Source organism: Schistocerca nitens, chromosome 1, assembly GCF_023898315.1.
Source record: "Schistocerca nitens isolate TAMUIC-IGC-003100 chromosome 1, iqSchNite1.1, whole genome shotgun sequence".
In the NCBI taxonomy this organism is placed as follows: domain Eukaryota; kingdom Metazoa; phylum Arthropoda; class Insecta; order Orthoptera; family Acrididae; genus Schistocerca; species Schistocerca nitens.
Window position 1 is genome coordinate 28672145 of NC_064614.1, and position 144179 is coordinate 28816323.

Sequence of the window (144179 nt, forward strand, 5' to 3'; positions counted from 1 at the left end):
TTTAATTTCTTCTTAAATACTTGTTGGTTATCTGTCAGACTTTTGATACTATTTGGTAAGTGACCAAAGACTTTAGTGCCAGTATAATTCACCCCTTTCTGTGCCAAAGTTAGATTTAATCTTGAATAGTGAAGATCATCCTTTCTCCTAGTATTGTAGTTATGCACACTGCTATTACTTTTGAATTGGGTTTGGTTGTTAATAACAAATTTCATAAGAGAGTATATATACTGAGAAGCTACTGTGAATATCCCTAGATCCTTAAATAAATGTCTGCAGGATGATCTTGGGTGGACTCCAGCTATTATTCTGATTACACGCTTTTGTGCAATAAATACTTTATTCCTCAGTGATGAATTACCCCAAAATATGATGCCATACGAAAGCAATGAGTGAAAATAGGCGTAGTAAGCTAATTTACTAAGATGTTTATCACCAAAATTTGCAATAACCCTTATTGCATAAGTAGCTGAACTCAAACGTTTCAGCAGATCATCAATGTGTTTCTTCCAATTTAATCTCTCATCAATGGACACACCTAAAAATTTGGAATTTCTACCTTAGCTATATGCTTCTGATTAAGGTCTATATTTATTAATGGCGTCATAACATTCACTGTACGGAACTGTATGTACTGTGCCTTATCAAAATTCAGTGAGAGTCCGTTTACAAGGAACCACTTAGTAATTTTCTGAAAGACAGTATTGACAATTTCATCAGTTAATTCTTGTTTGTCAGGTGTGATTACTATACTTGTATCATCAGCAAAGAGAACTAACTTTGCCTCTTCATGAATATAGAATGGCAAGTCATTAATATATAATAAGAACAACAAAGGACCCAAGACTGACCCTTGTGGAACCCCATTCTTGATAGTTCCCCAGTTTGAGGAATGTGCTGATCTTTGCATGTTACGAGAACTACTTATTTCAACTTTCTGCACTCTTCCAGTTAGGTACGAATTAAACCATTTGTGCACTGTCCCACTCATGCCACAATACTTGAGCTTGTCTAGCAGAATTTCATGATTTACACAATCAAAAGCCTTTGAGAGATCACAAAAAATTCCAATGGGTGGTGTTCGGTTATTCAGATCATTCAAAATTTGACTGGTGAAAGCATATATGGAATTTTCTGTTGAAAAACCTTTCTGGAAACCAAACTGACATTTTGTTAGTACTTCATTTTTACAGATATGTGAAGCTACTCTTGAATACATTACTTTCTCAAAAATTTTGGATAAAGCTGTTAGAAGGGAGATTGGACGGTAATTGTTGACATCAGATCTATCCCCCTTTTTATGCAAAGGTATAACAATAGCATATTTCAGTCTATCAGGGAAAATGCCCTGTTCCAGAGGGCTATTACACAGGTGGCTGAGAATCTTACTTATCTGTTGAGAACAAGCTTTTAGTATTTTGCTGGAAATGCCATCAATTCCATGTGAGTTTTTGCTTTTAAGCAAGTTTATTATTTTCCTAATTTCAGAGGGAGAAGTGGGTGAGATTTCAATTGTATCAAATTGCATAGGTATGGCCTCTTCCATTAACAGCCTAGCATCTTCTAATGAACACCTGGATCCTACTACATCCACAACATTTAGAAAATGATTATTAAAAATATTTTCAACTTCTGACTTTTTTTTCGTAAAGTTTTCATTCAATTTGATGGTAATACTGTCTTCCTGTGCTCTTGGTTGACCCGTTTCTCTTTTCATAATATTCCAAATTGTTTTAATTTTATTATCAGAGTTGCTGATTTCAGACATGATACACATACTCCTGGATTTTTTAATAACCTTTCTTAATATAACACAGTAGTTTTTATAATTTTTGATAGTTTCTGGGTCACTACTCTTTCTTGTTGTCAGATACATTTCCCTTTTCCGGTTACAAGATATTTTTATACCCTTAGTAAGCCATGGTTTGTTACAAGGTTTCTTACGAGTATATTTAACTATTTTCTTGGGGAAGCAGTTTTCAAATGCATTTACAAAAATGTCATGAAATAAATTATATTTTAAATTGGCATCTGGTTCACGGTACACCTCTTCCCAGTCTAACTGCTGTAGGCTTTCCCTGAAATTTGCAATTGTTAAATCGTTGACTGAACGTACTACTTTGGAGAACTGTTTAGTATTGCTGAATGGAGCTATGTCATATATTGTAACTAGCTGTGCACCATGATCAGAAAGACCATTCTCAACAGGCTGAGCATTTATCTGGTTAAACTTATCTTGGTCTATAAAGAAGTTATCTATCAGTGAGCTGATATCTTTTACCACCCAAGTAGGAAAATCAATAACAGGTGTCAAATTGAAAGAACCGAGTAATACTTCAAGGTCATTTTTCCTATTACCCTCTTTCAGAGAATCTACATTGAAGTCCCCACAAATAATAATTTGCTTCCCCCTGTCTGACAGATAGCACAACAAGGAGTCCAAATTTTTCAGAAATAGATGAAAATTTCCTGATGGGGACCTATATACAGTTACAATTATAAATGTGCCTTTATTTAATTTAAGCTCACAGGCACATGCTTCTATATGTTTCTCTACACAAAACTTTTTTGTTTCTATACTTTTTGCACAATGATAACTTTTGACATATATGGCAACTCCTCCTTTCTCCATATTTTCTCTCATTACATGTGCAGAGAGCTTATATCCACTTACATTTACCTTATCCATATCAGTAACAATGTGATGCTCAGACAGGCATAGTATATCTATTTCATTCTCAGCTTCTAAATCTTCTAAACAAACCAGAAGCTCATCTACTTTATTCTTTAAACTCCCAATATTTTTATGAAATATACTTACATTATTTTTAATTATACTTTTATGAGAACCTTTCCTTATTCTAACATTTGCAGTACTCTCCTGTCTGAGTTTCTCATTGTGCTTAGGCCTAGTTCCTATACCAGTGGTCACATGGTGTTCAGAGAGGCAGATTATGTCAACTGGGTTGGGTGACTTTAATTCATCAATGCAATTACCTAGGACTGAGATACAACTTGGTGGAGATAAAATTTCTGGTGATTGGTGAAAATTTATAATTGATAGCTGTGATTGGTGATCCAATGTGCTAGAATTGTGCTGTTTAATTTCTTTCCTAAACTGAAGATTTGTTTCAATCCTGACCTCTCGTAGAACTTGACATCTTTCTGTCTTACCTATCGTAAAAAAGGTGCTGCTCCAACACATGTAACCACTGGTATTTTACCATTCATGGCAGTGCCTCCACCCTTAAATTTCCTGCTATTACCCCAGCCAGTTTCCCCTTCCCTTTCCTGTTGAGATGTTGGCCGTGCCTGGTATAGTCCCACCTACTGAGATAATCAACAGGAACCACACCAATATGAGCCCCCGCACCCGACCCAAGCAGCCGTTCCAACTCCAAATTAACTCTCCCAACAGAAGAGTTCAAATGAGGCCGGTCATGGCGTCTCAGGACAGATACAAATTCAACATTGGTGTGTCTCGATGCCGACGCAATCTTTACCAGGTCACACTCTATACTGTACCCAGGATCTCTGTCGATGCTGTTCCCTGGCCCTCCCACAATAACCACGGTGTCTTCCCTGGTAAATCCTTTACAGAGTGAACCTAAATCCTCTGTCATCTGATCCAGACTAGCACTTGGTTTGAAAAAATTTGTGACCTGGTATTCTGGTCCTAATTCCTCCTGCAGAAGTTGGCCTACACCTCTGGCATGAGAACTGCCTAACAACAAAACTTTCTTCCTTTTCGATGACTTTCCTACATTCTTTTTCAATTTCCTATTGAAATTCTGTTGTGTCCTGTCTACACCTACCTCTGCTTGAGGCTCATCAGTTTCTAACTGAAGCAACAGGTCAAACTTATTTTTGACATTCACCACAAAACTGTCAGACTTAGTTCTAGGCCTGTTCCTTCTGCTACCTGTTGCCACTTCCCACCTCTCTTTGCCCTTCTCTCTCCTTAACCTGTCCAGATCTTCCCTAGCCTGATCTAGCTCAGCCTGAAGGGCAGCAATTTTCCGCTCCTTTTCCACTATCTTCCTATCTCTGCTGCAAATCCTACATAACCACTGATGAGCCTGATCCACTTTCCCAACACCCACGCCACTGCAGTCCCCCCAGTGAAAAAAACTACTACATCCATCACACCAAACCCCGGAACTAACAATTCTACGGCACGTCAGGCACTTCTCACTCATGGTAAAAATAATACTTTAGCTAGAATAAATCAATTAAATTACCGAAAATCAAAAAAGACGTTACAAGAATTAAGCCTATTCACAAATGTATATAATCAAGTTTCTGATTTAAAATTCCGCTGTTTTTCTGAGATTTGTATTAAAGCAATGAAGGTATACGCTATTTATTATATATTTCACTCGATGGAATGAAAAAAAGGACAATTAAACGAGATACTTTAACTTTTATTCTCCAAAAACGTTACGAGTATTAGGCCTATAAACAAATGTATATACGCAAGTTTCTGATATAAAGTTACGCTGTTTTTCTGAAATCTGTATTAAAACAATGAAGTTATACGCTATTTACGGTAGTTTACTTATTTGTTACCGAGAAACTAGTTAAATTACTGTGAAACAAGAAACAAACACGTTTACAAAATTTAAGCCTAAGCGCGACTTCGCGAAGTTACGATCTTTTCGTGTTTTCTGAAAAAATACGCAAAGAAAAGTCAAACCTTTAACGGAAAGACTAAACGATACACTAATGCACGTATTTAATTTGTTGTCGGCGTTAAACTAAATTATATTCCTGTCTAAATCACTTAAGTTTCTGGAAATGGTTTCTGGCGTCACTTACTCGGCGGCCATCTTGGAACCCACCTTGTTGGAGATCACCGCTGCCACACGTCTCGGCATTGAGTCAAAGAGACGTTGGATGTGTTCCTGGGGTACAGCAGCCCAAGCAGCTTCCACACGTTGCCAAAGATCATCTGGTGTGGCAGCTGGGGATGTAATCTGGGTCACTCGTTGAGCAACCATGGATCACATGTTTTCTATCGGCGAAAGATCCGGAGAGCGAGCCGGTCAGGGAAGCAATTCAATCTGGTTATTGACGAAGCACCTTTGGACAATGCGTGCCACGTGTGGTCGCGCATTATCCTGTTGAAATATGGCTGTAGCCGAGCCCTGAAGGTAAGGAAGGACAACTGGCTCCAGCACCTCGGATATGTAGCGCCGGCTATTTAAAGTACCGGCAATGCGTACTAGAGGCGTGCGAGAGTAATATCCAATACCGCCCCATACCATAATACCCGGTGCAAGACCAGTGTGGCGGTGCATAATGCAGCTGTCCAGCACCCTCTCTCCACGGTGTCTCCACACTCGAATCCGACCATCGTGGTGCTGCAGACAGAAGCGTGCCTCGTCAGTAAAGACAACGTCATTCCATTCTGCCGTCCACATCCGTCTGTCATCATCACACCATTGGCGACGGAGACGTCTGTGGTTCTGCGTCAATGGTAGACGAAGCAATGGACGTCTTGCGGACAGACCACTCTGCTGTAAACGGCGTCGAATGGTACGCGCAGACACTGGATGATGCGTTACAGACGCAATGTGCTGTGCTATGGTTCTGGATGTCACTGAGCGATCTGTCACTGCCATGCCCACAATTTGCCTATTAGCACGTGCAGTGGTGCTCCGAGGTGAATGCGATCGACCACGTCGGTCCGTCGTACCCTCCTGCATCCAACGGTCATACATCCGCATTACAGTTGTTTGGTTACGTCCAATACGACTAGCGATTTCTCTGTATGATAATCCACAATCTCGGTAAGCCACTATCCTTCCTCTGTCGAACTCGGATACTTGATCAAAAGATGTTCGCTGTTGTCTACGAGGCATAACTGATCGTCTTGTGAAACAACCACAAGGTAAACACACGTGCCGAACGTACACTCGTCGAAATCGCCAAGCCTTAAATGGCGCTATGAGGTGGCGCCACAGGCGCGCGTGATGTGCGTCTGCGCTAAAATTCTAATCAGCTGCATATCTCATCGCTGCAAACCCATGGTGTTAATTTCACTTGATTCGGAAGCTTCCTTCAGGGTGTTGAATTTACGGTGGCCAGCAGTGTATAATACCATACGACAATAGCGAATGAAAATAAGCAAAGCAGACTAATTTTCGTGTCGAACGATCACTCACTTCTGATAACGTTCGAATAGTAAAAATGGCAGTATTAAGTCTTTGAACAAGATCCTGAACGTGGGCGTTCCACGACAGCTTACTATCTAACTGAACACCTAGAAATTTGCAGATAGCCGTACCGTAGGTACAACCACAATGGAGGGGTATCTGTTGAGAGGCCAGACAAACGAGTGGTTCCTGAAGAGGGGCAGCAGCCTTTTCAGTAGTTGCAGGGGCTACAGTCTGGATGATTGACTGATCTGGCCTTGTAACAATAACCAAAACGGCCTTGCTGTGCTGGTACTGCGAACGGCTGAAAGCAAGGGGAAACTACGACCGTAATTTTTCCCGAGGGCATGCAGCTTTACTGTATGATTAAATGATGATGGCGTCCTCTTGGGTAAAATATTCCGGAGGTAAAATAGTCCCCCATTCGGATCGCCGGGCGGGGACTACTCAAGAGGATGTCGTTATCAGGAGAAAGAAAACTGGCGTTCTACGGATCGGAGCGTGGAATGTCAGGTCCCTTAATCGGGCAGGTAGGTTAGAGAATTTAAAAATGGAAATGGATAGGTTAAAGTTAGATATAGTGGGAATTAGTGAAGTTCGGTGGCAGGAGGAACAAGACTTCTGGTCAGGTGACTACAGGGTTATCAACACAAAGTCAAATAGGGGTAATGCAGGAGTAGGTTTAATAATGAATAGGAAAATAGGAATGCGGGTAAGCTAATACAAACAGCATAGTGAACGCATTATTGTGGCCAAGATAGATACGAAGCCCACACCTACTACAGTAGTACAAGTTTATATGCCAACTAGCTCTGCAGATGACGAAGAAATTGAAGAAATGTATGATGAAATAAAATAAATTATTCAGATAGTGAAGGGAGACGAAAATTTAATAGTCATGGGTGACTGGAATTCGAGTGTAGGAAAAGGGAGAGAAGGAAACGTAGTAGGTGAATATGGATTGGGACTAAGAAATGAAAGAGGAAGCCGCCTGGTAGAATTTTGCACAGAGCACATCTTAATCATAGCTAACACTTGGTTTAAGAATCATGATAGAAGGTTGTATACATGGAAGAACCCTGGAGATACTAAAAGGTATCAGATAGATTATATAATGGTAAGACAGAGATTTAGGAACCAGGTTTTAAATTGTAAGACATTTTCAGGGGCAGATGTGGACTCTGACCACAATCTATTGGTTATGACCAGTAGATTAAAACTGAAGAAACTGCAAAAAGGTGGGAATTTAAGGAGATGGGACCCGGATAAACTGAAAGAACCAGAGGTTGTACAGAGTTTCAGGGAGAGCATAAGGGAACAATTGACAGGAATGGGGGAAAGAAATACAGTAGAAGAGGAATGGGTAGCTTTGAGGGATGAAGTAGTGAAGGCAGCAGAGGATCAAATAGGTAAAAAGACGAGGGCTAGTAGAAATCCTTGGGTAACAGAAGAAATATTGAATTTAATTGATGAAAGGAGAAAATATAAAAATGCAGTAAATGAAGCAGGCAAAAAGGAATACAAACGTCTCAAAAATGAGATCGACAGGAAGTGCAAAATGGCTAAGCAGGGATGGCTAGAGGACAAATGTAACGATGTAGAGGCTTATCTCACTAGGGGTAAGATAGACACTGCCTACAGGAAAATTAAAGAGACCTTTGGAGATAAGAGAACCACTTGTATGAACATCAAGAGCTCAGATGGAAACCCAGTTCTAAGCAAAGAAGGGAAAGCAGAAAGGTGGAAGGAGTATATAGAGGATCTATACAAGGGCGATGCACTTGAGGACAATATTATGGAAATGGAAGAGGATGTAGATGAAGATGAAATGGGAGATACGATACTGGGTGAAGAGTTTGACAGAGCACTGAAAGATCTGAGTCGAAACAAGGCCCCCGGAGTAGACAACATTCCATTGGAACTACTGACGGCGTTGGGAGAGCCAGTCCTGACAAAACTCTACCATCTGGTGAGCAAGATGTATGAAACAGGTGAAATACCCTCAGACTTCAAGAAGAATATAATAATTCCAATCCCAAAGAAAGCAGGTGTTGACAGATGTGAAAATTACCGGACAATCAGTTTAATAAGCCACAGCTGCAAAATACTAACACGAATTCTTTACAGACGAATGGAAAAACTAGTAGAAGCCGGCCTCGGGGAAGATCAGTTTGGATTCCGTAGAAATACTGGAACACGTGAGGCAATACTGACCTTACGACTTATCTTAGCAGAAAGATTAAGGAAAGGCAAACCTACGTTTCTAGCATTTGTAGACTTAGAGAAAGCTTTTGACAATGTTAACTGGAATACTCTCTTTCAAATTCTGAAGGTGGCAGGGGTAAAATACAAGGAGCGAAAGGCTATTTACAATTTGTACAGAAACCAGATGGCAGTTATAAGAGTCGAGGGGCATGAAAGGGAAGCAGTGGTTGGGAAAGGAGTGAGACAGGGTTGTAGCCTCTCCCCGATGTTATTAAATCTGTATATTGAGCAAGCAATAAAGGAAACAAAAGAAAAATTCGGAGTAGGTATTAAAATCCATGGAGAAGAAATAAAAACATTGAGGTTCGCCGATGACATTGTAATTCTGTCAGAGACAGCAAAGGACTTGGAAGAGTAGTTGAACGGAATGGATGGTGTCTTGAAGGGAGGATATAAGATGAACATCAACAAAAACAAAACGAGGATAATGGAATGTAGTCGAATTAAGTCGGGTGATGTTGAGGGTATTAGATTAGGAAATGAGAAACTTAAAGTAGTAAAGGAGTTTTGCTATTTGGGGAGCAAAATAACTGATGATGGTCGAAGTAGAGAGGATATAAAATGTAGACTGGCAATGGCAAGGAAAGCGTTTCTGAAGAAGAGAAATTTGTTAACATCGAGTATAGATTTAAGTGTCAGGAAGTTATTTCTGAAAGTATTTGTATGGAGTGTAGCCATGTATGGAAGTGAAACATGGACGATAAATAGTTTGGACAAGAAGAGAATAGAAGCTTTCGAAATGTGGTGCTACAGAAGAATGCTGAAGATTAGATGGGTAGATCACATAACTAATGAGGAAGTATTGAATAGGATTGGGGAGAAGTTTGTGGCACAACTTGACCAGAAGAAGGGATCGGTTGGTAGGACATGTTCTGAGGCATCAAGGGATCACCAATTTAGTACTGGAGGGTATCGTGGAGGGTAAAAGTCGTAGGGGGAGACCAAGAGATGAATACACTAAGCAGATTCAGAAGGATGTAGGTTGCAGTAGGTACTGGGAGATGAAGAAGCTTGCACAGGATAGAGTAGCATGGAGAGCTGCATCAAACCAGTCTCAGGACTGAAGACCACAACAACAACATGCACGTTCTGTGAAATTAAGACGTCAGATTTTGTTGAATTGTTTGTTAGAAACTGTAAAAACTGAGTCTTACTGTGATTTAGCGTTAGTTTATTTTCTACAAGCCATGAATTGAGGTCACGTACTGCACTATTCGAAACCGAGCCAGTGTTGCACACAACATCCTTTACTACCAATCTAGTGTCATCAGCAAACAGAAATATTTTAGAGTTACCTGTAATACTAGAGGGCATATCATTTATATAAATAAGGAACAGGAGTGGTACAAACACTGTTCCCTGGGGCACCCCCCCCCCCCCACTTACAGTACCCCACCCAGACCCCACATCGCAGCCGTTATCAACATTGAGAATAATGACCCTTTGCTGCTTGTTGCTAAAGTAAGAACTGAACCAATTATGAGCTACTCCCTGTATTCCGTAATGGTCCAACTTCTGGAGCAATATTTTGTGATTAACACAATCAAATGCCTTAGTTAAATTTAAAAAATATGCTAAGCGTTGGAACCTTTTGTTTAACCCATCCAGTACCTAACAGAGAAAAGAGAATATAGCATTTTCAGTTATTAAACGACTTCTAAAGCCGAACTGTATATTTGATAGCAAATCGTGTGATATAAAATGATCAATTATCCTTACATACATAGCCTTTTCCATAACTTATAAAAACATTGATGCATAGAAATAGGTCTAAAAGTATCTACATTATTCATTTCTCCCTTTTTATAAAGCGGCTTTACTACTGAGTACTTTAATCGCTCAGAAAACTGACCATTCCTAAAGGAAAAATTAAAAATATGGGTAACTACAGAGCTAATATGTGCAGCACAGTACTTCAATATTCTGCTAGACACTCCATCATAACCATGAGAGTCCTTAGTCTTCAGTGTTTTAATTATTGACTCAATCTCCCTCTTGTCTGTGTCACAGAGGCGTATTTCAGACATCAATCTCGGAAAGGAATTTTCCATGAAAGTTAAATGATTTCCTGTAGAAACTAAATTTTTATTTAATTCAGCAGCAATGCTCAGAAAATGATTGTGTAATACTGTACATATATCTGATTTATCAGTAAAAGAAATATTTTTGCTGCGAACTGATTTTATATCGTCGACCTTGTGCCACTGACTAGACACTTCACTACTGACCATATGGTTTTAATTTTATCCTGTGAATTATCTATTCTATTTGCATACCACATACTCTTTGCCTTCCTAATAACATTTTGAAGCACCTTACAATACTGTTTGTAATGGGCTACTGTAGTTTGATTATGACTACTTCTAACATTTTGATATAATTTCCGCTTTGTTCTACGTGATATCCTTATCCCACTAGTCAGCCACGGGGCTGCCCATTACTGCTAGTACCCCGTTTAGAATGTTCTAATGGAAAGCAAATCTCAAAGAGTAATGTAATATGTTCGAGATTTCGTCCATGATTTTTACTTTTGAAACTGTATATCCGCTTCACGGACTTGATTTACCAGTTTAAACTGAAGTCCAAATTCTCATATTACTTTATCGACTACATCTGCCAACTACTGCAATTAGAGCAACAAATAATATAGCGAGTATGTTTCATTCAGCTGTCTACAACATATTATATTTTTATTCATTTATTTATTTATTTGTTTACTTATTTAACCTGGTATAATAAGTGTCAACAGGCCCTTTTTTACTTTAGGTCAGGGTTTCACACATGCAGTACCTTTTTACATAATAGTTTCTTGTAAATAACAATTTAAACATGATTAACAGTATTGAAATAATTCGAATGGCTGACGTGGCACTGTAACTACTAATGACTATGAATTAATAAACTTATTACTGGAAGTTCTTCTACTACTGCAGTTACAACGAACACAGGCATTCATAATGAGTTGTAGGCGACGAGAGCTTTCCTGTGAGAGAGCTTGCAGGATAACACCGCTGTAGTCAATAACAGGAGGTGTAAGTGTTTGCACAAGTATGTTCTTCAGGTCGAGAGGGAACAGTTTTCATATTCTTGTAGGGCTTGGAAAGATACTAATGCCTTCTTGCACACTTCAATAAGATGCTCAGTCCAATTTAGATTTTCATTTTCTGTTACTCCTAGACTTTCCTCTGGAGGAGTATTCATATTTGTCCTCGTTAGGGTTAAAAATGTTAGGGATTCCCGATACTTCGAGCTAATGAACCTAGAATGATCAACCAGTAGTGCTAGGGTTTTGGATGGGTTGAATTTTAAATCTATGTGCTGTGCCCAGTTTGATAGTGCACACACATCAGTATTGAGATTCTGGGTAGATGTCTTCAGGTTTATTCATATTGCACTCAGATAGGGCTGGAGGTTATCAGCGTACCTGTTGTACTTGCAGTAGGACAAAACTGATGACGCGTAATTTGCGTAAAATGAGAAAGCCGTAAGACCTAATATTGAACCCTGGGGTACGCATGGTAGGACCTGGATCCATTGCGACTTTATGGTGCCAGACATGAAGCACTGCTGGCGAGACGTTAAGTATGAGCGAAACTCCTGAACTGCACTTGACGAGAAATTTTGGGTGCCAAGTTTGATAAATAAAATGTCGGTGTCAACATTGTCAAACACTTTTCTGACTTCTAAGAAGAGCATGATAGCTCCCTCTTTTGCATCCATGGCAAGCTCCAGGTGACGTGCCACTTCTTACTAAGGCAGATGTTGTGTTGCGATGTTTACGGAGACCTGATTGGTATTCGTATAGTAAGTTGTTTGCAATTAGGCTCTTTGTTAGCTGGTCGTGGAATATATATTCTAAGGCTTTGGATAGTACAGGAAGAATTCAATTATGTCGGTAATAAGATGGTGCTGTGGCAACGTAATTTTTAGGTCGTGGCTTAGCTAGTCCCTATTTCCAGGGGTGACTGAAAACACCTTTGGTTAAGGGTTTTTTGAAGACATCTATTATAGTGGGCAGTAGTGAATGAATAATAAGCTTCATCTTTGAATTGTGATTCCTTCATGTCCGGTAGATGCTGCTATGATAGGCACGGTGTCTTTTTTTTACACAATTGCAAGAAAAATATTCTTGATAGAAATCATCGTGGATACACTCGTTTGCCCCCATGGTGCAATCAGTGCTTCCCTGTTTCGTTTGTGGTTCAATTTTGGTTGTAGGTAATGCGAAATATTTGTTCAATTTTTTTGTCTGGAACAACGGAATCAGATGAAACTCTTAATCTGCCTATACCAAGACCGCGCACGTTTTTCCATAGGACAGCTGGTCTAGTTCTGTTGTCGTTTAATGTACGGGCATGCCTTAGTTTCGCATTTCTCACCACTACACTGCCTCTTTTCGGCTTCTGGTTCAAATGGCACTGAACACTATGGGACTTAACTTCTGAGGTCATCAGTCCCCTAGACCTTAGAACTACTGAAACCTAACCAACCTAAGGACATCACACACATCCATGCCCCAGTCAGGATTCGAACCTGAGACAGTAGCGGTCACACCGTTTGAGATTGTTGCGCCTAGAACCGCTCGGCCACCCCGGCCGGCTTTTCGGCTTCTGCTTGTAGACATACCATTTTCAGGCGTGGGGCGTAGATTTTATGACCGATGTGAAGATTCATGAACTGTTTCAGTTATTTAGTTAGCCAAGGTGCATGTTTCATTCTTACTTTTGCCGGCCGGAGTGGCCTAGCGGTTCTAGGCGCTTCAGTCTGGAACCGCGCGACCGCTACGGTCCCTGGTTCCAATCCTCCTTCGGGCATGGATGTGTGTGATGTCCTTAGGTTAGTTAGGTTTAACTAGTTCTAAGTTCTAGGGGACTAATGACCTCAGCAGTTGAGTCCCATAGTGCTCAGAGCCATTTGAACCATTCGGACATACCACGTGTAGGTACTCACAGGTAAAAAGAATGACTCTGTTTGGATATTTTGTTGCAAACATATTTATGGAAGTGTGACTGCTGTTCGAACGAATGGTAGGAGTTGGTTGGGTTGGGTTGTTTGGGGGAAGAGATCAAACAGCGAGGTCATCGATCTCATCGGATCGGATTAGGAAAGGACGGGAAAGGAAGTCGACGGTGCCCCTTAAAAGGAACCGTACCGGCATTTTCCTGTAGCGATTTAGGGTAATCGCGGAAATCCTAAATGACAGTGACCAGACGCGGGATTAAACCGTGGTCCTCCCGAACGCGGGTCCAGTGTGTTAACCACTGCGCCACCTCGCTCTATGGTCGGTAGGAGCTATATGTTTGAAGTGTCCGCTTCAATTCCACCAGGGGAAAGATTATTGTATTGATAATTTATGTTAATGTCACTAGCTATAATTACACTATTGGCAATTAAAATTGCTACACCACGAAGATGACGTGCTACAGACGCGAAATTTAACCGACAGGAAGAAGATGCTGTGATATGCAAATGATTAGCTTTTCAGAGCATTCACACAAGGATGGAGCCGGTGGCGACACCTACAACGCGTTGACATGAGGAAAGTTTCCAACCGATTCCTCATACACAAACAGCAGTTGACCGGCGTTACCTGGTGAAACGTTGTTGTGATGCCTCGTGTAAGGAGGAGAAATGCTTACCATCACGTTTCCGACTTTGATAAAGGTCGGATTGTAGCCTATCGCGATTGCGGTTTATCGTATCGCGACGTTGCTGTTCGCGTTGGTCGAGATCCAATGACTCTAAGACAGAATATGGAATCGGTGGGTTCAGGAGGGTAATACGGAACGTCGTGCTGGATCCCAACGGCCTCTTATCACAAGCAGTCGAAGTGACAGGCGTCTTATCCGCATGGCTGTAACGGATCGTGCAGCCACGTCTCGATCCCTGAGTCGACAGATGGGGACGTTTGCAAGAAAACAACCATCTGCACGAACAGTTCGTCGACGTTTGCAGCAGCATGGGCTATCAGCTCGGACACTATGGCTGCGGTTACCCTTGGCGCAGGATTACAGACAGGAGCGCCTATGATGGTGTATTCGACGACGAACCTGGGTGCACGAATGGCAAAATGTCATTCTTTCGGATGAATCCAGGTTCTGTTTACAGCATCACGATGGTCACATCCTTGTTTGGCGACATCGCGGTGAACGCACATTGGAAGCGTGTATTCGTCAACGCCATACTGGCGTATCACCCGTCATGATGGTATGGGGTGCCATTGGTTACACGTCTCGGCTACCTCTTGTTCGCATTGACGGCACTGTGAACAGTGGTTGCTACATTTCAGATGTGTTACGGCCCGTGGCTCTACCCTTCATTCGATCCCTGCGAAACCCTACATTTCAGCAGGATAATGCACGATCGCATGCTGCATGTCCTGTACGGACCTTTCTGGGCACAGAAAATGTTCGACTGTTGCCCTGGCCAGCACATTCTCCAGAACTCTCACCAATTGAAAACGTCGGGTCAATGGTGGCCGAGCAACTAGCTCGTCACAGTACGCCAGTCACTACTCTTGATGAAGTGGTATTGTGTTGAGGCTGCATGGGCAGCTGTACCTGTACACGCCATCCCAGCTCTGTTTGAATCAATGCCCAGGCGTATCAAGGCCGTTATTGCGGCCAGAGGTGTTTGTTCTGGTTACTGATTTCTCAGGATCTATGCACCCAAATTCCATGAAAATGTGATCACTTCTCAGTTCTAGTATAATATATTTGTCCAATGGATTCCCGTTTATCATCTGCATTTCTTCTTGGTGTACCAGTTTTAATGACCAGTAGTGTATATGCTCATATGTTGAGTAAAGACTTGAAAGAAACAGTAAACCCGCCTACATTAGGAGGTTTGTAGAGGTGTTTTTTTATGAACAAATATTCAATTTTATCTTCATTATTTTGAATGTGTGTAGCACTGTAGGTGAAAAATCATAGCATTTGTAAGCTCCTCCTCCAATCCCTCGCCGGTTACATCAGTCGCAGCCGGCCGGTGTGGCCGAGCGGTTCTAGGCGCTTCAGTCTGGAACCGCGCGGCCGCTACGGTCGCAGGTTTGAATCCTGCCTCGGGCATGGATGTGTGCGATGTCCTTAGGTTAGTTAGGTTTAAGTAGTTCTAAGTTCTAGGGGACAGATGACCTCAGATGTTAAGTCCCATAGTGCTTAGAGCCATTAGAACAATCCGTCGTATCTTAGACGATGCCGTTCAGATTTACCAAACTTGTGGCAATACTTGGTTTCAGCCAGGTCTCTGTCATAAATATTACACGGATGTCTGTATCTTGAAATATGTGACCGAAGTCGCAGAGATGAGCTGGCAGAAAATGGACATTAGCGTGTGTAATATGGAGGTCAGTGCATTCGGGTGCAAAACTTACGAGGAAGTTGCTGCTGGAAATTTGCGGATCAGGGCCAGCGATGGTGGGGGAACAATGCGTAGTGGAGATCTCTGTGGTAGGGAAGCACTGTCTCCTCGGATTGGAAGCAGCGGGCTCCTTCAGGGAAAGCAGGCTTTGGCAGCATTCATTAAACAGCTGACTGGTGTCAGGGTGTCAGGAACAGAAACCAGAAAAACAGAGCTGAGCTAGAATAGGAGGAGGAGAGTAGTGTTTAACGAGGTCACTAGGGATGGAGCACAAGCTCGGATTATGGAAGGATGGGGAAGGAAATCGGCCATGCCCTTTCAAAGGAACCATCCTGGCATTTGCCTGAAGCGATTTAGGGAAATTACGGGAACCTAAATCAGGGTGGCTGGAAGTAGGTTTCAACCGTCGTCCTCCCGAATGCGGGTCCAGTAGGCAAACCACTGCGCCACCTCGCTCTGTCAGAGGTAGAATAATATGTGCACAACAGTAGTGAAAACGGGATAAGCGGGTTAAGATCAAAGTGTAATCAAAGATATCACTACAGTAGTGAACTGTCTGAACGTTACTACGCCCCAAAAACAGCTCTTTACGCTTGATGTGTTCCCCGTCGGCGGTGGCACATTCCATCTGCGTCACATGGCTGGAATAGTGCTACATTGGTTTGAAGAGCGTGACCGCGAGTTCACGCTATGTCTCGACGACGGGTTCGCCTGATCTGAAGCTGATGGAACACACCAAGGACTCTACTGGCTTGACGCTCACAAATCACCGAACCGTAATTTCTGCGACCTGTGCGTGTACACATGAAGACAAATACATTCTAAAACTTGCTAAGGACTTGTCGAATCCATTACACGCGTAATTTCTGGTTTATTGCACTGAGAAGCTGCACCAATACGCTTTTAAGCAAGTGTTCATTACTTTGCGTTCTTCACTGTACAGGAGAAATATTAATTACATACTTACAACCATACATTTTCACACATATCGCTGCATAAGGTTTTGATGCAATACAGAAGACTGACATTATTAAGCACGATTAAAAATCCTAGGAACCTCATCGATGGTATTTAGTAAGTTTTTGATATTGTTGTATGCCAATTGACGTGTTAGTACAAAAACTCTAACAAATTAGTGTTATGGATGACGCCCAATTGCACTATTCCATATTAAGAGGGCAGAACAAGAAATGTGGTACAGTATCATTAAGCGGATTATGTTTATGAAAGTAACTAGGTTTTCATTAAGAGGCGAACACCCGTAATTGCAATATAAATTCGATACTCGTTTTCGTGTGTCCAGCCTGTTACTGGTCACTGATGTGTATGTGTTTTGCTCTCCAATGACAGTTGTAACGCGTAACAAGAAACATTTGCGAGTCCAAATAGTGGACACAAGTGTTTTTGCTATATTGGTGCATTTGGTGGCTTGTTTGTTGTTCCACGAACGTTACGTTTCCTAAAAGCCTCTGAGTTAGTTTTTGCTCAGTTATTATCGCTGTCAGCAATTTTGCCGTGACGGGAGTTAGAGTTTTTGCATCATGAAGCGCTTTTGTATTGAGAAGTCAGAGGTTCCACACAAATCGATGAAGCAAACACGCTTAAACGATGCAGACTTACGCACTGCAAAATCTCCCGCAGGATATCATGTGCAAAATCAGCTGTTGGCATAGCGTATACGCGTCCGTACGAGGATGTTGGGAGGGGGGGGGGGGAGAGGGGGCACAGGGTGTTTGTAAAGTGGGAAGTTGTCTCCTCCTTGAATCTCGGTTACAGATGTTTTGTTAATTGCAGAATATTCACACATTTCCAGATGTGATTTTCTGTGACTGTACTGTAGATCTAGCACTGCCGAGTGCGACTGGAAACATTGTGGCTTCGTAAATGACTATACTGGGTGAGGTAGCTAAGACAGGTCAGCCAGAACATATCCAGAATGAGTTAATATATCGATGTGCGATTTACGTAATGTTATACCGTAAAATATAGCGAATTTCCTGACGTTTGGAAGTAATGTTAACGTTTAGAGATGCGAATTACGACACCGACATTGTTTTCCTCTAATGGGACTATAAAATTTTCTCAGTGGCAATTGAAAGAAGCTTCTGAGAAGACTTCAGTAGCATAACATGCAAGGGACTTGATGAAAAAGTCCCAAGATAACAAACAGCACAGCAAGCCGCTTCCCGCTGTATGGTGAAGAACTTCTGCAGATATCTGCCCTGTGCGGTTGAGACCCATCAGTCTGTGTTCCGCTGTTGACAGCAGTCATATAATTTGCTCATAAAGCTATTGACACCTTCACAATGTGTATGAAAGTTGAAAAACTGCATATCGTTTATGGAGAATATCAACAAACTACTATAACGTCGTTGGAGTCGTATACTGAAGAGTATACCAGCAGTGCGTACCGCTCACGATATGTCTTTGTAAACATTATAAGAAAAAACACTCTACATTCTGGTGGCGTAGAGAACAAAACCCGCCAAGGAAAAAGAAGAGCAACTGACGGAAGAAATGAAACTAACATTTTAGCAATAGTAAAGTGCAAATGTCACTAAGAGGCATCTCGGTAGTACGCGAGGGAGCAACCAAAAGAGTGTTCTGCAAACACTGTTTTCCATGGAATTTCATCCTCTTCACATTTCGCTGCATCTGCAGTTTTATGACAACGATTTCCAAAATTGGTTACAGCTCTCTGGGTGTTATCTACAAAAAGTAGAAATTGAAGCGGCATCTCAAGGTAAAATTTTGTTTAAGAAGAAGCATCATTTACAAGCCGTGGTCAGGTCACTGTTTGCAATATGTACTAATCGTCTTTTGAAAATCCATGGGACGAGTTAGTACGCACACAGAAAATACTAATAAATCAGTAAGGGCAGCACCTGCCTTGACGGTGATACTTTTAGTACAACGTTTCTTGAAGCATCGACAGGTTCCAGGTATTTACACTAGAAAAGAAGGCTCGACATCCAATTGTTTTTATTAAGGCTTTTATGGGATCGAATCTCGAGGAAAAATTCTCGTTTGTATTTTTACATATCTCAATTCAAAGGGTTAAAGATGTAAGTAAATCAATAAGGAATGATAAAAAAGTAGGCAAATAAGTTTCTCAAACCTCTTGGGATAGTTAACAACTAAACTGTTACTCCTGGTCACTTTACAATGGCTCTTCCAGTCACTGTTACGTGTCCTCACTTTTATTCGAACAACTACACGGATGCTACTTGCCACATAAACATTCGAAACAAATGTACTCGCGGCACCAAGAACATCTAATGAATGCAGTCTTTCGACACCTACACTGTTCCTTCCGAAGAGTCGCCAGAACAGAAACTTGCCTTACATTAAAAAATATGTCTTTTTCGGGAATTAATTTTGATGCGCACCACAGATACGATATCATTGCCTGAAAGATCGGCGCTGAAAGTTGGTTATGAATTATGTGGCTATGAATCATGCTGTGAATGGTTACTGCGTTAGTGCGGTTGTGCAATTCCCGCTGAGTTTCCAGAAGCACACTGCAATTCTGGAGCCTCGAAATAAAGTTTATAACCTGGCGATAGAAACAAACATCACGCGGCTGGCACACAGGTGTGTAGTTTGGCGGTATTACTTTTACCGTGCACGTCGGTTGACCCTCGTCATCTATATACATGGTGTCATACATCAGAGTATTAGTTTGGTCACCCCAGGAATGCAATATTAAACAAAACTTGTTATCAGCAACATATGGCTTTAAAACATTCTCAAGACATATTCTGTAAATAACAAACATTTGTCAAATTCCCGGATTTGGAGCAAGTAATGTAAACATTTTTCTACGAGTCGGTTAAGCGATTGACCTCTTCTACAACCCGAGGACCGAATGTAACATTCTTTTCTTGTAAACACGGGAAAACTTAGGCAACACTTTTCTAGAGGCTATGATTGCATACTGCGTCGTGTACGAATGGTTTTTTTTAACTACCAGCTACGATAATGGTTCATTTTTTCTCCCTTACGCGATAACGTGCGTCGAATGTTCATCCAATACTCGCATCCTGTTTGATGAGTGTTGATTACGTAATCATGATTAAAATCGGTCATAAGTGACGCCATTTGCATGCTGAAAAGCGCCACCGCTTTCTGTATTTTCTACCTCCTTGTGGGAGACGTATTTAGTGACGTGACGTTGACGAATTTTATATTCCGATTTGTAATTCAAAAATGGCTCTGAGCGCTATGGGACTTAACATCTTAGGTCATCAGTCCCCTAGAACTTAGAACTACTTAAACCTAACTAACCTAAGGACATCACACACATCCATGCCCGAGGCAGGATTCGAACCTGCGACCGCAACAGCCCCGCGATTCCGGACTGCAGCGCTAGAACCGCACGGCCACCACGGCCGGCAATTGTAATTCCTTGCCCAAGATAATGATGCAGCAAATGTAAAGTCCTTGTGGCCGTATATTGAAGAGCAGCACCTGCAGCCCACTGCTGAGGTATTCTCGTTGTTACATTCTCGTTACGAAAACGAGATTCAACAAATCTGTCGTATGTCCACTTATTTATCGCCTGATATTTATCATATCTTGTCCCTCCTTTAACGATACCACTTTCCCACAATTTCAAGTCCTTCTTCCTTTTCAGGGCTGTTGTTGCTCCATTCTTTTGCATTGTTCGTAAGTTCCAATTTGGGTGCTTCCTGGCTAGCGCTAAGGCCTATACTTTTACTTCAAAGGGTATAGCGCCGTAGTTCAATCATTTAGTAACCGCTTCGTAATACTCATCGGGAACAGATGAAGCACATATTCCCAGTGTCGTGGAGATTTCCAAAGTGTTATGACCATTTTTCGATTAACTAGTTTGGGTATCTTCCACTGAATCACCTTCTGATACCTTACAAAGGCAATTTCGTTCGTCAGCTCCAAAATTCGCCCGACGATAGCCGCTCCTATCAATCTGGAACGCCGAGATACAGAACTTCCTGTTTCCGGTAGTGCCCTGATAATGCATTGTAACACTTTTACAAACAAACTCACAGCGTCGGTAACTTCCCGCTTCCCGTCGTCTGTGACAGGCTCCCAACTATTATATTACAGCGCTGGCCGAACGGTGTACATCCTCCATTATTCAGATTATGCAACTGAAAGGTATGACACAACAAGCAATAACTAGTTACTACGGCATGAACAGAAAATCTAAATACTATAAACTACATATAGTGCTAGTCATGTGTTACTTATAGAAGATCACTGTATTCTTTCACAAAACGTATTTTATTCGGCGGATTAACGATAAAAAATCATTACAAGTAGCCTCGAGGTTCTCGTTGTAGGGGACTGATGACCTCAGAAGTTAAGTCCCATAGTGCTCAGAGCGGAAAACAACTCTTTCCGATTGACTTCTATAAGATTCGTGCTGGACACCCTCTACCCTCACTCTTTGAGGTTCACAATTATGATATGACGAACAGGCGACCGGGACAACATAACTCTGCTCGTGTGCATTATGTCCTGTACCTCGCTGCAAACAAGGGTCGCGCTGTTGGCTATCTGTGGTTGCGTTGCGTACCTTATTAACCCTCCTATCCCTACGTATTCTGACACAGAAAACTACAATTTAAAAAAAAATGAAAACCGTACAGTTTCCTCGATATTCGAAACCGGGTTCTCCGTTTCCCAGCCAGTTATCTTGGCCGTTGCGCTATTTTTCTTTTTTTCCTCATTTTGTTCGTTATTGTTCATTGGATTTGGACGTAACGGACGTCACATGACATCCGCTGAAATTCGTTGTTGATCCTTTCACTCAGTTTTTTAATTACAAAGACCAGTGCGCTCTATGAGCGAACATGCTGAGCTACGGTGCCGGCTAGACAAGCGTTTACCATGTGGGTACTTAAGCGGCAGTTATAAAACTTTCTTTCCTCGATTTCTGGAAAAGTATGCGTTTGCGGACCCCATCCTGATGATGAACACTGCTCTATTTACATTTCTCTCTCGATCGCGTCAATTTTGAGTCGATTGCTCATCATAACGTTTAGGAGTGATTTTCACAATAATGGGGAGGTGTTGAGCCAAAATATCTTACAATCCTTCATTTTAGCTTGTGTACAGGCAACTTGCCAAATTTGTGCCGAATCGGTTGTCCTTGTCTGAGGCTTTCCCCTTGTAAGCCTTTGATAGGGTGAATCACGACAACCTCGAAGCGGTGTTGCGACAGGAGGCCTTCTCAACGGCCTTCATCCACATTGTCATGAGTCTACTCAGAGGTGCTACGTCACAAGTGATGATCAATGGACACACGGCGGGCTCAATTATCATCTCCCTATCAGTATGGCAGGAATGCCCACTGTCAGTGATTGTATGTGCCAACACCCTCGTGCCCCTGTGGCGCCTGATGTTTGCTGCCTGATGATGAGAAGACGTAATCAGAATGTGGCGGAATGATGGAATCCTGCGATAGGTTGGCCCGACGTCTGGCGTGCAGTACACCATCCCCTTCCCGACTCGAATGCCCAGACGACCTGGTATGTGGTGGTCAACAAAAAACATATGAAGCGACAACGGCTCCATGCCATTAATATGGGCGACTCTCCACTTTGCCGACAGTGTCGTCTCCGTGATATAAAATGCGGATCCTCTGTGGAGGTTTGGCAGTTGTCAAGAAAAGTGCTTGCCCTTCTTCGTACCGCCCCACACATAGTAGACCTACAGTCCCTTTTATTCATGCATGAGACGTTTTTCCGTCGCACTAAGTCTAATGCAGTGACATGGATCAAAAGAATGTTGATATCTTACCTGTTCCACGACAGTGACAAGGGCATTCTTGATTTTTGGACTTTTCTATAGGAACGTTTCACTAGTTTTCAGCACTACACGCGCTATCGGCAGTACTGTGCCCTTTTTTGGGCAGTGTGTTCTAGGACCCTCCGCGCACCTGGGGTGTGCCCGTCACGAAGAGTTAACTTCATATTGAATGTTTAACTCTCCGTACAGGCACAGTCACAGGGACATACGACATTATTCTTCGAGACGACGTGCCCAGACATCATCTGCAAGACAGTGGGATCACCTTACATAACGACCAGCATATAGCCGCGGGTGTGAGGTTATTTGGTTTGTTACGCAGAGAGACCAGTCTATCTCTATTTTTCATTGATGTACAATGTGTTGTGTGTGCTTTCTTACTGCTAAAAACGAGTTGTGGATCATAACGTGGATATGTTTCCCTCTTTCTTTACATTTAATAAAAATATTAAAAAGCAATTTTTAAAAAAATTTAAAAAAATACTCACAGGAGGTCCCTGCTTCGATCACGGACATAAACTTTTTTTTTTTTTTTGCTTCAGATGGCTGTTTACTTGTGCCTTAGAAGAAATTAAACCAGAAAAAAGTAACTGACACTGACTTCAGCTATTTAGTTATCATATTTTTGTTGTTGTAGTGAATGGAAAGAGCTCAACTGTGAATTTTATTCCTGTTATTTTTGTCGGCAACGATACAAAGAAACACTCTTCAGACCTGAACAGAGGCCTCCAGACGAGACAACAAGGCCAAACAACAGATTCTATCAACGTAATTCTTGAATTTTACGATTTACGTTTTACATACATCTAGCTCCTAAAAACATTTTAAAGACATGTAAATGACCTATAAATTTTGATCACAATCTTAAGCGATTTAAAGAAACCAAAGAAAATCGTAATCTGGTTGGACGACGGGAACTGACAGAAGTTTGCCTCATATGTTAAAGCGATGACCCACTTCACAAGGTGTTTAAGAAAGTAAAAATATATAGAGCCACTCGTCCACGCTAAAAACTTCTTATCGTAGCAGTATTCCATTATGAGCGATAATAATGGGAACAAATATCCTACAAATGTAGGAGCAAACTGGGAAACTCGCTGCTTAGAAGTTGAAAAACAAGATATTTACACCAACGTTTGATTTATTTTTCTTTTCAGAGGGAAAACAGATGATGTAATTAGGTAAAGATAATGAGAACGTGGCTATGAGACGGCAGAGAAGTAAAGTTTGAAGGAGCGCTGATTATAGCAGTACGTTCTGGTCTTGTTTGTGCCCTGCTCTCTGTCTCTCTCTCTTTCTCTCTCCTTCTCTCCCTCTCTATCTCCTCCTCCCCGCCCCCCCCCCCCCCCTCTCGCTGTTGCTGTTGTAGAACAACCTTCCTTTTGATATGCCGCTCCCAGCATCGGACTGCTTTTGACATGCAGTATCCGTGTGACCGTCCAGAAATTTGTGTGCTCTTCCAAAGCAGTTAGATCTCTCAAGGCGGTTTTAACGCCCTTCCATCCCACCAGAGTTCTCTCTCTTTTTTTTTATTTAAGAAACGCACTAATCTTCAGTAGAGGATTATGAGGTGCGGATCACTTCAGTCAAGTGCTTCACATCATACAGCCGAATCAGTTGGCGGACGGAATGTAAATGTAACGTTTCTTATTATGTTTAAATAAATTTAAGCCCCAAAACTAAAATACTTTATGTAAGAAATGCTGTATTTTTGTATTTATTCTGTGTATTGTCTTTAAATTGGCTTATAATGTAAAAATGCAATTAATTCCTAAACGTGAGAGCATACAGATGTTAAAACTAACGCAAGAGAACTACTGTATTTTTTAATTGGAAAATAATGCACCAGATGCAGAGTAAGCGGCGTCAACAATCAAATTTTATGCTATCAGCCGCGCCGGGAAGGAGCGCAGCGCAGTCTCTCGAGAGCATTTTTCCACGCAAGAGGCTTCCAGAACAGGAAGAGACTGAGGAAAAGTGACAGTAAGGTTGCCTTCAGTTGTCTAGTTGTATGTAAACACGAACCGCGTCTCTATCTATCTATCTATCTATCTATCTATCTCTCTTCTGAAAACAGCTCTCTATTGATGTCTCCGTTATTGTCGATCGCTTTCTCTTAATGATCGCTCTCACGAATGATTTTGTAACAGTCAGTTGTACTAGAAAGATATTTTCAAGGTTTGTAAGGTATTTCTCTATGTAAAAGTATCGTTAGTACATGAATAATTGTTACTGTTTACCAATGTTTCATTTCAACAACATTAACCTTGCCTGCCAACTTTTCTATGTTTCAGCTAGGAGAACTGCAAGACTGCCGACATATCTTTTTCTGGCCTCTGCAAAACGTCATTGATATTCGAATTTGTAGCAGCACCTCGTGCATCCCTGATATCTGTTCAGTCGATCTGTGAACGCAGTTTCCGGGCAGCACTTCTGTGCATAACGCGTAATATTAATGATCGGCATTTTTTTTTTGTCATCAGTCTACTGACTGGTTTGATGCGGCCCGCCACGAATTCCTTTCCTGTGCGAACCTCTTCATCTCAGAGTAGCACTTGCAACCTACGTCCTCAATTATTTGCTTGACGTATTCCAATCCCTCTACAGCTCCCTCTAGTACCATGGAAGTCATTCCCTCATGTCTTAGCAGATGTCCTATCATCCTGTCCCTTCTCCGTATCAGTGTTTTCCACATATTCCTTTACGATTCTGCGTAGAACCTCCTCATTCCTTACCTTATCAGTCTACCTAATTTTCAACATTCGTCTATAGCACCACATCTCAAATGCTTCTATTCTCTTCTGTTCCGGTTGTCCCACAGTCCATGTTTCACTACCATATAATGCTGTACTCCAGACGTACATCCTCAGAAATTTCTTCCTCAAATTAAGGCCGGTATTTCATATTAGTAGACTTCTCTTGGCCACAAATGCCTTTTTTGCCATAGCGAGTCTGCTTTTGATGTCCTCCTTGCTCCGCCCGTCATTGGTTATTTTACTGCCTAGGTAGCAGAATTCCTTAACTTCATTGACTTCGTGACCATCAATCCTGATGTTAAGTTTCTCGCTGTTCTCATTTCTACTACTTCTCATTACCTTCGTCTTTCTCCGATTTACTCTCAAACCATACTGTGTACTCATTAGACTGTTCATTCCGTTCAGCAGATCATTTAACTCTTCTTCACTTTCACTCAGGATAGCAATGTCATCAGCGAATCGTATCATTGATATCCTTTCACCTTGTATTTTTATTCCACTCCTGAACCTTTCTTTTATTTCCATCATTGCTTCCTCGATGTACAGATTGAAGAGTAGGGGCGAAAGGCTACCGCCTTGTCTTACACCCTTCTTAATACGAGCACTTCGTTCTTGATCGTCCACTCTTATTATTCCCTCTTGGTTGTTGTACATATTGTATGTGACCCGTTTCTCCCTATAGCTTAACCCTACTTTTTTCAGAATCTCGAACAGCTTGCACCATTTTATATTGTCGAACGCTTTTTCCAGGTCGGCAAATCCTATGAAAGTGTCTTGATGTTTCTTTAGCCTTGCTTCCATTATTAGCCTTAACGTCAGAATTGCCTCTCTCGTCCCTTTACTTTTCCTAAAGCCAAACTGATCGTCACCTAGCGCATTCTCAATTTTCTTTTCCATTCTTCTGTATATTATTCTTGTAAGCAGCTTTGATGAGCTGTTAAGCTGATTGTGCGATAATTCTCGCACTTGTCAGCTCTTGCCGTCTTCGGAATTGTGTGGATGATGCTTTTCCGCAAGTCAGATGGTATGTCGCCAGACTGATATATTCTACACACCATCGTGAATAGTCGTTTTGTTTCCACTTCCCCCAATCGCATACGGCATACGGCCAACAAATATGTGCGTTGTCAGTCCACTCCACGGTATCAAAGAACGTTAGACAAAATCTTGGATTATTAATTTTCTCTCTCTTAGTGGTAAATTTATATGTGCCGTGTGATAATCTAAACTTATAATTTCCTTTACTTGGCTGCTTCTTTTAACTAACGGCACTCCAACTAATTTCCTCTTATCAAAATTTATTTATCAATTACCACTAAAGAGCGCCACACAAAACAGAAAACTTTCTTTTTTAAAACAATAATCCACTACCGTTAATCAAGAAGAGACATTCTACAGATACCTAGTGATTAAGGTTCTGTTCTACTTATTTCATGTAAAATCTGTTATTTATCTGTCGCTTTTGCCAAGGGAAAGCTCCCTAATGTTACAGTATAATTCAATGCGTTACAGCTACACTGAGTGAACGCAAACTGCGTCTTCAAAATTTCGGAAGGAGCTGTGATCTCCGGTGGCCCCTTAAGAAAGACGTTTGATCTGTTTCTTCCTTGTATCTTTGTGTCTGTATCTACGAGAAGCATTCAATAAGTAATACAACACATAGTTTTTCTGAAAGATGGTTGGTTTTATTCAGGATTCCAATACACCATATCATTCCCCGCTCTTCTGGCAGCAAATCCCTAATTTCCAACTTAATCTCCGTTCAGTGCAATGCAACGGTCTACGCCACCTTACGCCATCTTATTGGGAGGGCTTTTACTTTCGTAAGGTGAAAGTCTCTTTTTTTTCTTCGTGTCGTCATTCTTCTCACTGCTTTGATGCGGCCCGCACAAGTGCCAACCTCTTCATCTCGGAGTTGCATTTGCAACCTGCTTCCTCATTCATTTGGTGCATGTATTCCAAACTGGTAGAAGCGGACCTCGGGGAAGATCAGTTTGGATTCCGTAGATATGTTGGAACACGTGAGGCAATACTAACCTTAAGACTTATCTTAGAAGAAAGATTAAGAAAAGGTAAACCTACGTTTCTAGCATTTGTAGACTTAGAGAAAGCTTTTGACACTGTTAACTGGAATACTCTCTTTCAAATGCTGAAGGTGGAAGGGGTAAAATACAAGGAGCGAAAGGCTATTTACAATTTGTACAGAAACCAGATGGCAGTTATAAGAGTCGAGGGGCATAAAAGGGAAGCAGTGGTTGGGAAAGGAGTGAGACAGGGTTGTAGTCTCTCCCCGATGTTATTCAATCTGTATATTGAGCAAGCAGTAAAGGAAACAAAAGAACAATTCGGAGTAGGTATTAAAATTCATGGAGAATAAGTATAAACTTTGAGGTTCGCCGATGACATTGTAATTCTGTCAGAGACAGCAAAGGACTTGGAAGAGCAGTTGAACGGAATGGACAGTGTCTTGAAAGGAGGATATAAGATGAACATCAACAAAAGCAAAACGAGGATAATGGAATGTAGTCAAATTAAATCGGGTGATGCTGAGGGGATTAGATTAGAAAATGAGACACTTAAAGTAGTAAAGGAGTTTTGCTATTTAGGGAGTAAAATAACTGATGATGGTCGAAGTAGAGAGGATATAAAATGTAGACTGGCAATGGCAAGGAAAGCGTTTCTGAAGAAGAGAAATTTGTTAACATCGAGTATAGATTTAAGTGTCAGGAAGTCTTTTCTGAAAGTATTTGTATGGAGTGTAGCCATGTATCGAAGTGAAACATGGACAATAACCAGTTTGGACAAGGAGAGAATAGAAGCTTTCGAAATGTGGTGCTACAGAAGAATGCTGAAGATAAGGTGGGTAGATCACGTAACTAATGAGGAGGTATTGAATAGGATTGGGGAGAAGAGAAGTTTGTGGCACAACTTGACTAGAAGAAGGGATCGGTTGGTAGGACATGTTTTGAGGCATCAAGGGATCACAAATTTAGCATTGGAGGGCAGCGTGGAGGGTAAAAATCGTAGAGGGAGACCAAGAGTTCAATACACTAAGCAGATTCAGAAGGATGTAGGTTGCAGTAGGTACTGGGAGATGAAGAAGCTTGCACAGGATAGAGTAGCATGGAGAGCTGCATCAAACCAGTCTCAGGACTGGAGACCACAACATCAACATTCCAGTCTCTGTCTTCCTCTTCTGTTTTTACCGTCTACAGCTCCCTCTAGTAGCATGGAAGCTATTTCCCGATGCCTTAACTGATGTCCTATCATGACGCCCCCATCTTTCTGTCATTGTTATGCATATATTCCTTTCCTCATCGAGTCTGCGGAGAACCTCCTTATTCCATACCTTATCATCCACCTAATTTCAACATTCTTCTCTAGCAGTATATCTCGCCTTGTGCGGTTTTCCGACAGTCCATGTTTCACTACCATACAATGCTGTGCTGTGCGCGTACGTTCTGTGAAATTTCTTCCCCACCCTATGTATTATTGCAGTAGACATCTCTTGAGCAGGAGTGCACTATTTGCCAGTGCCAGTCTGCTTTTTACGTTCTCCTTGCTGTCTAGGTTGCAGAATTTCTTAACTTATTCTACTTCGTGATCACCAATGCTGATGTTTAGTTTCTCACTATTCTCGTTTCTGTTACTTCTCTGTTCACACCCAGCCCGCCCTTCCTATTCCAGACGAATCCTGTTCGTGTTACGCCGTTTATATTACGCTACATTCGACTGACCACAAATGTTTATCTAACTTCTATTCCACTTTCTTAATCCCTCGTTTACATTTAAACTGAGACTTTGAATTTCTCTTTTCAGACTTTCTAACTGCCCCACCACATTCAAACTTCTTACATTCCGTTAGATGTTACTCTTCCGTTGCATATTCCATCTTTTCACCATTGTCACTTCCCTCTTGGTACTCCCCTCCCAGAGATCCGACTGTGGGACTGTTCCGGAATCTTTTGCCAATGGAGATCATTACGAAAGTATTCAGTTACAGGCCACACGTCCTGTTGGTACCCTTTGTGTAACTTTATAATGGTATATTACCTTCTGCATCCTCAAATAGTTGATCGTAGCTGATACTTGCACCTTACAGGTCCGGTTTCACAAGCCAATGGCAAGAGAATGGAGTGAAACTCTTTTCGCTCCTCCATCCTATTTGACCACCTGTTTGCTGAACGAGGGTGACTCATTACAAGGGACGCCTTCAGTCGTCATTGCTGATGATTTTGATTCATAATTTAAGCAGTTGGTATTTTTGAGCCTGGAACAAGGGACATTTCGTTTAATAGCCAAAGACGCTGCTTGTAGAGCACCTAAAAGTATGGCTCCCTTCTCATTCTAATCATACTTGCAACTCTTTACATCACAATCGTCTCCACAAACTACTATCATGAACTGCGGAAAACCTCCAAAATCTTCAACTGCACATACTCATTACTGGTACCTCCTCCTCTCGCCTACTCAGCGTCACCTCAGTGTTTTTAGCAGCCTTTCAATTCATACTCCTCTCACGCATCCATCAGCACCAGAACTAATATCACCTGTAAAACAATATGGCTTCCGTCCCATTTTCTTCTCGACCAACTCCTGTACCTCACTCATATCCTATCGCACCGTCTCAACGACCAGAAATTCGCTACTTTTGTTCCCTTCGACCTGTAGGAAGCCTGTGGCCTTGTATGGCATTCTGGTCCTCGCTTCAAGTTCCAGTCAGATGCACTTAGATTAACTATGTTCATCTTATTGGTTATTTTCTTCTAAATATCAACCCTTTGCCACTGTTGGCAATACCAGTTCCTACACCTTCGATCACAACGCAGGCGTGCCCCATGGTTTCGTCCTGCCTTCTCTCCTTTATCTAAATCTACATACATACTCCGCATGGCACCGTACGGTGCGGGGCGGACGGTACCCTCTACCACTACTAGTAATTTCTCTCCCTGTTCCATCCGCAAAGAGAGAGAAGGAAAAACGGTTATCTACACTCCTGGAAACTGAAATAAGAACACCGTGAATTCATTGTCCCAGGAAGGGGAAACTTTATTGACACATTCCTGGGGTCAGATACATCACATGATCACACTGACAGAACCACAGGCACATAGACACAGGCAACAGAGCATGCACAATGTCGGCACTAGTACAGTGTATATCCACCTTTCGCAGCAATGCAGGCTGCTATTCTCCCATGGAGACGATCGTAGAGATGCTGGATGTAGTCCTGTGGAACGGCTTGCCATGCCATTTCCACCTGGCGCCTCAGTTGGACCAGCGTTCGTGCTGGACGTGCAGACCGCGTGAGACGACGCTTCATCCAGTCCCAAACATGCTCAATGGGGGACAGATCCGGAGATCTTGCTGGCCAGGGTAGTTGACTTACACCTTCTAGAGCACGTTGGGTGGCACGGGATACATGCGGACGTGCATTGTCCTGTTGGAACAGCAAGTTCCCTTGCCGGTCTAGGAATGGTAGAACGATGGCTTCGATGACGGTTTGGATGTACCGTGCACTATTCAGTGTCCCCTCGACGATCACCAGTGGTGTACGGCCAGTGTAGGAGATCGCTCCCCACACCATGATGCCGGGTGTTGGCCCTGTGTGCCTCGGTCGTATGCAGTCCTGATTGTGGCGCTCACCTGCACGGCGCCAAACACGCATACGACCATCATTGGCACCAAGGCAGAAGCGACTCTCATCGCTGAAGACGACACGTCTCCATTCGTCCCTCCATTCACGCCTGTCGCGACACGACTGGAGGCGGGCTGCACGATGTTGGGGCGTGAGCGGAAGACGGCCTAACGGTGTGCGGGACCGTAGCCCAGCTTCATGGAGACGGTTGCGAATGGTCCTCGCCGATACCCCAGGAGCAACAGTGTCCCTAATTTGCTGGGAAGTGGCGGTGCGGTCCCCTACGGCACTGCGTAGGATCCTACGGTCTTGGCGTGCATCCGTGCGTCGCTGCGGTCCGGTCCCAGGTCGACGGGCACGTGCACCTTCCGCCGACCACTGGCGACAACATCGATGTACTGTGGAGACCTCACGCCCCACATGTTGAGCAATTCGGCGGTACGTCCACCCGGCCTCCCGCATGCCCACTATACGCCCTCGCTCAAAGTCCGTCAACTGCACATACGGTTCACGTCCACGCTGTCGCGGCATGCTACCAGTGTTAAAGACTGCGATGGAGCTCCGTATGCCACGGCAAACTGGCTGACACTGACGGCGGCGGTGCACAAATGCTGCGCAGCTAGCGCCATTCGACGGCCAACACCGCGGGTCCTGGTGTGTCCGCTGTGCCGTGCGTGTGATCATTGCTTGTACAGCCCTCTCGCAGTGTCCGGAGCAAGTATGGTGGGTCTGACACACCGGTGTCAATGTGTTCTTTTTTCCATTTCCAGGAGTGTATATGCCACCGTGTGAATCCTAATTTCTCGTATCTTCGTGGTCCTTATTTGAAATGTGCGAGGGCGTTCAATAAGTAACACCCCTACAGCGCTGTGAAGTTCCGATAGGTGGCAACGTTATACGTAGCCTTCAAAATGGAGTCTGTAATGCAGATGCGTTCCAAGTGGAGAGCTGTCATTGAGTTTCTTTTGGTAAAAAACAGAGAATCGCAGATATTCATAGGCTCTTACAGAATGTCTATGGAGACCTGGCACTGAACAAAACCAGGATCAGTAGTCAACGCCACAAGGTCACTCAAACCCATCCGACGTCTTCCATGTCGGCCAGCCACACACGGTTGTGATTCCTGCAATGTTGGAACGTGCGGACACCCTCATTCTAGATGATCGAAGGATCACAATCAAACACCATGCTGAGCAACTTGTGGGGCGGCGGGTGGAATTATTTGTTATATAAATGTTTTGTATTTCCTGGCCGATTAGCCGATTAGCAACATATGTGGGGCGGCGGGTGGATTAATTGTTAATAAATGTTTTGTATTTTTTTATGCTGTTGTTTGCCTTTCTCAACACTGGCTCTCTAACTACAATATTGGCAACTAGAAAGTGATTAGCAAAACGTGAAGCCTGTAATTAGAATTCCTAGTGCCCACTTCATCTGAGAAATACATTTATAGCTACAGCTTATAGCTCTGAGGAATTAGGAGATTGTCTGGGATTCATAATCAAAAACGATTCTCTCTAAAATGTTGACTATATTCTGAAAGTCACGGACCAAAAAGAATCCACACAATCCAACTACCAGAGCAGTTCAGAGTCTAATGTGCTGATGCAACTATAACTGTTCAAATTAAATGTTTGAGTGAATGCTCGCCATAATTTGATGATAATGTTCATCAAACGCCACGCTAAATAATGGTAGAATGTCTGTCCCGCGGCGGCACGTGAAAATACGACCTACGCAAACTGAAGATAGATCATTAAAGTCATCCCAGGATTAACACTTCACTCGAAAACGATTTCATGGTTACGCGTATACCGAGTAACTTATTACGGCATCCGAGGCTGTTTATAGCAATGATACCGACGCGACGCGACTCCCGGCACAGGTGGTGTGCTATTCAGCATCTGGAGAGAACTGGGGCCTTTCTCTCTCATGCAGCGTTCTTATATATAAAGCCGCGGTGCGGACGGCTAAGGGAACGCCTGATCAAATCCGCTCTCCCGACTAGCCGCTGGGCTAGTAATGTAGCACTTTAAGTTATCGAATAAATCATTGCTTCCTTTGCTGACGGCCGATGAAGCTCTCAATTTAAATGTGCAATCAGCACACAGGTAAGTAATCATAATAAAAGTCTGACGTGGCTAAGTCAAATATTTTGGGCGAGAGAATTAATTTAATTACACGACACGCAGTAGACGTGCTCTGAACTTGCCCTTTGGAGATACGCTATCGCTATAGTTTTATAGTTATTCAGTTGAAACTTCTCACATCTAAATGATTATAGCGGATCTCCACTCTACTTAAATTTAAACATCCTAGCCTTATTTATTCGCCTACTTAATCTATCTTGCTTCCTTAATTTCTAAGACAAAAACCAGAAAATCATGAATTTCAACTAAAATTTTAATTTGTGAGATCCAGAATACTGTTTCTACTAAATTATTATGCAAAAGGAATCTAAATATAAATTTTTAGGTTTCTAGCTCTTTTCTGTTGCGCCAATGATTTTTACAGAAAAACGTCCAAATTTCGAAAATGGTTAAAGTTTTTGAACTAATATTCAACACATATTGATTTAGTATTACTCCTGACATGCTAGAAACGTTTCAGGTTATTTACTTGATTTTTAAAGTATTGCGCAACATTTATGACGTCAGAGCTAGTTACAGCGGACTAGGCTGGCACACAATGGAAAGACTGATGTGAATTTTATAAGGCGTGCGTATGCTGCTTCCCGACAAACTGGACGTCTGTGTTGGTAGCAATAGGTTTTTTATGCAGCAAGACATTGTCTCCGACGTCCACCAGTAGAGTGGTAACATGTAGGCAAACGGGCCCTCCCTGGAAGTTGGCGTACGGCCATCGCATACAGTGGAGATTAGGATGAAAAATAGGGTTTTGTAGCCAAAAGTATGGGGAATAATATGAGCTAAGCGATCCTGAATGAAACTAACATGCTTTTAGGAAAAAAAATGTATAGAACTACACTGAACGCCCATAGCATTTTGGTGGCAGTAGATTTACTATGCAATCAGCTTCAAATTCTAGTTTTCTAAATTTTATCTAGAGTGTTCCTCGAAAATAACGTCGCCTTATCTCGCGGGATCCCACTTCATTTCCCGAAGCATCTCCGCAGTGCTCTCATGTTGTTCGAACCTACCGGTAACGAATGTAGTAGGCTGCTTCTGAACAGCTTCGATGTCTTCTCTTAACCCGACCTATTGCGTATCTCAAATACTCAGCAGTACTCAAGAATAGAGCGCAGCAGCGGCCTATATGCGATCTACTTTGCAGATGAACTACACTTTCCAAAAATTTCCCCAATAAACCGAAGTCGACCACTCGACTTCCCTGTCATAAAACCGAGCGAGGTGGCGCAGTGTTCAAACCCATATCTGGGCATCCTCATCTAGGTTTTCCGTGATTTCCCTAAATCGTTTCACGCAAATGCCAGGATGGTTCATATGTAAGGACACGACTTCTTTCCCCATCCTTCCCTAATCTAATGGGACCAATGACCTCGCTTTTTGGTGCCCTCCCCCAAATCAACCAACCAATCCCGTCATAATCCTCAGATGCTCGTTCCGTTTCAGACAGCTTCGAAATGCTACGCCCAGATATTTGAGCGACGTGACTGTGTCAAGCAGAACACTACCACTGCTGTATCCGAACATTACGGGTTTTTTTTTTTTCCTACTCATCCGCATTAACTTACATTTTTCTAAATTGAGAACCAGCTGGTATTCATCACACCAACTAAAAATTTTGTCTAAGTCGCCTTGTATCCTCCGACAGTCAGTCAACTACGACAGCGTCCCGTACACCACAGCATCACTAGTAAACAACCGCAGGTCATCGCTGCCCACCTTGTCCCCAGATCCTTTGTGTATCTACACTCATGCTCATAAATTAAGGATAATTGCTGAATGTGGTGCCACACAATGTGGCACTACACAGAACTGGCGCTAATAGCATAGGCACATACGGAACACACACGACACGGATCTGTAAGTCAACGGTATTGGTGAAAAGTTGAGAAAACTGTCCCGAAACACATCTGCTACAAAACACCACTGTGTCCTGTTCATGTACCCCGACATCAGTATGGGATATGATCACCATGCAGACGTACACAGGCAGCACAACTGGTTTACATACTCTGGATCAGGTGGTCGAGCAGCTGCTTGCACCAGTGCCTGTCGGAGCTCCTGAAGTGTCCTAGGGGTTTGAAGACGTGCACCGATACGTCGACCGAGAGCATCCCAGACGTGCTCGATAGGGTTTAGGTCTGAAGAACAGGCAGGCCAATACATTCACCTGATATCTTGTGTTTCAAGGTACTCCTCCACGATGGCAGCTCGGTGGGACCCACTCCACGCCTGAAAAGGCGGACATACTGGTGCAAAATGACGTCCCGATACACCTGACTTGTTACACTTCCCCTGTCAAAGACACGCAGGCGTGTACGTGCAACAATCATAATCCCACCCCACACCATCAAACCACGACCTCCGTACAGGTCCCTTTCAAGGACATTAAGGGGTTGGTAACTGGTTTCTGGTTCACGCCAGATGAAAACCCGGCGAGAATCACTGTTCAGACTCTACCTGGACTCGTCCGTGAACATAACCTGGGACCATTGTTCCAATGACCATGTACTGTGTTCTTGACACCAGGCTTTACGGGCTCTCCTGTGACCAGGGGTCAGTGGAATGCACCTTGCAGGCCTCTGGACGAATAAACCACGTCTGTTCAGTCGTCCGTACACTGTGTGTCTGGAGAAAATTGTTCCAGTGGCTGCGGTTAGGTCCCGAGCAAGGCTACCTGCAGTACACTGTGGCCGTCTGCGGCCTCTGATGGTGAGATATCGATCTTCTTGTGGTGTTGTACACTGTGGACGTACTGTAGCGTCTGGACACGTTTCCTGTCTGCTGGAATCGTTGCCATAATCGTGAGATCACAGTTTGTGGCACACGGAGGGCCCGTGCTATGACCTACTGTTTGACCAGCCTCCAGTCGCCCTAGTATTCTACCCCTGATAACGTCATCAATATGTGTTCTTTGAGCCATTTTCAACACACAATTACCATTCGCACGTCTGAAAAAGTCTGCATACTTACTCGCTGCACCGTACTCTGACATGCACCAACACAACTCTGCGTATGTGGACTGCTGCCAGCGCCACCGTGCAACGACCGCAGGTCAAATGCGCCGCATGGTTATACCCCGAGGTGATTTAAACCCGCAAACCACCCACCAGAGCGTTGCTTCACCATGTATCTGCATTATCCTTAATTTATGAGCATGAGTGTACAAAGCAACTGTTCCTTCACACTCCCCTGTGGCGTTATACTGTCCATAGACTGCCGATATGCCCAAACTACCGACTGCAGGACCGCTTTCTTAGCAATTTACCCTTCACTCCAGAAATACCTTCAAACACACCTCAATCATTTTAGCTCATAGTGTATTCAATGGCTCATCCCTTCCAAACCCAGACAGTAATTACAGGAAAAACCGTCCACAGTTTCCGCTTCCGTGATTTCTACCACACAACTTACAAGCATTCCATCCAGTTAACTAATACATTAAAACATCTTGGACTAACCATCGACCGACGGAAACTCACAATTGACTAAAACTACTCAAACTATTAACTGACCAACTTGATGATTACTTTCCTCCACTATCCCCTACACCTGCAAACTCTTGATCCGAATCTTTTTTTCCTATGTTGTATGGCTACCGCTACACGGATGTGCAGTGATACTAAAAATGGAATGTTAGTTTGCATTGTGCCTCAGAATGCTAACTGTTCTGAGGTGGGAAAATCATAAACGCTGCAGCGGGAGAGAAAATGATCCTATTTCGTTTTCAATTAAGATATGATCTAACCAAATTCCCACATAGCTGACTCTGAGCGTGTTACTATTATTTTTCCCGTTGCGATGAAACCAGGTGCAGGGATCGCTGCAAGGAAGTGATAAATTGGGTGATGCACTATCGTGTTAAAATACAGCACCATGCGATAAAATATTTCACAGAGCGCAGCAAGAATAATCGAACTTGAAGTAACAAACAAATTAGATTGCAGGTTCTAAGGAAAAGGATGCAAACATGCATAGAGCTGGGCGCCGGTGGAGCGCTATCACCACATCGCAGATTCCCAGCATCTGATGCAGTTGTCTGTTACAAAGTATCCAGAAGATATAATCGATTTGCAGAATGAGCTGCAGATAGTTGGTGAATGTTGCAGGCCCTGGCAGTTGACGTTGAAAGTAAACACATGTGTTGCTCATCTATAGGAAAAGAAAGCCACTACTATACAACTACACTATGGACAAGAAACTGCTGGGAATACCTATCCAGAGCGACTTTAAGTGGAATTACCACCTGAAATAATAAAAGGAAAATCAGATGCCAATCAGGTTCATAGGAAGAATCTTAAGGAAATATATCAGACATCCACAAAGGAAATGGCTTATAAGGCGCTTGTTCGACCGATTCTTGAGTATTGTTAATCAATATGAAATCCTTACTAGGTAGGACTGATAGAAGAGATAGAGAGTATCCAGCGGAGAATGGCACATTTCGTCATGGGACCATTTAGTCAGCACGAAAGCGTTACTGAGATTTTTAACAAACTCAATTGGCAGACGCTGCAAGAGAGGCATTATGCGTCACGGAGAGGTTTTCTATTGAAATTTCAAGAGAGAAATTTCCAGGAAGAGTTGCACAACGTATTTTCTCTCTCATATATCTCACCTAGAGACCAATTCCAGAAAATTCGAGAAATTAGAGCCAATACAGAGGTTCACCGACAGTCATCCTTCTCACGCGTAATTCACGAATGGAACAGGATTTAAAGGCTCAGTTAATGCTACAAAAAGTACCCTCCACCCACACCATTAGATGGCTTGCAGAGTGTGATGTAGATGTAGAGACAGTAACTTGTCCACGTAGATTTGGTAGAACAAAGTTTATTTAACAAAAGAGAAATGCGTCTATTCCGACGTGTCGATTAGTACAGCGCAAGAGTTATCAACTGACTAGGACAATTACATCTTGACTAACGAAGAAACAGTACTGAAAAAAAGTCTCTTCTCGAGTAGTGAAAGGACAATAACATTCATAGGGAAGTCGAAGGCCTGGGAGAGTCAGTCACTGCTTGTGTCAGAACGAACAATCATAAATATTATCTAAGGCTGATGGCCCTTAAGAAAAATACAAATACTGCTAGAAAATATCACTAACTAGTAAATAGTCAATAGCCAACGATAGCCAGTACAATTCCTGACAAGAGAGTCTGAAGTTAAAGTTCTGAACACCGTACGATTTAAAGTCATAGGACAGGTCAGTTTCATAATTCCGGTGTAACGACACAGTCAATTCCGAGATAAAAACAAAGAAATCTTCAAGTTCACTAGCTGACCACTGACACAAAACACAGGATCGTCGTTGTGGAGGCTCCAATGTGAGTCCCTGATTGAAGGAATACGTAAGTATCCCATGCCTGCCCTGATGCTCACTCGGAGAGAACTGGCCGCCTAGACATTTTTTTCCTTTGTTTTTTGCTGCGAACTATATGGGCAGGCGGGTGGGCTGTCATTGGTACAAGTAACCTGCTCATCGTCGAGTGGACAACATAAAATTTAATGAGATGAAAAAACAAACATGAGGGAGATATTTACATTGAATTTAAAACTTTTTTAAGGTGAAAAGTAAAATGGTCTGTTTACGGAAGTTTGGTTACACTACACGTAGGAACCAGTGTATCATTCTGTTCCTGCCATATTTTCCTGTGTTCAACAAATTTGTAAACGTGTCAAGTATTAGGTACTATCTGTAGCGCAAAACGCGTGGATGTGTACTAGAGAGCTGTATAGCTACACTCAGGTTGGTGTTCTTCAACACTTATAATCAAATGTGATATGAAGAATCACAACCTTTTCCTTCCAAACCAGTAGCGGCGTCATTAAATATTACGTAAAGTGAATTGCTGCAGTACTCACTCGTAAATGGATTTATTCAGTACAGATACAGTTTTCATAACTGGAGAAAATTAACTAGATAAAATTAAAAATAAATAACATTAAAATCTGCAGCAGACAACCAGTAATTCGTTTCTTCTTTCTTTGAATAACTCTGTCCATACAATGTTAATTCAGTACGAACAATGCTCTATTCCTGCGTAAAAAACAGTAATCATTTAGAGTGTGATAAAGGGAGACGGAGGAAAAGACGCAGTGTAGCATAGTGTAGGCAGTATCACAATCTGAATGAGAATCATTCCAGGTTTTTGCAAGTGTTTGAGGAGTTCTCTTTCACCACAGGAGAATTTCAGAGTGTCACTGGGTATCTGAGTTGTAGGGTCAGATGACGACTTTCAGTCGCTTCCAGAAAAGTGAATCCACTGGCTTAAAGATTCCACTTCAAGAAGTTGCGTGGCAGACCCACTGGCTAAGCGTTATGAATAGATTGCCTTTTTCTTTGTCACGGCCTGTTAGCCTAGAAAGTATATTGCACAGTACATGAGACTGTAAATACTTTCATCACATTTCTGCTATGATAATGATATTATATTAACAAAACAAACATTACAACGATCTTTAACAAAAGTACTTTCCTATGTAACGAGCCAACAGAAACAATGAATGTAATATTGACAATTATTACCTTCATTTTTTTTTAAATTCGTGATGTAATTTACATGTTTGGAATATTTTCTTTCATTCAGTGTGTCGTCAGCATCCTGATCTAGCAATCGAGGTATTTCTTTTGTACACTGTATTGATATTAGGGGTACGGGAATTCGTTTCGTTTTGAGTACATTCTTCGTTAGTTGTCACGGGGTGGTATCGATCAGTTAATTTTGTCGCTTTGGTACTTTTTGGTTCAGCTACCATCATTGTAGATTTTGAAGCAACTGATGTTTAATAACGTTTTTGCGTATGTTTATGTCACTTCTAAACCAACAATATACATATTCTGGTCACAATGAAAGATTGTAATATCCCGAAACGTTTGGCCGGCCGGGGTAGCCGAGCGGTTCTAGGCGCTTCAGTCCGGAACCGCGCGACTGCTACGGTCGCAAGTTCGAATCCTGCCTTGGGCATGGATGTGTGTGACGTCCTTAGGTTAGTTAGGTATAAGTAGTTCTAAGTTCTAGGGGACTGATGACCTCAGAATTTAAGTCCCATGGTGCTCAGAGTCATTTGAACCGAAACGTTTCTTTCCAAATGAAATATGTTAAACAGATTCGGTGTTAATTGTGGTGGGAGGGGGGAGGGAGAGGGAGGAAGGTATGGCGATAAGAAATCTGTAATTAGCTCCCAGAGGCAACGGGTCTCTTAGACAAATATACTAAGAAAATATCCCTGAATAATGTTTGAAAGTTTGTCGGTGACTCGGGTTCACCCTATATTTTACCTTATTTGGAGATTTTATGTTAATTACAATGTAAGAAATTGAAGTGACTGAAGAAAAGAATTTGATGACTCATATCAGCGTATAATGACAATCTACAAGCATTATAGATTATTGATCAGTGAGTGCTTCATAAGTGGCGAGAACCGTAGAAAGCGATATACTTAAATTTTGTTATTGTTTAAGTACCGTTGCAAACTTGGAGTACTGGAAGATGCTCTGAACTCTCTGTCAATATCAGAAAAAAATTACCGTCTATTAACCGCAGAAATCTTTGAGACACGCTCAAACATAACACAACAAATTCATTGTGAACAGTAGTACCGTAACAGTCAAAGTTAAATGTTATCGACAACCGTGGAGAGTCACGCGCAGGAGCATTGGCCGCTTCATTAAGACAGGCAGACAAATGAAAACAAATGGCTGTCACAGGAACCGCCTTAATTGGGATTACAAACAATACTCGACGCTGTGAATGCGGCGTGCGTACACAAAACCGCTACACATTCATCCCGGACGGTCCAGCGTGATTTCACGAATAATTGTATGCCTCTGTCCGTCAATGGCGTTTGGCAATAGCCCGGCAGACCGGCGCTCATGAATATTCACGAGCTTCCCCCACGGCACAATGTTGCCGCCAAAGTACCAACACCACTTATTATTCATACGGCGCACACGCTGGCGATCGCGCAAAACCCACTTGCTCCCATAGAACACGATCTCTCCCTCTCTCTTTCTCCCTTCTCTCTCTCTCTCTCTCTCTATCTCTGTCTCCCTCTCATGTTTTTGAACGTTCCAACACTGTGAACCGTGTACCAAAATATTATTGCTCGTCACTGCATCTAAAGCTGATAATACTTGTTATCTCAGTTTCGTGCTGCACTGATACTTAGGTCCTTAACATAACAGGATACACTGTAAAACTCCGCACAGGGGCAAGACACAGCTTAACTAGTAAGGGAAATGTTGTACAAACTGAAAGGCAAATTTGAAATGGTATTGTTTTTTTATAAAACTATTTGCAGGCTACGGAAGTTCCAATTGTTTTCCATAAAAAACTACTTGACAGCTCCATCTAAACCATAGAAAAGTTTCTGAAAGTGTAAGACAGTAATGTGTGCTACTCTGTGTTCATGTGCATGTGTCTGTGTTTTTGTTCCTGCGTATGAGATTGTCCAGTAAGTTAAAGGATAAATCGCTATATAGAATACAGCTTAAGATTAATGTAAAAGACAGTCACGCAAATGGAATGCACATTGTATTATTGTAAAGTGTATTTCATTTGTAAGCTAATTAACACGCTCCCCGCAGTTTACAGAGATTGCCAATGTGGTTTATGGAACATATAATTGAATAAGTAACTCACTACGAAGGCAATAACATTCCTAAACTGAGTTTTACCTTTCATTGTCAAGCACTTTGACTGCAGTATGGCATTAACCTTCATCTTTATAACTCAACGCAATCACTTATGACATCACAGTTTACTAGTACATCATCAGATAGAATACTCGTCACTTTCTTTTTCACTCTTTGAAAGCTGGATCACACACCATTTTCAATTATTGGCTGAGCGTTTGTTGAAAACACGGCCAGGATACTTAATTTCAGTCACTCCTTTTATAACGATTTTATTCTTTTCACAGCGATGGAAGAGAAATCGACGTCAGCTGTTACACGCCTTACACTGATAATAAATCTGTTTATTTCCTTTTCCTATTTTTTAATATCCAGCCAATAGTATTTATTATTTCAGACTAACTGCAATTTTATTATTAAGACCTCCTTAGTAAGATGTATTATTATCCTTTTCACAATATATGTGTTGTATATATGAAACAGTTACTACGCATTGTGTGAACACAGCTAATATCTCCGTATGGTTTAGAAGGACAAGCATTGTGTATTCCGGCCGCTGTTGTAATTAAGTCCACCTGAAAGGTTTAAAAGTCTGAGATTTGAATCGACTGAAATGTAAACAACTTAGAATTTTTTTTATTGAATCATACTCTGAGAAGAACTCAAAGTTTTATTCTAGAACGAGGCGTGTCCCACGTGCTCCTGATATTAGTGAATTTTCGTTTTTCATATTAATGAAAACAATGCAGATGCTTTTTAAGAGTCCTCAGTATTTTGGGCCCGCTGGTGTATGTAATCTACTTTCTGTATCCACTTCAGTAGAGGACATTTTAGCTGTTTCCTGAGTGAATACAGGAGACCGAAGGATGGGTGACAGAGTGAATGAAATATGAGCTAACCTACTACGATACCGTTTTTGTGAATCGATTCAGGACTTTTTCGCAGCAAATGTATGTTTCTGTTTCTTATCCTTGAATATGATCGCGGATAGGCTACAAACCTGTCATACTCGTTTCTCAACTACTGCTTCCCTCCCATGCCCTTCGACCCTTGCAACCGCACTCTGGTTTCTGTAGACGTCCTAGATAACTTTTGCTCCCTGTATTTTACTCTTGTTATCCGCATAACTTCAAAGAGTGTACTAGAATCAACATTGTCAAAAGCTTTCTCTCAGTCTACGATCTCTATAAAATTTGGTTTACATTTCTTTTCAGTATTTTAACATAAATCGACAGTTTGACCGCTTCTGATCATACATTTCACTGGAATCGAAACTGATTTACACTGAGGTCGGCTTCTACCAGTTTTTCCATTCTTCTGCAAATATTTCGTGTCAGGGCTTTGCAACTTTGAATCATTAAACTGATGGTTTGGTGATATATGTCATCACCCGTCGTCATCTTTGTAATATGAACTGTTAAATTCTTCTTGAAGTTTGAGGGTATTTCACCTGTTTCACAGCACCTAGAGAGTGTAAGAAAAAGGTACGGCCAACCTTCAGGATACATTAATCACACATAGACGAAGAAAAAAAATGTTGTACAGGCAAGGGTTTTGAAACGCTTTATTGCTGTGTTAGGGCTAATTTTTTCAATTTTTCAACACTTTTGTCCTGAGAAACACACAGAAAAAGAACGTGTCAGCACAGTATGAAATACTTTCCTAGATTAAATGTTTAAAGTTCTCTCATTTATTAAGGATGCGTGCATCAACAAGCCACTGCATTGAATCCTCGATTTTCTTATGTACTGCTGGAGAATTGCATGTTGTTCCACACCTTTTCAAAATATGAGCACGAGCAGTCTGTGTATTCCATACCGGGGTTCCGTAAATAAGAGTTTGACAGTAAAAATTTAACTTGATTAAATCCGGAGAGAGTAGAAGCTAAGGAACATTTCTGCCTCTACCTATCCGTCTCACACTGAATCTGTTATTTCGAAGCTTACGAAGTACATGTTTTGACGCACTTGTAGAGGTAAAGTATTCTCCAAGAGACCATGGGAAGTTTCTTCGGTGAGCCTGACTGTAAGTACATGAAAACAGTCACCAACAATGCCGGCCCAAACATAAAATATTTATTGATGACGTGACTGCAGAATTTCGTAAGGGTTTTCGACAGTCGGTAGTAAGGAACAGGAGTGGACCCAAAGCTGAAGCTTGTTGGACTCCCTTCGTAATTTCTCTCTCGCCACTAAAATTTTTTTCTCCTTCCTTTGAATTATTCAAGACAACGTTGTGCAGTCTCTTAAGTACCATTCGAATCATTTAGGTTTTTTGTGATTAGTTTGGTTATGAAGAGAAGTAGAAAATGAGGTCTAACATGGAAATAAAGCATTTCTGGACCGATGTTCACATAACACATTTTATTCTTCTATGTGCCACTAATATTTCCTGAAAGTTTGGCCACACCTTTGTGTTACACCCAGTATTTTTCCGCACTCATGCGCGCCTCTACACCTTTGCATTTCTCTTCTAGCTACTCTCCTTTGTACATTTGCAATTCCTGTCGGTCTCTTTTTTAGACAGTTGCACTTCCTTTTATCTGCTTCATTTCCTCCATTTTTATATTCTTCTCATCCCTTAATCAGGTTCAGAATTTAATGTACTATCCAGGAACTTTTTCTTGGCTTTCTCAATTCGCCTGTTTGATTCTCTGCTGCCCTCACCACTTCATTTCAAAAGGCTACCCATTTGATTCCCTTGTGTTCCTTACTCCAGTTTCAACAATCACAGCTTCATGCTTCCTTTGAAACTATCAGCAACCTCTTGTTCTTTTAATTTATCAACGTCACATCATTTCCTAACTTTCTGCAGTTTCTTCTGTTTTAATCCGCAGATTATAGCCAATAAATTATGGTCACAGTACATTTCTACCCAAGGAAATGTTTTGATGTTTAAAATCTGCTTTCGGAACTTCTGGCTTACCATTATATAATCTATTTGAAACCCTCTAGTATCTCCAGATCTGTGTTACATCTGCAAAATTCTTTCTTGATGTTATGCTATGGATTATCAATTACTGGGTTTTGCAGAATTCTTCCAGGCAACTTCCCTTTTCATTTCTCTCACCCAGTACATGTTCTCCTGCCGTTTTTCCTTCTAGGCCTTTTCCTCCTATCGAATTCCAACCCACCATCACTTTTAACTATTCGAATAACTTTTTATCTCATCATAAATTCCTACAGTCTCCTCATCTGTGGGACTTGTAGGAATATAAACATGCATTCCTGTTGTTAGTATTGGCTTTGTATCCATCTTGGCTACTGTAACATATTTATTGTACTATAACACGTTAATTGTAGTAGTTTAGCCGAATTTTTATTTTCTTATTCGTTATTAGTCGTGCTCCTCCATTACCAGATTTGATTTTCTGTAGACAATTTTGTACGAATCTGATTAGAAGGTCTGTCTTTCTTGCCATTGCACTTCCCAAATAACCACTACTTTTACACTGTTCGTCCAAGAATTTCCGAGACTGATTTTATTTTTGGCGTATACGTGACATTAGCGCAGTAACGAAGGTGGCAGCTTTACTTTACAACGTGCATTTGACGTCAGTTTTGAGCAAGATTTGTTAAGTTGTGGACGAGTGGTCGTAGTGCTTCAACGTTGTTGTGTCACAAATCACAAAGGAACAACGAATAAAACATATTTAAATCAAGTCTTAAATACATTCTCCAGAATGTTATGAGGAAAAGGAAAGTGCGTGAAAATTTTGTCCCGGACATCTTGACTCCCGAGCATAAGCTAACACTGCGTGTACGTTTTGCGCGACAACTGAAATGCAAGATGCGGACAGCTGTTTTGTGTAAAAAATTCGTCAAGGGTGTCGAGACATGTTGTATTCAACATTCATCGTCATATTAGCAGGTCCTTTGCCTCCTTATTTTCTGCGATCTGTTGCTTCCTTCTTAAGGCTGCTGTATGTTGTACCGTCCATCACGTCATCCAGTATCTGAAATCTCTACCTTCCTCGCTTCCTTTACCCTTCTACATAACCTTCTAAAGCTGTTTTTATCAGTCCGTCATTCTTTCTTAAGATACGGCCAATCCAACTTCCGTTTCTTCTTTTTATTGCATCTAGTAACTGTCTTTTCTCTCCCACTCTTCTCAGTACCTCTTCATTTTTTACTGTGTCCCTCCAACTTATTCTTTCCTTCCTCCAACATGTCCACATCTCAAAAGCCTCCAGCCTTTCTCTGTCTTTCTTCCTCAAAGTCCATGTTTCAGTGCCATACAGAAGAACACTCCATGCAAGATATTTTATGAGTCTCTTCCTGAGTTCTCTGACCAGACCGCAGCAGAAAATTCTCCTTTTCTTATAAAATCCCTTTTTTGACATTGCTATCCTTGTTTTCATATGTGTGATGCACTTCCAGTCGGTGTCTATCCTACTTCCAAGATACTTAAAATTTTGCTCCTGTTCTAATATTTCTCAATTCAATACTAACCTACCACAAAACGACCGAGTAAAGAAATCGCGTGAAGAATCAACGCTTTGACGACATAACCGACATTCAATTCAATGTTACGTGTAAGTTAAACAACATCCCAAAAAAGGGCTTTCCTGACAGTTTCATATTGTTGTATGAACGTTCTGTGGATAGCACTCAAATTGGAGGAGACTACGTAGAACACATGAAGCACTAAAACTACAGGCTAAACTTTTCTCTATTTTTATTAATCCATTATCCACACTTTTTGGACTGATGAAGTAGCGTCTACCTATCCATTCCATTTTTAAATCTGTTACCTACCAATCCGACTAAGGAATATAACATTCTACAGTCTGCCCAGTAGTATGGCAGTGTCGTTTCTCGTGGTAATATCAACTGAGTACCACCCACCAGGAACACGAATGGAGGGCTGTTATACCTCCGGTATATTTCACACAGCAGATGCCATCATCTTTAAGCCACACGCACTGTCCAGTCACATTAATGTGACCACCTGTCAAAAGCGTAAACAACCACCTTTTGTTGCGCCTGCGCGGACCACTGCCATACGTGCAGAACGAATCAGCAAGATTCCGTAAGGTACCGTTAGGGATACAGAGCCCATACAAGTTCCCAATATTTTCATTTTCAGCCTTGCCAGTCTCTAATGATGATCAAATGATGACGACAACACAAACACCTCGTCCCCGAGCTGCGGACTTCTCGTGGTGCTAACAGCCCTATCGAGGTGGTCGCAAAGATTCTCAATTGTGTTTAAATCCGCGGAGTACAGTGTCCAGTGGAGTGCAGTAAACTTATCTTGACGCTCTTAGACCATGCTCGTACACTGCGAGCTGTGTGACACGTTCCATTGTCCTGCTGGTAGACACCAAAGCTCCGAGGAAGAACAAATTGTATGCTATGATGTACTTTTTGTACTTCTTGATTTCTATGTTTTCGCTTCCTTCAAAGGCAAAAAGAAAATGTGAAGGGGCAGCCGAGAGTAGAGCCTGCGCCTACCGTCATGTACACTCCTGGAAATGGAAAAAAGAACACATTGACACCGGTGTGTCAGACCCACCATACTTGCTCCGGACACTGTGAGAGGGCTGTACAAGCAATGATCACACGCACGGCACAGCGGACACACCAGGAACCGCGGTGTTGGCCGTCGAATGGCGCTACCTGCGCAGCATTTGTGCACCGCCGCCGTCAGTGTCAGCCAGTTTGCCGTGGCATACGGAGCTCCATCGCAGTCTTTAACACTGGTAGCATGCCGCGACAGCGTGGACGTGAACCGTATGAGCAGTTGACGGACTTTGAGCGAGGGCGTATAGTGGGCATGCGGGAGGCCGGGTGGGCGTACCGCCGAATTGCTCAACACGTGGGGCGTGAGGTCTCCACAGTACATCGATGTTGTCGCCAGTGGTCGGCGGAAGGTGCACGTGCCCGTCGACCTGGGACCGGACCGCAGCGACGCACGGATGCACGCCAAGACCGTAGGATCCTACGCAGTGCCGTAGGGGACCGCACCGCCACTTCCCAGCAAATTAGGGACACTGTTGCTCCTGGGGTATCGGCGAGGACCATTCGCCACCGTCTCCATGAAGCTGGGCTACGGTCCCGCACACCGTTAGGCCGTCTTCCGCTCACGCCCCAACATCGTGCAGCCCCCCTCCAGTGGTGTCGCGACAGGCGTGAATGGAGGGACGAATGGAGACGTGTCGTCTTCAGCGATGAGAGTCGCTTCTGCCTTGGTGCCAATGATGGTCGTATGCGTGTTTGGCGCCGTGCAGGTGAGCGCCACAATCAGGACTGCATACGACCGAGGCACACAGGGCCAACACCCGGCATCATGGTGTGGGGAGCGATCTCCTACACTGGCCGTACACCACTGGTGATCGTCGAGGGGACACTGAATAGTGCACGGTACATCCAAACCGTCATCGAAGCCATCGTTCTACCATTCCTAGACCGGCAAGGGAACTTGCTGTTCCAACAGGACAATGCACGTCCGCATGTATCCCGTGCCACCCAACGTGCTCTAGAAGGTGTAAGTCAACTACCCTGGCCAGCAAGATCTCCGGATCTGTCCCCCATTGAGCATGTTTGGGACTGGATGAAGCGTCGTCTCACGCGGTCTGCACGTCCAGCACGAACGCTGGTCCAACTGAGGCGCCAGGTGGAAATGGCATGGCAAGCCGTTCCACAGGACTACATCCAGCATCTCTACGATCGTCTCCATGGGAGAATAGCAGCCTGCATTGCTGCGAAAGGTGGATATACACTGTACTAGTGCCGACATTGTGCATGCTCTGTTGCCTGTGTCTATGTGCCTGTGGTTCTGTCAGTGTGATCATGTGATGTATCTGACCCCAGGAATGTGTCAATAAAGTTTCCCCTTCCTGGGACAATGAATTCACGGTGTTCTTATTTCAATTTCCAGGAGTGTATTTTTGAATTTCAAATGTATTTCCTGTTCCTGTTCCTCGGTAAGAGGAACGACTCTGTTAATGAACGAAGGTGGACGCACGTTATTCTAGAGCGTAATCGGTGGTAGCCCTTTTGGTTGTGAGACGAAATAAGATGTCTGTATTTTTGGTGTGCAACGAAGGAAGAATATAGTATTATTTTACCACTGGAAATTTGTATGAGTCATTATTCCAATCAGTACTGCAATATATAGGAAACCAAGATGCCCACCTGTGCACTTCGGAGTTATTACGAAGATCCGATTACAACATAAAGGACATTGTCAAAATTTTGTAGATGGATACGGCGATAGGACGTAGTATTGTTATTTGGTAAGCATACATCTACAACAAGAGAAAGACTATTTCGTTTATGTGGAACTAATACGAAAAGATTTGTTTGCCCATTTACAGGCATAGCTAAGCTTATTGTGCTCGTCCGACAAGCCGGAAAATTTCATAGGAGACAGTAATCAAAATTCCAATTTCAGATCACCTTTTATTATTTTCTTATCTGCCATTAATTAATTTCATTATTTCCAAACATCTAAATTTTAGTTTTTAATACAGGGTGAGTCACCTAACGTTACCGCTGGATATATTTCGTAAACCACATCAAATACTGACGAACCGATTCCACAGACCGAACGTCAGGAGAGGGGCTAGTGTAATTGTTTAATACAAACCATACAAAAATGCACGGAAGTATGTTTTTTAACACAAACCTACGTTTCTTTAAATGGAACCCCGTTAGTTTTGTTAGCACATCTGAACATATAAACAAATACGTAATCAGTGGCGTTTGTTGCATTGTAAAATGTTAATTACATCCGGAGATATTGTAACCTAAAGCTGACGCTTGAAACCTCCGACGTTCAGTTGCGTGTTGTAACAAACACGGGCCACGGTCGGCGAGCAGTGTCATGCGCATACTGCATCGTCACCGCTTTCACCCGTTTCATGTGTCGCTACATCAGCAATTACATGGTGATGACTTTAATCATCGAGTGCAATTCTGTCAATGGGCATTAACAGAGAATGCGTTGCAGTTCTACCTGTTTACCGAAGAAGCGGGTTTCACAAACCACGGGGCAGTGAATCTACGGAACATGCATTACTGGTCCGTGGACAATCCTCGCTGGCTCAGACAGGTAGAGCGACAGCGACCGTGGACTGTAAATGTATGGTGCGGAATCACTGGCGACCACCTCATTGGTCCTCACTTCATTGCAGGGGCCCAAACAGCTGCAACATACATCGCGTTTCTACAGAATGATCTGCCAACGTTGTTCGAAATTGTCCCACTCGAAACGCGTCGACGTATGTGGTATCAGCATGAAGGTGCACCTGCACATTTCGCAATTAACACTAGCCTGACCCTTGACAGGATGTTCGACGGGCGTTTCATAGGACGTGGAGGACGCATAAATTGGTCAGCCCGTTCTCCTGATCTTACACCTCTGGACTTCTTTCTGTGGGGTACGTTAAAGGAGAATGTGTACCGTGATGTGCCTACAACCCCAGAGGATATGAAACAACGTATTGTGGCAGCCTGCGGCGACATTACACCAGATACTGCGGCGTGTACGACATTCATTACGCCAGAGATTGCAATTGCGTGCAGCAAATGATGGCCACCACATTGAACATCTATTGGCCTGACATGTCGGGACACACTCTATTCAACTCCGTAATTGAAAACGGAAACCACGTGTGTACGTGTACCTCACCCCTCATGGTAATGTACATGTGCGTCAGTGAAAAAGACCAATAAAAAGGTGTTAGCATGTGCTGTTCCAGTCTCTTCTGTACCTAAGGTCCATCACCGTTCCCTTTGGATCGCTACGTAATTCGGTGCTCTCCGATACACACGATCGAACAGTGGAGGAATGGTACTCAAGCGTCAACTTTAGGTTACAATATCTCCGGATGTAATTAACATTTTACAATGCAACAAACGGCACTGATTACGTATTTGTTTATATGTTCAGATGTGCTAACAAAACTAACGGGGTTCCATTTAAAGAAACGTAGGTTTGTGCTAAAAAAACATACTTCCGTGCATTTTTTTATGGTTTGTATTAACGAATTACACTAGCCCCTCTCCTCACGTTCGGTCTGTGGAATCTATTCGTCAGTATTTGATGTGGTTTACGAAATATATCCAGCGGTAATGTTAGGTGACTCACCCTGTATATTATAATGCCAACACCAGGAAGGATACAAATTACTAAATTTCACTTATTGTGCGTATTCAGTATAGTGGGAGAAACAAGTAGTTAAACCTGTGTGTGATGTGGTCGTATACATGATGAAAAGCTTGCTACACGGCAACAATGGCTATAACCCGTCTGGGCATCGAGTCTGAGTCTGGATGACAGGTATGGATACGGCATCCCGCGCAGTTTCAACACTGTTCATCAATCGTCGTCGGTGGCGAGCGGCGGCATCGTGTCGCGTGTTAAACACGTAAGACGGAGACGATTGCAGCCTGGTAATGATCGCTCTTCTCGGAAACTCTTCACACAGATACGGTTCATCGTGATGCTATACACAGAGTACAGACTGTCCTGATAAGACTGCGTGTACCACTAATGTGTCTTTTGGTGTCGATGGGTGTACCACAGAAGGCGCGGTCTCTCTCTCTCTCTCTCTCTCTCTGCTGTTCCGGTACGGAAGCTGCAACGACGATCGCGATGGTGCTTCAGACATTGCCGCATTGTCTGTGGGGATACTTGCTTTGCTGCAAGCAAGCCCAGGTTCTTGAATCAAGGTACGGCAAGTGGTTACATGAACCTGCGCAGCCAGGTGAACGATACGTCTCTCCTCTCTGGAGCTAGTCGTGTTGGGCAGTTGAGATTCAGCAAGTCTTGGTGGTGGTCGTGGCAGTCGTGGGATCTATAGCAACCATAGTAGTAATATTGTAGAACGATAAACCGTAGTCTTGATAGGCAGTATCCAGCCGCTGTCGAATTTCGACACTTGTTGGTACGTATTTCTGTTTCTTACACAAGGCATAGCACGCTCTTCTTACAAATAATGAACATTCAAATGCGATTTCAAAAAGAGAACCCACTTTCCTTAGACAATGTGAACCAGAAATCAACCGAAAAATTGTCAGAGGTGATAGTACACGTTACGCATGAAGCGGAACTATGGGCCTCCTGGAAAAAAGGGTGACCCGCCTGTGTCACGCTGTTTGACTATTGGCCTGATCACAAGAGGTGGCCATTATTGCAAGCGCTGGTCACGTTGGCTGACGTGAGGATCAATGAACTATACTTGACGGAATGTATCTGGAACATCTTAGCCAGCCGATGTGGCCCAGCGGTTTTAGGCACTTCAGTCTGGAACCGCGCGACCGCTACGGTCGCAGGTTCGAATCCTGCCTCGGGCATGGATGTGTGTGATGTCCTTAGGTTAGTTAGGTTTAAGTAGTTCTAAGTTCTAGGGGACTGATGACCTCAGATGTTAAGTCCCATAGTGCTCAGAGCCGTTTGAACCATTTGGAACATCTTAGGTAAAGTTAGTAGACAGGAATACAATTAAATACTTAGCTTTAATTCAGCATCAACGATGAACGTCGATCTTGACTTTGTCCAATAATATTTACAAGTGCAGTTATAGACTGAACTGCGAATACTGCTTTACAATTATGATTGCTTCACACACATATAGATCAATTGTCGGTGCATAAACTGTATGTGCCGCCTGGCTAGGTCGTAGCTACTGACTTAGCTGAAAGCTATGCTAATTAGCGTCTCTGCAAATGAGATCTCTGAAGCTATAACAAGTGAACCATTCCTATTAAAATCGGCTGTAGAACTGGGCAGTGCGCTAGCTTGTCTCGTAAGACCAGCCGAGTGGCGGCGCTCGGTCTGCTAGCGTCGACAGTGGCGACTCGCGAGTTCGATGTGTACTGACGGACAGCGGCCGATTTGAAGCCTACAGCCTAGCAAGTGTGGTGCCTTGCGGTGACATCACAGTATGCACTAAAGCAAGGAAAAGACTGTCTAGCAAGCATAGGCTCTAACACGCATACCCTAAGAGTTACTGGGCACTTCTGTAGAAAACATGTGTTCCACATGAATTGCTATAATAATAATTATAAAAGCGGCAATTTTATTTACGCACTGTCTTTTAAATAGATATGATGGTGACTGATACTCAAGTAATAATGCAAAGAAACGTAATGATGCTAAAATGCTTTAAATTCTTGCTATGATTTAATCTGTAAAATTTAATAATTCTCTTCCTGTTAATATTTAATTAATTAACTTATGTCGTTCAGATTTCGTAACGCTGACGGCGTTAAAATTTAAAGTTGTTCAGTCCATGTTTTGTTTTCTTTCAATTGTTGCGAGACAGCGATGGTGTAATGCTGTTCGCTTTTAAGTCTACACATTTATAAAAATCATGTCCAGGAAACACTTTTGTGATCACGGTTGCGATTTAGATGGTATTCGCGTAATTGTACTGATTAAGAGTTATCGTTTGCGAAAGATGCAGGTTCGATTAAAGCTGTGTGCACTTTTGCGCGTATAATAAAAATATTCCTAACACGTCACGTAACAAAAAGTAACTTGCGAACCACAACCGCGGTCAAACTAAAATATATGATGACATAAATGTTGTTCGCTGTTATTCAGGACAGGTTTAGATTAAACACCGCAATTTTCAATCTTTAGAAAGCACAAGACGATAGAATTTAGAGATATTTGTTTTGAATAACTTGTATTTACCTTTTCTTATATAATATTGTGATTGTCCGCAAGGATTATCTCTCTCTTTCCTTTTTACAGCCTTTATACATTCCCATTACATACATCGATTAAGAAACTTCTCTTTCTCTACCGCCGGCCGAAGTGGCTTGCGCGGTTCTAGGCGCTGCAGTCTGGAACCGGAAGACCGCTACAGTCGCAGGTTCGAATCGTGCCTCGGGCATGGATGTGTGTGATGTCCTTAGGTTAGTTAAGTTTAAGTAGTTCTACGTTCTAGGGGACTAATGACCTCAGAAGTTGAGTCCCATAGTACTCAGAGACATTTGAACCATTTTCTCTACCGACCAGTACGAAAACAAAATCCGCCCAGACAAAATGTCTTACATAGAATCAGTTCTCACTTAACAAGCATATATAGTTTCGTAGCACAAACAATGCTAGTTTATTCCGAGCACTAGAAATTCTTTGATTCACTGAGCACAAAAATTAAAATAATAAAATTATAATTACATTTTTAATATCATCAATTCTTCTTTATATCGTCATATTATTTTTCATCGTTGTAGCACTATACACTGTAGGGAAGACGAACAAGTGTTCGTAGTCCGTAAGGTAGGCACTTTAGAGCCCACATATACTAGACGTTTATTCCTTAATTGGGTCCATAATACCAACGGACAAAATATGGGAAGCCTAGAGCTTTCCGCAGAAGGGACGTATCACAATAGCAAAGATGAACAATTGCTCATAGCTCATTTTGGAGCCCATGTGTACCAGAATTTTTTTCTCATTTTTGTCCATACAAACCGCTTTGGAAGTTAGCAGGTGGAGTGGTGGTCTGATTCACTCTGTGTACAGAATGTACTAGAGGTATTCGGAAATTAAGATACGATCGGTCGCGAAATGAACCCACTATGAAAATCAAACATGTTTCATTTTCAAAAGTCGGCTACATCTTCCAGGTATTTCTCTACTAGTCACCGCCCCGGCTTAGGGCTTGTCGTAGCTTTGCACCAACTTTCCCATGCCTTCGTCGTAGAAGGCAGCCGCCTCTGCTTTCTGCCAATTCTCTATGCTGGTCTGCAGTTTGTTGTCGGTGCCAAAGCATTATCTTCATAGCCAGCGGTTTATGTGAGCAGACATGAAACTCAGTGGGAGCCAACTACGAACTTTATTGTGGAAGTCCAAACATTTCGTATCGAAAACGATGCAGGATCATGTTTACTGCCGCTGAAGAGTGCGACCGGGAATTGTCATGAAGAAGGAGACGCGTGACTTATGTGTTGTGGGCTGCGTGACATCAGGAGAAGTCTCTCACCAGGCCCTCAAACTTGGCGGCTGATACTATTTTCTGGGCATTTTCATGTGCTCACTGTACGTTCAGAATTTAAAAGAGTGACGTGAAGCGTCGATGGGCGTACTAGAGATATTGCCCAACGCAAATGTGCAGAGTTCCATCGGATTTTCACTGTGGTTTCCAATACGCGCCCGATTGGACCTCACTGTCCAAAGAACCTTCGCAGATAGCGTTACATCCAACTACTTAGTGCCGTTGCACTGAAATACCGAACATTTGCATTCCCACAAAATAAATCCCTACATCCAATATGGTGAGATCTGTAAAATGAATGAATGTATGGTCGTCTGCTAATCGCAGATAGTAAATGTGCAATGTATGATCATCTTTGAGGCGGTCCTTTGGTCACCTTTGCTGGAACCAAAGTGATGAAATTTACCTGAGTTTTGAGCACCTGAAATGTGGCTGACCAATACGGTAGCATGGTGCTCCCCCACCTTGAGGGAGGTGCGAGATGACCTGAAGAACGGCCATGTTTCAGCACTCTGGCGCTGAATCTGGTGTTGGTAAGACCTGTCTTAGGTGTGCTCCGTAAAGACAAAAGAAATCGCGTCTGCAGGACTTTGAAATTAGAGACGAGTACTTCCACGTGGTGAGTACTGTGTGAGTCTCAATCTGTGTATGAGACAAAGGATAAAGAGAAGTGCTCGTCCAAGGTATCGGTTGAGGACTCGCCTGTGTGACGAATATGATCTTAATATTACTTTGCGTGTTATGTTTCCGTGCGACGCTAGATTCAAACTCTAATACTCTGAGAGAGAAGCAAGATGAGTCAGCCATCTATCCAGCAACGCATTGGCTTGCATTGCACAGGAAGACGCGCATATATCCTCCAGAGTTCATAGTAGGAAAGAAAAGTTACGAAGTGGGGCAGTGTCGTGTGAAACTGGGATGAATACTAATTGAAGTGAGAAAGCTGAAAGTGAAGTGATTCTAACCTTGTGACTATTCTTTGTGGTGTATTATGTGTTGTCAGTGTGATGTATTTCATGTAATTTAAGTATGTGTGGTTTGCATGGGAGAGTAGCAAGATAGGTTCTGCGGCAGTGGGATTCTTTTTTGTACCGCTCGGTGTGGAGGAAATTTTAGGGATGATGGGTGTGAGAGTCGAAGTGTGACATATATATCAAAAGATCCACCATCCTATCCAGAAAGTGCACTGTAGTGTTAGATAATTACGAGACCATAAGATAGAGAATCACCAATGTAAAGCCATGCCCACTGGGCGGAGTTTCTCATGTGTAATTGTTATATAAAATGTAATGGTGTGTATAGGTTACCTTTGAATCATAATAGAATTTATCGGAATAAAAAAGATAGTGAAAAGAAAAAGATTGGTGGCCTTGTTCTTCGAATAGTGTGTAGTCATGATATCCAGAATTTATGATGTGTGCGCCATTCATATTCAGTGCGATGGCCACGTGTTGATCAAAGCCGTTGGGTAAGAAAGAAAATGTGGTATTGCCAGTGCGTAGTGAACAATCAGAGTTCTATAAATTACTAATAGTCAGATGTGCGTTATCCGTTTCCGTTGCGTATTATTCAAACAGGAGAATAATTTGTAGCTTCACTGTGGGTACTAGAGCTCATAATCAGTCATTGATGTTTTTTCGAGAAATAAGAATAAATCCACTCGCTTGGCAGCCACTCATCTTGCAGGCCTGACTGCTTGATGCCACAGTACGAGCAAGGCATGTGGGTGTCTCTCAGCATATCCAGGAAAGTAGTGCACTTCACGAGACTTTGACGTTCGTTGCACGAAGCCTCCATGGCGTTGCAATATGAATGGCCAGCGACATTTTTTGGACCCAATTATTTCCTTCGGAACGCTTCACCCACCCACGAGCCGTCGCTCTCCACCATCAGTTCCTTCGGCGCGCCATAAATTGAGCCGCCCTGCCTCGCGCTCATCAGGAGCTTCTCGGAATAGGAATAATTATTCTTGCAGGGAGTCGGGGAATCTTCATCTGTCGCGCGCAGTGGAGCGTGAAAGCGCATTAGGCGGGCGGTTTGGTGACCTGTGAAATGGTGCCGCCTCCTGAATCCATTAAAGGCCTCAGCGGCGCGCAGCGGCTGCGGGATTTGCCCGCGGCTCTTGCCTGCTCGATGCTCTCCGCTCACCGTCCGACTGCCGGTTTTGCTCACCTGCGCACACCTGCTGCAACACCGTGTAGTTGATGTTGGGCCGTGTTTGCCATGTTCTGTTAACTTGCATATCCTTGATCTAACTCCTAGCTTTCTCTACTGGTTGCAGCCAGCTTTCCTGTGGATACACCCCCCCCCCCCCTCATTACGCGTGTCACAGCAGTTGCAAGCGTTCTTGCTTGTCTTACTACTGCCGATTCACGAATATTAAGAGGGATGATGCGCTGACTTCGAATATTTGTTGTGCACCCGACCTTCCTTTACGAAATCCTTCCTCGAATTCCCCATATGCTTAGACACATGTTTTTCAAGTCGGGTTAATACTTCACTAGAAACATTTTTGTATACATTATTCTAGCAGTTATGCTGTATGGGTGTGAGACTTGGTCTCCCACTGTGCAAAATGAAAAGCTGTTTCGAGTATTTGAAAACAAAATTTTGAGGAGAATTTTCGGAGCAAAAAGGGATGACATTAGTGGAGATTCGGGAAAAGTGCATAACGAAGAGGTTCACGAACTCTATTCAAGCCCTGACATAATCAGTATTATTAAATCACGTAGGCTGCGATGGGCGGGTCACGTAGCTCGAATGGATGAGGGCAGGGCAGCGCGCATAGTACTGGTAGGGCACTTATAGGGAAAACGTCCTGTGGGGAGACAGAGGCGTATATGGGAGGACAATGTGGAGGCCGATTTGAGGAGCCTAGGTATTGAAGGTGAATGGAAGGAAATAGACCAAGACAGGGACAGATGGAGAAAATACGTAGCTGCGGTAATGGACTCTCGAGTCCGGTATGACCAGTGAGAATGAATGAATGAATACATATGTGTTGTCTGTTCTTTCCGAAATGTCCGAAAAAAACACATCACGTATGCAACATATCCATTTTAACTGAAGACATTGAAATATCTCGAAAACTACGCATCGAATCATAAAAAGTTAAAATTCTAATTTCTTTAACCCGGAAGGTGACATACAGTTTTACCACACTCGAACGGCCACCTCACCCGTGGGTGGTGGCGGGAACAACTTTCTACATCTACGTCTACATGGATACTCTGCAAATCACGTTTAAGTGCTTGGCAGAGACTTCATCTGACCACCTTCACAAATCTCTATTATTCCAATCTCGTAAAGCGCGCGGAAAGAACGAACACCTAGATCTTTCCGTAAGAGCTCTGATTTCGCTTATTTCATCGTGGTGATCGTTTCTCCCTATGTAGGCCGGTGTCAACAAAATATGGAGAAAGTTGGTGATTGTAATTTCGTGAGAAAATTCCGTCGCAACGAGAAATGCCTTTGTTTTAATGATGTCCAGCCCAAATCCTGTATTATTTCAGTGACTCTATCTCCCCTATTTCGCGATAATACAAAACGTGCTGCCCTTCTTTGAACTTTTTCAATGTACTCCGTCAGTCTTATCTGGTAAGGATCCAGCACTGCTCAGATTGTCTCCCAAATTGCGGTTTATTGATAGAATTCTGAAGCGACGCAGTCCTTCAACAAAGGAAATTGCTTACAATACGCTAGTTCGTCCAGTCTTAAGAGTATTGTTCGTCTCTATGGACCCTTTACCAGTTGGGTCTAATGCAAGAGATTGAGAAGGTCAAAAGAAGAGTGGCAATATTCGTGACTGTTACATTTAGAAAACGCGAGAGCGTTACAGATCTCATAGAAAGTTTGAAGTGGAACACACTAAATTCCGGAATCCGATTTTCGCCGAGGATGTAGAGCATATATTATTACCACCAATTTTCAAATCACGTAATGATCATCATTCAAAGTTTGGGGAAATTAGAGCTCGTACTGAGGTGTTAAGACAGTCGTTTTTCCCTCGCGCGATCAGCGAGTGGAACACTGGGGGGGGGGGGGGGGGGGGGGCAATATGACTTTGGCGCGAACCGATTGGTGGCTAGCGGGGAGTGTATATGTAGATGTAGATGTAGAATATCAAATGATCAAATGACACGTGGGACCTCATCTACACGCTACGAGGGTAGGACAGGCCAGTATTTCATAACCTCTAATTGGAAATCCCATTCGCAATGCTCCACCAGTCTGACATATCGAGCAGGGTCTACTCGGCGTGCCACCGTGGCCATGTAGCGAACTACGACGTATCATAGTAGGCAGTACACTACAACCAAAGCTCACGTATCGTGCACACGTAGAACAGATAGCGGCTCTAAACATTACATTACTTGCGCAGTGTTTACTGCCTGCACGCCTATCTATCCACTTGGAGAACAGACGTGCAAGTTGAAGACGAATGCTCCAACCACAGCAGAAAAATTGAGGTGGTCCTGATTTACGGAGAATTTAGGAGATATTTGAGGCTGCTGTTGCCTTGTACGCTGAGTGTTTCCCGCAGAAGGCTCGCTTTTACAGCATTGTGAATGTCTTTATGCCTGGTTGCAGCGTACGGACCGGCGAAAAGAAACGCGGCAAACATGTTACAGGCTGTACTAACAGCAGTGCACCACAATCCACGGATAAGTGTCCGGCAATTAAACCGGTGTGTCCATTGGAAGTATACTCTGTACTGTATACTCATCAGTATCATCCTTACCATGTGTCACTGTATCAAGAACTTCAGGGCGTTGATTTCCATAATCGGGTAGTGTTTTGCGAATAGGCAAGTCAACAAATGCAAACTACCCCCACGTTCTTCGTCGAGGTACTATATTCCTCTGATTCTACACTCACAAATCATGGTAGTGATAACCGGCATAACATGCGTTACTGGAGTGTAGATAATCCCCACTGGTTACATCAACTTGACCGTCAATGTCCTTGACCGGTTAACGTGACATCATGGGGAACTAACTCATTGGTCCGTATTTTATCGAAGGCCAGTTGAAATGATGCAAGCATCGAAAGTTTGTGGAACAGGAATTAGTGGTACTACTGCAGGATGTTGCCCTAGACATTCGACAATGTACGTAGTTTCAGCATGACGGTTGCCCAACGCATTCGCAGCTGAAGAACTGGAGGTATTACACCGTATTTATACATGTCCGTGGATAGGCAGAGATGACTCAATTAACTATCCCGCTAGGTCGCCGGATCTGACGTCGCCGTATTTCTTTCTGTGGGGATATTTAAAAGTGTATCAGCAAGTGCCAACAGGCCGCGAAGACATGGTCGACCTCATTAGAAACTCCTGTGCTGACATTCCCGCAGATGTGCTTCTGCTCTGTGTACGGTCATTTGAGAAGCGGATCCGTAAGTTGACACAATCGGGGACCCCATTTCAAGGATTTTAAACTAATCTACTTTCATATCAAGAGCACGGAATAACAGAGCATCCCAAACTTCCTCCGTTCCGCACATGCTCCAGGGTACACACATTTATCTTTCCAAACGGATTTCTTTATGTGCCGTACAATGGAATTTTACAAAAGATAGGCCAGCCCTTGGACCGTTCGGTGTGCAGAAGTAGGCCGAAGCCGATTCTGTGGTGTCCACCACCAGCGTTGAAGGACAGCTCTCAACTGCGAAAACCCATATGGACCCTCCTGGCCCTTTTAAGTAAACTTCTGTGTCATCTGAGCCAGGCAGAAAAGAAAGGAAGAAAAGAAGAAATTAGCTGGACACTCACTAGTAGTATTGAATATTTTCTGCAGTTACGATGCAGAATAAAAGGGTCGAAAACACTGACCGAATGCATGTGCATATAACACTATAAAGTATAGTGCTAGACGATTTTGGGATAAGCTGCCACATAACAATTGATGGAAGGCTAAGACCGTGTGCAGTTCGAATGTGACAGGTTCATTGTCATCATATTCTTCCTAAGGCTATGCCATGCTGCTGCAACCATTCTCCTCCGTTTTGTGCTGGCCTCTTCATTCCTTGATACTTTCGGCAACTTGTTACACCCAATAAATCTCTGTTTCCCATGGTCAATATTATTCAATCCTGTATGACCGTTAAAACTACAGTGTCTCAGTAAATGATGAAGGAGTTTTGTATCTCTTCTTTGTATAGCTTTAATGAGTTTAATCTGCCAGGAAGTTTTATATCAGCGCACACTCCGCTGCAAAGTGAAAATCTCATTCTGGAAACATCCCCCAGGCTGTGGCTAAGCCATGTCTCCGCAATATCCTTTCTTCCAGGTGTGCTAGTTCTGAAAGGTTCGCAAAAGAGCTTCTGTACAGTTTGGGAGGTAGGAGACGAGGAACTGGCAGAATTGAAGCTGTGAGGACGGGTCATGAGTCGTGCTTGGCTAGCTCAGCTGGTAGAGCACTTTCCCACAAAAGGCAAACGTCTGGGTCCGGCACACAGTATTAATCTCTCAGGAAGTTTCAGCTGTAATGAGGTTTCTGTTCTCATTGACATCTTTCGGAATGTTATTGTCCACATCGTTTTCATTACACTTCTTCCTGTTCTGCGCTCTTACGTAGCGAACTGCTCCTAGTACACGTCCACCGCATCGCTCGAGGACCTCAGCACACTTGCAACACCTGAAGATCGGTCTCGATAATAAAAGAAATTTGCGCCTGAAGTGGTATTTTCAACCTCTAGTACTTCTCCAAAGATACATTTCCGTTGTTTCTAGGTCCATGTACCTTGCAACGAATTAAGCATGAATATTTAGGCTCATTTTTGTAAGCACTGACAAAATTTAGTAAATTCATTGCATACAATCTTAGGGTGACTGGACTTTTATGAAGAGTCATTTTGAAATTCAGAAGGTGCAAAGAAGAAAATGCTGGTCGTGAATGATTATCTGCAGCTCATATAGAAGCGAGAAGACGGTTGTAGTCAAAGGACATGAAAGTGAATCAGAAGTTAAGAAAGGAGTAAGAGTAGTTAATTGCCAACCTAATTTAATGTTTATTTTGAGCAGGCAGCGAAGTAAGCCAAGGAGAAACTTTGAAAGGGCACTGAGTTCAGGGTGAAGAAATAAAAGCTTTGAGATTTGGAGATGACATTTTAATTCAGTCAGAGACAGCAATAGGTTAGGAAGAGCGGTTGAAATGAATTGACAGTGTCTTGGGCAAACGTTATTTGATGAATATCGACAGCAGAAGGACAAGAATAATAATTAGATCAGAAAATAGGATGCAAACAGTAGTCCAGTGAGGTCTGCTATTTGGGCTGCAAAGTAACTGATGTTAGGTGAAGTGGAGATGATATAAATCGCAAGTTAGCAGTTAAAAAGAAAAGAATTTATTAACTTTTCATATAAACCGAAGGGTTAAGAAATATTTCCTGGAGGTGATTGTATTTTGTGTAGCTTTACATTGACGTGAAACACGGAAAATAGAGAATTCAGACGAGGAAAGAACAGAAACTTTCGAAATATGGTGCTACAGATGAAAACTATGGATAGAGAGAATAGCTGACGAGGAGATGCTGAATGAAATTGGGGAAAAAAGCAATTTCTGGCATAACGTGTCTAAATAAAGGAATCCGATAACAGGAAATCTGCTTAGGCACAAATCAATGATCTGTTTATGAATGGAAGGAAGGTTGGTAGGTGAAGGGAGACCAAGGGATGAAAACAATAAGCAGGTTTAAATGGATGTAGGTGGCTGTGATTCTAACATGAAGGGACTTGCACAGGAAAGATCAGCATAGACACCTGCATCAAACCAGTCTCCGGACTGAAGACACAACACGTCTTCACGAACGTTAAAGCATTAAGCACGAGTCAGCGCTTACTTCATGACTGCGTCTCCATTTCCAGACGCAGCGAGGTGCCTCCCCTATCGTCTTCAAGTATCGATCGCGGTACCCACAACAAAGCGAGGCAAGTCCCACTCCGGGCTGGGTCGGCCGACCACACAACCCTCCTTTTCTGCTCTCCTCGCTGGTGCGGTCGAGAGCGGCTCCAATCGGCTCCCAGCTGCCTGCAGAGAGGATTACGGCCTCATGCTGCCTAATGGCGGCCTCCCAAAGGCGCGTGACGCAGCACCACCCACTGGGCGGCTGAACTGTCCGTGTCTGGCGCTCACAGGCCATCAGCGGCGTGCGCAAAGTGCCCACGCGTTGTCGCTGGCCCCTGCCAGCTCACGTCACACATAAGCTTCTTCTAGCCGGTTTCATTTCACACATGAACCTGCTTGGTGGACTCTTTTCTTTATCATCCTTTAAAAATGAATAAAAAAAACGACGTAACGGGTCACTGAATTCGACTGTTGAGATTACGACGCATTTGTGAGACTTCTCAATTGCAGGTGGTAATTGACTGCGCCTGAAAAAATAACGACGTCAAAATATCTGCAGTCCAGTGTATCGGTAGAGTCCATTAAGCTATCCTCGACGGAGAGTGATCACCACAGACGAGAGTATCGTCAAGAGTGCCCCATGGAAGTGTGGTGGTACCGTTCTTGTTCTCCATAGACGTAGTTGACCTGGTGTGTAGGGTGAGCAGCAGTCTGCGACTGTTTGCTGGTGACTCTGTAGTATACCGGCAAGTACCGTCGTTGAGTGACTATAGCAGATTATAGGACGACTTAGAATTTCTGTTTGATGTGATGAATGGCAACCTGCTCTAAAAGCAGAAAAATGTAACTCAATTCAGATGAGCAGGAGAAATAATACTGTTATATTAGAATACAGTATTTGCGGTGCGCTACTTAACAACCTCACGACGATTAAATATCTAGATGTAACGATTGAAGTACAATAAGCATGTAAAGGCACTAGTAGGGAAAGCGAATTGTCGACTTCAGTTTTATAAGAGGTTTAGACAAGTGTAGCTCGTCTACAAACGAAACACCATATACACTATTGGCCTTTAAAGTTACTGCACCACGAAGATGACGTGTTACAGACGCGAAATTTAACCGACAGGAAGACGATTATGATATCCAAATGATTAGCTTTTCAGACCATTCACACAAGTCTGGCGCCGGTGGCGACACCTACAACGCGCTGACATGAGGAAAGTTTCCAAGCGATTTCTCATACACAAACAGCAGTTGGCAGGCATTTTCTGGTGAAACGTTGTTGTGATGCCTCGTGTAAGGAGGAGAAATGCGTACCATCACGTTTCCGACTTTGATAAACGTCGGATTGTAGCCTATTGCGATTGCAATTTATCGTATCGCGACATTGCTGCTTGCGTTTTTCGAGATCCAATGACTGTTAGCGGAACATGGAATCCGTGGGTTCAGGAGGGTAATACGGAACGCCGTGCTGGATCCCAACGGCCTCGTATCACTAGCAGTCGAGATGACAGGCAACTTATCCGCATGGCTGTAACGGATCGTGCAGCCACGTCTCGATCCCTGAGTCAAGAGATGGGGACGTTTGCAAGACAAGAACGACCTGCACCAACAGTTCGACGACGTTTGCAGCAGCATGGACTATCAGCTCGGAAACCATGGCTGCGGTTACCCTTGACGCTGCATCACAGACAGGAGCGCCTGCGGTGGTGTACTCAACGACGAACCTGGGTGCCCGAATGGCAAAACGTCATTTTTTCAGATGAGTCGGCGTTGTGTTTACAGCATCATGATGGTGGCATGTCATTTTTTCAGATGAGTCGGCGTTGTGTTTACAGCATCATGATGGTGGCATTTGTGTTTGGCGACATCGCGGTGAACGCACAGTGGAAGCGTTTATTCGTCATCTCCATACTGGCGTATCACCCGGCGTGATAGTATGGAGTGCCATTGGTTACACTTCTCGGTCACCTCCTGTTCGCATTGACGGCACTTTGAACAGTGGACTTTACATTTCGGATGTGTTACGACCCGTGGCTCTACCCGTCATTCGATTCCTGCAAAACCCTACATTTCAGCAGGATAATGCACAACCGCATGTTGCAGGTCCTGTACGGGCCTTTCTGGATACAGAAAATGTTCGACGGCTGCCCTGGCCAGCACATTCTCCAGATCTCTCACAAATTGAAAACGTCTGGTCGATGGTGGCCGAGCAACTGTCCCGTCGCAATACGCCAGTCAGTACTCTTGCTGAACTGTGGTATCGTGTTCAAGCTGCATGGGCAGCTGTACCTGTACACGCCATCCAAGCTCTGTTTGACTCAATGCCCAGGCGTATCAAGGCCGTTTTTACGGCCAGAGGTGGTTGTTCTGGGTACTGATTTCTCAGGATCTATGCACCCAAATAGCTTGAAAAAGTAATCACATGTCAGTTCTAGTATAATATATTTGGCCAATGAATACCCGTTTAGTACCTGCATTTCTTCTTGGTGTAGCAATTTTAATGGACAGTAGTGTAGAACACTTCCGAGACCCATTCTTGAGAACTGTTCCAGTGCTTGAGATCGAAACCAGTTCGAATTAAATGAAGACAACGAAACAACACAGATGCGTGGTGCTAGATTTGCTGCCGGTATGTCTGATCAACGTAAGTGTGTTACGGAGATGCTTCATGAACTTAAGTGGGAATCTTTGAACCGAAGACGACTTTCTTTTCGTGATACACTATTGAGAAAGTTCAGAGAACAGGTATGTGCAGCTGATTGAAGAACGAGTCTACTACCGCCAACGTAGTTTCCACGTAAGGACTGCGAAGGCGGAGTAAAGCCGTCGGCACACGGACCGTGTATCCGAACGCTGAGCGTTGAGCGTGCCGAGTTTGTGACGTCATAGCGTGGAATAGCACGTTGAGGAGTCTTTCCGAACGTGCCGAGCAACATCTAGCACGTCAGATATTCTGAGCGTCGACCTATGAGATGGCACAACGCCACATACGTCACACGCACGCCATCTCCCTTCAGTACAGAGCTGAGAGGCGCCATACTGAGATTCATTTCAAGCCTGTAAGTATATATGCCGTCTCTGAGCTGCAGCAAATTAGAATCACTCGAAAACACGTTGTTAACTGTGTGATTCCTTGCAATAAAATAATGAGAAACATCATATTCGTAGCAAAAGAATTATTATAACTTGCGTATTATGAGACTATGCCATTTGAGGGCAAACGACCCACTAAGGATCCACCAAAAACGCACTTTTCTTGGTACAATTTGTTATAATTAAATTTCAATTTGTAACATAGCCACGACTAAAGCCATTAGCAAGTGGCAACATGCTGAGATTGGCTACCATATGTGCGTCGGCGGTTCAGCCTAGTAAGTAGCGTTCCTGATTCCTGAAAGAGATGGGCGTTGGTTCGCGTCTATCCCTGTTTAACATTTTTTTCCCCTAACATTCACGTTTTTAATAGATCCTGATGCTTTATTATTAGTTTTTATATTAAACTATAATATTTGATGTTACGTAAATACAAGTTCACCTTTTTTGAGAGTGAGTTTGTTCAATTGGCTCAAGCTACAGGACAGCTTGCCGAACGCTGTTGCAGAGGCAACGGAAAAAGCGTGCAAAGTTCAGAACAACGGGAAATCCCGAATATTGGGTAAAATTTACAGACGCGCTAAATTTGGCACGGACTTCAATGCGAGATGCCTTTAATAGGTTCCACAACGAAACATTGTCTCGAAATTTGGTAGAAAATCCGAAGAAATTCTGATCGTATGTAAAGTACACAAGCGGCAAGACGCAGTCAATGCCTTCGCTGCGCAGTGCCTATGGTACCGCTACCGACGACTGTGCCGCTAAAGCGGAGTTATTGAACGCAGTTTTCCGAAATTCCTTCACCAGGGAAGACGAATGGAATATTCCAGAATTTGTAACACGAACAGCTGCTAGCATGAGTTTCTTAGAAGTAGATACCTCAGGGGTTGCGAAGCAACTCAAATCGCTTGATACGGGCAAGTCTTCAGGTCCAGATTGTATACCGATTACGTTCCTTTCAGATTACGCTGACACAATAGCTCTCTACTTAGCAATCATATACAACCGCTCGCTCACCGATAGATCTGTACCTCAAGTTGATTCGGAATATCTAGATTTCCGGAAAGCTTTTCACACCGTTCCTCTCAAGCGACTTCTAATCAAGCTGCAGGCCTATGGGGTATCGTCTCAGTTGTGCGACTGGATTCGTGATTTCCTGTCAGGAAGGTCGCAGTTCGTAGTAATAGACGGCAAATCATCGAGTAAAAGTGATATCAGGTGTTCCCGAGGGAAGCGTCCTGAAACCTCTGCTGTTCCTGATCTATATAAATGACCTGGGTGACAATCTGAGCAGTTATCTTAGGTTGTTCGCAGATGATGCTGTAATTTACCGTCTAGTAAGGTCATCCGAAGACCAGTGTCAGTTGCAAAGAGATTTTGAAAAGATTGCTTAATGGTGTGGCAGGTGGCAGTTGGCGCTAAATAACGAAAAGTGTGATGTGATCCACATGAGTTCCAAAAGAAATCCGTTGGAATTCGATTACTCGATAAATAGTACAATTCTCAAGGCTGTCAATTCAACTAAGTACCTGGGTGTTAAAATTACGAACAACTTCAGTTGGAAAGACAACACAGATAATATTGTGGGGAAGGCGAGCCAGAGCTTGCGTTTCATTGGCAGGACGCTTAGAAGATGCAACAAGTCCACTAAAGAGACAGCTTACACTACACTCGTCCGTCCTCTGTTGGAATATTGCTGCGCGGTGTGGGATCCTTACCAAGTGGGATTGACGGAGGACATCGAAAGGGTGCAAAAAAGGGCAGCTCGTTCTGTATTATCACGTAATACGGGAGAGTGTGTGGCAGATATGATACGCGAGTTGGGATGGAAGTCATTAAAGCAAAGACGTTTTTCATCGCGACGAGATCTATTTACAAAATTTCAGTCACCAACTTTCTCTTCCGAATGCGAAAATCTTTTGTTGAGCCCAACCTACATAGGTAGGAATGATCATCAAAATAAAATAAGAGAAATCAGAGCTCGAACAGAAAGGTTTAGCTGTTCGTTTTTCCCGCGCGCTGTTCGGGAGTGGAATGGTAGGGAGATAGTATGATTGTGGTTCGATGAACCCTCTGCCAAGCACTTAAATGTGAATTGCAGAGTAATCATGTAGATGTAGATGTATAAAGATATTTTGCTCCTTTTTCTTTTACGTTTCGTAATTCACATGTTCCCACTAGATAGGAACAGTGATGAAGTAAGAATGACTTTGGGGTTTTACTAAAATGTGGGGATGATGAAATAATGTTTGTCTTATGTGGAGAACTATCGCAAATTTGTATCGCACTGTCTGCAATGGAACGTCTACAGGCCTGTGTCATTGATTGGACGTGGTACTTTCATTTTCGTCTTAAAATATGTACTTGGATATTGAAGTTTTTATCTGTGTATATTACATACTGGACATTGTGACTGAACGAAACTTGCGTTTTAATAGAGCTAACGTGGGAATTTTACGCAGGGCCGTTTAGTAAACAGTGTGATTTACTAACGTGGGTGTATCCATTGTACGACGGGTCACGAAGTTGAAAGTATAGGTTGGAAACAGTTGTGCCGAAGCATTACAAAGCAGATTTGAGTCCACTCCTCAGATTTCGGAATCTGCACACGCTAGTGCAGTACAGCTATGTACACTCCTGGAAATTGAAATAAGAACACCGTGAATTCATTGTCCCAGGAAGGGGAAACTTTATTGACACATTCCTGGGGTCAGATACATCACATGATCACACTGACAGAACCACAGGCACATAGACACAGGCAACAGAGCATGCACAATGTCGGCACTAGTACAGTGTATATCCAACTTTCGCAGCAATGCAGGCTGCTATTCTCCCATGGAGACGATCGTAGAGATGCTGGATGTAGTCCTGTGGAACGGCTTGCCATGCCATTTCCACCTGGCGCCTCAGTTGGACCAGCGTTCGTGCTGGACGTGCAGACCGCGTGAGACGACGCTTCATCCAGTCCCAAACATGCTCAATGGGGGACAGATCCGGAGATCTTGCTGGTCAGGGTAGTTGACTTACACCTTCTAGAGCACGTTGGGTGGCACGGGATACATGCGGACGTGCATTGTTCTGTTGGAACAGCAAGTTCCCTTGCCGGTCTAGGAATGGTAGAACGATGGGTTCGATGACGGTTTGGATGTACCGTGCACTATTCAGTGTCCCCTCGACGATCACCAGTGGTGTACGGCCAGTGTAGGAGATCGCTCCCCACACCATAATGCCGGGTGTTGGCCGTGTGTGCCTCGGTCGTATGCAGTCCTGATTGTGGCGCTCACCTGCACGGCGCCAAACACGCATACGACCATCATTGGCACCAAGGCAGAAGCGACTCTCATCGCTGAAGACGACACGTCTCCATTCGTCCCTCCATTCACGCTTGTCGCGACACCACTGGAGGCGGGCTGCACGATGTTGGGGCGTGAGCGGAAGACGGCCTAACGGTGTGCGGGACCGTAGCCCAGCTTCATGGAGACGGTTGCGAATGGTCCTCGCCGATACCCCAGGAGCAACAGTGTCCCTAATTTGCTGGGAAGTGGCGGTGCGGCCCCCAACGGCACTGCGTAGGATCCTACGGTCTTGGCGTGCATCCGTGCGTCGCTGCGGTCCGGTCCCAGGTCGACGGGCACGTGCACCTTCCGCCGACCACTGGCGACAACATCGATGTACTGTGGAGACCTCACGCCCCACGTGTTGAGCAATTCGGCGGTACGTCCACCCGGCCTCCCGCATGCCCACTATACGCCCTCGCTCAAAGTCCGTCAACTGCACATACGGTTCACGTCCACGCTGTCGCGGCATGCTACCAGTGTTAAAGACTGCGATGGAGCTCCGTATGCCACGGCAAACTGGCTGACACTGACGGCGGCGGTGCACAAATGCTGCGCAGCTAGCGCCATTCGACGGCCAACACCGCGGTTCCTGGTGTGTCCGCTGTGCCGTGCGTGTGATCATTGCTTGTACAGCCGTCTCGCTGTGTCCGGAGCAAGTATGGTGGGTCTGACACACCGGTGTCAATGTGTTCTTTTTTCCATTTCCAGGAGTGTATTTCTAATGCATAATGTCAAAGAAATTGTTCAAATGTCTCTGAGCACTATTGGACTTAACTTCTGAGGTTATCAGTCCCCTAGAACTTAGAACTACTTAAACCTAACTAACCTAAGGACATCATACACATCCATGCCCGAGGCAGGATTCGAACTTGCGACCGCAGCGGTCGCGCGGTTCCAGACTGTAGCGCCGAGAACCGCTCGGCCACCCCGGCCGGCCGCATAATGTCACAACTATCCTGTAGTATCTCAGTATTTATTCCTGCTTATGACTTGGTGAGCCTTTGTACGCTCAGTGGCAACGAGAAATTTTGGGTGCTTGGTGCGAACTGAATGTACGTACAAAATTTTAATTTGGGAGGCAGTGATACAATATTGCCATTTTAAACAACTCTAGAAACCGACATGTGAGCACTACACCAGAACGGAGATCTGTATAGCGAAAATTTCAATTACCAATCATTCGGTTATTTCAATTCGCCGAACGAATACGTGTTGGCTTGAAAGAGGGAAAACCGATTAGCGAAACGCAATATGGACGGCGGGGCTTAGGACATAAAGCAATAAATTTAATCGCTGGTGTGTGTGTTAACGCTGTGGCTTTGCTGTGTCTGACACGAACCACTCGCTCCAGCACTGAATGCTAAGCGAGCGGATTATCAGAGGGAGAGGAACGTAGTATTACTTGTAATACAAGTTAAATTAATGTATTCTATTTCTCATCCACTGGAATAAGCTTAAAATTATATCGATGACAATTGCAATTCATCTTTTATGGAACAATGTCCTGTTTGACTTTTTAAGTGCATCTTACTGCCAACTAGAATTGCTCGGGGAAGACAAGTTACACGACTAACAAACTCTGTTTATTTCATCGGCTTTTTAGTGTCCACGTTCGTCGGTATTTCGCGTCACTTATCAAGCTCATATCATCTCGTCCAAATCGAAACACCAGACCTGAATTATCTACTATCATGGATGCATCTCTCCGTAAACCAACAACGTTATCAAAAATTTTCACTGTTGCTGTAAGCAAATGGAACAATCATTTAAGAAAAATCTGGAACAATTGGTTTCGCCATACCCACAACACTTCCTTCAAAAATTCATTCTCTTGTCGTTTAACGGTCAGATACGTCTTAGTTTTCCATTCTCCTCAGATCTTTACTTATGTTCTACCACTAGCCAAAATTCCTCTTTATCTCACCTCCTTCCACCCTCTCCTCTCTTCTTTAACGTGCAGTACTATAGTCTCACTCCACCTGCCTGTGAATTACCTCCAATCTTGTAATATTTGTAAAATACTTTATGCTAAATGCAATTATTCAATATAAATTCTTTGACTACAATTGTTTCATTATTTTGTTTACTCTACATCATAAGTTCTGCACGTCAACTGCTTGTTAACAGGTGTGGCATATAATTTCATACATTATAATTAATTTTACGAATTTTTATTCACTCGTTTTTGGAAAAGTCGTGTATTTACCTTGCATTAGGATGTCGTTCCGATCTTTTTTTTTCTGTCTCGACATCCAGCAAAGAATTTCATCTACGATTCACTTAACTGACTACATGACTGACACACCACAATTTTTCTTTTCATTACAGTCTCATCTACGACTTCCACTACATTTCGTTTCCTGATCCATTAGTTTGTTTAGGCACTTCGCTAAGAAATTCCCATCTTTCATCTCTTTACTGCGCGCTACGCAGTTGACAATCTTTAGTTTTGCATCGGAGTCCCACGTCCACTTGCCGTAAATCCAAACTGACACTATACGATGATTGTAAAATTTCCGGAACCGCGCTGCTGCTACGGTCGCAGGTTCGAATCCTGCCTCGAGCATGGACATGTGTGCTCTCCTTATGTTAGTTAGGTTTAAGGAGTTCTAAGTCTAGAGGACTAATGACCTCAGATGTTAAGTCCCGCAGTGCTCAGAGCCATCTGAACCATTTTTTTGTAAAATTTCCTGTTTCTGACATGCCAGAGGCTTATATTTGAAGTCTATTTAGTTTCTTAATCGCATTTCAGTCTATTTTTATTCTTCTGCATATGCCTTTTCCTGTCCGCACAGCCGTTGCCTTCATCACAAACATCAGACCACACGACACGAACCCTTTGGGATACACATTGACATAGAGGCTAATTGCCTCAGATAGCTGGGAGAATGGTTAACCCTGAAAATTAATTACTATGTGGCCATGAACAATAGATTCACCTAACTGGAGATAGCCCACCAACGCAGTTGAACATCTGTAGATTCAAGTCCACTACAATACATTAGTGAGACCTTTAGTGCGTTATATCTCAGAACGTCTGAACATGGTTAGAAACAGACAACTCAGGAAACTTGAACTATACTTTAGGAAGACTGTAAAGAAATCATGGCCCTTCTCCTTTGTTCTTTAAAGAAGATAGTGAATAGAGTGTCAGGTACAAGAAGCTCTAGCAATATGCAGACTGCTTTAGAACAGATAAGAGAAAAAAAAGCACTTCGTCGTCAGGCCACAAATGGCCTACCGGGACCATCCGACCGCCGTGTCATCCTCAGTGGAGGATGCGGATAGGAGGGGTGTGTGGTCAGCACACCGCTCTTCCGGTCGTTATGATGGTATTCTTGACCGAAGCCGCTACTATTTGGTCGAGTAGCTCCTCAATTGGCATCACGAGGCTGAGTGCACCCCGAAAAATGGCAACAGCGCATGGCGGTCTGGACGGTCACCCATCCAAGTGCTTAACTTCGGTGATCTCACGGGAACCGGTGTATCAACTGCGGCAAGGCCGTTGCCCCCAGATAAGAGAAAGAGAGAGCTAAATGTTTACAGTAACGTAATCACGACGTACAACAGGATATTCAGCACCCTTTCTACAGGAAAAGCAACTAACTCAACTGTGCAACATTTGTTGTGTAAGACCTAAAGCAACTATAAATTGACCATAGCGAGTTTTGTGACAGACTTGAGTGGAGAATTCGGATCAGAACATAGTTTCTCTCCAGTCACAAACAGCAGCAAAGGTGCATCCGGAAACTGGAATGAAACTAACTCGGGAAGAGAGAAGAGTGGCTTAAGAGTAGAACGTAACAACCATACTGAACGCAATTAAACTAAAAACATTCTGAAATTTGTTATGAAACTGTACATCGAAAAATATCGGTGGTGTCGTGAAGGAAGATACTACTTCCCTTGGGACTACTTAAACGAATGTTTATTAACATCTATAAAAATGTAAATGACTTTAACACTGCCACCGAATTGTAATTTGTTAATCATTTCTCAAACATTCGTCTATCTAATCTGGTACGTCTGCCACTGACGGCCCCTGCCAGGAAGACTACACTCAAGACACCCCTGTTAACCATATAACATACACAAGCACTTGCAGGTGCAACCAAGAGGAAAACAATTTTTCAAAACAAACAGAAATTGCTAGAGACTAATGCGAACCTTTTTCTGCAGAGGTCGCATCACAGATACAGGGAAAGTTGGAGTACTCCGCCGACCTCCGCCGGCTTTATAAGGCCAGCGCAGCAGCAGTACAGCCAGTTCCTCGGCGAGCTAGGACCAGCTCCGACGGACCTCACCGACGCTCTTGAAGAATGGTCGTCTACAATTTATTTGTCTTTGCGTGTATATAGTGATTGTTCGAGAAGTGTAGTTCAGTTTCAATAAACTACATTATACTGAGTGTTCTACAATACTGAGCATTCACCATAAGCCGACTAACCACACTGCGTCTTCCTTTAGGTGTCTTGTCTGCATTCCCTTGGTGCACGAAGTGGGGTGCACAGTAGTGAAAACCAAGCAGAAGGCTGCGACACTGGGCAGCGTTGAACTGTTGTCGATGTCTTGAAACGTAAATTTAATATTGTGCGTAATTGTTCGTTGAATCATTCATAAAGTGGTGTGGCTATTGCCTACACGTCTATAAGTCGCCTCCAAATTTATTGGCCACGGATGCAAGAATTTGCGGACGTAATGTACGCGCCACTGCAGTGGCTCTGGGAAGGCGTCGTGATGAATCATGCCAGGGACATGAAGAAAATGTTTAATTGCTTGCAACCACTAATTACGATGGTACATAAAGAACAAGGCAGAATTTTATTATATTTTTAATTAGTCACATTTGTGGACTGTCAGTCGTCTCAGTGCAAGTGTTAAACATTGCTTTCTTGGAACAATGCAAATTTTACACTCACAGTATTTACAAATTTCATTTTCGTTAAAGCGTTTTCCATTTCCCTTGCCAAGCTTTTTAGTTAGTGGTTTGTGTTAAAATTACGGTTTCATAGATCATACTTACGTAATACAACAGTGCTTCTCAGTCGTATAAGTAACCAAGTGCTTACAGGCTATTTCAGCCAAAACTAATTGTTAATATGTTGCATTGATTACCTTTTTTCTTGCTTACGTTAATTTCGTTTGAAATAAATCTCAAATTAAGAGAAATAATTTTCTATACTTATTTTCTCTCTGATTCAAACATGGTAGCTAACGTAAGTACAAATACTGCTTCCATCCACCTGTTTTCGATTGATTGCATAAATAAAAGAAATTCTGATTCAAAGGTGTTCGGCAGGTTTCAGAAACAATAAACAAAATTAGCACCTTCAGAGCCTTACGATCGTATTTTCATTGTTTAGTATTTATTTCAGAGGGATTGTCTTACAGTGACTTAAAAGTAATTTCATCCTGGACCAGAAAGCAGCTGATGGTTTCGTGGATATAAACAAGTTATAACAGTGGTGATGCAGATTCTTGTTGTTGTGGTCTTCAGTCCAGAGACTGGTTTGATGCAGCTCTCCATGCTACTTTATCCTGTGCAAGCCTCTTCATCTCCCAGTACCTACTGCAGCCTACATCCTTCTGAATCTGCTTAGTGTATTCATCTCTTGGTCTCCCTCTACGATTTTTACCCTCCACGCTGCCCTCCAGTACTAAATTGGTGATCCCTTTATGCCTCAAAACATGTCCTACCAACCGATCCCTTCTTCTAGTCAAGTTGTGCCACAAACTTCTCTTCTCCCCAATCCTATTCAATACCTCCTCATTAGTTACGTGATATACCCACCTTATCTTCAGCATTCTTCTGTAGCACCACATTTCGAAAGCTTCTATTCTCTTCTTGTCCAAACTATTTATCGTCCATGTTTCACTTCCATACATGGCTACACTCCATACAAATACTTTCAGAAACGCCTTCCTGACACTTAAATCTATACTCGCGGTTAACAAATTTCTATTCTTCAGAAACGCTTTCCTTGCCATTGCCAGTCTACATTTTATATCCTCTCTACCTCGACCATCATCAGTTATTTTGCTCCCCAAATAGAAAAACTCCTTTACTACTTTAAGTGTCTCATTTCCTAATTTAATTCCCGCAGCATCACCCGATTTAATTCGACTACATTCCATTATCGTCGTTTTGCTTTTGTTGATGTTCATCTTATACCATCCTTTCAAGACACTGTCCATTCCATCCAACTGCTCTTCCAAGTCCTTTGCTGTCTCTGACAGAATTACAATGTCATCGGCGAACCTCAAAGTTTTTATTTCTTCTCCATGGATTTTAATACCTATTCCGAACTTTTCTTTCGTTTCCTTTACTGCTTGCTCAATATACAGATTGAATAGCATCGGGGAGAGACTACAACCCTGTCTCACTCCCTTCCCAACCACTACTTCCCTTTCATGTCCCTCGACTCTTATAACTGCCATCTGCTTTCTGTACAAATCGTAAATAGCCTTTTGCTCCCTGTATTTTACCCACGCTACCTTCAGAATTTGAAAGAGAGTATTCCAGTCAAAATTGTCAAAAGCTTTCTCTAAGTCTACAAATACTAGAAACGTAGGTTTGCCTTTCCTGTGATGCAGGTAGGAAGTGTAAAAATACTGTGAAGTTTATTTATGTACGCGTGTCAGATACACAGTCGAACCCCACTTCCTCCTTATGCATTGAGATTTAACAATCGATAACCTTCAAACAATGATTTCAGTGTACGTTACACAGTGTTAGAATTGTTTAAAATTGCTGTTAGTAACGTGATTCTCCAATGTACGAGGGGCGTTCAGAAAGTAAGCTCCGATCGGTCGCGAAATGGAAACGACTATGAAAATCCGATAAAGCTTTGCACAGATGTGTTGGGTAGTGTCTCTAGTATAACCCCAGTTAGCATCACGTCGCTCTTCTCATTTCTGTGCTCGCAGTGAGTGCGTAAAGATGTCTAGAAAATAGTGTCTGCCGCCAAGTACGAGGGCCTGGTGAGAAATTTCGCCTGAAGCTATGCAGCTAACATTACATAACTATCGTGCTGTTTCTTCTTCAAGACAATTCTCAGCCGCATTCTGCAGGGGCAATGAAGATGCTCCTGCATCGTTTTCAAATGGAAATGTTAGATTACCCACAATACAGTCCGCAATTGTCTCCCCCTGAGTTTCATCTCTGGTCACATGAACCGCTGTCTTTGAAGACAACATTTTGACACAGACAACGAGGTGTAGGCCAGCGTGGAGAATTGGCGGAAAGCACTGGCGGCTGCCTTCTATGATGAGGCTATTGAAAAGTTGGTACAACGCTATGACAAAAGTCTAAGTCAGAACTGCGACTACGTAGAGAAGTAGCTGAAAGGTGTAGCTAATTGTTACAAGTAAAACAATTCTGATGTTCACTGTGGTTTCAATTTGGCAATCAATCTGAGCTTACTTTCTGAACAGGCCTCGTAATATCAATATCTATGCTCAGATAAGTGGTATAAAAATTTTCATTTCATTGCGTAGGCTTCCGCAGCCAGAGTCAGTCGACATAAAAGATTTCTGGGCGTGGTACCGCGTCATAATGTATAAAACTACTGCTGCTGGAGAAAAACCAACGTTTCGGCCACGGTTAGAGCGGCCTTCTTTTCGGTCTAATGGTCCAGTAGGAGGCCGCTGCAACAGTGGCCGAAACGTTGGTTTTTCTCGAGCAGCAGTGGTTTTATACATTATGACGCGGTACCACGCCCAGAAATCTTTTATGTCGAATTTGAATTTCAGTTAAATACATGCGGCGATTGTAAGGCCATACGATATACTGTATTTTTCAGGTAAGATAACTTACCGAAGTCGCGCGCCCGCAGGCTGAAGCGGCCGTTTTCGAGAGAAACAGTTGAAGATGCAGAACTGTGTCTCACCTAACTTGTTACAATAGTTTTGGTTACTCATGGGATTTATGTATGACATTAATAATCTAAACAAAGATTAGACAGTGTCATATGGTCACAGCATAACAGTATTTTGGTGCTACGTACAAGAGGGTCGGTTATACGCGATTTGTTGCTAAAGAAAGTGGCAAACTGGCAGTATAAGTGTAGTCGCGAGGGTTCAACTATAAGTTGAAATCTCACCAGAATTATGAACTGCGTGATCCAAAGCAGAACAAAAGGGAACATTTCTTTATATTATTATTATTAATCAGTACAGAGACATTGAAATAAACTGAGGTCTGGGGTGTGGTCACCGAAACAAGCCGAGCGCAGGGATCCTAACGGACATCCTGCTGATCCGCAATTGGTGAGCAACCACCGGATTTTTCTGTTTCCTGGAAATGTTGTCTCCGGTTACGACTTGCACAGTTCATATTAACAAGTTCAGATGCCACTGCATAGACTTTTACTAGAATGTCTGTGTAGGATGTGCGGTCAGTTATGATGTCACACAAGTTTCAGTCTGTAACGCCGGAAATGCATATCCTCCTATTTCCATCTATTGTACTATAAATTTGTTTTCCTTATTTTTGTTACCTGAATATATGACATTTCTGTCTCTTTACATATTGTAATTGTTTTACTATTTGTATATATATATATATATATATATATATATATATATATATATATGCATTTATGTCGATGTATAATTGGTTTGTTTCGTAAATATTATTTGTATTTTTACGCTGGGTCTTGCCTAGGGAAAACTGCTATCGAACGATTACATCGATACGTCGTGTGAAGAATCAAAGTGTGTAGGATCTTTGGTAGTGTTAACTCTGCCGCGTGGAGCGCGGGCAGGGCAGTTGGAGTCTGGCTGGAGTAGCGAGTGGAGCAGGTGTGTGGTGTGACGCTCCCGCGAGTTGCCGCGCTTTCGGGGTTTAGCAGCATGTAATTGCGCTCGACTTGCGGTAATAGTTTCTGACATGGTGTCGCGGACGGGAAGCATTAGCTGGCGCACATCAACAGCCCGTTTCGTCTGGTGACCGTGTTGAGAAGAAGGCGCGCCAACATCCAGCTTCTGCAACAGCGACGGCCGACAATGAGTGACTGTCGCTACCTCCTCGATCGACGGCTTCAAACCTTCAATCAACTAACAAGGAAGACCTAAAGCACGTAAAGTTTCAGAACTGTATGGCAGACCTCAGCTTTTCACATTGTTCCATTTGCCTCGCAAAATTACAGCAACTTAGCATGAACCTTTGTTGCTCATTGTCCCAATTGCATTACCAAGCAGGGTCCCTTCCTTTTCCGAAATGAAACCGAGTGTCGTTGAAATTCAGACGCCAGCATTAAAGTATTATCATTGCATTTCATTACTTTAGTTTCAAAGTGCAGTTAAAGCATAGCTGGCTACAATAGTCAGATTACACAAGCACAAATTAAGAGTGCGAGTTTTGTTAGCATATTTTAGCTTACCTGTGACTGCAGCTCAGCTTGGTACGTACTAAATTTTACTATTGTTAATTATTCAGAATCATTTAATTCAAGTTCAAAGTTAAATCTCTTGTTTCTAAATTGCGTAGAGTCAAGTTGCTTTTGAAATGATTGTTGAGGTAGTCAAAGGCTAACCGTATTCTGCTGGATTTCGATGTGCTTCAGAAAGAAAGCTCACTATTAACTTCAGTCACTAAATTAACTTTCGATTTTCCGGATTTATTAATTCTTTTGCTAAATTAAGTCAGAGTGTAGCGAAATTTATTACTTCTGACAAAATTTCAGTTTTCACACTACACGTGTCAACCTTCAGTTGCCACGCTTCTAGTGCTAATTATATGTGTAATAACCTTTCTTTTTCAGTTAGTATAGTAATTGTCCTTAGGACAGGCGACCGTGATTTCCCCCAAATCTCAAATATCTAATTACCGCTAGTTAATTGTTGACGTAACGGCCGCACATTTACTTTCTTTATTAACTTCACCCCTTTTCAAAATTAATTTCCACCAGTTTCATTTGCATTTTTCCTTTCATTTAGATGTAACCCTTTCCTCCCTCTTTACCGACAGATTAACTTCGGTGACGATTGCTTTCCCAAATTTCCCATTAGGTACACGCGGTTTAATTTTTCACTGTCATTAAGGTCGGTAAGTGAGGGGGAGGTTACAAGTCATCCAAAGGAAAGTAAAAGTTCTACTTGCATCCACAAGGTTCTGTTCTGTTGACTGAGTGCCTGTCTCATGTCCGTTGGGCCAGTTACGGCGTCAGTGATGTGATTCAAAATTAAACTGTGAACCATTTTTTCTACATTGGTTAAAACTGAATTACGAGGCGTATTCCGAAAGCAGGGTCCAATTTGGCACGAAATGGAAACCACTGTGTAAATCCTATGGAAATTTGCACATATGTGTTGGGCAGGGTCCGTAGTGTGCCTGTCGATCGCTTAACGTCGCTCTTTTCAGTTCAGAGCGCAAAGTGATCATACAGAAGTGCCTAAAACAACGGTGTCTCCCGCCAAGTATGTTGATCTGGTGGGAGATTTCGCCTGAAGCTATGCAGCCCATGTAACATAAATGTGATGCGTTTCTTTCTTCAAGATAATTTTCAGCCCAATTCCGCAGGCGCAATGAAGACGATCCTGCAGCGTTTTCGATGGGAAGTGTTTGTTCACCCACAATACAACTCTCAATTGGGTCCCTCCGTCGTTCATCTGCGCTCACACGAACCGCTACCTACGAAGACAACATTTTGGCACAAAGAACGAAAAGCAGACCAGCGTAGAGAATTGGTGGAAAGCACAGGCTGCTGGTTTCTGTGACGAAGGTACTGCAAATGTCTAAGTCAGAGTGGCGACTATTTATCGACGTTGCTGGTAGGTGTGGATAACAGTTACAAATATTTTTTTTATTTTAGCTGTGGTTTTCATTTCACGACAGATCGGACCTTACTTTCCGAACAGCCCTTGTAGTTTTGTTCTTGTAAGGCACTATAGAGGAAGTGTTTATGTACAGGAGTTGCGTCAGTCTTAAACTGTGTTGTATTACCTCGTTGTGTTTGCTAAAAATACGTCACTTTTCTATCTAGATCCCATTTCTTATGAGGCAGATCAGAGGAACACTTGCTTCAGTATTAATCTTTGCACTATTACCTTTCTGCATCTGCTAAAACTGAATCATTTGTGCCCGCATCTCGTGGTCGTGCGGTAGCGTTCTCGCATCCCACGCCCGGGTTTCCGGGAAAAATTCATCGCAATCATCCAGAAGATACTAAGTACTGCGAGATCGACAGTAATAATCAATAGTTGGGAAACAAAACTAATAAAACTGGACAGATCCGTGAGGGAAGGCTGTCCGCTGTCAATGGCTCTATTCGCTATAGCACTGGACCCGCTGCTGCGGAAACTCACAAACGACATCAGAGGCTTCTCCGTAGGAGGCAAAGCAGTAGCATGTATAGCCTACGCTGACGACCTAGGCATCTTTATTGAAGACCAGGAAGATATTGGGAGAGTAGAAACCATCATGAATACATTCCAAAAAGCGTCAGGCCCCCAAACCAACCCCAGAAAAACAGTGCTACTGCCGATAGGGAATCAACGACTCAAACCAGACAGCCAGTGGTATAAAATAGCAGAAAGCCATAAAGTTCTTGGAATATATATATATACAGTCTTGTCCACTTAGAATGGCCGCATACAACTGGAGGGACGTGCTACACACCATAAGAGGTCTCTCCAGATAGCACGCGAACCGGAAGCTAACAATCCACCAGAAAACAGAACTGATAAACACGACGATCCTGCCGAAAGCTTGGTACCTGGTGCAAATCTTAAGCATCCCAACAGAAATTGCGCGAGCACTAACGAGCGCAGTGTACTACCTGTTGTGGCGTCGAAATATATTCAAAGTGGCGCAAGCAACGTGCTCCCTGCCAAAAAAAGAAGGGGGACTAGGTCTAGTTGATATAAAGACCAAATGTGCAGCCCTTCTACTGAAACGAACGCTCGCCATCCAGGACAAAAACCCTGACATCGTCACAGCCAAGATAATTGGAAGATACAAGCCCGCATCACAAGAAGCGCCGGTCGACACGAGACACATTCCCTTCAGAATGCGACACGTCAGGCTGCACTACGCCAACAAAGGTTACGTTCTGGACACCGTGGCGAACCCCAGCCACAGAACAGCCAAGAGAATATGCTGGGCCCTCACGGGGAAGCCGGCAAAAAACAAAATTGAACAAAAACTCCCGCAATGCAATTGGAAACAAATATGGGGGAACGTCTCGGAAAACGTGTTGCCTAAACATGCGAAGGAGACATGGTACAAAATAATTAACAGAACGGTACCAACCAACCAAAGACTGGCGGAGATAAAACTCGTCGCAAGTGACAAGTGTGACGTATGTGGCATGACCGACACCCTCGAGCACCGATTCACGTGCGGGAATGCCATCAACATCTGGGAAGCGTGCCAGCAGATGGTGGCCCACATCGACAGAACGGCGCCGGGAAGCATCACAGTGGAAGCGATCACCGCCCCAGACTGCAACCCATTTCCACGGCCCAAGCGACTGGCGACTCTCTGGATCCTCGCCATGACGGCACACGCCATCGTAGCGCGGAGGCAGACCGACCAGCTGGCCTTCCTGATGGACCTCTGGGAGGAGAACAAGACAGCCCAGCAGCACAGGCGATACCACGAGAACTTCAGAAACTTCCTGCAGATTCCACTGCAGACAGCAATCGCCAGAGTCCTTCCCAGCCTGTGACCCTCAGCACCGCCACCAGCCACCCCACCACACTCACCACAAGAATAACGTGTGCAGTGACAGTGAAGCACAGAAGATAAAGTGCTTTCTCTTCTCGCATCAAATAGTGAAGTATAGTAGTATAAAGTGTTTCTTCTTAGTGAAATCAGTGACACAAAGTGCTCCTTAGTGGAAAGTGCCAACTACTCATTATTATTATTATTATAACGATTGTTCCCCTTTAGGAGAGCGATTGAACTTGAATTCATAATTTCATCTTCGGATGTTTTTCTTCTTTGCTTCCCAAACCGTCCTCATCCTCTCAGAGTGCTCCTTCTTCCGTTCCTCTGTCCATTTTTTACCAGGCTGACGCGATGTTCTTTCCCCAAACTTCACACTTGTGATTTTATGCCGGCACTCAGTGCGATCTTCGAGATTTCTTATGTTGATCTGCTGTAGATCCCTCTGGACTTCTTTCAGCCATTCCGTGCCACATTTACTCCTTGTTATAATATTGAATAATTTCTTTGCTGTTGTGGAGTCTTCCATCCTGTAGATGTGTGTATAAAATTTGGCTCGGCGCTTTCTGATTTCATCTGTTACTATGTTGATCTTTCTATAGAGCTCGTTTTGTGGTCTCTTCATCCAAATGCCATTTTTGTTGATTGGACCGTAAATCTTCCTGAGAATTTTTCTTTCCTGCTTTTCTATTTCCTTAATTTTAGAATGACCATCAATCACCATTGTTTCAGCTGCATAGATTGCTTCTGGAAGAATCACTGTTGTATAGTGCCTTAATTTTGCGTCTGTCGAAATGCACTTCTTGTTGTAATGTGACCATGTTAGCTTGTAGGCTTTCTGGAGCTTGGTGATTCTTTGTTCATTGGCAATTCGGTTTAATCCTGAGGACTGTATAGTTTCACCGAGGTATTTAAAATGGCAGACTTGTGCAATTTTACCATATTTTGTTATTAAAGGGGATTTATTTTCTGGCTGCCTTTCCATATATTGGGTTTTTTTCATAAGATATCTGTAGTCCGGTTTTTTGTGAAATTTCATGTAGTTTTTCCACTGCGTGAATCGCTTCTGTTCTGTTATTGGTGATAATTGCAATATCGTCAGCGAAAGTAAGGCACTAGACTTTAATTCGGTTGTCTTTCTTGATACCAATTTGGATACCCTTTACGTGAGGTTCCCATTCCCTGATTATCTTTTCTAGAACAATATTGAAAAGGATTGGGGATAGTCCGTCCCCCTGTCGGACTCCAGATTTGATTTCGAAGGGTTCTGATACTTCGCCCATGAATTTCACTTTGGCCGTTGTTCCTGTAAGTGTCTGTTCTGTGATTTTTCGTGTCTTTCGGTCGATCCCAAATTCTTCCATGATTTTAAACAGGGTTCCACGGTCCACTGAATCATATGCTTTCCTGAAGTCGATGAATGTAACTACTGTGTTTCAGCATTTCCTCATTTGTAATATTGTCTTTAAGCACCAGATCTGTTCCGCACCTGACCGTCCTTTTCTGAATCCGGCCTGGTATTCACCAATTAGTGTATCTGCTTGGGATTCTATCCTGTTTAAAAGCGCTTTGGAAAGGATTTTGTAAGCGACTGGGAGCAGGGAAATTCCTCTGTAATTGTTCATGTCTGTCTTGTCGCCCTTTTTGTGTAGCGGGTGAATTAGAGCGCATTTCCAGTCCTCTGGTATCTGCTCCGTTATCCATATGTCTGATATTATATGGTGTAATTTCTGCATAAGTATAGGATTGTTTAGTTTCCAGAACTCAGCAATGATCCCATCTTCTCCTGGTGCTTTGTTATTTTTCAACTGCTTGACTATCTCCATAATTTCTTCAAGATCCGGGGCATGTGAGTCTGGGTGTGTGAATACTGGAGAAGAGAAGACAAGTTTTTCTTGGGGTGGTTCGCAGTTGAGGAGGGAACTGAAATATTGGGCTAAGATTTTGCAGTTATTTTTCGTGTTGGTTTCCAAAGAGCCATCGTGTTTCTTGAAGCACAAGCTAGGCGCTTGGTATCCCTGTAAGTTTTCTCTGAAAGTCTTATAAAAATTTCATGTATTATTTTTGATGAAATCCTGCTGGATTTCAGAGAGTCTGTTGTTGTCATATCCCCGTTTTTCTTTTCTAATTATTTTTGAGGTCTGTTTTTGGGTTTTAAGAAAGTTCTCCCAGTTTTCTTCAGTTTTGTGACTGCTAAATTTTTTCCATGCAGTTATTCGGTTGTCAACTGCCTCATCACAGGTTGCATTCCACCAGCGATGTTTCCTGTTGCGAGGGGGTTGTCCTAATTTGAGGGCTTCCTGAATTTTCTGTTAGTTTCTTCCAGTCTGTTGATTTTTCCTGATTAATTTGCATGATGATTTTTTTCTTTGTTCAGTTGCAGATATTCCGGATCTGGTTTGGTACTTTTGGGTGGCCTTTTTAGCATTCTGTTGGGTTGGAATTTTGTTTTTATTTGGAGAAGATGATGATCTGATTCAAAGACACCTTTGCGGGTTCTGATGTTTTGAATTTCTTTTATGTTTTCTTTGGAAATTGCGACATGGTCTATTTGGTATTCACCCTGTCTAAGACTGGGTGATCTCCATGTGGTTAATTTATGTGCAGGTTTTTGAAACTGGGTACTCATTATTTTAAGTCCAAAGTTTCTGCAGAAGTCGATTAGTTTTTCATCATTCTTGTTGGTAGGTTTGTGTTTGGTGTGGGGTCCAGTGGTATCTCTGAATTTTTTTTCCTTCCCTAATTGTGCGTTAAAATCGCCTACTAAGATTTTCACATGGTGCCTAGGTACTTTATTTGTTGTTTCTTCTAGTGTTTCCCAGAAATTGTCTACTGTTTCAGGGTAGATTTTATTGTGGTGATTTGTGGGGGCGTGCACATTGATCAGAGTGTATGCTTTATTAGCTGATATTACTGATAACAGGGAGACTCTTTCATTGGGAGACGTGAAGTCAATGACTGAGTCGAGTACGGAAGTGTGTACGGCGAATCCTGTTCCGAAAAGTGGTAGTTTGTCTCTTACTTTTATGGCAAGTTTGCCCTTGTAGATCCTGTAATTCTCTGTGTTAAAGTGTCCTTCATCTGTGAATCTTGTCTCTTGCAGTGCAGTGACTTTCAGGTTAAATTTTCCCATTGCGTTGGTAAGTTGCTTTAATTTGCCTGTTTTAGTGAGGGTGTTAACATTAATTGTACCAATAAAATTTTTACGTTTCGTTTTGAGAGTGTGAGGAGTTTTTGAGAAGCTCCGATTCTCTTCCGCATGGTGTCCCGTATCCCCCAGAATCCGATGATCAGGTGAATCCAGTGTATCGACTGGTGCCTGGCGTAGTGACTCTGTGGTCGTCTTTTCCATCATGCGTTCAAGTTGAATTTTAGTTTTTGTGGTGATCTCTGTTGAGACCACAGGTATACGACTCGATTTTTGAGTTCGAGAAGATTTTGTGCAGCCGCCTCAACTAGAGGAACAGACGCTGACCACTGGCCGCCAGATGCTGAACAGACACCACTGGGTTTATTGGTTTTTGGTGACGCAGCATGTGAAAGTTGCTGGATTTGGGCGGGTTACTCCTGTAACTGAAATATCAGATCTGAAGATGGTTCTGAATGAACCGAAACCGATCATAAGAATAAAAAAAAATTTTGCAATCAAGACGGATTATAAGTAACATTATAAAATCACTGATTGCTGTTATCCCATCAGACAATATGTCTGTTTTTGCAAAGTTAACGATTTCAGATAATTTACTTGCCTTTTTAATTTTAAGTTTCTTATCGTAATAGTCAGTTACGTTAAAGGCTTTGTCTGTCTACTTACTTCGAATTTAAAATCAATTATGGTAACTATGAATTGTGTTTAAAAGATTAGTCAACTTTCTTGCCCTTAAATTTAAAACAGTTTTATCTGTAGTTGTCTTAAAGAGTCTGAATTAAAAATTTCACGATTGCAATTATCAATTCTGCCTTCAAGATTCCTGGTTAAATAACTTGTTCTGTTCTGGAGTTATGTTGTTCAAGTACCGATGCACGCAAGTATTTGTGTAAGTGAAATATTAAAGCAAAGGTCCAGTGGCCTGTCACCTACTGTTTCCTGTACCCAACCTATGCTGCTCAACCACACTTAGTGCACGTCAGGAATCGCTCCTGAGTTCCAAACTATTACCAACATTCCAGGTACTACAATGTGTGTAGTAAATCAAACAGAATGTGTTACAATGTTCGAGTAAAAAATGGTTCAAATGGCTCTGAGCACTATGCGACTTAACGTATGAGGTCATCAGCCCCTTAGAACGTAGAACTAATTAAGCCTAACTAACCTAAGGACATCACACACAGCCATGCCCGAGGCAGGATTCGAACCTGCGACCGTAGCGGTCGCTCGGCTCCAGACTGTAGCGCCTATAACCGCACGGCCACTCCGGCCGGCAATGTTCGAGCAGCTCCTCAGAAGCCTGACATTTCGGCAATCAGTGATAAACGACGCTTTACATGGCAGTGACCTGCTACTTGACTGTCCATGCTTGTTCACCACTGCCTAAGTTATGTACGATGACTTCGTTCCAGACCCAGCGACTAACATCACTAATTATTCTTGTTTTGGGTCCTGATCAAAAATCGGCTGCTGTTCTTCCACATACATTCCGACATCTCGTTGAAAGTGTCCCCAGCAGACTGCAAACCGGCGTAAATTCGAAGGTTGGAATACCCATATTAACTTTCACTAATAGGAGCCGCATACTTTTCATTAGATAGTGTACATGGAAGTGAAAGTGGGAGTGTATAGCTTTACCGCGATGAATGGAGATACTTTAATTTTACTTAACCAGATAAACTTTTTCTCTCTTTTATACCGAACATTACTAAAAGAGCAGGAAACGGAACAAGAAGAATTTAATCTGAATATTTATCATTGAACTGAATTGGAACATTCCCAAGTCTAGTAAAAAGTCCATTTTAGTATCTGCACAGGCTTCACAATGCTGCTAGGCCATCCTGTCGGTGTAAATATCACTACTCTAGCCGACAATGGTTGCTCGATCGGGAAACTGGGAAGCTGAATCACGGAAGGTGGAAAACTTATCGTGCAGGCAATCTGCGTGGAGCAGAGAATCCGAAAACCGTGTAGAGACTGGTGTGAAGAAAGCATAAACGCGACCAGCGCGAAATGATGGAAAGAACTAGCATGAGAAATTAAGTGCAATATGGAAGCCGGTCTTGTTATTCGATCTCAGTGCAAGAGATGATTGGTCCAGTTTTTTGCCGCATGTAAGTAAACGCCTGGGTCATCAGATTTAAACACTTCTACCTAATTATTATCTACTCGTCGGTAAGGTAATCCTCAAAACTGCGAAGACAGATGAACTGATTTATCAAAAGTGCATGTCATCTGATGTTATCTAGAATCATACGTAGAAGGTTAAAACGAAATTTTTCTCCACATGACTGAAATATTCGTAGATTGCCAGGATCTTCGTGAAGCGTGTGGTTTACAGTGAAAGTGACCGGTTTCAGTTTTTAAACATTTATTCTTGCGTTCGTAACAGCTGATCAAGTCCATCATGACACATTGCAAAGAGGCCGAGTTGTACATTATGTCTTCGTAAAACAACTGACTGGTTCACAAATCAAGAAACATACTTTTTCACAACTTTAAATCTTAGTGAAATAATATTCAAGTAACTAACACAGGTTACACTTCGAGATATCAGCTCAAACTACCCGTCGCAGCAACCTCGCTGCTTCCCTATTTATATATTCTAAATAATGGATGGTCACTTGGACCATTATTACTTAATAACGACAACATATTTTAATCGTATTTACAATTAAAAGTTCCAAAGCTAAGATGTTCTGATTACACAGGAAAATACGTCTAAAATTAAAGAATTAAATAATTTGTGAAATTTATAATGTAAAAATGTTTTTAAATGTGAAAATTCCATCTAAATATGAGTACAATAATGAACTTCACAAAATTAATTAATACACGCCAATTACCCAATTACTCACATTCCTAACAATAATTGAAGCTAAGAGGGTAAAACGAAACAGGTTTTGATTGATAGAATTTATAACAGATGCCTACAATTTTATAATTAGGCGTATATCTGGTTACAACAATACGAGTTTAATTAATAAAGTCATTAAGACGGAATGTTCTTTACAGCTTTCATCCTAAATTTACGTTTTACATGTGCCTTCATTTGCAAACGACAGAATAACTTCTTGAATAAATAATTACAGTTGGCGATTAATACCATTTATTTTATTCCTACCATTTTCACTAATTCAAGTCTTTGCCATTACTACAATGAATGCCACAGTTTGTTAAAATACATCGTCGTTTGTTTTATTTTGTAATAGTGTCTGCTAATTAGTATCCAATTTAGTGTCATTTTTTACGAAATTCACGAATCACCACAATACTTATCATTTTAAAGTGAGGTATTGTACTACAAGATGTTAGGGAATCGAAGTTTTCATTAAGTATTTGTGTATTAGGTATATTACAAGGTCTACCCACATAATGCTCTGTGTGCGCCATCTGCGTTAGCTTCCTACACTGCGATGCTACGGGACTCGCTTCAGCTCATCTACGTCTATACATATACCCGCTGGTGGGGATACTAAATGCGTCTCTCCTGAGAAGTCCATGTAGGACCGAAAATGGCCTATTTTCTGCCGCGACCGCTGTCGCAAAACCGGAGGGTGCGCGGTATTCGCTGGCAGCGGGTCTACCACCAAAGTCGACCAGTGACTCAGCTGACTCCGGCGAAATGGTAGAAGGTTGCGGACGATGGCGCAACGGCGAGACTTTCTGGATCGGCGAGGGTGAGTGCTCATCCACGGGCGAGTGGGGAAAGGAGGGCATAGGTGCCAAGACCATGTACTCAGCCTCTGGAGACGTGGGAGCTATTACTGCCCGAGACCTGTTCTACTGGTGTGAGTGCGTGGGGACGGGGATGGAGAAGAGCAGCAACGAATGTGCGCGCTGCAGCAACTGGACGCCTCCTATTGGAGGAACGCCTCCAGAGAACCTGACGTCTGGCTGGCATAGAGATGGCGCCATCTAGAGCGCAACTAATTTGAAAGATGAGTCAGCTGTCACCAACTGACATTCACTAACAACAAATGCATATCTATTTTTTCTGTCCGCCGCTATACCCAGCAGCCAACCCAGCTGCCATCCAAAAAACCAAGCCCAAAAGACAGCAATGCGGGGAAAACACAATGGGCCATGGCAATCTGTGACATGCCCCTCAAGGTGCAACAAATCCAAGGTGCCAATCAGCTGGCGCCCAAGCAAACGTCCCGCTGTATTGTACCTGTTAACTGGCGTGAACCAGTACCTAGACAGAAAGATGGACAGTACATCATTGTGGTACGAGGCAAACAAGGACTTCATCATTTGGATCTTGAAGGAACAAATGAATCACTCAGCCTCTGGATTAGATGGTGGGTAAAACGGGGCAGCAGTCAGATGCTGAATATGGTTGTGCACGAAAGAAATCTGCAAACTACAAAACGAAAATTGCCTACTGTTATCAAATACAAGGGTCCAAGGTGAGCCCTCAGTAGAAACAATTACTGACAGTGTGCAAAGAGTTGCTGCCGACATCGTGGAGGATAGGTTGCCTAAAAATGGGGTAGTGGATAATGCATCCACTACCGCCAACTACATGCTTTCCAAAAAATGACCCGTGAAGTTGTCATACACCCTGTCCTAATCCTGTTCCAGGACTGGCCAAGAGGGTAACTGATGTGACAACACAGCCTAATCTATGTACAGTTGAAAGCCTTCTACTTAAATTTCAAATGTAGGCTTTAATAATAAAATGGGAATGTACTGTTAATCAGAACTCAGGGATAGGTTGTGATCTAAATGACAATAGATTTATTCAATCTTAACATTGCAAGACAAAAAAAATGAGGAAAGGAAAAGAAGATTCAGCTTCGCAGCCTCTTTCCCACACAGTTATACAATGTCTTTTGCTAACAATATGACCAAGATGGAACTACAGACATCCACAAAAGCTTGTTATCCCCCCTGTTGCGTCCATTTCAAAGTTTCCAAATAATTGCCATAAACTTGCTAAAAACCTCGTGCTTTCACAGATATGTTTTACAACAGAGTCTGGATGTCTGGGCGCCAGTGACCTGTCCCACGGAAATTCGCAGAACGCTCGCAGTCGTTTTGTCGGCTTCCTGCCTAACAAGGGCCCATCCCCTGCTTTATTGCCAGTCTACAGAGCGCTGGCCATTGCAGCTGTGACTTCTTGGCGCTAGTCTACCTGGACGCTGCTGCCTCCCGACCGGCGCCAACCAACACGCCTCTACAGTGAGACCGTGGAACTTGGCTGTCTGGAAATGTTTCATCCCACGCTCTGCAGAAAAAACGCGCTTCCCTTGGCCCACCGTTGCCGTGCGCTTTTACTGCAGTTGTTTAAATCAGCACCCTATTCCTTTGGACACAGGTAAAGCTTGCCATTATTCCTTCCCTGGAGCACGCAAGCTAGACCATTAACTACTGCCCACCATCATCATCATGTATGAAGTCAAAATTGCAATAAAGATCATATTTCCTAAAATCATGAAGCGGCATAACACTGAATCAGAAGTGAGAGTGCCCTGCAATCTCTCACAGTTCACACAAGCCCATACAAGAGGTTTAGTGATCGCTTAAAAGCCAGTAGATGTGCCCCTTGCCAAAGTCTTCATAAGGGACATTTTCGAGTGCAACATGTGGAGGGACACATGCAGCATCCATCGGGACGATTACTAGACACATTTGCTTCTCTGTGGTAAGCATGAGAACCCCTTTGACAGGCTTGAGGCGACCTCATAATTGGAAAAACGTACACCGTGCCGAATTTGCTTCCACGGAAACACGCTTTGGATATCCTGTCTGGACTGCTGAGATAATTTTCCAAAACAGTGGGCGTCCAAGCCCTCCCATGCTTTCAAAGGAAAATCCAGCCAGTGTCTGTTGCAAACTATCGTCCAACGAGGAAACGAGAGCCCCCTGTCAGCCGAACTCTGGATCGGGTCCTGGCAGCAATCACGCAAGTGCATCGGCATTAGCTTGCCGGGCGTTGGACCAGTAATGAATGTCTTAGCAATAATTACACAGAATGAGTATCCAGCTCAGCAATCGGTGGGCAGTCCTATCTGGTAGCTTAGAACAGGAGCCAAATGATGAAATCATTGGCTGGTGGACGGTAATGATTAGGAACTTTAAATATGGTTGTTCTTCTTATTACAGAAGTTTATTCTTCTAGATCACACAAAAGTAATTACTTGTTTCACCGAAATTAAATCGCCATCTCCATATCATTTGTAAAGATTTTTTTTTTCAGGACCAAGCCATTTCGTCGACTGTTCACATTAACTGGACACTTCTTATAGAGATGATGTTCCATAGTATTGTCTTCCGCCATACAGTAAGAGAATAGATGTGTGAACACCGCACAATAGTCACGCAGGCTGCCATTGGTTTTGAATGTTCGTCCATAGGGACGAAACACGTCCCAAAATAGTATTTTTTTCTGGCAAAACAACTAAATTTTCCTAATTTCCAATTAATACCATCTCCAGACACCGCTGGATAACTGCCAGAAGATTGCGTAAATGCTCCCATCATGTCATGCCATTAACCCTTCTCTAATTAAGGCAGCTCATGCAATAGGGATTGTCCTTAATCAAATGTACAAATTTGTTAATGAATTCCTGGAATAGACGAAATTCTAAAAGGCAAGCACTTATACTGGTAAAGCTGGAAGCGGCTATTGACCACTAAGAAATGCTGAGAATGAGCGTCCAGTGGCAACTGCATTATGTGTTACGGAATTGTATGTGGGTAAAATGCTGATAAATCCGTTGGAAGTGGAATGAGATACGGTTCCATGACACGCTGAGCATTCATTGTCTGCTTAAAATCGCCACAAATGCACAAGGCGTTATTTGGTTTCCCAGTCACCATCATATGGGTGACCCACTGACTAGACGAAATATGAAAGACGTGACACAACGAAGCCTTTACCCTGTCGTGTGTTGTGATGGGAATAGGGTGTTGGCGACAGAATTTAGTTACTAGTGAAGACTTCAGGGAGAAATGAGCCTCGAATTTTTTTGCCCAACAGAAGGTATTCTCAAACTGCTGGCAGGCCAAAAGCCTGCACAGGTCTAAGTTCAATATACTGACTGTGGCCACTGTGTCCATGTAAAACTCAATCAGACGACCATCCATGGCCAATACTAGCATAATACACTGAGGCGATGTTTATAGGGCATTGTAGACAGACAAGCGAAAGCACTGGGGCCTGCAACAGCCACTGTGGAGACATTATCTGAGTCCAGGGAAAACATTGGTGCTCCAACAACCACCCTGTGGCTCGACGACTGTCATAAACCGATGCCAAAACGCCTACTTTTCGGCATACGGTCGCAGGTTCGAATCCTGCTATAATGAATTCTACTACTGTAAATGATGAAAGTATGTGAATGCAGCTTGCCGCTAACTTGGTGTAATGTTTGGTCTGTACAGAGGTGTATCTGTCGCCTTTATTACTCCTTCACTCTCACACATAAATCGGTACAATAAAGTTAGGGCCTTCTGTTTTATAGGTAGGCTGTTCCGTGATAAGACAAACAACTATGCTAATGGAGGATTCTGAGTATTTTCTCGAGTTTCATTCGCTCTCTCTCTCTCTCTCTCTCTCTCTCTCTCTCTCTCTCTTTGTCCTTTATCTGTGTACAGTTTAAATATATTATTTACGCGAAATCAGCCTAGTAGAATCTCTGGTGGAGCCCTTCGTCTCAATATTCAGCGGCTGGCTTGCTGGAAAAGATCTTTACATTTGTTATTATTATTAAGCGCTGCATTCAGTTGGGAAAATCGATCGTTTGAACAATTCGTTCAGTTTACGACAGATCTAGAATTTCAGATGGGGACGAAGCCTTTTTGGACGATTTATAAAAACTCGGAGATTGCAGGCTCTCTTCGTCACAGCTGAAACTTCCCCACTAATTACAGGGCCAAGACAATCATCAATGATTCGGACAAAGAACTCATTCGTCATTCACTCTAGAATAAAATGGTCACAAACCTTATTTCTGAGGAAAATTGTATATTCAATCCATCTCCATTACAGGTTCAGTTTTCTGTTGATTCCAAGTCTCATGTAATTTGCTTTTACAGTTTTTTCTTTCTCTTTACCTATCACGCTAGTGGCACAAACGTTAATAGCTCGCTTTATCGCGAAGAAGAGTAAATATGTCTCTTTTAGCAATCCAACAATCTTCCAACCGATACTTCCGAAGCTGTTCCCTTATCCCTCTATAATAACCATGGAGAATACATATCTGTACCTCTGTTATTCCACAGAATAAACGTACTAGAAAAATACCTTGGCGTCAACGAGCTGTCGGCGCATATATTACTAAAAAAATCCGATCAGATACTTTTCAAAAGTGAATAATTGTGGATGATTTGATTGACCATTATTAATTATTGCGTGGTAGAGGGTAATTTTCCGTGGGGAGATTACAATGCCCCTCGCAGCGAGCGAAGTTTGTGAGCTCAATTTTGATTCACCGAACACACTTCGCGAGCTATCTATTAGCGTGGATAACCCGGAAGTGATGATTGTCAGTCCTCCGACTGAAAAAGAATATTATGTTTGAGACAGACGAAGAAAAGAAATGTTGAAGACAGAAGAAATGAAGAGACAGGTACCGCGGCTGTGTTGCTTTTACGTGCATCTAGGTGTTATGTTTGCTGTGCACAACCAAGGAAGATGATCTTTCATGAAACTGTTATCAGGGTCTACCCATTCGGGAACTTTCTTAAGCAGGGAAACCTTGGAAAACCTCTTAAGCCTAGACCCCCAGCCTACGGTACATAGAAGATAGGAAAGCCTATAGAAGGAAAGAAAATGTAATTTTGAAATAGATCTCTAAAGGAAAGACAGGGATCAATTTGTATCACGATTTGGAGAAGAGTGGTTTGTGCCTCTAGCAAAAAAAAAAAAAAAAAAAAACGTTTTACAATAAATAACGTGAATTCTCGTTTTACAATCTTGTTCCTCGGACAATATCTTGCGGTGCTAAACTCCCCCGGGTCTTGCATGTCCCCGACGTCCACATTTGTAGTCGGTCTTCTACGCGGCCCCCTTTGTAGTTGATCTTCTACGCGGCCCACAATGGGAAGAGTAGAAGGGACAGGGATACTCGAATTCACATGCAAGATTCATTCCAAAAGAATTAGCAATGACCAAAAGGGAAACTCTTCCTGTAAGAGAACTGGTTAGGTTGCACCGTCCAAGATTCTCCTTTTTGAAAGCAAAATCCTTATGGCTTAATGGATCCTTTTTGTTACGACGTACTTCAAGGACTTCAACCATTAACTAATGATGTTGCCAAAAGCATCATCCGATTTACTCTCGTTTGAATACTCCTTTTGACTTTGCCTCCCCACTTGTGCTTATAAGTCCAAAAGTTCTAACACATTTTCTATCACTGATTTGTTCTTCGTAATTTAAAGGATTCATGCAACTTACAATAGATTTTGGATTCAAATCATCGAATAATGGAAAGTGTAGTTCATTTTATACAAAGACATAATCCATATTTCCTTGATAAATCATATAATTTATCTATACTCAAAAACTTTTTATTCTAAATACATATATTTCTCCGTTTGAGTACTGTAATGTAAAAGTTATTAGCATTGAGGAATGCGGATTCACTTCTTTCATTTACTCTCTGATTCATACGGCGTTCATCCATGCTCATATATGGAAATGGATTTTTCAAACAAAATTCCCAAACGAACACGAACCATTAAATAACTATTAATTCTACGAATCTTACTTTCTTTTAACATTCAATAATAAATTAAAAACTCTTAACTTCTAATTATAACACCTTTTCCTTTTAAAGTTCAACATGAATCAGTTTACCCTCGCGTTTGGTGCGAGTCTCTTACAAAGCATATCTGTGTCGTCTATATCGATTTTAACTCTCGCGCCGACGTCAACTGTTTTGCGCGGGAAATTATCTTTGCGGCGTTAACCGTCACTCACGATTCACTGCCACAACACATCCCTTCACACGTTTACACATCTAAGCGTGCACATGAGATTATATATGAATATTCACTCGGAATCTCTTTTGATTATTCAGCGTCATTTGCGGGAAACATTTCATTCTTCTTGAAGGTCAGTTAGATCCTTTATAAATCTTGATAACATTAGCAATGCTAAAGTTCCATGTTCACCCAAACCACAGGTGAAGCCTATCTCCACTATCTTCTTTACAACACTCGATCGTAATAGTTAGTCACTATTTCTATACTCTATGTCACTGATTAACTATTTCACTTTAAAGGTTTCTAACACTACACACACAGTTTATTGTTATGTTTTTTACGAGCGTTCATCTCTGTCACTCGGAACACCATTCCTCGCTATCTTCTAATCTTCATTATATTTCTTTAAGTCGTTATGAGAAAATAACCCTTTTATTTTGTTCGATCCCGGGTATGCTAACAGATAAGCTCCAGGATTCGGAATTTGTAGGATAATGTATGGGCCAGTATATAGTAACTCCCATTTCTTTATACTTTTCTTTATTACGGAGGATTTGGTATGTCGTTTGACTAGTACCTTCTCTCCGACATGGTATGTCTGTACCCTCTTGATTAATTTGTCATATCGTTGTTTTCTCTGATCAGCCTTTTTCGTCATATTTATGATAGCTTGTCTTATTTTTTCTGCCCAAGGCATCTCAGTTTCCTGAGTTTCGGGGATATGGTCAGTCCAGAAGTTTTCGTCTTTTTCTTCGAACATCAATTCACGAGGTGTATATCCAGTTGAGGAGTGGGGCATGTTATTGTATATCTGCTCAAACTCTTCCACATAATTTGCCCACGCAGTTTGCTTATTATGGCAATACGTCCTCATAAATCGATTGAATTCTCTAAAAATCCTCTCAACCAAACTGCCTTGTGGGTGGTAAAATGATGTTAGTATGTGTTTCACACCGACTTGAGACAAAGTCTGCTTCCATCGGAGTCCCGTGAATATTTTAGCATTGTCTGTTATGATCGCCTTAGGTGTACCAACATGTGGAAGATAATCCCTTATCAATCTTAATACAATTACTTTGGCTGTAGCCGCCTTTATCGGGTATAGCTTTACGTATTTCGTACACACATCGAGAAATGCCAACACATATTTAACACCACCTCTTGAAGTAGGTAACGGTCCACACAGATCGCACGAAATTAATTCTTTTGGTTCTTGTACTAATATAGAGCATAATGGGTGCTTAGTCCCTTTTGAATCCGGCTTTGTTTTTTGACAGATTATGCATCTCTTTAAGACCTCATGCACTCTGCGCTTTATGTTGGGAAAATAACAGTACCCACTTATCTTGTCTGCACATTTTGTCGCACCGAAATGTCCCCAGGTTAAATGAGTGAACCATACAATTTTCTCTATTTGCGCCTCAGGTATACAAACACACCAACGGACTTTGTTTAGCCTTCCACAGCGGAAAAATAATACGCCATTTACCAGTTTGTAATAATTGGCCATCTGATCCGAAGGTTGCTGTTGTAACCTTTGAATGACACTTCCCCATTGAGCATCTTTTTTCTGTAACTGGGCCATATGCACACACAAATTGACGTAGTACGTCTTAAATGGATTTTCTTGCAGCAGCAATACAGGGAATTCTGAGGAATTATTTACTTCAATCTCTTTGGTTAAACCCTGCGGTGACCTTGATAGAGCGTCAGCAATAATGTTTTGCTGCCCTGAGACATGTACGATCTTAAACTGGTATTGTTGCAGAGCGAGAGTCCATCTAGCCAGTCTGGGGTGTAACAGTTTACACGTTTGTAAAAACGTTAATGATTGGTGATCGCAATATACGATAGTCTTTGACCCATATAAATAATAATGAAATTTTTTAAATCCCCAGACGACCGCAAGAGCCTCTAATTCTGTCGTCGTGTAAGTTCGTTCACAGTTGGACAAAACACGACTAGCAAACGCAATAGGACAAAAGGTAAGCTGTCCATTTATCTTGCGTACTTGGAAAAGGCACGCTCCAAGACCCACATTTGACGAATCTGTTGACAAGTAAAATTCCTCTTGCATGTCCGGATGGTACAAAAGCGGTGCCTTTACTAATTGCTTCTTTATCTCTTCGAATGCTTCTTGACACTCTAATGTCCAGAGCCAGGGCTCATCCTTCTTCAGCAAACTATTTAGAGCTGCTGCATTCATGGCCTGATTTGTTATAAATCTTCTAAAAAAATGAGGCAAGACCCATAAATCCTTTTAATTGCCTCCTATTTCTGGGTGTTGGAAACTTACTAATCGCAATTAGCTTCTCCTTGGTTGGTAAAATTCCCTTTGCGTCAATTATATGCCCCAGGAACTTGATTCTGTTTACTGCAAAATGGGATTTCTGTAGGTTAGCAGTTATTCCCATGGTTTTGAACACGTCCAACACCCGACTCAGTAAGGTAATATGCTCCTCCCAAGTCTTCGATGCAATATGCAAATCATCAACAAATACTGTTATCCTGCTTCTTAGTTCTGGGCCTAGTGCATAATCTAGAGCTGCTATAAAGATTCCAGCACTAATGTTGAGTCCGAAAGGAACTACAGTAAATTGGTAACTTCTTCCGGAATAAATAAAAGCTGTATATTTCCTTGATAGCTCATCCAGCTTGACTTGCCAATATGAGCTCCGCAAATCAATGCTCGTCAAATATTGGACATCCTGGAACCGTTGTATAAGTTCGTCTATGTTTTCCGGATGTGTTCTCACTGGAATTATGATTTTATTTATTTCTCTGGCGTCGAGTACCAGTCTCACAGTCCCATTTGCTTTTGGCACGACCAACAATGGGGAGCAGTATGGGATTGTAGAGGGTTCGATCAAACCCCATTTCAACATGCGATCTATTTCCTTTTGAACTTGCGCCTTTAACCTCCAGGGAACAGGATAGAATGTTCTACAATACGTTTCGTGCGGCTTAACGTAGAGATGGCATATGTATCCCTTAATAACTCCTGTCCTTTCATCAAACACGTTTTCATACACTAATAATAATTCTTTTAGGTGCTTCTTCTGATCTTCAGTAATGCAGTCGGATTCATTTAACTTCTCATACACTAATTGACCGAAATCTCCTTTGACTTGGAACTCATTATTTACGTGCTGTTTAGAATTTTGTGCAGTCCTGATTACTTGCACACTGATCCCACAATTATATTTTCTCGTAAGGCTTTCTTTTTTCAACAAGTCCAACTCAATTTCTTGTTTATTTACATTTAACCAAATTTTTCCTGTTTTAAAATCTATTCTGCATCCGTATTGACGTAGGCTGTCGACTCCGATAATGCAGTCTACCACAAAATTTTTCACAACAAGTAACGTGCTTAATATTGCTACATTTCCGACTTCTACACTAAGTAGTGACTGCACTTTTACATTAGCCGATCTAGCCCCAACGGCGCCTATTATTCTGCAATTTTGAACTGGAAAAATTGGCACTCGTCTTATATTTCTGATCTTGTTGAATAGAGCCTCCGAAATAACATTTGTGGTTGCAGCTGTGTTTAAAACCGCCACTATAGGTACAGTCTCCAAAATGACTTGCACTTCGGCTACTGCCACCTGTTCCTTATCCTCATCTTGGGGTTCTAAGTCCTCGGTCAATTCATCTGCCAGTAATCGTCCATCATTATACGTTAGCATGGGTACACATATCCTGTTGCCCCTCAACCAATTGTTGACCGCTCCTCCGGGGCACGAGTGGGTCCTTATAAGTTTGTTGGATTTTGATTCGCCTGGTGGTTGACATCGTCCGTCACTTCGGTAATTACCGGTTGATTCGCAGATGTCCGTCCCCACTGATGTTGGTTATTTGAGTTTATTCCCCCCGGTTGATTCCACTTTCTATTACTGTTATTGTTCCAGGCTTGCGGTCTGAAATTCCTTTCGTTCCCCCATACGGGATTGTAACTTTTCCCATTCTTGTTGTTCCTTGGATAGCCCCTCGCAAGACTATTGCCGATATTCTTATTGAGATTTTGAGGGGTTTCTCCACTATTTATCGATCTCTGTGCGTTTACTTGCCTACCATTTGGCGGAGGTTCTGTCTCCCTATATTGGAATCTGTTACGGGCTTTCTGGATGTTCTCTTCGATAATGTCTATATGGTCTAACGTCGTGAGGAACGACTCCAGGTCTTTATCGTTCCCGTAAATTAATTGATTCCGGATGCTAGTTGGTAGTCTGGCCTTAAGTATGTTTATTATGTCTGGCAAGGGCATAGGTCTGTTCCAATATCTAGTTTTATTTATATATTTTTCAAAATACTTCCTAAGGCTTCCTTTTGAAAAAGAGAAAGGCTCTGGGTAGAGCACCTCCTGCCTTAGGCGTTCCTGTACCCCTTCTGACCAAAACTTTGCTAAAAACGCTTTCTCAAAATCGTCATATGTCGAGCAAACAGAAGTCATGTCCGAGGCCCAGATCGCCCCCGAACCTTGTATATACCCCGTAACGAAACTGATCTTCTGCCACTCCGACCAATTTCTGGGTAGCACTCCTCTAAAACTTCGAATAAAAACAATCGGATGGACCCCCCTTTTGTCAGTGTTAAAAATCTGAAATTGCCGATGCTTTATCATTTTTTCTTCGGCATGGCAAAGGCTTTCGTAATCTCCGTCCGATAAAACTTCACGCGAACAACCAGCTCGTGGCAATTTAATATTTGAGTTACTTACACAAGTCGGTATCGTGTGCGAATGTGCAGTAACTGGCTCTATAGTCGCTGCCAATTTCTGCTGCTGGCCTGTATTCATTTGTTCTGAGCCTTTTGTGAAACGCGTATCGACTCTTCTATCGTTTGTTTCCAATGCTCGAAATCAGCACCTAACTGCTGTCGCACTTCCTCAAGTCCTTTCGCAAACAAATTCTCTTCCTGTTTGCCACATAGACTCTGGAATGCTGCTTTAACATTTTGCTCAACGTTTTCACACATTAGCCTTTTGTTTTCTAATGTTATTTCGGATAATTTACCCGTTAATACATTAATTTGGTGGTCTATAACGTCTTGACGCTCTGTCAGATGTTCAACACTTTCCTTTAGGTTAGTCTGCGTACGTGCCAATTCCGGAAGTTGCGCAATTGCACATGACATGGCATCTTGCTTTTGTACTAATTGCGGAACCATTTCCACCTGTTCCCGTACGGTATCTATCTTAATAGCCACATACTCCTTCATTTCTACACGTACGCGGTGAGTAGATTCCTCACATTGAGCTTTCACCAATTCTATTTGTGCAGTTAATTTTCGTTCCGTCTCTTCGGCCTGATCTTTAAGTTCCTTTGTCTTCGCCTCTATCCGCTGCTCTAATTCGGAAAAACTGTCGTGTAACTGCTGCTTAATCTCAGCTTTCAGATTTTCCTGCCCCTCAGTAACTGAGGCTAATTTCGTATTCAAATCATTTTGCCCTTCAGTAACTGAGGCTAATTTTGTATTCAAATCATTTTGCCCTTCAGTAACTGAGGCTAATTTCGTATTCAAATCATTTTGCCCTTCATTAACTGAGGCGAACTTCGCGTTAATGTCGGTTTTCAAATTTTCCTGCCCTTCAGTAACTGAGGCTAATTTTCCTGCCCCTTAGTAACTGAGGCTAATTTCGTATTCATATTATTTATGGTCTCAGTTATCATCTGCATCTACCTCATGATAATGACCAATGGATCTAATCCATGTTGCGTACTTGCTGTTACATCTCCAGCCGTGTCTACCGGGCGTTCTATTGCGCTCTCTGTAGCGATCGGTTCTACAACACTTCTTACTACATCATTATTATCAGTGCTAACAGCTGAAGGCTGTTGCGTGCTGCTCTGCTCTGCTTGACTCATCTTAAACATTGCCCTAGTTAAAACCATATAAATGTTCTACCGTCAATATATTTATATATCTCCCTTCACACAAGAGTACTTCTGTGTTTACTTTCTTATTGTACTTATACAGATAAATGCAACTAGGGCAGGTCAATCAAACTACATCTAGCATGAACACAATTAGTCAATGTTCAAATATGCACTAATACTAAACGAAAAAGCGTATACTTCATCAGTACTAGCAAACTTTAATAAAAAATAATATATCTGACCTTTGCTCTGCGCCCCGCGTGCTGTTTTTATTTGTAGATCCACTTAATTTGACTGCGAGTATTTCTTCTCTTTTCCAAGTTATGTTGTCTCGTCGTAGTTCACATGAAACAGAGAACAAAATTATTTTAACAACGTCCAAAAACGTGTCCTGTAACGGATTGGCCATTATAATGAATTCTACTACTGTAAATGATGAAAGTATGTGAATGCAGCTTGCCGCTAACTTGGTGTAATGTTTGGTCTGTACAGAGGTGTATCTGTCGCCTTTATTACTCCTTCACTCTCACACATAAATCGGTACAATAAAGTTAGGGCCTTCTATTTTATAGGTAGGCTGTTCCGTGATAAGACAAACAACTATGCTAATGGAGGATTCTGAGTATTTTCTCGAGTTTCATTCGCTCTCTCTCTCTCTCTCTCTCTCTCTCTCTCTCTTTGTCCTTTATCTGTGTACAGTTTAAATATATTATTTACGCGAAATCAGCCTAGTAGAATCTCTGGTGGAGCCCTTCGTCTCAATATTCAGCGGCTGGCTTGCTGGAAAAGATCTTTACATTTGTTATTATTATTAAGCGCTGCATTCAGTTGGGAAAATCGATCGTTTGAACAATTCGTTCAGTTTACGACAGATCTAGAATTTCAGATGGGGACGAAGCCTTTTTGGACGATTTATAAAAACTCGGAGATTGCAGGCTCTCTTCGTCACAGCTGAAACTTCCCCACTAATTACAGGGCCAAGACAATCATCAATGATTCGGACAAAGAACTCATTCGTCATTCACTCTAGAATAAAATGGTCACAAACCTTATTTCTGAGGAAAATTGTATATTCAATCCATCTCCATTACAGGTTCAGTTTTCTGTTGATTCCAAGTCTCATGTAATTTGCTTTTACAGTTTTTTCTTTCTCTTTACCTATCACGCTAGTGGCACAAACGTTAATAGCTCGCTTTATCGCGAAGAAGAGTAAATATGTCTCTTTTAGCAATCCGACAATCTTCCAACCGATACTTCCGAAGCTGTTCCCTTATCCCTCTATAATAACCATGGAGAATACATATCTGTACCTCTGTTATTCCACAGAATAAACGTACTAGAAAAATACCTTGGCGTCAACGAGCTGTCGGCGCATATATTACTAAAAAAATCCGATCAGATACTTTTCAAAAGCGAATAATTGTGGATGATTTGATTGACCATTATTAATTATTGCGTGGTAGAGGGTAATTTTCCGTGGGGAGATTACACTGCCTTGGACATGGATGTGTGTGGTGTCCTTAGGTTAGTTAGGTTTTTAGTAGTTCTAAGTTTTAGGGGACTGATGACCACAGATGTTAAGTCCCATAGTGCTCAGAGCCATTTTTCGGCATACCTCACACATGACGTCTACGTACGGGGAATACTATATATTGTGCACCAAATGACATTCAGGACACGACCTCCGAATTGTGCATTGAGTGGGAACACGAGTGAGAGGGCAGCAAAACCGAGAGCCCGAATAACATCGCGAGTGGGGACTTTTGCTCTTTGACTTACTTATAGCTGTCGAGCTCGCTGCAGGCAAGCACAGGCAATGCCCTTACGTCACCAACTCAAATTGTCAATCGATGCAACACATGGTGGCTCGTCAGAAAGCGAAGTCGCATGGCTCATTGTGCATGGCACCGAGTATTCTGCATGGCTTACGTATCTAACATTATCACCTGCCACTTGCAGGAAATTATGTTCCTCGTGGCTGCCGTAAGTTCATATAATCCAAGAACTGGGCAAGTTCAGCTAAAGAAGTTTCGGACCAATGCCCGAGTTTGGACCTCAGGGTCTGGTGCTAATCGGAGGATCATATTCTTAATTAGCGAGTCCACATAAGAGATATCACGTTGGGAACACTCAAACCTACGCTTGCATGAGAGACCGCGCAAATCAACATTCCAGACAGCATCTGACTGCCCAGGGTGCTTACAGTGCTGGTTAAAATGCAGCCATGCGCCATCACACAGGTTTGTTCTTAAAAGTGTCTAGGGCTCGGTAGAGGGCTTCTGATTTTACACAGTTTTGTACAATTCTATACCACTGGACAACAACTAGGCGGCCTTATTAGCTGGCTCGTCAATAAGGCTTCTCTTCCAGCATAGCAAGAACTGGCGCAGGTAATGCTCCCACCTTTCCCCAGACTTGTCGAGGAGGGCAGAAGAGAAGGTTTCTCTCCAGCCACCCGACCCACCGCCAGGGCACAGTAAGAGCGAATCAATTCCGCATTCAGGTTAAGCAGCTCCTGCATCTGCTCACGCTACACTGCTCATTGTTGCTTCTGAAGGTTCCTCTGTTCCTGTCAGCATTGCTTAAGTGCCATGTTCATGGTGGCCACAAATGAACACTAAGCATAATAACGTCTCCTCCATCCACACTTTTCTATTTACATAGATGTGAAAACTCCGCTGCAATACCCTGTCCGCACAAATACCAATATTCTTGCCAACAATGGGTGCTCAACCGCAGAAGAGGGGAAAATCATCCTGTGGTCAATCTACGGAGTGTAGTAAGTCCGAACACTGCACAGAGACAGACACAGAGAATGAACAAACACGACCAGCGTGATTGAGCGACACAGCTAGAACGCGGAACAAAGACCACGGCAGGATGCGGAAGCAAGATCTGTGTTAGTCGATCTGAGTGCAAGAACCGAATGCCACGGTCTACTGCCGCCGGCAAGTTAACATCTTGGTCAGAGAGTCTGCCTACTATGCTCCGCGATAGCTTTCCATGCTACTCTGCTGCTAAGCCTAGGCGAGCTCATCATCTGTGTCCATTCATATGTCTGCTGGTGGGGATACTTGCTGTAGCCGCCCACTTCAGACATCGTAGCGCCTACTGCATCGGCATCCCTCTTCACGTCCAACCGACACGGGATGCCTGCATCACAATACGTACATTCACCAGGAAAACCTACGTCATCTGTTTTGTCAACACAAATATTTACCGGCGGCCACAACACAGCACAACATCAGGTCTCCACCAACAGCCGCCAGAGACCGCTGCCTGTTTACGGAGCCTGCAGAACAGCTTCACCAGAGGTCACAGCTAACCCAGGAACTACTTTGATACGCCAGGCACATGATCGCAAATAGTTCCGGCAGACACATCCGTCAAACGGGCTTTATAGGGCGGCGCACCACCGGCAAAGGATATCTGAACTTGCACCGTCGGAGGGTAGTATGGGACTTCAATTCACACCGCCTCGAATGGAACAGTTTTACCGTTCACCAACATAGTAAGAAAGTGAGCAACCAGTGAAGCTGTACCCAACGTCCCACAAAAAAAGGGCAAAGGACAGTTCTAGCTCTGGCCGAGTGGTTTTAGGCGCTTCACTCTGGAACCGCGGTGCTGCTACGGTCGCAGGATCGAATCCTTCCTCGGGCATGGATGTGTGTGATGTCCTTAGGTTAGTTAGGTTTAAGGGATCGAGTCTGTTGTTCTTTTGGGGATGGTCTTATTGTTTCGTTTTGATGAGTTCAATAAATTGTTTTTGGACTTGTGTCTCCTCATTTCTATTCTGCTAGCGCAGATATTCAATAATCAACCCATGAATGTCGCAAGAGGAATGCAGTCTCACGGTCGAAGTATTTAAGTGTCCAGTATTCCAATTTTGGCCTAAACGTCCACCCAGGTCATGGAGCGTCTCCTCAAAATTTTATAGATCATAAAAATGGTTGTTTTGTCACTATTTAAATGATTTTGATTTAAAAAGAATTGCAAAAATAACGTAACAAACTAATCTCCTTGTTACATTCCTTTATTTATTCAAATTTTCCTGTCACGTTCAAAGTTGGCAATAATAGTACTAGAACTTAAATGTTGAACAGCTATTTCGTGAATGCAAACAACTGTCAAACGTTTATCTTAACGTTAAGCTGGAACTGTTCTGGGCCCTGGACAATGATTGCAGAAAAGTGATGGTATCTCATGGAAGGCTCAATCATTAAAAGTAAACTTAATAATTATAAAATCGAACGAGGGCATCTGAAGTGCAATTATTAGTCTGTGATTAAGTCTGAACAAAAGCTTCATTTTAATGGTTAATGTTATTCATGGGACATATCATGAGTGCGTTCATTTTTTCCATTGCATTGTTGAAAGTCAAAATGATGCTCTGAATAAGTAATTCAAAATATCAAGCTGAGCGTTGTGAGTATCCGTGACCCATTATGCGAAAGTGTAAGTTTGTACAACAACATTTTTATTATGTTTTGCTGCTAGGTTTACTGCCTCCTGTGGCATTAAATTGTCTGTCATGGTTGTTTAGCAAATAAATCAAGGATAGAAATTTATTGAAAAATGGAAGAGAGAACCGGAGCTTTTCAGAACAGGAAGTGGTGAAAAGTATTTCAGACTGTGCAGTACTGGGGCCTTTGTTTTAAGTGGCACCCGAAGGATAGATCACAAGAATTATGTGCTGACTGTGAAAGCAACTGCCTGTAGAGAGAGAAAGTAAGTAATTATTCCAGGCTGACACTTCACGGTGGGGACGGCGGGGGGAAAGGCGACGACGAGACGACGAGAGGATGCTGTAGAAAAAACATCATGTTAGCGAGAGCAAAAGACTCGGTCCCTCTCAAGTCGGAAGAACTTTATTGGAAATGTAACCGTGACAGCGTCAGACGTGGTCATAGCTACATCTCAGTTTAGTGGTAGTTCCATGAGTTTTAAATGACTCACGTCTGCCTTTAAGTGTCAAACAGCACGATAATCAGAACGCGGAACACGTTTGAACAGGCTTTCGCCAGCATCGTAGATCACAATCTAAGCTGACATTTGCTGTAAGAGGTACTACCACCGATAGTGGTGCAACATAGCCACTTTTACACTTTAAACATCGTTGGTTGTCCAGACCATTATAACCATAGCAGGCTTTTTCCTGCGGGACACATTGTCTCGCTGTTTCGTTTAACAATGCGGAAGCGTGGTTTTCCAGTCGCCTCAATACGAGGTGGTGGCAATATCAGTCGTCGTTCCTGTTTGAGATTTCGAGTGTAAGTTGAGTCGTAGCAAAAATAAACGAGCGATTTTCTGATGGCATAATATGAGTTTTGAGATTTTCCATCAGATATTAGGGCAACAGTGAGCGATAAATCGGTTTATTCGCGGAGTAGGTGGATGCAGTGGACAAATCAGCGTCGACATTCTTAGTTAGTAGAGCCTGTAGGCGGCCTATACTATTACCTGAACAGCTATTAAGGCTGTGAACTTTTATACCATGGTAGTTTAATTTGGAAGGCAATACAGCAATGGAAAACTTAAGTGTGGAAATTAAACTAAATTTATCTGCTAATATGAGCACGCAAGAGAATCGAAGCTTTCGAAATGTGGTGCTGCAGAAGAATGCTGAAGATTAGATGGGTAGATCACATAACTAATGAGGAGGTACTGAATAGGATTGGGGAGAAGAGGAGTTTGTGGCACAACTTGACTAGAAGAAGGGATCGGTTGGTAGGACATGTTCTGAGGCATCAAGGGATCACCAATTTAGTATTGGAGGGCAGCGTGGAGGGTAAAAATCGTAGTGGGAGACAAAGAGATGAATACACTAAACTGATTCAGAAGGATGTAGGCTGCAGTAGGTACTGGAAGATGAAGAAGCTTGCACAGGATAGAGTAGCATGGAGAGCTGCATCAAACCAGTCTCAGGACTGAAGACCACAACAACAACAACATGAGAATGCTTGTGTCTAGTCTTTGTCAATAAGTGCATTATTTGTGAACTTAGTTAATGAAGTAAATGTCACGAAATAGCATCTTTTCAAAGAAACCTTTGTTCATTAAAAATTGAAGAACTTTAATATTTTTAAAGAAAAGAGACAGATCTACGTTTCGGAGAACATGATCAGGTTTCAGACAAACAGTGTTTTCTCTGTCAACCACCCCTTTCTTATCCATGTCCGATCACCGGAAAGGAAATTATTTTGGCTGGCTCTGAGCACTATGGGACTTAACATCTGTGGTCATCAGTCCCCTAGAACTTAGAACTACTTAAACCTAACTAACCTAAGGACATCACACACATCCATGCCCGAGGCAGGATTCGAACCTGCGACCGTAGCAGTCTCGCGGTTCCGGACTGAGCGCCTAGAACCGCTAGACCACCGCGGCCGGCGGAAATTATTTTAATTAAGGGTTACTTAGATGTAGCGGGAGGGAAGTGACACGTAGCAGGCTACACATTTTCGCAGATTGTATTTTACCTGTTTATTGAGCTTATCCATTGCGGGTGTTTAAGAATGCGTGACTGTTTATTCAACGTAAATATATGAAACTCCAACCAGTCACTATTTCCAAAAGTCACTGGTTTAACTTTTATGTATTTGGTTGGTATCTTAACTTCATCCCACAGTTTCAGCAATTTGCTTTTGCACTGCTTTTCCTCCAGCTTTAAATAGCGCTATGCAAACATTCATCTCCGTAGCGAAGTGATAATACACAATCCTAACTCAATGTCAAGAAGCAATTTCACCTCCCAATTATGGTGTGACACAGAACACAGCGAACTGCAGACTGGAAGGATGCAGATGCGATACACCGCCGCAAGCCACTCATTTTCGGCTGCGACGTATAACGGAGTCAACCTTAATACAGTGAGCGCCCCGCATATTTGGCTCGGCCGGCGATCCGGGCGCCCTCATCTGTACTTGACACGCACGAGTACGCAGCGACGCAGCCGCACGCACTCACGCACACGCAGAAGACGCGCCCTGCGGGCGGAACTGTCATACATAATTCAGCGCACGCCGCGCTCCCCTCGCTGGGTGTGAAGACATGCTAAAATATTCAGATGACCCCTCCGTCCCGAACGTTTGTCGCCCGCGCGCTGTGAACATTTTCGTCGTGCTCCCTGGGCGGCAGACGCGTCTGGAAATCTCGCGGCGCGTTTATCCAGCCCGTGCCTCGTCAGCTGTCTGCGGCGCTCAGGTCCCGCCTCGTTCCCGGCCTCCGCCGGTCTGACCTCCTTCGCTGTCTGCTTACGCGAATAAAGCCAAAACGGAACACGTCGCGCTACCTCAATGTTTAAAAGATATTTTGACGTAGTTATAGCATTCCATATAGTTTATGACTCGATCCCTTTGGCTAATTGCTTGTGTATATTTTGGGTCTACTATTTTACTTTGACGTAATTTACATATACAAGGTACCAGAACTCCACTCACAAAATTTCATTCAAAATTAAGATCTTTCCCAGATTATTAGAGTAGTTACGTCGTATGCAGCCTGGTACGAATTGCAGTACAGTAGGTTTCTGATGGGTATTCCTACCGGCGATCTGCTGCAACGAGTTCACAGGTAGGTGCCGGTAAACAGTACGAAACGAACCGCGAAGCGGCAAATGGACATGAATGTATGCAGATGATCAGAATGCATGCTCATGTACGTGTCACCTGTCAGAGTCGTATCTAGACTTATCATTCCAACTGCACACACCCCACACCATCACAGAGCATTCACCAGCTTGAACAGTGCCCTACCGACATGCAGGGTCCATGGATTCATGAAGTTTTCTCCATACCCTGTAACGCTGGAAATGCATATCCTCCTATTTCCATCTATTGTACTATAAACTTTTTCTTTATTTTGTTACCTGAAGATAAGACATTTCTGTGTCTTTATATATTGTAATTGTTTTACTATTGGTATATATGCATTTATGCATTTATGTCGATGTATAATTGGTTCGTGGTCGTGCGGTAGCGTTCACGCTTCCCGCGCCCGGGTTCCCGGGTTCGATTCCCGGCGGGGTCAGGGATTTTCTCTGCCTCGTGATGACTGGGTGTTGTGTGATGTCCTTAGGTTAGTTAGGTTTAAGTAGTTCTAAGTTCTAGGGGACTGATGACCATCGATGTTAAGTCCCGTAGTGCTCAGAGCCATTTTATAATTGGTTTGTTTTGTAAATATTATTTGTATTTTTGTGCTGGGTCTGACCTAGGGAAAACTATGCTATGGAACGATTACATCGATAGGTCGTTTGAAGAACCAAAATGTTTAGGATCTTTGGTAGTGTTAACTCTGCCGCGTGGAGCGCGGGCAGAGCAGGGTCTGGCTGGAGTAGGGCGGTGGAGCGGGTGTGTTGTGTGACGCTTACGAGGGTTGCCGCGCTTTCGGGGTTTGGCAGCATGTAATTGCGCTCGACTTGCTATGATAGTTTCTGACACGGTGTCGCGGACGGGAAGCATTAGCTGGCGCACATCAAGAGCCCGTTTCGCCTGGTGACCGTGTCGAGAAGAAGGCGCGCCAACATCCAGCTTCTGCAACAGCGACAGCCGACAATGAGTGACTGTCGCCACCTCCGCGATCGACGGCTTCAAACCTTCAATCAACCAACAAGGAAGACTGGAAGCACGTAAAATTTTAGAACTGTATGGCAGACCTCAGCTTTTCAAACTTAAATTTGCCCCACAAAATTACTGCAACGTAGCATGAACTTTTGTTGCTCATTGTCCCAATTGCATTACCAAGCAGGGTCTCTTCCTTTTTCCGGAATGAACCCGAGTGTCGTTGAAATTCAAACGCCAGCATTAAAGTAAAATCATTCCATTTCACTGCTTTAATTTCAAAGTTCAGTTAAAGTATTCTTAGCTGGCTACAATATTTAGATTACATAAGCACAAATTAAGAGTGCGAGTTTTGTTACCATATTTTAGCTTACCTGTGACTGCAGCTCAGCTTGGTACGTACTAAATTTTACTGTTGTTAATTGTTCAGAATCATTTAATTCAAGTTCAAAGTTAAATGTCTTATTTCTAAATTGCGTAGCTTCAAGTAGCTTTTGAAATGATTGTTGAGGTAGCCCAAAACTAACCTTATTTTACTGAATTTCGTAGTGCTTCAGAAACAAAGTTCACTATTAATTTCAGTCACTAAATTAACTTTCAATTTTCCGGTTTATTAATTCTTTTGCTAAATTAAGTCAGAGTGTAGCGAAATTTATTACTTCTGACAAACATTCAGTTTTCACACAACACGTGTCAACCTTCCGTTGCCACGTTTTTAGTGCTAAATATATGTGCATTAATCTTTCATTTTCAGTTATTATAGTAGTTGTCCATGGGACTGGCGACCGTAATTTTCCCCAAATCTCAAATATCTAATTAACGCCAATTAATTGTTAACGTAACGACCGCACATTTACTTTCTTTATCAACTTTACCCCTTTTCAAAATTAATTTCCGTCAATTTCATTTGCATTTACACTTTCATTTAGATGTAACCCTTTCCTCCCTCTTTACCGACAGATTAACTTCGGTGACGATTGCTTTTCCCAAATTTCCATTAGGTACACGCGGTTTAATTTTTCACTGTCATTAAGGTCGATAAGTGAGGGGGAGGTTACAATCCGTACACTTCCATCCAATTCGAAACGACACTCGTCCGACCAGGCAACATGTTTCCTGCAATCAACAGTCCTATGTCAGGCGTAAAGCTTCGTGTCGTGCAGTCATCAAAGGTACACGAGTTGGCCTTCGGCTTCGAAAGCCCATATCGATGATGTTTCTTTGAATAGTTCGCACGCTGACACTTGTGGATGTCCCAGCATCGAAGGCTGCGGCAATTTGCGGAAGAGTTTGTAACGCTACCGCCCTTTAACGGACGTAGGTTAGCTGTATAAAGCCTGTACCATAATAAGTTCACGGGCTTCACCTTATAAACAAGGATTTTCGTACATAAGTTGACCGCGTGTACCTAATAGAAGCAAGATCGGACTTGTAATCAGTAAATAACTACAGTGATGCATCAAGCAAATGTAAAGTATAATTGCGCGTTCGCATGGACAAGAAGTACACACAGTAGATGCTACCGTTAATTAATAATTCGGTCGCCAGCCTACTTAGGCAATGAGTGAGTTTTTCCTTGTACAATTGGGTGCATGTACAAGCATAGTAACCTGTAGTAATGATGCGTTATATGGCAAAGTTTGGAACCGGAAAAATCCACTGAACTAAAGCTTTCTCTCTTGGTACTAATTTGGACGAGACAAATTCACACAACACCACACATCAATGATTACTACAAATTGCATTTTTGTATATTGATCAGACTGAAATCGGGCATAGATTGCCCTAGGATACCCAGTTTTGAAGCCTACGTATAATGTCACTATTAAAATTGAAAAACAACACTAATGCACTTAGGATTAATGTAGAACTTAACTTTACTGGTCAAATCTGATCAGCACATTTCAAGGTTTGAAAGAATGAACAAGAACAAAGGGGGGGGGCTGAAACTGTTAATTACTAAAAGTCAAATTAACACTCAAATTTCTCAATCAATGGATAACTAATCTTTTGTTTTACTTCTGAATAATTTAACTGTCATTAGTTCTGTCTCAAGTTAATTAAATAGCATCGATAACTCAATTCAAAAGACTATCTTTCAGTTTATTTATACTTCTACCAACATTTGCAATAGTTCACAGAACTATTGCATTTCTTTATAGCAAAAGTTTGATTGCTGATAATTCTCATTTGCACTAATTATAAACTTTCAGTTCAGGATACTCGGGTTGCACAATACGAGGTAAGGATCCTGTCTAGGTCAGTGATCAGGATAAGTCATGGCTAAAGCAATTCTGGTAAAATTCACGTTATTATTACACAATTAGAAACAGTTTCGACACTGGTCCACACATTTACACTTCTAAAGATGAAATAAAGGTTTGACCTGTGCAAGTCGGTGCGGCGGTTGGCGGGCAGCGAGGTTACGGGCAGCACGGCACACATACAAGCGCGGCTAAGGCTCACGCTACATAGGCACTTTCCATCTTCTTAGCGTCGTAATCTTTCCAACTTTGTGCCTCAGATTATAGCCATGCCAAGTAGCCGTCGGAATCAATGCATCCGAGGCTCAATATAATCCACTTTTCCTAGGTAGCATCCTCAGTACAGTACTTGTTCCTCGGATCAATTTACCACTCCGACTCTTACTGTTGCTCGCCTCCGACTGACTGCTGCGCCCGTTGCGCCGAACCGCGCCCAGTGTGCGTTTTCCCGCGCTCGCCTGCCTCCACCTTTTCCCGCTCCCCTACAGGTAGGGTATTCACCACAGGTTTTCTATTACACATATTCTAATGCATTACCTACGTATGGACCAAGTGTTTAAATTACAATTTCCACATTTTACAATATTTTTAACATTATGTACACTTTCTTTTGATTATCACATTCTCTGAAATCTAACATAAATAATAATATTCATTACAAAAGTTACTCGCAGTTTCTTTAACATCACTATACGAGCCGAAAAAGAAGTTCAAAACCCTGCCAACATTAACTTATCTAAATTCATAGAGGAAAAAATTATTATAGATACAGTTGTCGTTACACATGCCCCTGTTTCCAGTAATTTTCACAACGTGTAAATTTAATGGGAACACTAAATATTACATTTATACAGTTGTTCTGAATCCTTTTACGTAAATGTCCAAAATTTTATACCACCTACTTCCTTTCACTCACATTATATAGGTCTATATTTTTTTAACATACCAAAAACATTTACTTGTCATTTACTCAAGTGCCTTTTGCACAGTCCAACTTATCATCATAACATTACTAAAATAGTAATTTAATTATTTTTCCTAAATTTATCAAAGAAATGATTTAAAATTATGGAATACAAACATTTAATTACAAAACAATTGCATATTTTGTACACACTATAAAATAATTTGTCGCTGCTTGTTTTGAATAGCAGTCCATTTCCTTACTTACTAAACAAAGTACACACACATATATTGAAAAAATTTAAATACACCTATTTGCTGCCTATTATGCGGATTTGGGCAGTCCTTTTCACTTCATATTGTCACTTCTTCTGGATCATATTTATAATTTTCCATCGACTATTTATCTGCCCTCATTAGTATTTGGCAGTCCTTTATATCATGATTCATACACTGCCCATTTTCCTTTTTGACAGGCCCATCTTTTATCTGGCTTATAGCCTTTATCCTTTCTCCATATATTTTTACAGTTACGGTACAAGTGGTAATCTGAAACTTACATAACTACATTAGCACACTTTCAAGGGTATACAGACATTTACAAAGATTAGTTACTTTTAGAATAACTGGGGTTCAGCATAAGATACATCACATTTATTGCCAGTCGTTTTCTGATTATTCTTATTTCACTCATTTCTAGGAACATACAGTTTCAGGTCCACAATATTTCTTACACCTAAAGGTCTTTTGGATTTTGGGTAGATCAGGTAGTAAGCATTGTCGTGTGGAACATTCTGTATTATATATGGTCCATTATAAATATATTTAAATTTTGAAATTTCATGGTTTAGTTCACTAGACTTTTCGTGGGTTTTTAAAAGAACATAATCTCCAATTTTAAATTTTGAAACTATTAAATTTTTATTTTGTCTTTTAGATCTAGATTTAGCTTTTTGCTTTGCCCTTTTTATCACCAATTCTTTCTTTTGATCCAATCCCAAACTTGTACAAGGTAGAAACTCTAGTTTTGCTTCAATTAAACTTTTACTACTTCTGCCTAACAAAATTTTCTTCCGGTGGAAACCCTGTAGTTTCATGATGTAATGTGTTCATGACATTCTCAAAATCCGATATCAATCTGCCCCAGACTCCAAATCAACAAAACAATAATTCACTTTCAGGTAACACTGAGATACAGTAATAATAAAGTCATGCATAATACTAATATACAAATACAGTACCCTGCCCCCAGTCTCTTTATTAACAAGGCAGTCTTTTAGTGTTCATAAAACAGTCACTTAAGTCTGGTGGCTTTTTAGGCCTCCTATTTTCTACATCTTTCACTAAGCCATTCAGATCTTGCCAACGTTTCGTTTCATCAGGTGGCTTTTTAGGTTTTGAAATTTCAAAGTCTTTAGCAAGGTACAACATTCCCTGTTCTGCTATCATTTTATCAGGTGGTTCTTTCTGCTCCTGTAATTCGCACTCCTTCAAAACATTTATTAAGGCATGCCCCAGTATAGAATCATCTGGAGGTTCCTGCAAATTATGCCCCTGTTTTACATTACTGAATAATTCATTCGGTTCTTGCCCACTTCTATTTTCTGTATCTTTCTTTGGAAAAATGTCACTAATTTTCTCATACCCTCTTTCAGTAAAAGTATATTTACTTTCGTCTACACTTAAAATTTCATCTTCACTAGAATCACCACTACTTTCTCCCTCAACATCAGATTCACTTAAGTACGCTACTTTTGCACAATAGTGAGAGTTAGTACATTCATTTTCGTCCGTATTTGCGTACCTTTCATCATCCGAACTATCGTCGGAATCCGACCATTCCGGATCGCTTTCAGGTTCTAACATAAAAGCTTTTCTGAGACAGGCACTAAGTTCCTCCTCTGTATTGTCGTCAGGCTTGGATTTTAACTCAATGTCCTCTTTTGGCAATACGGCCTCATCCTCAGCTTTATTCACATCCACTGTGACTTCATATTCGGTGTAATCCTCGTGGACTTTGATTACTTTCAGGTAATCATCTGCCCCTTCTCCGCGGTGCCTATCGGTAGCAGCTTGTACTATTTGCGGACTGTTAGCAGAAGTTATTTCTTCGTCAATGTTGAGGATTTCATCCTCCAAATCTTTCCTACCCTTAATCTGCGTCCTATTGGCGGCACGCGTACCTTGCGCGGCGCTATTTATTCTCTCCTCTTCCAATTCGGGCCACGTCATCTTATCGACGTCCCTACTATCTCCTTTTCCACTAACTAATTTCTTTGCCTCATATTCCTTCTTAAAATCCTCCCACTCACATTGCTTCAGGCCCTTGTACAGATCATCGATCTGCACACGCCAATCAGTTACTTCTGCTAATTCATCATCGCCTTTTATCTCATTGCAAACACTGCTAACCGCATCTCTCTGTGTATTCACAGTTTCCTTTGCCGTTTCCTTTGCCACGGAATTATCACTCGTAAGAATTTCATTAGCCCTGACGGCTATGTTCGTATCTACTGCTGCCGTATTTCCAGCGGCTTCTTTCCTAACAGATGTTCTGCTAGGCCGGGCCGTTGCCCTCTGATGCTCCACTCGCCTGTTAACATGTAGCGTTCTGTGCGGCAGAAATGACTCATTCTGACTCGCAGCTGACGCTTGTTTCGCCATAACACGTCGCGGCGTTCCGTGCCTGTCCCTAGCCTGTCTCATTACATTACGGTCGGTCCGGTATCTTTTTTCAAATCGGGGCCGGTATGTATTGTCCGCTTCCGTTTGGCCCGCAACGTTCGCGGAAATTAGTTTCCCGCGTCGTTGTTACTTTGCGCGGTATACCCTCTACCGCGACCTGAATAATTTCCTCTTCCTCTACCTCTGCCCCTACCTCTTTGCAACATATTGACGCGAAATCCTTCGCCGTCATTTCGTTCGTCATTGTGTCGGTTATTATGGTTACCAAAGTTTTGATAGTTGGCACGACTTGCGCGCCAATGGTCTTCGTCTTCGACCCTTTCTAGAAATGCTTGGAAGCTACGATGATTGCTTCCCACATATCTCTTTGAATCCTCCGGAAGTTTTTTATATAGCTCCCAGATAATTTCCGAATCTGATCTTCGGCCTCTTAAATGCGTCAGTTTCCGGTACCAACGCTCGCAGAAATCTTTCAAAGAGTTCCTGCCCCTGTTATCATGCTGTTTGGCCATGATGAACTCCCGCCATAAATGGTCCTGCTTTTGTTCAGACCAATATTCTTCCGTAAATCTTTGCCTAAATTCTTCGAACGTCATTCGTTCGGTGTCCAAATTAATTCCCCAGCGCTTAGCGTCACCTGCTAAGGCGCTAATTACAACGTTTATCTTTTCCTGATTAGACAAGTGTTCAGGAAATATTCTCTCGCAATTTTTGATGAAATCTAACGGATGCCATCCGTTGTGTTTCTTGGCGGGATCAAAGCGTTCCTCGCCTTCTAACAGCTTCGTAATCGGTGTGCCATTACAGACAACACCAGGCCTATCTTTAATTTTATTCTCAAGGTCAAAAATTTTGCCTTGAATTTTCGAAGAATTTTGTTCACATTCGGTAACTCTCTCGCCGAAATCTTTTTCAGTGTCTGAAACTGTCCTTTTCAACTGTGAAATCCCGTGTTGACATTCGTTTACGATCTCAGATTTGAGACCGAAAACTTTTTCGTCTACTTTTGTTTCTACCAGGGGCTCTACTTTCTCTTGGATGTTGAGAATTTCAACATCGAACCTACTGTTAATGTTAACAATTTCCCCCTGCATAGTATCCATATTCTTGTTAATGGTATCAACTTCAAGTTTCAGAGTATTTACCACAGAATTTAAATTACCCACTTTTTGTTCTACCTGTTCTATTTGTTTACTAATTTTAATTCCCTGTCCTTCAACCTGTGCTTTAATTCGATCCACGTGTGTTTTGAGCTGCTCATCAACGTGTGTTTTAAGCTGCTCATTCTGTGTTTTGAGTTGCTCGTCAACGTGTGTTTTAAGCTGATTAACCTGATTGCCGACTTGTTTTTGAAGCTGATCATTCTGTGTTTTGATCTGCTCGCTCTGTCCTACAATTTGTTTTTGAAGTTGATCATTCTGTCCTGCAATTTGTTTAGTTAATTGTTCAAATAAATCGTTCATGCTTAAAATTTTTACACTGTTTTGTTCTACGGAATCCGTGTGTTCCGGTTCTACTTCAGAAGTTTCTTTCGGTTCTTTCTTTATCTGTGGTGAATCAAACATGTCAGTGGATTCGTTCACGTACCCACTATCATCTACCAAGTCACCCTCTACTTCCTGTTTTGTCCCTTGCTGTGTTCGAGACGATCTCGACATTTCAATCTGTTCGTTGACGTGTTCATGGTACTGTATGTATGCTAATTGTCTTCCGCTAACGCCATCTGTTATCTGGCCGCGTAAACTCCTGCTACTGCCAGCCGCATTCTCCATTTCGCTTGGCGCATCTACTCTGCCTACGTTTCTGTCCATATTGAATGTCAACTACACCACACTATTATACTTGACTCCCACTGCAGTTTATTTTACTGATCTTAATTGCTATTCGTGCCACTGGACATCCACTGATCGATCTTTACGTTAATTTGTAATCGACTACAACTGGATGTCCTGTCGCGGTCGCCACATGTAACGCTACCGCCCTTTAACGGACGTAGGTTAGCTGTATAAAGCCTGTACCATAATAAGTTCACGGGCTTCACCTTATAAACAAGGATTTTCGTACATAAGTTGACCGCGTGTACCTAATAGAAGCAAGATCGGACTTGTAATCAGTAAATAACTACAGTGATGCATCAAGCAAATGTAAAGTATAATTGCGCGTTCGCATGGACAAGAAGTACACACAGTAGATGCTACCGTTAATTAATAATTCGGTCGCCAGCCTACTTAGGCAATGAGTGAGTTTTTCCTTGTACAATTGGGTGCATGTACAAGCATAGTAACCTGTAGTAATGATGCGTTATATGGCAAAGTTTGGAACCGGAAAAATCCACTGAACTAAAGCTTTCTCTCTTGGTACTAATTTGGACGAGACAAATTCACACAACACCACACATCAATGATTACTACAAATTGCATTTTTGTATATTGATCAGACTGAAATCGGGCATAGATTGCCCTAGGATACCCAGTTTTGAAGCCTACATATAATGTCACTATTAAAATTGAAAAACAACACTAATGCACTTAGGATTAATGTAGAACTTAACTTTACTGGTCAAATCTGATCAGCACATTTCAAGGTTTGAAAGAATGAACAAGAACAAAGGGGGGGGGGCTGAAACTGTTAATTACTAAAAGTCAAATTAACACTCAAATTTCTCAATCAATGGATAACTAATCTTTTGTTTTACTTCTGAATAATTTAACTGTCATTAGTTCTGTCTCAAGTTAATTAAATAGCATCGATAACTCAATTCAAAAGACTATCTTTCAGTTTATTTATACTTCTACCAACATTTGCAATAGTTCACAGAACTATTGCATTTCTTTATAGCAAAAGTTTGATTGCTGATAATTCTCATTTGCACTAATTATAAACTTTCAGTTCAGGATACTCGGGTTGCACAATACGAGGTAAGGATCCTGTCTAGGTCAGTGATCAGGATAAGTCATGGCTAAAGCAATTCTGGTAAAATTCACGTTATTATTACACAATTAGAAACAGTTTCGACACTGGTCCACACATTTACACTTCTAAAGATGAAATAAAGGTTTGACCTGTGCAAGTCGGTGCGGCGGTTGGCGGGCAGCGAGGTTACGGGCAGCACGGCACACATACAAGCGCGGCTAAGGCTCACGCTACATAGGCACTTTCCATCTTCTTAGCGTCGTAATCTTTCCAACTTTGTGCCTCAGATTATAGCCATGCCAAGTAGCCGTCGGAATCAATGCATCCGAGGCTCAATATAATCCACTTTTCCTAGGTAGCATCCTCAGTACAGTACTTGTTCCTCGGATCAATTTACCACTCCGACTCTTACTGTTGCTCGCCTCCGACTGACTGCTGCGCCCGTTGCGCCGAACCGCGCCCAGTGTGCGTTTTCCCGCGCTCGCCTGCCTCCACCTTTTCCCGCTCCCCTACAGGTAGGGTATTCACCACAGGTTTTCTATTACACATATTCTAATGCATTACCTACGTATGGACCAAGTGTTTAAATTACAATTTCCACATTTTACAATATTTTTAACATTAAGTACACTTTCTTTTGATTATCACATTCTCTGAAATCTAACATAAATAATAATATTCATTACAAAAGTTACTCGCAGTTTCTTTAACATCACTATACGAGCCGAAAAAGAAGTTCAAAACCCTGCCAACATTAACTTATCTAAATTCATAGAGGAAAAAATTATTATAGATACAGTTGTCGTTACAAGTTGCACTTCTGTCACGTTTAACTATTTTCTTCAGTCGTTGTTGGTCCCGTTCTTGCAGGATCCTTTTCCGGCCGCAGATATGTCGAAGATTTGATGTTTTACCAGATTCCTGATATTCACGATACACACGTGAAATGGTCGTTTGGGAAACTCCCCACTTCATCGCTACCTCGGAGATGCTGTGTCCCAACGCTAGTGCAACGATTATATCACCATGTTTAAGCTCATTTAAATCTTGATAACTTGCCATTTTAGCAGCAGTAATCGATCTAAAAACTGCGGCAGACTTTTGTTGTCTTATACAGCTGTTGCCGTCCGCAGCGCCATACTCTTCCTCTTTACATATCTCGGAATACGCATGTCTACAGCAGTTTCCTTGGCGCTTCAATGTATGTAACGTGCCGTTCACTAACTTTCCACATGATTATTTCAAAGAGTCTTGTAATGAATTATTACAATTAATCATGCTTTCTGCCTTAGCTAGTATAAGAGCTTGATTTAACACACATAGTCCTGACACACTGCGTCGTAGATAGACAAATGGCTCTGAGCACTATGCGACTTAACTTCTGAAGTCATCAGTCGCCTAGAACTTAGAACTAATTAAACCTAACTAACCTAAGGACATCCCACACATCCATGCCGAGGCAGGATTCGAACCTGCGACAGAAGCGGTCGCTCGGTTCCAGACTGCAGCGTCTAGAACCGCACGGCCACTCAGGCCGGCCGTAGATAGACATTATAACACAAAAGTCCACGTGAAATCTCTCACCAAAATTAAATAGCAAAGAGTTTGGATTAACTTTAGCTCTCATTTAGTTGCTCTCACGCTATGTACCTCAGGAAACAATTGTAATGGTTCTTCGCTACGAGTAGCCCGACCAACAATGCACAAGATTGAAGTCCACTTACTTGGAAAAAGGCGTAAAGTATTGGCTGCACCAGGTCAGTCAAGTCCTGTGAAAGAAAGTATTAGCATTTGTCGCGTTGAGTGCTGCTGGAAATAGAAAGGTTTAAATTCAATTTTGCCGCTTAATGGCGGCGATATGGTCGATCAGGCGCTGCTAGATTGTTTTGCCGTCGGTCTGCTATGATGTTGAAATGAAGCAGATATTTGATATAGGGCACACAAAACTGCAGAGTAAAGGCATAAAACAACCAGTTTTAAACAATTATGTATTTTAACGGTTAATTTATGACATATACGGTCAACAGTGTTAACAGTGTCGTACAGTAGCGCGAAAATAGCTAACGAGGAGTTGAGCGACATGCAACTCGAATACTGCTTCGCTGAATGCAATGAAAAAGCGGCATGACAACGCTACATTCATCTGTTTCCAAAGAGACTGCATAAAACTCACGGTAGGTTTGCATCTGTACGTAGGCGCCTACGAATGACCGGATCCTTTCGTATTACTACGATTTGGTGACTGCGAATTACAGGCTTTTTCATTGTTCTGAAAGTATTTTCACAGAAGCCGAAAAAACCATTTTTTCCGTACCACCCTGTAGCGAGCCACCGTAGACCGCATGTTCCTTACCAGGCGTAGAAGTATGAAACCGGAATTTGGGGCAATAATTACCCGTCTATTGTTTGAAACTGATAACCAATATTTTATTGAAAATAACCTCCATTGCTATTTATACATTTCTCCCACCTCTCCGGAAGGCTATGAATGCTACGCAAAAAAAAAAAAAAAAAAAAAAAACTGTTCTTCTTTTGAAGTGAACCAGCCAGCGAGCCATTTTCGTAGAGTTTCATACGAATTGTAGCGTTGTTCAGCGAAAGCGTGTCCCAGTCATGCAAATAGATGATAATCTGACGTAGTCAGGTCTGGAAAATAAGCCGCATGCCCTAGCATTTCGCAGCTGAACGCCTGGATCGTTTCGCTGACCCGTTTTGCTCTGTGTGATAGAGCGTTAACATGGAGCAATATGACTTTGTGTTGCCTTTCTCCGCACTCCGCTCGTTTTCTAAATCGATCATTTGCTCTTGGTAGCGATCATTGTTAACCGTTTCACCAGGTTTTAGCAGCTCATGATAGATCACACCCTCCTGGTCCCTCCAAACACGAGGCATTGCCTTCTTTGCAAAGCGATTTGGTCTTGCAGTGGATGTCGACGCTTTGCCTGGATTCACCCATGATTTACGACGCTTAGGAGTCTCAAAATATATCCATTTTTCACCATCTGTCACTATTCTATGGAGAAGTTTCTTTTGTATCTGGTGAGCAGCATTTCACAAGTGGTTTTTCGATTTGCTTGCTGTCTTCCATTCAGATCTTTCGGAACCCAATTTTTTCGCGAGTTCCTATTGAGTTTGGGAATCATTTTGATCCAGTAAGGCCTGCAATTCGTTGTCTTCGAACTTTTTCGGTGGTTTCCCACGCTCGCTGTTTCTCACGTCAGAATCAACACTTTTTGAATTTTTTGAAGCACTCGAAATACTGTATTTTTCCCAAGAGCATTTTCGCCGAAAGTTTCGACAAGCATTCGATGCGATTCTGTAGCAGTTATGTTCAAATGGTAACAGAAAACCAATGCTGTCCGCAAACGGGAGTTCATAGCCACAAAACTCGACATGTTTACGGGTTTGAAACAGACACAAATATATTGAACTTGGGTTACTGTGTGTTGACATTCGTCGTCAGCCGTTACAAAAAGCAGATGGCGCTGCAGATGCGGTCTCACGGGCCCTGCACTGACGCCTATTACCATCTATAGGGAAATTCCGGTTTCATACTTCTACACCTGGTATACCAAAATACTCATAAAATAAATAATGAGCAACCTCAGATATTTTTTTATGAACACCCTTGCGATCGATGATCCGTGAGACTTCGGCTGTTCACTTACGTAATAAAATTAAACACTTGCAGCCGTCGTTTTGATGTTATTTTATTAAATGACAACCAGTTGATGGCTACAGACACTTTGCAGGCATTACATCGCTGTTACAGTGTTCTATGGAAGCTAGTTCATAGATGTTGGCCCTTTATGGGATCGTGTGTACGATCAGAGTTTATCCCCTCAGCATCACCTAAGGCTTGAAGAGGTGTACTGACTCATCGAAACTGGTTTCCATATACGCTAAAGAGCTCAAGAAACTGGTACACCTGCCTAATACGGTGTAGGACACCGCGAGCACGGAGCACGCAGAAGTGCCGCAACACGACGTGGCATGGACTCGAATAATGTCTGAAGTAGTGCTGGAGGGAACTGACTCCATGAATACTGCAGGGCTGTCCATAAATCCGTAAGAGTACGAGGAGGTGGAGATCTCTTCTGAACAGCATGTTGCAAGGCATCCAAGATATGCTCAGTAATGTCTGGGGCGTTTGGTGGCCAGCAGAAGTGTTTAAACTCAGAAGAGTGTTCCGGAGCCACTCTGTAGAAATTCTGGACTTGTGGGGTGTCGCATTGTCCTACTGGAATTGCACAAGTTCTTCGGAATACTCAATGGACATGAATGGATGAGGGTGATCACACAAGATGTTTACGTACGTGTCAGATCTCTGAGTCGTATCTAGACGTATCAGGGGTCCCGTTTAACTCCAGCTGTGCACGCTCCACACCATTACGGAGCCTCCACCAGCTTGAACAGTCCTCTGCTGATGCGCAGGGTCCATGGATTCATGAGGTTGTCTCCATACACGTACACATCCATCCGCTCGACACAATTTGAAACGAGATTCGCCCGACCAGGCAACATGTTTCCAGTTATTATCAGACCTGTGTCGGTGCTGACGAGCCCAGCGGAGGCATAAAGCTTTGTGTCTTGCAGTCATCATGAGGGTACACGAGTGAGTCTTCGGCTCCGAAAGCCCATACCGATGTTATTTCGTTGAATGGTTCGCACGCTGATACTTGTTGATCGTCCAGAATTGAAACATGCAGCAATTTGGGGAAGGGTTGCACTTCTGTCACGTTGGACCATTCTCTTCAGTAGTCGTTAGTCCTGTTCTTGCAGGATCTTTTTCCGGCAGCAGCGATGTCAGGGATTTGATGTTTTATCGTATTCCTGATATCCACAGTATACTTGTGAAATGGTCGTACGGGAAGATCCCCACTTCACTGCCTAAAAAATTTTCAAGCAGATTTGATCTTGCTGATTAAAGTAAAAAACAGGCAATAATCTGTTAATTTACTTTCATTTGAAATCAAGTTAAACGAAAAAAGGAAATTGTAAATAATTTCTTTTAATAATAAGTGATTGTGTATTAGGATTTATGTAGGAAAAGTAGTCTCAAACAGAAGTATGGTTTCAGGGACAACGTTGCATGCATACCCTGGAAGGACAGATATGTGTAGAATGGAGGGATGTTATGGACGCTGCAATGCAAAAGTGCCATAATAAAAGACCAGGAAAATGTGTGTTTCAAATGGCTCTAAGCAATATACGACTTAACATCTGAGGTCATCAGTCCCCTAGACTTACAACTACTTAAACCTAACTAACCTAAGGACATCACATACGTCCACGCCCGAGGCAGGATTCGAACCTGCGACCATAGCAGCTGCGCGGTTCTGGACTGAATCGCCTAGAACCGCTAGGCCCCAGCGGCCGGCGAAAATGTGTGTGATGACTGTAGCGTTGTGCTTGTGCCAAGGTAGGATAAAATACCATTATTAAATGGAAGGACACCAATAGCACTACCTTAATTAAAAAAGCGAAAAAAAGTAACTTCAAAAGACTTTCATGAAACATGAATTTAAAAATGTTGAAAAAGTTATAAAATGTTGAACATTTGTTTTGAAAATTCGGACCAATTTTGTCAAGTAAAAATGATTTTTCATAAAGAAATTGGACTGCTAAGTCCGGAGTAAGAAATTTGTAATTTTAGTCTATAAGAATAAGAATTTTTTGAAAGATTTAAAATTTGAAGCCAGGATCGATTATTTTCTATAATTCTACATTTTTTTAAAAAAAATTTGAAACCATAAGCGGTGTGAGGCCTGGTGCCTTATATCGCCCCTGTCAAGAGCCTGTGTATTGGGAGAATGACCCATGCGTGCACAGTGACAGGTGGTCTGAAGCGGGTTCAGTCGAGTACGTAGTTCTAATTTCCATCCACCAGAGTACAGTAGCGGACAGAGACATTCAAGAAACAAGTCAAGAGAATGTTTTTGTAAATTTTTCACTTTATTTATTGAAAGCTTTTTTCTTTATTTACGTTTGTACAGTTTTGTATATGCTTTTAGTAGTGTAAATGATGAGTGAATGTGGTCTAAACTAAATATGTAGATAATTGTTCTTCTGATGAACGCTGTATGAAGTAGCTGGAGAAAGTTATAAGAATGCAGACGATGGGGAATTTTGTATTATAACATGTTAAGTAATTATATGGTAAAAGGAAAGCTAATTAGACTGCAAATGAGTTTGGTTAATATCGTAAAGTATAAACAAAATTACTAAATGTTGAATATTTATTTCGGGAAAAAGTACAGTGCGAAAGTGTTTTAGTTGTTGATTGGTTACTCTTGAAAAGCGCGCACTAACGTGGGAGAATAATGTTTTTCTATTGGCCTTAAAGAAAACTGACCAGTCAGAACAGAGTATTCTTCGTGCGGCTTTTCTCTTGGAGATACAGAATGCTTACAGCAGTCTAAGGAGTCGGAGCCCAGCCTCTCAATGGTACTGTCGTGTGTAGCATGAGCTCTGAAGCAAGTTGTAGTCTGGCAGTTTTAGTTCTGCTACATGCCTCAAAAATGCTTTAATGCTTTAAAACGAAGGCAATTTTGTGTACGAGGAAAGACAGTAATTCCGCGTAGCATATTGAGCAGATCAGTGACTAAAACCTTGAGTGCATTAGACACCGATAAACTTAATAGTGTGGCGAGCATTTTCATTTAAGAACATTTCGTGCTTAGTAGCTGTTCAGTTTTCGGTAAATACGTTATCATAAACTTGCAAACGTGATTGAAAGGGTTTGTGCATGACTGTGTTAGGATTAGCACAGGCTTAGCAGTGAACTTGTATTTCTCTACTTTAGAATATACCGAAGTCTTGAGCGAGCGAGGTGGCGCAGTGGTTAGACACTGGACTCGCATTCGGGAGGACGACGGTTCAATCCCGCGTCCGGTCATCCTGATTTAGGTTTTCCGTGATTTCCCTAAATCGCTCCAGGCAAATGCCGGGATGGTTCCTTTCAAAGGGCACGGCCGACTTCCTTCCCCATCCTTTCCTAATCCGATGAGACCGATGACCTCGCTGTCTGGTCTCCTTCCCCAAACCAACCAACCAACCAACCGAAGTCTTGCCAGTATTTTCACCTTTTATTTAAAACTAAGACCTTTTCTCGATTCTTAAAACAGTTACGTCGTATGCAGCCTGGTGCGAGTTGCAGTACGGTAGGTTTCTGCTGGGCTTTCCTACCGACGACCTACTGCAACGAGTTCACAGGTAGGTGCAGGTAAAAAGGACGAAACGAACCGCGCCGCCGCAAATGGACATGAATGGATGCAGGTGATCAGAAAAGATGCTTATGTGCGTGTCACCTGTCAGAGTCGTATCTCGACGTATCATTCCAACTGCACACGCCCCACACCATCACATAGCATTCACCGGCTTGAACAGTCCCCTGCTGACACGCACGGGCCATCTCCACACCCGTACACGTCCATCCACTCGATACAATTTGAAACGAGACTCGTCCGACCAGGCAACATGTTTCCTGTCATCAACAGTCCTATGTCAGGCGTAAAGCTTCGTGTCGTGCAGTCATCAAAGGTACAAGAGTTGGCTTTCGGCTTCGAAAGCCCATATCGATGATGTTTCGTTGAATAGTTCGCACTCTGACACTTGTTGATGGCCCACCATTGAAACCTGCAGCAATTTGCGGAAGAGTTGCACTTCTGTTACGTTGAACGATTTTCTTCAGCCGTTGTTGGATCCCTTCTTGCAGGATCCCTTTTCCGGCCGCAGCTATGTCGGAAATTTGATGTTTTACCGGGTTCCCGATATTCACGATAAACTCGTGAAATGGTCGTACGGGGAACTCCCCACTTCATCGCTCGGAGATGCTGTGTTCCAACGCTCGTGCAACGATTATAACACCATGTTTACACTCACTTAAATCTTAATAACTTGCCATTGTAGCAGCAGTGATCGATCTAAAACTGCGCCAGGCATTTGTTGTTTTATACAGGCGTTGCTGTCCGCAGTGTCATACTCTGCCTGTTTACATATCTCTAAATACGCATGTCTGTACCAGTTTCTTTGGCGCTTCAGTGTATGTAACATGCCGTTCACTAACTTTACGCGTTATTTCACAGATTCTTGTAATGAATTGTTACAATTAATGATGCTTTCTGCCTTAGCTAGTATGAGAGCATGATTTTAAAAATCAGGGTATACCGCACATCTGTGGCTAGTCCTAACACACTGCATCGTAGACAGACACTATAACACAAAACTCCGTGTGAAAACTCTCACCAAAATTAAATAGCAAAGAGTTTGGATTAACTTTAGTTCTCATTTAGCTTCTCTCACACTATTTACCTGAGAAAATGATTGTAATGGATCTTTGTTAAGAGTAGCCCGACTAGCAACACAAAAGAATGAAGTCCACTTACTTGGAAAAAAAGCGTAAAGTATTGGCTGCGCCAGGGCCGCCTAGTCTTGTGAAAGAAAGTATTACTATTCGTCGCGATTATATGAGCGCTGCTGGAAAGAGAAAGGTTTAAATTCAATTTTGCCGCTTAATGGCGGCGACATGGTCTATCAGGCGCTGCTTGATTGTTTTGTCGTCGGTCTGCTATGAATGTTGAAATACTGCAGATATTTGACATAGGGCACACAAAACCGCAGAGTATAGGCATGAAGCAACCAGTTTTAAACAATTATGTATTTTAGCAGTTAATTCATGACATATACGGTTACAGACCTGATATGACTATGTAAGCTGTTAACACATCTACGAGAACAAGAGAACCAGAGAGCAATAAAGACGATGAAGAAAAGAAAGGGAGCGTTCATTACCTCCTCTATATATAGAAAAATGCTAGGTAATAATTCTCATTAGTACAGTTAACATAACACATAATACGACACATATCGTCTGTGATTCAGTGTATTAATAAGTTTAACAAAATTTATTATTTTTGATAGTACGTTTGTCCATACGGCTACATCACATGTTTCATACGGCCTCGTATATATTTTGTCGAATTACATTTTATGACAACATATGGGGATGCCATACCAGCATTTGTCAACTTACGAAAGCTCGTCCTAATTTGCCATCAGAGGCTTTTCAATGCCCCTTTTCCAGCTTCCCAATGAGGGGACAAATTCTTGCAATGTCAGTAATTGAACCCAGCTACTGTACATGGGAGTCAGATGCTGGATTGCACAACTGCATGACAAATGTCAACAGTGTAGAAGACCAAGAACAGATGCTCCAGTAGTGAGCTCAGAGCTTGAAAATGCGCTGCTCTTCCTGACCTGAAACTAATCATAAGGAGTTGATGCGATACCTCTGCTATTACTGAAATAAGTGGGAGTTATGAGAATTGGGAAGGTTTTGCTCTACTGTGCTCTTCGAGGCAGAACATTTCAATTATATGTTCATAAAAGTGCTCTCATCATTCTACCAGACAAGAGTTGTGGTGACGACTTCTGGAAGAACTTCCTGAAATCTAACGTTAGTAAGCTGCCAGAATCCATAATATCAAGTGCAACTGGATTTTCTCTTTTGATTTTAGTCAATTGTCAGGATGAGCATTACTGCAAAGGGCATTTGATTCTAAAGCATTATGTCAGGGTGAGAAACACTAAATAAATTACTTCTTCTCTCTTACCAACATGTGGGCAGGGTGGTTTCTTCCTTGGCTCGGGTATGACGTAGAATGAAACAGAATTTTTATATAAGATAACTTTTATTGAAGATTTGTACAATAGTTTCCTTACTGGATTGTTCTGGCTGGGAGAGCGGCAGCTGTGTCGTTTGCGAAGCCTTCTGCTGCGGCAGCGGCGGCGTCTGATTACGCCTGGCGGTGTCTATCTCGTGTCGCCGTTTCGCCCAGTTGACTGGAGACGCGCATCGTGAAGCGGCCCGTTTAATTATTGAGAACGAAGCCGTGAATCAAATGGTGATACCTTGGATGTGGAGTCCCAGTGTTTCTCTTCTCTATGCGGCCGCGTATGTCAGTGTTGTGCGTCGGCCAGCGGAGCGGCGCGGCGGGGGAAGGCCATTGTCCCGTACTCGAACAACGGACTCCCGCTTGCCAGTCTTCGGCTGTCAGACCTTCATCCCAGCTCACAGGTGACTGCTGATGTGAGGCCGTCTCCTTCCCGTCCTCACGAGTCACCCGGGTACGTAAAAATCAGTCTTCAAGTACCTTCTAACTTCTGTCTTCTGGCGGCGAGGCTGCTGCTTGCTATTCCATTACAGCGGCGGACTTGGTGCTTCTGTGTACGATGTGGTCTCTTCCTGCGTGACGGTCTTTAGCACCGAAACTGAATTGAAAACTACTCTTGTCGGGCCCACTGCGTCTCACGTATTTATTCACTTCAGTTCACTGGAGGTGAACGACTTCACGGTCATTGCCTCTCCTGTCACGTTGAAAAACTTCTCGAAGAATCTTCTTAACGTCGGTCATTGGCTCTTGGAATGTAGGCGAGGGCCTTTGATCACTGAGAAACACGTGAGCCGGTCGTGCGATGCCCTGACGGCTGAATCGACAGCTTCCACTCATGTGGGGAGGGCGATGGCTTCTCCTGAACTTGCTGACTTCACGGTCTTTGCCTCTGCTGCTCTGCCCGCTCTTTGCCGGTGTTAAACTAAACTAAGTTTTGATTTATTTTCTAATTTCAACTTTACTTCACATTGATTTCACTAATTTATTTACCTATCGTAAGTACCACTCAACACAAGAAGAATATAAGCGAATATTGAAGAAATAGAGGAGCAACGTAAGTTTAACAGCTGTTTTCTAATTGTTGTCTTACTGATGGCCTCATCACCTAAAGGAGAAAGATACTCAAAATTCCGAGCAAAATGGGGACAAGGAATAGAGACAGATGAGTAATATTTCAGGAGTCGCAGACCTCTACAGTCGTCAGGAGAGAGCCGGTCAGGAAGCAGTGGTGATGATCTAGTTACACTCGACAGCGCCAAGAAAACATCATTGACATTAACACATTCATTAGTCTTTAATACAGGACTGCTTTCCAAAGCGCCGCGCCACAGCCGGACAGGTAGAGCAGTATCTCATCAGCAGTGGATGCCCGGCATACACTCATCTTGCAGTACCACCAGCACAGCGAAGCATCGTGTGGCAGCTGTTAGGTCACGAGGCGGCCGATGATCCGTTGCCTCCTGCTCTTTGTATTAATCTCCAAAGTGCACTCACTGATGTCGAAGATGTGCACTCAGGAGTCAGGGCCCAAGTCCACCTGAGGTACTCGCTGGCATGCAGAGGTCGGCTCTCAACCCCCGTTTAGCAGACAGGAACCGACAGCATCAGTGTCTGCGACAGGAACGCGATGAACAGCTGCAGTGACTCTCGCTCTCGAAGGCAAATGACGGAGAGCGTCGGGGACACGCAGGTGAAGCCCCCAGCAGGCCTGTAGGGTGTCAGCAGCCTACACGCCCACCAGTGTTGAGTCGGAAGTTGGCAGTGCAGCTGGCGGTAGCAGTGTCTTTCCAGACGGACTCGTGGTTCCACAGACGATCGAAGGCAGCCAGGCCTCCATAGTCTACACTTCCACTGGATAGCTGCAACTGACACGGACTGAGACTACCCGCTGCACAGTTGGCAATCAGCCCTCAGCAGTAAGACATTTGTCAAGAAGGGTGGGGCATTATTGTTGGCGCTTCCCGTGCGCTCTGCGAGGTTTTTCCTCGTTGTCAGCTCTCCAAGTGACTTCAGACTTCCACTGCTTCACCTTTCAGAGGCTCTTTTTTGCCGGCTTGGCACCTAAATACTTATTCTTGAGTTGTACCTAGCCCTCCTGTTTTGTCACTAGTACGAAGGTATCTCTCGCCTTTCATGATGCCATTAAGCTTCGCAGACTTCGGCACTCAGTATTTCCTCCGTGCTACGATAGCTTCCGTGTTTGTAAGAACTTTCAGCGTTGCAGCGCGTCAGCAATCGTAAGTATCGAAATAATTATGAAAAATCCGCCTCGATTCCACAAACTACCACGCAGGTGAAGCCCCCAGCAGGCCTGTAGGGTGTCAGCAGTGTTGAGTCGGAAGTTGGCAGTGCAGCTGGCGGTAGCAGTGTCTTTCCAGACGGACTCGTGGTTCCACAGACGATCGAAGGCAGCCAGGCCTCCATAGTCTACACTTCCACTGGATAGCTGCAACTGACACGGACTGAGACTACCCGCTGCACAGTTGGCAATCAGCCCTCAGCAGTAAGACATTTGTCAAGAAGGGTGGGGCATTATTGTTGGCGCTTCCCGTGCGCTCTGCGTGGTTTTTCCTCGTTGTCAGCTCTCCAAGTGACTTCAGACTTCCACTGCTTCACCTTTCAGAGGCTCTTTTTTGCCGGCTTGGCACCTAAACACTTATTCTTGAGTTGTACCTAGCCTTCCTGTTTTGTCACTAGTACGAAGGTATCTCTCGCCTTTCATGATGCCATTAAGCTTCGCAGACTTCGGCACTCAGTATTTCCTCCGTGCTACGATAGCTTCCGTGTTTGTAAGAACTTTCAGCGTTGCAGCGCGTCAGCAATCGTAAGTATCGAAATAATTATGAAAAATCCGCCTCGATTCCACAAACTACCTGGTGTTTACCTAGGTTTCAGCGTGTGTAACCACGCCTTCTTCAGAACAAATATAAAACAGCTTGCCTAAATAGGCATAGTCAAAGGCTGAAATCCACACCTACAGCGGCAAGACCCCATAAAAAAAATTTCCTGGCCGCACGCATGCGCAGTGAGCAGCCTGCGGTGCCTCAGTTCGCTGGAGAGCCTGTGACCATCGTACGTTGGCTGGGGCGAGGCAGCACACACAGGGTTGAGATAAGTAATATTATTTACTTGGTACATATGTACCGTGTATTTGTAAAAAAAAATTATGGTGTCTTGCCGCTGTAGGTGTTGATTTTAGCCTTTGACTATGCCTATTTATGCAAGTTGTTTTATATTTCTTCTGAAGAAGGCGTGGTTACCCACGCTGAAACCTAGGTAAACACCAGGTAGTTTGTGCAATCGAGGCCGATTTTTCATAATTATTTCCGTGTTTGTCACAACTGGCTCAGTATTTCACCCTAGTTGGCAGTCTACTAGTCACTGACACGGGCTATTCGACTTCCAGGAAGAACTTGGAGGAATTTTTAATATCCTCGGAGGATACCATCCTGGGACGTAACGCCGGCCGCGGTGGTCTCGTGGTTCTAGGCGCTCAGTCCGGAACCGCGCGACTGCTACGGTCGCAGGTTCGAATCCTGCCTCGGGCATGGATGTGTGTGATGTCTTTAGGTTAGTTAGGTTTAAGTAGTTCTAAGTTCTAGGGGACTGATGACCTAAGATGTTAAGTCCCATAGTGCTCAGAGCCATTTGAACTATTTTGGGACGTAACAGTAAGACACCTCAAAATCTGAACAATAATGGCAAATCAAAAAAGATTGCGTTAAGAAAGGTGCACAGTAAATTAGCAGATTTTGGCAACATCTGTTTAAGTGGTCTTTTAGAGAATTAGTCAATGCAACGATAAAAAATTCACAACAGCAATAACAGTGAAAAGGCAAGAGATACCAAAGTCAGTTTTCGCATGTACACTAACGAGAAAAAATCGCAGCACCCAGGAAGAGCTCTGCGACATAAACAAAAGTTAGTAGGCTTGTTTCTACGAGGACAGTTCAATAAGTAATGCAACAAATTTTTTTTCTCGGCCAATTTTGGTTGAAAAATCCGGAAATTTCTTGTGGAATATTTTCAAACATTCCCGCTTCGTCTCGTATAGTTTCATTGACTTCCGACGGGTGGCAGCGCTGTACGGAGCTGTTAAAATGGCGTCTGTAACGGATGTGCGTTGCAAACAACGGGCAGTGATCGAGTTTCTTTTTGCGGAAAACCAGGGCATCTCAGATATTCATAGGCGCTTGCAGAATGTCTAAGGTGATCTGGCAGTGGACAAAAGCACGGTGAGTCGTTGGGCAAAGCGTGTGTCATCATCGCCGCAAGGTCAAGCAAGACTGTCTGATCTCCCGCGTGCGGGCCGGCCGTGCACAGCTGTGACTCCTGCAATGGCGGAGCGTGCGAACACACTCGTTCGAGATGATCGACGGATCACCATCAAACAACTCAGTGCTCAACTTGAGATCTCTGTTGGTAGTGCTGTCGCAATTGTTCACCAGTTGGGATATTCAAAGGTTTGTTCCCGCTGGGTCCCTCGTTGTCTAACCGAACACCATAAAGAGCAAAGGAGAACCATCTGTGCGGAATTGCTTGCTCGTCATGTGGCTGAGGGTGACAATTTCTTGTCAAAGATTGTTACAGGCGATGAAACATGGGTTCATCACTTCGAACCTGAAACAAAACGGCAATCAATGGAGTGGCGCCACACCCACTCCCCTACCAAGAAAAAGTTGAAAGCCATACCCTCAGCCGGTAAAGTCATGGTTACAGTCTTCTGGGACGCTGAAGGGGTTATTATGTTCGATGTCCTTCCCCATGGTCAAACGATCAACTCTGAAGTGTATTGTGCTACTCTTCAGAAATTGAAGAAACGACTTCAGCGTGTTCGTAGGCACAAAAATGTGAACGAACTTCTCCTTCTTCATGACAGCGCAAGACCTCACACAAGTCTTCGCACCCGAGAGGAGCTCACAAGACTTCAGTGGACTGTTCTTCCTCATGCACCCTACTGCCCCGATCTCGCACCGTCGGATTTCCATATGTTTGGCCCAATGAAGGACGCAATCCGTGGGAGGCACTACGCGGATGATGAAGAAGTTATTGATGCAGTACGACGTTGGCTCCGACATCGACCAGTGGAATGGTACTGTGCAGGCATACAGGCCCTCATTTCAAGGTGGCGTAAGGCCGTAGCATTGAATGGAGATTACGTTGAAAAATAGTGTTCTGTAGCTAAAAGATTGGGGAGTAACCTGGTGTATTTCAATGCTGAATAAAACCACCCCTGTTTCAGAAAAAAAATGTGTTGCATTACTTATTGAACTGCCCTCGTACATCTAAAAGAATATCTGTATTTAAATTTCGAGCCACTTGCATAAGGGCAGCGCTAGTAGTGTCACCATGAGGATGATAATCAGGTTTTCTTTAAAAATAAACGCTGTAATAGTCGTTAGCGTTAATTAAGTTTTGGATTGGACGTGGTGAATTGATGACACTGAAGAACGCTTTTAAGAAGACAAAAACTATGTTATCAGCTCCTCACTGAGTACGAGTTTAGTGGTGTAACAGCCCTACGTGAAGTTGGATGTTCCGCTTGTGATATTTCAGAAAGATTTTGCAGCCATGTAGCCAGTGCACATGATTGCTGGCACCGGTGGTCACATGAATGTACGATCGCAAGAATACTGAGCTCTGAAAGGCCAGATGGCACTACGTTGTTGTTGTTGTTGTTGTGGTCTTCAGTCCTGAGACTGGTTTGATGCAGCTCTCCATGCTACTCTATCCTGTGCAAGCTTCTTCATCTCCCAGTACCTACTGCAACCTACATCCCTCTGAATCTGCTTAGTGTATTCATCTCTTGGTCTCCCCCTACGATTTTTACCCTCCACGATGCCCTCCAATACTAAATTGGTGATCCCTTGATGCCTCAGAACATGTCCTACCAACCGATCCCTTCTTCTGGTCAAGTTGTGCCACAAACTTCTCTTCTCCCCAATCCCATTCAATACTTCATTAGTTATGTGATCTACCCATCTAGTCTTCAGCATTCTTCTGTAGCACCACATTTCGAAAGCTTGTATTCTCTTCTTGTCCAAACTATTTACCGTCCATGTTTCACTTCCATACATGGGTACACTCCATACAAATACTTTCAGAAATGACTTCCTGACACTTAAATCTATACTCGATGTTAACAAATTTCTCTTCTTCAGAAACGCTTTCCTTGCCATTGCCAGTCTACATTTTATATCCTCTCTACTTCGACCATCATCAGTTATTTTGCTCCCGAAATAGCATAACTCCTTTACTACTTTAAGTGTCTCATTTCCTAATCTAATACCCTCAACATCACCCGACTTAATTCGACTACATTCCATTATCCTCGTTTTGCTTTTGTTGATGTTCATCTTATACCCTCCCTTCAAGATACCATCCATTCCATTCAACTGCTCTTCCAAGTCCTTTGCTGTCCCTGACAGAATTACAATGTCATCGGCGAACCTCAAAGTTTTTATTTCTTCTCCATGGATTTTAATACCTACTCCGAATTTTTCTTTTGTTTCCTTTACTGCTTGCTCAATATACAGATTGAATAACATCGGGGAGAGGCTACAACCCTGTCTTACTCCCTTCCCAACCGCTGCTTCCCTTTCATGTCCCTCGACTCTTATAACTGCCATCTGGTTTCTGTACAAATTGTAAATAGCCTTTCGCTCCCTGTATTTTACCCCTGCCACCTTTAGAATTTGAAAGAGAGTATTCCAGTCAACATTGTCAAAAGCTTTCTCTAAGTCCACAAATGCTAGAAATGTAGGTTTGCCTTTCCTTAATCTTTCTTCTAAGATAAGGCGTAAGGTCAGTATTGCCTCACGTGTTCCAGTATTTCTACGGAATCCAAACTGATCTTCCCCGAGGCCGGCTTCTACTAGTTTTTCCATTCGTCTGTAAAGAATTCGTGTTAGTATTTTGCAGCTGTGGCTTATGAAACTGATTGTCCGGTAATTTTCACATTTGTCAACACCTGCTTTCTTTGGGATTGGAATTATTATATTCTTCTTGAAGTCTGAGGGTATTTCACCTGTTTCATACATCTTGCTCACCAGATGGTAGAGTTTTGTCAGGACTGGCTCTCCCAAGGCCGTCAGTAGTTCCAATGGAATGTTGTCTACTCCGGGGGCCTTGTTTCGACTCAGGTCTTTCAGTGCTCTGTCAAACTCTTCACGCAGTATCGTATCTCCCATTTCATCTACATCCTCTTCCATTTCCATAATATTGTCCTCAAGCACATCGCCCTTGTATAGATCCTCTATATACTCCTTCCACCTCTCTGCTTTCCCTTCTTTGCTTAGAACTGGGTTTCCATCTGAGCTCTTGATGTTCATACAAGTGGTTCTCTTATCTCCAAAGGTCTCTTTAATTTTCCTGTAGGCAGTATCTATCTTAGAGCGAAAACCACAGTGTTCGGCGCTGGGGCTCTGGCGCATCGTACTGCATCAGCAGCAGCAATTTGGCCAACAGTTGGCACCACAGTGGCACAACGATTTATTACAAATCGGTTACTTCAAGCATTGCTCCGAGTTGACGCCTGAAGCGTGTCTTCCACTAACCCCACCGCCATTTGCGACTTTAGTGGTGCCGAGCGAGAGTTCGTTGGGAGTCAGGGTAGAGGTCTGTTGTGTTTTCTGATGAAAGCTGCTTCTACCAGTGATGTCCGTCTGTTGGCTAGGAGGGGGTCAGTTGAGGGCTTGCAACCAACCTCTCTGCGTGCTAGATACACTGGACCTACACCTGGATTTATGGTCTGGGGTGCGATTTCCTAAGATAGTAGCAGCACTGTCGTGGTTATCCCATGCACCTTCACTACAAAATTGTACATGAATCTGGTGATTCGACCTACTTAACTGCTTTTCATTAACAGCATTCCTGGAGGTGTTTTCCAACAGGATAATGCTCGCCCATGGATCGCTGTTGTAACCCAACATGCTCTACAGAGAGTCAATATGTTGCCTTGACCTGTTCGATCACCAGATCTGTCTCTCATCGATCCCATATGGGACATCATCGTACGACATGTTCAGCATCGTCCACAAACAGCATTAACCATCCCTGTACTGACAGACCAAGTGCAACAGGTATGGAACTGCATACCGCAAACTAGCATTCGGCACCTGTGCAACACAATGTAACCACGTTTTCAGGCTTGCAGTCCACAATCTCGCTATTACAGCGGTTATTAGTGTAGCAGCATTTCACATTTGCAACGGCTTATTTCGCGTGTACATTAACCCGTGATCTTGCAATATTTATCACTGAAATATGTTACCCAGACAATTCCAGAAATTTCATCACTCTAGATTAATTATTTCTGGTGTTGGTTTTTTTCCGTCAGTTTACTATAGAGCTTTCGGGAGAAAGGTCGAATGATGCTAAGAACATAATTTAGATTCGCGATTAACAAAGAAAATATTAAACTCATAATAGGATTACAATTGCGAAAAGCGGCTTCAGAATCATTACAATTTCGAGACAGGAAGGAAGCATATGAAAGTGTTTTACTATCTAATAAAAGCGTACACGAGATTGGAAAGCTTCCATCAGCAAATAAACTTCACTAATAAAAGATCTTCCCCATTAGTCGACTAAATTATACTTAACGGAACTGTACGTCTGGAAGAAAGCTAACGTACGAAATTGAAATGTCGACCAAGGAAAAATCTAAGAAGGGAATAATACGACACCTACTGAGCCTTCAAATAATAAATATATCGGCTTCGGACGAAGGAAAGAAGAGATTAAAAATAGCGGCAGACAACGATTACAATATCAAATTCAATAAATAATGTTGGAAGTAGTAAATGAGCAAAGACAAAAATACCAAAGCGAGACAAGAGGACGTGAAATATAGCGTCAAACAGGCTGTGGGAGGAAGAAATCAAAAGAAAGAGAATGACGAGAGGAATAGCAGAACCCAAATGTGAGAAGAATATTGCATTATTTGACGTCGATGATGAAAATTACAAGAGTTACTTCAAACTATAATAACCAACCAGCCGTCCACCGTCCCTAAAATATGAAACGCTGTCAGGTTCAGTACAGATACGATGGGAACACAACATATACGTTCGTGGTTTTGTTTACATTAATTACATTAACGCAAAGGTCGTCTGCAGAGTTTTGTGTTCCCCAGTAACGATTTCAATATAGAAGCCACACACATCGGCTTAATGAGGTAATTTTATCTGCTGCTTCATATTCTGACTGTTGCATGATACCGTGCGTCAAAGAGATTTGTTAATTATTCAGATTTTTTTCGTATTCTACCACAGAACCGTCAGGCTGACGTTTCGATTAGTTCGCAATGCGTCATATTTCATACAATGCTTTCATCTTTTATAGAAAGTAATTACTACTGTCCGTAGAGATTGAATATCCATCAACCGAGAGTAGAGCTACATTTCCATGAGAAGTAAATGCGAGCTATGACGGTATTGTGAAATGAAAATATTCAAAGAAACGAAAAAATATCGGTATTAGAAGTCAGTGAAGATAAGAGTGAACCACAGCCAGAATACACCAACACAGTTTCTGTGCCAACTCTTTCCTGACGGATGTGTTCAAGAAAGTATTCAGGTTGACTTTGTCGGAATTAAATGTCAAAATGAGCACTATTTCAAAGAGGCCATTAGAGAACATTATGGTAGCGCGTTGTCCGAGCGCTCGCCTACTTCCAGTAATTTTATGGAGGAAGATGTAGACGTCAGCAACATCCCATGTATGTGTACGAAAAATCTTAGCATCTTTTCGAATCAAATACTTTACAAGGGTTACGCCAGGACACAGTAAAACTGCATCATAATTAACATCTGTGACAATTAGGGAGTATAAATTTGAAAGTAAGGATTCAGAAGCAAAAAGTTCTGGCGATTTTCATAGTCTTCGCCGATTGCTGGATATCTTACGACCGTCTTCTATAAGCTGCTTTACTTCTGCGACGCTGGTCTTGTTTGAAAGAAATCCACGTAAATGGCCTTAATACAGGAACTTAACGTTCGGCAATCCTACTCGCACATTACTGTGTTCAGATTTATAACTGTTTTACAAGGTGTACTCGGAAGGTATGAATCGCTTGGTAGGACATTTCAATGGTTGCTCAGGAAGATACACGAATTAAGCGCAACCTAGTGATCGCTTTGAAGTAACAGACGTTATTGTTTTGATTCAGCAGTCGTTTGACTGTGGGGGAAAGCAAACAACAACTGTTCCAAAACTCCTTGCTCCCATACATTTCTGAGGGCTTGCTGTAAACTGGTCATATTTCTCAGGAATGGTGCCCAGTTTATAAGTATACAATAAGAAGTAAAAAAAAGTTGAGACCATAGTGTCGAGACTTAAAACGTGGCCGTATCGATGTGCACAGTCAGTGGATTGACAAGCCCCGTATCCAGCTCAATGAAATAGTGCAGAAAGTGGGCCGAAAACTGCTATCTGATTGATGGATTGAAGCATTTTCTCATATTTACCCCTATTTACAAGACTGTCACGGAATTAGAGGCGTGGCAGTATACGTCCTCTCACGGTCCTTCATTCTTAATTTCTTAAGTTTTACAGTTACAGTAGTTAATTAAGTTAAGTTATCAGTTAGAAACATAAACTGTATGCGTGCTGATTTTTATTTAAGAAACAATCGTACAAACCGGATCATGATCCGACCCTGAGATCAAGGGTATTTGTATTTCATTATCGCTTGGAAAGTACCTAAAGTTCTTGTTCGCTCTCGGTCTCTCACTGATGGAAGCCCCTTGAATTTCTGTAAACTGTTTTTATTGTAGATTTTGCAATAAGCTACGCCACACAAACTTTACTGAATTTGAATTGTGACGTTTATTGTCACTGTTGACAATCGAATGATCAAAACATTGATTGGATTGTGGATTGTGCAATCGAATGATCAGTTACATAAAGAGTTGTCTGCAGGTAAACACAACCAAAATCCTATGATTTAGTACGACAGCGTCCATCTAGTCACAACGCACATCCACAGTCGACTTCAGATAGTAAAATAACATAACGTGGGGTTAAGTTTGCACAGTCAATGAACACACCACATTTCCTGACATACGGGGTGGTCCACTGATCGTGGCCGGGCCAAATATCTCGCGAAATAAACGTCAAACGAAAAAACTACAAAGAACGAAACTTGTCTAGCTTGAAGGGGGAAACCAGATGGCGCTATCGTTGGCCCGCTAGATGGCGCTGCCATAGGTCAAACGGATATCAACTGCGTTTTTTTAAATAGGAACCCCCATTTTTATTATATATTCGTGTAGTACATAGAGAAATATGAATGTTTTAGTTGGACCACTTTTTTCGCTTTGTGACAGATGGCGCTGTAATAATCACAAACATATGGCTCAAAATTTTAGACGAACAGTTGGTAACTGGTAGGTTTTTTAAAATTAAAATACAGAACATCGGTACGTTTGAACATTTTATTTCGGTTGTTCCAATGTGATACATGTACCTTTGAGAACTTATCATTTCTGAGAACGCATGCTGTTACAGCGTGATTACCTATAAACACCACATTAATGCAGTAAAAGCTCAAAACGATGTCCGTCAACCTCAATGTATTTGGCAATACGTGTAACGACATTCCTCTCAACAGCGAGTAGTTCGCCTTCCGTAATGTTCGCACATGCATTGACAATGCGCGGACGCATGTTGTCAGGCGTTGTCGGTAGATCACGATAACAAATATCCTTCAACTTTCAAAAATGGTTCAAATGGCTCTGAGCACTATGGGACTTAACATCTATGGCCATCAGTCCCCTAGAACTTAGAACCACTTAAACCTAACTAACTTAAGGACATCACACAACACCCAATCATCACGAGGCAGAGAAAATCCCTGACCCCGCCGGGAATCGAACCCGCGAACCCGGGCGTGGGAAGCGAGAACGCTACCGCACGACCACGAGCTGCGGACGCTTCAACTTTCCCCACAGAAAGAAATCCGGGGACGTCAGATCCGGTGAATGTGCGGGCCATGGTATGGTTCTTCGACGACCAATCCACCTGTCGTGAAATATGCTATTCAATACCGCTTCAACCGCACGCGAGCTATATGCCGGACATTCATCATGTTGGAAGTACATCGCCATTCTGTGATGCAGTGAAACATTTTGTAGTAACATAGGTAGAACATTCGTAGGAAATCAGCATCCATTGAATCATTTAGATTCCCATCGATGAAATGGGGGCCAATTATCCTTCCTCCCATAATGCCGCACCATACAATAACCCGCCAAGGTCGCTGATGTTCCACTTGTCGCAGCCATAGTGGATTTTCCGTTGCCCAATAGTGCATATTATGCCGATTTACGTTGCCGCTGTTGGTGAATGACGCTTCGTCTCTAAATAGAACGCGTGCGAAAAAATCTGTCATCTTCCCGTAATTTCTCTTGTGCACAGTGGCAGAACTGTACACGACGTTCAAAGTCTTCGCCATGCAATTCCTGCTGCATAGAAATATGGTACGGGTGCAATCGATGTTGATGCAGCATTCTCAACAACGACGTTTTTGAGATTCCCGATTCTCGCGCAATTTGTCTGCAACTGTTGTGCTGATTAGCCACGACAGCAGCCAAAACACCTACTAGGGCATCATCGTTTGATGCAGGTCGTGTTTGACGTTTCACATATGGCTGAACACTTCCTGTTTCCTTAAATAACGTAACTATCCGGCGAACAGTCCGGACACTTGGATGATGTCGTCCAGGATACCGAGCAGCATACTTAACACACGACAGTTAGCACACGCCCGTTGGGCATTTTGATCACAATAGCCATACATCAACACGATATCGACCTTTTCCGCAATTGGTAAACGGTCCATTTTAACATGGGTAATGTATCACGAAGCAAATACCGTCCGCACTGGCGGAATGTTACGTGATACCACGTACTTATACGTTTGTGACTATTAGAGTGCCATCTATCACACAGCGAAAAAAGTGGTCCAACTAAAACGTTCATATTTCTTTACGTACTACACGAATATGTAATAAAAATGGGGGTTCCTATTTAAAAATAAGCAGTTGATATCCGTTTGACCTATGACAGCACCATCTAGCGGGCCAACCATGGTGCCATCTGGTTTCCCCCTTAAAGCCAGACGAGTTTAGTTCTTTGTAGTTTTTTCGTTTGATGCTTATTTCGTGAGATATTTGGCCCGGTCACTATCAATCGACCACCCTGTATATAACACGAATACAGCGGCATCCAAGAAGCTGACAACACTATGTGACTGGAACAAATGTTACTTCCTGATTGACTCAAAGAAGTTAGCAAAACATAAGATAATACTGGTCAATGCTTGATGTTAGCACACTGTGTGAGTCACACAGATATGTTGATCGTGCAGATACTGGCGACAAATTCCCACAGAAACATTAGTCGTATATGGATTCGTCTGAAACTTGTTACATTGATGGTAATCGAGTTGTCAGCAGTGGACCCGTTACTAGTTGTGCCCCTTGCGCCATCTCGCGTATGTAGTTGGTTAACACGAGGGCGTGCTGCAAAGTAATGTCCAAGAATTTTTTTGCGTAAATACACTTAAAACTACACTCCTGGAAATTGAAATAAGAACACCGTGAATTCATTGTCCCAGGAAGGGGAAACTTTATTGACACATTCCTGGGGTCAGATACATCACATGATCACACTGACAGAACCACAGGCACATAGACACAGGCAACAGAGCATGAACAATGTCGGCACTAGTACAGTGTATATCCACCTTTCGCAGCAATGCAAGCTGCTATTCTCCCATGGAGATGATCGTAGAGATGCTGGATGTAGTCCTGTGGAACGGCTTGCCATGCCATTTCCACCTGGCGCCTCAGTTGGACCAGCGTTCGTGCTGGACGTGCAGACCGCGTGAGACGGCGCTTCATCCAGTCCCAAATATGCTCAATGGGGGACAGATCCGGAGATCTTGCTGGCCAGGGTAGTTGACTTACACCTTCTAGAGCACGTTGGGTGGCACGGGATACATGCGGACGTGCATTGTCCTGTTGGAACAGCAAGTTCCCTTGCCGGTCTAGGAATGGTAGAACGATGGGTTCGATGACGGTTTGGATGTACCGTGCACTATTCAGTGTCCCCTCGACGATCACCAGTGGTGTACGGCCAGTGTAGGAGATCGCTCCCCACACCATGATGCCGGGTGTTGGCCCTGTGTGCCTCGGTCGTATGCAGTCCTGATTGTAGCGCTCACCTGCACGGCGCCAAACACGCATACGACCATCATTGGCACCAAGGCAGAAGCCACTCTCATCGCTGAAGACGACACGTCTCCATTCGTCCCTCCATTCACGCCTGTCGCGACACCACTGGAGGCGGGCTGCACGATGTTGGGGCGTGAGCGGAAGACGGCCTAACGGTGTGCGGGACCGTAGCCCAGCTTCATGGAGACGGTTGCGAATGGTCCTCGCCGATACCCCAGGAGCAACAGTGTCCCTAATTTGCTGGGAAGTGGCGGTGCGGTCCCCTACGGCACTGCGTAGGATCCTACGGTCTTGGCGTGCATCCGTGCGTCGCTGCGGTCCGGTCCCAGGTCGACGGGCACGTGCACCTTCCGCCGACCACTGGCGACAACATCGATGTACTGTGGAGACCTCACGCCCCACGTGTTGAGCAATTCGGCGGTACGTCCACCCGGCCTCCCGCATGCCCACTATACGCCCTCGCTCAAAGTCCGTCAACTGCACATACGGTTCACGTCCACGCTGTCGCGTCATGCTACCAGTGTTAAAGACTGCGATGGAGCTCCGTATGCCACGGCAAACTGGCTGACACTGACGGCGGCGGTGCACAAATGCTGCGCAGCTAGCGCCATTCGACGGCCAACACCGCGGTTCCTGGTGTGTCCGCTGTGCCGTGCGTGTGATCATTGCTTGTACAGCCCTCTCGCAGTGTCCGGAGCAAGTATGGTGGGTATGACACACCGGTGTCAATGTGTTCTTTTTTCCATTTCCAGGAGTGTATTTAAATAAAACAAACGTTATTAATATTCCACATCTTTATTCTTCAAGTGCGCACGTTTGCAGTCTTGTGCCACAAGAGGGTTCCGAATCGTAGTAAGTAACACGGTGGTGTGGAATGTAACTATGTCGGTATGTGAGAAATAGCGTGCTGTAATCGAGTTTCGAATTCACAGACTTCTTCCACACATGGAACACCCTCATCTTAAGCATGCCACCCCAACTCGCGTATCATGTCAGTGACACTCTCGCCCCTATTGCGCGATAACACGATACGAGCTACCCTTCTTTGCACTTTTTCGATGTCCTCCGTCAATCCTACCTGGTTAGGATCCCACACCGCGCAGCAGTATTGCAGCAGAGGACGGACTAGTGTAATGTAGGCTGTCTCTTTAGCGGGTTTGTCGCCTCTTCTAAGTGTTCTGCCAACAAAGCACAGTCTTTGTTTCGCCTTCCCACAATATTATCTATATCGTCTTTCCAATTTAAGTTGCTCGTAATTGTAACGCCAACTACACAAGAACGCCGTGGCATCTGTAACAATCCGACGCCTTGGGTTCTCTGTCCTAGATAATCCTCTTTCCAGATCTAACTTGTCCCCATCTGATATTCATCACTTTACAAAACTGAAAGATCACCTTCATCCTCCACTTTGACAGTAATGAAACGGTGCAAGCAGAGATGAGGTTGTGGCCCCGTCAAGAAAGTCAGACACTCTGCAGTGACGGTGTCAACAAACTGGTCTCTCGTTGTGAGAAATGTGTTCTTCTCCAGGGTGATTATGTTGACGAATAAATATATTGAATATTTTATTTAAAAAACTAAGTGTTTTCACATAAAATATTCGGAGGGATTACTGTTGAACATACTCCCGTAAAGAAGAAACTTCACGGAACTTTTTGGTATTCCTTTACTGAGAATTACCTGCTTGTATGTAGAGTTGCTATATTTGAAATTATGGTAAGTTGTTCCAATTCTTAATTAGTGGGTTAATAAACTGTGTCACCTGGTCCAGAAAAATTAAGGGAATAAAAGTATTGGGTCAAAGTTCGGACGTATAATTTCACACAAGGCAATAGCAGTATTCGAGATTCAGACTAGTTATCTGATTAATTAGTTTCAGGAAAAGTAAAGCATATTGCTGTCAAGTTTGGACAGTAGACGTCAATAATACAAAATAACTCGTTAGTTCAGATGAAATTCATCATTACGAGCTGTATAAGAACTATAAATTATTCATTAATTTTAATTAATATGGATTCTAGAAAGACGATTTTATAATCGGTGCCTTGAAAACTGTCCTCTGAATAATAAATTTACGTAGAATGTCGTCCGAACAATATCTGGATGGATTTGGGCATACACTACACATACATGATGTGTATGATTAGGTTTAGTAGTAAATTAAGGACAAAAATTATTCATTGTTAGAAATAAGAGCAAGTGGGTGATCCTAGCTCGTTTTGTTATACGTTATAATCAAAATTGACTGCACTGGGTGGCCAGCCATATGCAGGTACCCTTATAGCTTGGTAGGGCGACGGACCACCCG